Here is a 138,914-nt window from a genome sequence, read left to right as displayed (position 1 = left end):
TATACTTATTTTGGCTAATGATTTCAAAGTCTGAGGATTTTTGAAATGTTTGAATATGTGATGCACATGACTTTGGACATGTTTTTGTTTTGGCTCGTCTCGTTTGTCATCTTGGCAAAAAGCAGTGTAGCGGACTTGCATGGACACAAAAGTTTGTTGGCGGGAAACCTAGAACAGATTGTAGTTGATAGAACATTGCAGATTCAACAAAAAAAAAGCATACGGGAAAAGAGGCCAAGTGCAAACGCAATACAAAAACAATGTGTGCCCACGACAGTTATGATTTTTGCCAAAGAGTCACATCAGCTGCTTTTTTGTCCTTCTTCCATTTGACATGCAAAAATTTGTTACGCGGGGGGTGTTCACATTTATGCACTGAGACATTATTGATGTCTTCTTCTTTTTAAATGTATGCCCGGAGAAATAAGATGCCTGCTGCGTACATGAAGCACTGAACATGAAAGAGCGGCGGAGAAGCGTCAGGAAATGCACATGCAAAAAAAGCTCTTCTGAGGCTTCGTCGTCAGACCTCCCGGACGCCGAGGATTTATTGATGTTTTTTTATTTTGGGGTGTTGTTTCTTTCTTTCCTGATATCTTGCCATCTTGTTCCATTGCGTTACGTGGAAGCAGAGCTGTGCAGCACGCTTCTGTCCAAGAAAGCATTTTTTATAAAAGACCTCGGAAAGTGTCCAAAAGGTTGTTGTCTCAACTGTATTAATGTGAAGAGGAAAAAAAAAAGACACGCGGATTGTGTTTGTGCTTATCGTCTTCATTTTGTCATTACGGCTTACCTAAGGAAAAAAAACAAAACATTAAAGCAATACAAGTCTGTTACATTCAAGTGTATGTCTGCGTATGCACGTGTCGGATTATTTGTTTTTGTCTCCAAATGGCCACCGGAGTCTGGTGGGTGGCGGGTGTGCAGCATCGGCCCTTTAGCTGACGCAAACTAATTACAATAATCGGTATGTGCCAAACTCAGCTTTAAACTGACAGTCTAAAAAAAACAGTCAGTCAAAATAGCCAAAATACAATGGCGCCTTCAGATTCCAGTTCAATTTGTTCCATGATCACGCTCATAAGAGAGCAGTTGGATCTCAAGTTCATCGTATTGAAATGAATGGAAATGCTATTAATCAATTCCAGCTTCCCCCCAAAAAATTACTATTCCATATGTTATAAAAACGTAAATTAAATAATTTTTTTTAAAAAAGTGCTGCGCCTTCTTGTATGGCCACCTGGGGGCAGTACAAGACAGTTGTGAAGCCCACTGGAGTTCTCGGCAGGACACGCCCAGCTGCAAGATGATGAGCTGATGGCTGCTGCGTAATCATTTGCAGCTGGGCGCGTCCTGCCGAGAACTCAACTGTGATTCAGAACACGCCTCTCAGGTCACCAATATGACCTTAAAACACAAAGATAAAGGATATATGAATGTGAGTACTGCTATATTGTCAATGTTCGTAGCGTTGCTTTATCGGGCGCGTTCGAAAACGTACGTTTGTTGAGAAGTGCATGAATTTCTGAACCCACCGGTGTTGTGTTTGCAAAACGAATAATAATTTGTCAAAGTCATAATCAACTCGCTAGCCCACACAGCGAGCTAACGCCAGCCTCACAACTTCCACCCTAAGAAACAAAGCCCCGCACCTCGCGGCACTAAACGGCAAACGGATGCTAAATGACATTTTTATCCCCCGTCAGGCCACAACCCTCGCGTCTTGCTAGTTCCATCTCCTTCTGCCTGACGTTCTGGCGCACTGTCCCCAATCGGAGTGCCGAGTGTGCGTAGCGGTGTCCTGACAAACCCGTCCAAGTAGCATACCTCGCACTTCTGTGCATGCGCTGTAGGAAACGGGTCATGCGCAGTAAAAACAGGTTGGGTGTTTGGTTGAATTTAGCGTGAGGCAACAATTAGTTTAGGGTATGCTGATCTGACAGAACGCCGGCACTCCATCTTCGGTGCACTCTGAATTTCCGAACGGCAAATTCGAGCGCTAGAAGCATATTTCCGAACGCACCCTTCCTTGTTTTCAATCTGTTGCTTAAAGGGTTAAAAGCTCATGACATAGATGCTAGTAGTAAACAGTAGCTCTAAGCTAGCTGACTGAAAGGCTGAATTGTAATTGTTTTAAATATACGGCAAACTTTAAGTGAGAGCGGCGTTGAAGAGTTTGATATCTTTTTCTTTTCTTTTACGAATTGTTCATATTTGCTGCTGAATGTAAGGTGTGTTGACTTTTGAGAGAGGACGCGCCGCTGACCCGCCACCTGGAGGGTGTTGCGCAACTTGTGGTTAAGGCTCGAAACACCCAGTGAAGGTCAGGGAGCACTTCGCGATCTCTCTCGTTAGGCTTCATCAATTAGACATTGTTTGATTCACTGTGAAATTCACGTACGAGTCGCCGGACTCTTCCATTAATCGTCAATAACTGCCGATGATGATGATGGCCACATTTCGCTGAGTGCTTGCACATATTCGGCAAATGCTTTCTGATGCCAAGAGTAAGCGTGGATCGGTTAAAAAGATTTATTTACAAATACACCGTTGACTCTAAACACTGGATAATTCATCTATTTTAGCAGCTATACTTTTTCAAGGTAGAGTTATAGCTTGATACAAAAATAGAAATATATGAAATTCCTGTACAAGACGAAATGAACACGAGAATTGACAAAGATTTAAAAAAATAAAAAATTAAATATTGACAATGAAAAGCATGAACCTCAATCTAAGCACCGACACTCGCACATCACAGGATTTGATTGAAAAGACTTGAAAAAGACAACCCGAATGAGGACAAGAGTTAGAAAAAAAATGAATGGTCGGGGAAGCGTTATAAATACATCTTAAATATGATAGTGGTGGATAAACCTTACAACAAACAACAAACTAAATTCAATAGCACGATATAAAAAAAAACAACTACAATTCACAAGTCTTCCCTTCGGGTTCTTTTGCACCGTGCGCCTGTGTCGCTGCCTTGTTCTTCGTCCACTGGATGGTGGCGTCACCACATTCCAAATGGAGGAGTCCTGAGTAAGACAGAATGTTTGTTATCCGATGACTTTCCCGAACGTCCTCCTAACGGCAGGCGTACGTTTGTGTGCCTGGCGTGTCGGTCCACCGCCGCCCTTCCTGGAGCTGTCGATTGAGGACACGTCGATGACTTCTGCATCGCGGCTGCTTCTCTTACTTGCGGAAGCACTGTCAAGACCCAAATCGAGTCTTAGGTACGAAGGACGAGGCTTTTTGCCAACATGTGACCACCTACCAGCCGCCGACGTCGTCATCGTCTCGTTTCCTTTTCCTGACACCGTTGTTGCTTTTAGGCAAGGACTTGATGTTGCGGATCGTGATGACCGACTGGTCCGACATCGCGGGTTCAGTCGCGTGATCCCCCCGTGTGAAGCTTGAAGTGCTCCAAATGGGCCTTGCCGAGGTTTCCTTGTTCTGACAGTTGCGACCCACCTCCATGCAGTCGTGCCAGAGTTTGACGCTGGAAGAGAAGACACCAGGGAGTCGGACGATGTCATCCTTCGACCCCATTGGGGGGAACGAGCGGACACATGGATACACTTACTAAGCACTGTTTGGGAATTTGCCGTCAAAGTGGCTCATGGAAACAAACGGGTGCTCCTGAATTTGGCACGGCCCGGACCTTTTGCTCGGATCCATCTGGAGCATTGTAGCAACTAAGTTCACAAAGCTCTCCAGGTCACACTGCATAGCGCACCAGTCCTCATCGCTACAACTGATCGGTCTCACAAAATGAACCTGGGTCACGGCATAAGGACGCATGTTACGCTAACACTGCGGCAATAAATACACAAGTCGGGCGAACGGACCTCCAGCAGATCCGACAGCTTGTTTAAAGGTTGAGTCCCGTCGTAAGTTGTGACCATTTCGGCTCGGTTCTGGAGAGAGGAAAGACAAAATATCAAAAGGCAAGCTTCTAATGCAGCAAAGGCGAGCGCAAGAACGACGTACGGGTACCTTCAACCTCCATTTCTTGGCTTTCTTGCGGAAGAAGCATGAAGTGAATATGCCGGCGTCGAGGAGGCTGGCCGGCAGCTTCCCGAGCGTGGTGCTGATCTGCGACAACTGCGGACGTGGCAAATCCAAGTTGGAATCGGTGATGCGCAGCTCTCTATGGCGGCACGTCGCGCTTACCATGCTGTACTCGTCGGAACCATCAAAAAGAGCTCGGCCAAGAAGAAGCTCCACGGCGACGCAGCCCAGAGACCACACGTCGATGGCCTCCGTGCACTCGTGGCCTAACAGCACCTCGGGACATCTTGGGGGAGAGACATCACATTTGAGACCAGGTGTGTCCACAATTTTTTATCCAAAGGCCACAGACAGAAAAATGGAAGGATGCTGACCACTTTGACATTCGTTTATATGGAAACGCAGAAGAAGACATTCTATTCTGAAGACCAAGCAGACAGTTTTCCTCCTCTCTGATGTAAACACCGGAATAGATATTTTGATGATGGATCCGAGTAGACTCACCGGTACCACATGCTCTGAACGGTCATTCCCCGTGACAGCTCTGAGGCATGTAGAGCCAAGCCGAAGTCGATCACCTTCACCTTCAGCGGCAATTGCAAGTGGTCCACCACCATGATGTTGTCGGGCTTCAGATCGCAGTGGACGATCCCAACACTCTTCAGGAACTGCAGGGCAGTCGTCAGCTAAAATGACACGTGAGATGTTAGGTTCCATACGTGATTCTATATGAGATCGGTCAGTGTAGGTCATGATGGGTGAAACATCATGAAACGGATCACCAGTCGATGGCACAACGGACACAAAGACAACCATTCACACTCGTAGTCACACGTACGGGCAATATAGTCTTCAGTGAAGCTAACATTGACTGTGGGAGGAAGCCAGAGTACTGAACCTGGAGAGAATACACACGAGCACAAGGAAATCATACAGTAAGATTCAAGTCCTAAGGAAGAAGCTATCAAATGTGATGCGGATCCGAATGAAACAAATCTGTGAAAGTGGCCAAGGTTTGTGTTCGACTGAAGGGGTCTAACTAAGGTGGTCTCGTTTTGCTCAGCCGGGGGAACTGGCTCATGTTTGTCGCTGGTTGCTAAGCGACCGGACAGGAAGTAGCCTGGTGTCTTAGCTAGCTCAGCAATATGTAGTCGCTCTGGCTTTACTTTTACCGACGAGGAGGGGAAGACGACGAAAAAGGAAACGCGTTCATCCGATTTAAGGGCGCATGGCAGGATCTCGGGGAGTTCGCCTCCTTTAAGGATCACCTCAAATTTCTCAGTCCTTTTTTCACTGTAGCCTACAATACCACCAAATGTCGAGCCCTTTTCACTTTGAAATCACTGTCAGCGTCTCTCCTACTGGATACTCCATCTGACGGACCGTGTGTCATTTGGGCGACAAGACCAACGCAAAACCTTCCCCCCTGTGCCGCCATGGCATTCTGCCGGGGGGACGGGGTATCGCGCACACAATGTCACATGTCACATGTCAGATTCTGTATCACAACAGTTCCAACATGGATATGAATGAGTAGTTATTTGAATATATATTTGAATAATGATATGTTTGCTGTAAGCGTCCAACCTGCTGCAGGACAGGCCGGATCTCCATCAGCGACAGAGGGAGGCGCCACTCGAGCAGCTGATGGAGGCTCATGTCGAGCTTCTCAAACTCCAGGCAAAACTGCCCCTGGAAGGTGAAGGAATCATTCCAGCAGACAATATTGAAGCGGTCCGAGCCGCGTTCTTTCAGCTCGATCAGAACGCGCTCCTGTAACGCACAGCACGAAAGTCACGCGCGGCGTGTCTTTGTCGAGCGCAGCTAACCTTGTGACGTATGCACCTCGTCCTTGGCGTCCTCCATCTTGCTGCTGTCCTTGATCACCTTCAAAGCCACGGTCTCGCCCGATGACATCTTCCTACACTGGACCACTTCGCCGAATGAGCCGGCCCCTAAAAGCTCCTCCATCAAGTAGCTGCAGGTGGGAGAGGAGATCTGGCACTCCACAGTCTCTGGCAAGATGGAGCGCTCCATCCTCTGGTTCCTCACACTGACAGGAGGTCACAACGCGCCCAATCCATGTCTTTGCAGGTTTGCGATCGCTGCGGCTTCATCTGTCGGAGCGCGGCGCACGCCGGTGACTGAAGAACCAAACGAAAGGAGGCATCTTTGCAGACTTGAAGGTCTAGGAAGGTTCAAATGACAACAACGGCCATTATTTGCAAGCACTTACCTGTAAGTCACTTGGACATTTGACAGAGTCAGATGCCTGAGAAGTAAAATACACATATATTAAAGAAATATAATGATACAAAACGGAAAATAAACAAGAAAGCACGAAACGATACAACAAATGGTCATCTAAGGCAAAAACCAGCAGTAAAGAACTATCTATGTGACATCATAGTTATGTGACCTGCGCCTTTGCGACAACCACAAAGAATAAAGACGTGTCAATTAGCGAGCTAACGGTTGTATCCATGGTGACCGAATCCCAAACAGTCTCAATAATCGGACAAATCTACGTATGTTCGGGCTTGCTTTTGGACTCTTCCCCACCGAGCTTTGTAGGACTTTCGTCATCGATATCGCATGTAATCCGAATTTGGCCTTTATGTGTTTTTCAACTGACTAAAGTCCTCTGGCTTGAAACTGACCCTCGGGGGAAACGTCCCTTATAACTAGTCGTAGTCCATGCTTTTAGTATTATTGAACCACCGTCAGTGGTTACTCAAACATGTCGTCACAGGTTTTCTCTTTGTTGAGTTGTTTTGAGTGAAACATTCGCAGCAGCCGCTTTGTCGGAATGGCAGCGCCATCTGCTGGGACGCTCAGCCTGCTCCAGTTGCACCTTGCATGAGAGGCGGACACATGAGCAGCAGACGGACGGGGTACGACCGCGCCAAAATGAGCCACGCTGGGCTTTCTTCCACTTTTAATCACAGTCACTCTTTGAACCAGAGCTGCGGACGCAGCACCGCTTCCTTCTCACTTCGTAACAAAACCATGCCATCGAAAAACTGAAATGAGATCTTGAAAAAGCAGTTTTGCCCTCAAAGTCCTTTTTTTTTTAATGTTCTTGTAAAAACAAAACAAATAAGAAACGGCGACACGGCATGCACAACATGGAAACATGTGACCTTCCCGCATGTTGGAAAAAGCTGACCTGCACATTTGAAGACTGTAAATACTCAAACAAAGGGAAAATTCCCGTTCTGCTCTTATCGCATGGAAAAATCAACACGTTTGTTTTGGTTTGCGCGCAACCTTCCCCTCGCCTGCAGGTGCATCAAAGTGAGGCAAAAACACTTCCGGACGTCGACATCGTCATGTTGATGCTGTCAAATTGCTGACGGCAAAGATGCAAAGTGGGAACATTGATTTGACAGGATTTTTCCATGTGCTGGAAAAACTCCTTATCTGCCATTTGAGCTCCTGAGGCTTTCCTTGTGAAAGCAGTTGGAGCTAATTAGGAGGTGGAAACGCTACACTTAAGCTTTTCTTCACATCTGCATGTTGGCCAGGAAGAAGCCGACATCCGCAAGCCTGTTAAGCGCTCCAGCTGTTCTCCCACCAAAAGCAGGCCAACTTTTAGCCTCCTCCCAGTTTCACGCCCGCGTCAACTCGATATCGATATCGTTCACATCCGCGGGGAAGACGTGCCACTTGCATAATTAGCAGTAGTAGGAATGGAAAAAGCTAAATCTTTTTTCTTTCAAAAAATACTTTTTGGAATCTAGATATATTTTGATACGGTACACGGCGCGCTCTGCCTCCCATTTTTTCACGCAAAGAGTTCCTCAAATTCAACGCAAGCTCATTGGTCTGGTGTAAAGCAGTCACATGTTCATGACCATCCCAGACATGATGTCAACAACAAAATGTGCGCATGCGACATGAATCAAGCATCGTCAAGAGTTCATATGGAGACGTATGAAGACGTTCGAGTCATACAAGCACAGACGTGGTCTTAGCCTGCGGCAAAAATGCAAAAGTCTGTGAAACTTGAGTCATGGCTGGGGTGGAAGTGTTGACGCTTTATGATACGGCTCGAGAACAGATGAGCGGGATCTGCCGAGTCCGCCTTGCACGACGTCATGTTGCAGATGCTTTCGTATCATCGACTTTGGGGCCATTTTTTCATGCGTTGTCACAACTCACAACATACAGAATGGTGCAGCGCATGAGAATTCACATCGCGACACGTAGCAGCTGATCAATTGCATTCGTCCTAATAAAATCAACTTGTTAACGTCTTGAATGTCTCTTTAGCAGAATTTTCTCAAACGAATGGGGGCAACCTCAACAAGGGTTTAGCCGTATGACGTGCTCTTGAGTTTTTGGTGTTTTGTTTCAACAGGCCTGTTTATGTAACTCCGCAAGAGCTCATTAAGGTGACAGACAGTATTTACGTTTATTGTACAAATGTATTGAAAAAAAAAAAAAACTTTTTTTTTTTAATTCATCGCAGTTGGGCGTGGAACATATCACCCGCCAAAAGTGAGTGAACACTGTATATGTAAGCGCCAATTGAATGGGTTCTTCCTAAACTGATGTAACCCAAACAATAATTGACTCGAGAACAAAAGAAAACCATAAACCTGAAAGACAAAAAAAGACTACTCGTCTGAATCCATAACTAATTCAGGGAAGCAAGCCCATCCAATCACTTTCTTGTGAATCTGTTGGTTAGCAAGAGTTTGGAGATTTCTGCGGGAGTCACAAATTCACTCAGCCCATAAAACTGGCTGTGGGCGAGCATACAGCTTAAGTGCGCCGCTGGGTATCGGCCTCACACTTCTTCACAGGCAACATCATTCGGTCCAAACAATGCGGCCTGGCCCACATCCATCATCATCATCATCATCATCACCATCATCATCACCATCATCATCATCATCATCATCATCATCATCATCATCATCATCGTCATCATCATCATCATCATCGTCATCACCATCATCATCACCATCATCATCACCATCGTCATCATCATCATCATCATCATCGTCATCACCATCGTCATCATCATCATCATCATCACCATCATCATCACCATCGTCATCATCACCATCATCATCATCATCATCATCATCATCATCATCACCATCGTCATCACCATCATCGTCATCATCGTCATCACCATCATCATCATCATCATCATCACCATCGTCATCATCATCGTCATCATCACCATCATCATCATCATCATCATCATCATCATCATCATCGTCATCATCATCATCACCATCATCACCATCATCATCATCATCATCATCACCATCATCATCATCATCACCATCATCATCATCATCATCATCATCATCATCATCATCATCATCATCATCATCATCATCATCACCGTCATCATCGTCATTTCAGGTAGCCTCAAAACCCGGATGCTGATCCCTCAGTGGGCCCTCGGGTGCGCCGCGCTGCCATTTGACAGTTTGACACGGAAGCTCCTCCTCCAACTCAACCTGCCATCTTAACTGCGCCGATATGCGGAGTCATGTGCACGCGTCGGAGGAGCTCGCAGTCTCCCGCGCAACCATCTGATGTGCATGTTGGATTGGATCACATTGCAAGTTAAGTTTTAGGTTGCGAGCTTGTACTTATGCTAATGCGATCAAATAATTCCGTTTTTTGTGCAGGAAGTGAATATGAGGTGAGGAAAAGGATTGTGAAGCATGCAAGAAATCATCTTGTCGGCATTTCGTCTGATCCTAATGTTTTATGTTCTTCTCCAAATATCAGGATGGAGCCTGATGACCAACATGTGGACATGCTGACAAAAATATGTTTTCAGTTACAGCGTTGTCCTATAAGGAAAGGAGGGGGGGGGGCTTCCTTCTCCTCGGTGGGTTGGATGGCGTCGGCCAGTCAACACCATCAACTGGCTCGCTGAAAGTTGTGCGCAAATTGTGTCACCTGAGGTTGATTTGGGTTCCTATTTCATTTCCAACTTCCACTATTTTCACTTTTCAATCCATTTCATATTTACTTTGTGTTTTATTTTTTGATTTAAGGTCCACTTTAGAATAGAATTTTGTTCTCGTCAATTTCCTTTCAGAAAACGGACCACTGCTTCATAAATGTGCCAACCAGCGACCACAATCTGTCTATAGGGAAATTTAAGAGAGCTTATGTAATCGTATTATTTTTTTGGGGTGGGGTTTAACTGAGTGATGTTCGAATTCAGCTTGTGTACATCATGAATTCCACGTTGATCCAAATATAACAAGAAAGTCATCTTTTGCAGGGCAATTGCAAACATGGTGGCAAGGTTGGGGGGGTTGTGGACCCAAAACGTAGGGAAGCAACGCAAGGCAGGGATGAAGTCCAAAAAAAGGGATTTCATTCAAGCAAGGGCAAAACGTTGGTGTCGAGAAACAAATTCAAAAATGTCCAAAAACAAAGGTCGATGCGACAACTATATCAGGAAAACGACGAGACAACTAACAATAGGATGTGGCGGGCGTGAAAACAACAACAATGCGCCCGCACTGACCAAACAAAAATGGCAGACTAAGGCCCGGTCCAGACGGAAGCAAAGTCTGCCTCGTTCCTCAAACAAATCTCGTCCACTCAGAAGCATTTCAAAACTTGCGTGCGTCCAAAAAGAAGACGCTGAGAACGTTTCACGGCTGTAATGTATATGCCAAGTCTGGAGGGGCGCTGTTGCGCAGCCACAGGGAGTTAACGGAAAGCGTAGAAGAAGAATCACTTTCTTTTCTTTTCTAATTGTATTGCAATCTACAGAACAAACATGGCTTTGCATGTATGGAGACAACATGAAAAAGACGAACACGGGAGACGTGACAATGGCGGGTGATTCACGTACAACATCGCTTGTCGAACGTGGGAATAAAGAAGCGAAATATTTTGCGCTAAACGACACGACACGGCTATCCGCCATAATTGTTGTCACCGTCGTCACGGAGACGCGGCTGTTACGTCATCGCTGGAGGAGTCGCCTGCATGTGGCGTCCGGACGGACGCGTTCTGAAATCTGTCCACTCTGGAGGCCGCTTTCAAAAGGCATCGCTTTCAAAAGTCATCGCTTTGAAGCTCCGAAAACGCGCCGTCGTGTTGACCGACGGCCCGAACGCTAAGAAACGTGTGAGGATACATTGAAACGGGCTTTCGTGTGGGCGGGGCCTCAATACACTCCCACTGATTGACACAACAAGACACACCTGGGAGAGACACACGTGGCACTGATAGGTACACACACACACACACACACACACACACACACACACAGGTGGACGTGGTTGCACATGACGAGACACGGCGGGAGACAAGGAACGCGTAAAACGCTGATCACAGACAAAAGACAAGAACTCCAAAAAAAAAAAAATAACTCGACAGAACCGAATCATGACACTTCACACTTTTCACTTTTTCACCTCCTATCAAGCAGAAGGTACGCTTGAGTAGGTTTTTCAGATATGAGCACAACTTTTAGCTTTTCACTCCATTAATTGAAAACGTGTGTACTTTCTGCTCTTTGTCAAAACAAGTTTGTTATCATATTTGCAACATGAAAAAAAAAAAGACAAAAGTTGAGAGAGGTCAAGTCAACCACGTTTGAGATTTTGATTGATTGAGATCTTGGGAACATGACACGGAGTATTTAAAAAAAATAAAAATAAATTAATGATGCATTCGATTTTGTCAAATATAACGTATCCATTCCGTGGCCTCAGTTAATTTTGCTGACTTGTTTTTGTTAATCTATCAGTTTAAAGCATGACCAGAGAAAATGAACACTTGTTTTGCTGTGTCGTTAGTCGTGCTGTCAAAGTCAAACTAAAAAAATGTTTTTAGTCGACAGCAAGTGGCAAAATGGCCGCCACCTGAGATGGATCAAAAAAATATTATTGGCAAGAAATGATGTTGAAGGTTGACTTCCTCTTTAACTGTGAGCGAGTCCGGCCAGCCTTCAAGTCAAGACTGTCGCTTTGTGTTAAGACGTTTCCGTCACAACCCAAACAAAACTTTTATTTGGCCGTGTTTATCTTTTTGGGGTGCGCAAGATGAAGGAAGGGGACGCACAGGAGGAGAATGCGCCATTTGCAAAAAAAACGTTGCGCTCTTGTTGGGGAGATTTCTCGAGGGACTTGCCGCTCCGGGCGGCAGAAGCTTCAAGTCCGCTTGCAACCCGAATCCTGCCGCGTTGCGCCTTTTCGCGCCTTGTCGAGCGCCATCCGTGCCCTTTTTCTCGTCTTGCTGTGATTGTCTGGAGCGGCCTGCGACTCGCCGCCGCCTCGCGACGTGCTCTCGTTTCAATGTATCGTGTGTCTCGGCAAGACGCGTCATTCTGGCAGCGGTTTCCCAGAGAACAAAGTATGGGAACCGGTGGTTCCGTCCAGCTGACTTGAATCTGAAATGTGACAAATTGAGGGGGGGGGGGGGGGGAACTGGTGGCTCGGTGCCCAGAAAGAAAAAGCAAGCCCGGTTCATCGCGCGTATTATGAAAACGGTCATGCGTGTGAGATCTCGGCATGGCCGCCTCCAAGAATCTGGAATGGACCGGCTCAGCACATCTGATAAGGATCTGCAGCGCTCATGGAAAAAAAATCCCGCTCAACCGACTCATGGGCCCAAGTCGGCTTCTTCGGCCGCTTGTTTTGTGTTGACGCGCAAAAGTCCCAAGGACGCGGAGGACAGAAAACGCTGCGGGACACTCAGGCGATCCAACTGAAACCTGACCATCTTGTTGGGATGGGAAACCGCCGTCCATCAGTATTTGGACACTGCTACGCACACACGGCAATCACGAATTTCATGTGTTGTCATTCGGGGTGTCAGGAAATTAAAATATGTCACCGTAATGAATCGCATGACTTTTGAAATTGAATATTCTACGTTCAGTAGCTTTAACAGTAGAAAAATGGCTTTTAGTCATTGATACAGTAACTTCATCATAATTCATAAAATGGAGTTTAAATTAAAAAGATGTCACGTAAAATGCTACGTTCAGACCGAGCCCAAAATAACGCGACGCTACGTGTGTTTGTTTCGAGGTCTTCATATTGGAGAAAGAAAGAAAGAGGAAGGATTTCCGCTTTGGTGGGTGGCGCTAACTTTAGTGTAGCATTGCTAGCTTGCGTCACACGTTGACAATTAAAGAAAGAAACTCGCCAAATAAGCCGACCTCGACGCTCCTTCCTCCAAGCAATCTCCTTTTTGACTACACGTTCTGCAACCGCTTCCAGTGTTGTTATCTGTGACGTATTTTGGTGACGTGGACGTGACGGCGTCAAAAGTTGAATTCAACCAACAGCGGGCAAAGTAGCGAAATGATCGGCGTTAAAAAAGTGCGTCTCTCCATTTCGGGAACGTTTTCTCCTGCTGAGCGTTGTGGCGTCCGAAACGGGTGCCAAGAGATCGAATGAGCGCTTGCGCTTTTACGAGCGTCGCACTCGACACATTTACGACATGATTGGAGGTTGCAGCGGTTCAATGTGCCAACATTCCTTCGTCAGCAAATTGAGCAAAGCATTCTGGTGCGACTTGAGCGGAGGCTCATTATGAGTCGAGGAAGCGGAAGAGCTCGCAGGTGGATTGCGAATGCGGGAACGCGCGCTCGTCACTCGGCGCATTTTGCTAGCAAGCAACTGTTGAGCGTCGCAGCAGAAAGTTGGAACGGCTCGTCTCGGACGGACGTCGGCCGAACGTTATCCCGTCCGTAATTTGGAGCAGTGGATTTGGAGAATGCATTTTATGAGGGATGGCGAGCAAATAAGAATCTTTGCTAAAAATAAAAAATAAAAAAAATAAGAAGAAGAAAAAAAAGAAAGAAGAAAAAAAAAAGAGAAAAAAAAGAAAAGAAAAGAAAGAAAAAAAAGAGAAAAAAAGGAAAAAAGAAAAAAAAAGAAAAAGAAAAGAAAAGAGAAAAAAAAGAGAAAAAGAAAAGAGAAGAAAAAAAAGAAGAAAAAGAGAAGAAAAAAAAGAAAAAAAGAGAAAAAAAGAAGAAAAAGAGAAAAAAAAGAAAAGAAAAGAAAAAGAAAGAAAAAGAAATAAAAAGAAATAAAAAAAAAAAAATTAATCTTTGCTAAAGTTGCACCAGGACCCTAAAGGACTCACGATCTGTGATAAAACTGGACATCATGTTACATATTTGTGCGGTGGTTGCCGTTCCGCTTTTTTTCATAAACCAGACTTCCTCAAATAAGCTGCAAAATTGCAACAGTGGTTTTATGATGTCACTTTGTCTCAAAGAGCAAAATCTATGGGGGGGAGATTTGTTTAAAATCTCACGTTTGTTTTTTAGAGAGGAAAGTAAAATCGTGTTGAAATTGAAGTCAAAAATGGTGATTATGTTGATTCATTCATATCAGCATCTTTCAAACACAAAAAAGAAACACGTCATTTTTGGGCTTCGAGGTCCAGAATTGCTCGGAAACCATTCAAATAGGTTTGGCGCTCGAAACGTGGCGAGTGTAATTAAGGATGCGAGCAAAAAAAAGTACTGAGAGAAAAAAATGCTTTTTAACGGCGGTTTGACGTCCACGACATTGGATGGTAATAACACACTATTTTCTTTTTACAAAAGTCATTTTAAGAAAGTGTTGGATGGATTTTGGACGTTTTCGTGTGAGCTATTTATTCTTTTCCCTCTTCATCAACTGTCTTGCGACGTTTCCAGTTTCCAGATCACCCAAACACTCGTTTTCTGTCAACCTCTATGATGTCACATTGCAGACGTAGAAAAGTTCGCTTGATCTGTTTGCGTCGTATTCCTTTGTCGCATGTTTTCTCTGTGACTCCAATCGGATTCCTCCTCAAATCCGATTTGTCGGGCTGACAAATCCGATCTGGCCCCGTTCAGACTGAGTTACATTCTCGACCCATCTGACAGGTTGCTGTAACAACGACGTCGAACGGAGGCGGCGAACGGAGGCGGCGAGCGGAGGCGGCGAGCGGAGGCGGCGAGCGGAGGCGGCGAATGGAGGCGGCGAACGGCGGCGAACGGCGGCGAACGGAGGCGGCGAACGGAGGCGGCGAGCGGAGGCGGCGAACGGAGGCGGCGAACGGCGGCGAACGGCGGCGAACGGAGGTGGCGAGCGGAGGCGGCGAGCGGAGGCGGCGAGCGGAGGCGGCGAACGGAGGCGGCGAACGGAGGCGGCGAACGGCGGCGAACGGCGGCGAACGGCGGCGAACGGCGGCGAACGGAACGGCGGCGAACGGAACGGCGGCGAACGGCGGCGAACAGAACGGCGGCGAACAGAGGCGGCGAACGGCGGCGAATGGCGGCGAACGGCGGCGAACGGCGGCGAACGGAGGCGGCGAGCGGAACGGCGGCGAACGGAGGCGGCGAGCGGAGGCGGCGAACGGAGGCGGCGCCCAGCGCGTCTGGTGTTTGACGTCATGTGACGCCGTTTACCGCTCTGTACTGTCCGTTCCATTAAAGCATCTTTTTTCTTTTTCTTTTTTAAACGACCACATGTCGGCTATTTGACTACGGCAATTTGCTATTTCCGGTTGCGCATGTGAAGCGCCGACGCGGTAGCGAGACCGGCACGTAACGAAAACTGTCACTGTATTTCCGGTTGAACATGAGCGGAACCGACAACGTTTGACTGCCGGCCTGCGATCCGATTGGATCTTGACGGCGCGGGTGCATTTGGTTTTTGGCCATTTGGACAGTCAACTCCGTTGTGAGCGTTTGGAGCTGATCAGCCTGAGACGCATCCTGTCCAAATGGGATATGAAACTACCTGCCGCACGTGAAATCGGATTTCATGCGCTCCAAAAGAACCTTCCACTCTCAATCCCAAAATGAGATTTGGGCTGTCGGAACGCAGCCTTCGCTTTTGTTCTGTTCAAATTCCATTCCAAGTCACTTTTACAGCACGACGCTGTCATTTTTGTGCTACGCTGACATTCACGACATGATGTCTGCTGGCCAGAGATTGAGCTGCACTGTATTTGTTTACAGAGTAGCAAGTGTGGCTCAATAGTGAAGCGCTTACTTTTTTTTAATATGACAATCTGTCCTGTAGGAAATGTTCTGTCCCCAAAAATGAATCCAACGCCTCACTCGTGTCTCCCCTTGTTTGCTCTTCTGAACAAGATTGTCTTCAAACAATGTTTTGCAAACCGATTCCTCAAAGTCATTTGGAAAATTTCTTTGGCTTCCTAGAATAGCAGTGAACTGAATTCAGCTCAGCGGCCTCGTGGTCGAGTGTCTGCCCTGAGACTGGGAGGTTGCGGGTTCAATTCCCGGCTGGAATTGGGGGGGTTAGATCGCCAAATGATTCCTGAGCGTGGTTCCTGCTGCTGCTCACCACTCCCTCGGGGGATGGCTCAAAATGTGGAGAAAGAATTTCAGCCCCAGTTAAGTGGGCGTGACAATCACTGATACTTTAATTCAACTTATAACGCAGCGTCTGCTGTCCGGTTGTGGGGAAAAGTCCGATCCCGCTGCCGGAGGAACGTCTTCCCAATCCCGAGCGTCGGTTCGTTGCTTTGTCGCTGTTGTCGCCAGATCGTTCGTATCTTTCCATCAGCGAACCCCCCCTTTTTGCAAACACATGCAGCAACTGCTGTTGCTGGTAACATGAAGCGCGTCCCCTCCGAGAATGTCGTTTTCTTAGCGAGCGTTGTCGGCGCAAAAATGTCTGCTTAACCGCCATTCGTCATGCTCAGCAGGTGCTGCGCTCGTTCGTTCCCTTCGCCAATGTCACGCTGGCGAGCGCGCTCGGTGGGAAGCAAACGCGCCAGCGCCATCTGCACGTCACACTCAACTCGGATTTCACATTGATTGGGCGCTCATTAAGGATGCGTGCCGGCACGCCTGCCGCGTCCTTCATCGGCGGGAAGCTGGGCCGGGCATGTGGCGTGCGTGCTGATGCTTGTGCCACCCATTTTTTGGGGGGGGGGGGGCGCTGATGGATGCGGAAGGACACGCGGGGGCGATCGATCGTAAAGGTTAACATTAACATTGAGCGACCGTGTCGATCTCTTTAAAAGAAATCGAAGGTTCGAGATCGGACGCCAGATCGCACCCGTACCTCAAAGCGCACGCGGCATCCAGATTTGGTCTTTTTCAGGCTGACTCTCGGAGCTCCGCACGCGCGACAGCTGCAGCGTCCGTCGGCGCTCGGCAAAGTAGGTCACGGCGTGAAAGCCGAGCCTCGGATCGACGGCGCCAAACAATAGGAGAGAAACCGTCATGAGAGCGCAATCGGCAAATTGCTTCCGACTTTCATTACAAACAAGAATTTTCCCGACTGCGCTCGACTGCAAAGACAGAAATAAAAGGCCGGTGTGACGGATGACTCAAAATGAGGGAAATGTTTGGCACGGAGGGAAAATTGAACAAAACTGTTTGGTATTTTGAAGATTTTGTCTTCAGCGCTCGATTCTGTTGACCTTCGCCAATGTCGGCTCACTTCAGACTTTCGGACTTTCGAGTTCGACTCATCAAAGCTTTGTGGATTTCGCTTTGCGAGTTTGCGCATCTTCAAATCGGTCCATAAAAATTGGAAGCCGAAAATGGACCAAGATATTTCGATGAAGCCATCCATCTTGCGCAAGCGGCTCGGTTTGCTGGCGTCGGCGCTTTTCTCCGCGCTTTTCTCCGTATTGTGCGGATTCGGAAAGCCGGCAAACCTGCAGGCCGGCGAGCGCCGGGTGCGAGTGAGCGGCTTGGCACAACTGCGGGGGAAAAAAAAAAAGTCTTTGATACTTCCCTTCCTCCGTCAGAGAGGTCCATCTGCTTTTGCTCAGGCAGATTATTGGATGCCAAAGGGGGGGGGGGAGCGGGGGGGTCATTTAGTTCAGCTCCGTGCAAAGTCATTTCCACTTCCAATGTCAGACATGAAAGGACCTTTTTTGATGTGTTTGCTGTCGCTATCACATGAACTGCATTGGTTGGAAAACAGCCAAGCACGCTCGCTCGTGCCAGCTGGAATCTTCCAAGACCGAAAACAATGTTTTTCGTCTCCTTTGCTCCAGCAGGAGTGGCATGGCTCAGGTGGTAGAGTCTCCCAAGCTAATGGGTGTGAGTTTGTTCCTCAACCCTTGTTAACTTTTTTTATTTTCCAAATGAGTGAAATTGAGTCAAAATCACTCCTTGAAAATTGTACTTCGAATTTCAGGGTGAAAGATCTTGAATAGGTTTTGTTACGATTTGTGTATCATGCTCGGGTTTGTTGTTTTGGCTTTGGGTCCCGTCTTGCGCGTTAGGTTCTGTGCTCGTCCCCGTTCCCGTGTGTCATGCAATCGTCTCCCCCAGCCAAGTGTGTCCTGTCCAGGTGTCTCTCGTTGTCTTGTCCGTTGGCTCGTATTCAGTTTCCTGGTTTGGTTCAGTCTTTATTGGATCTTTGTTGCTGTCTCCACTCTTGTGTTTTGTTGTTTTTTGGTCTTTTCAGAACTTTGTTGGTTTTGTTTATTTAGAGTTTTACCCCTGTCAGTGTTTTTCGTTAAATAATTTGTGTTCAATATCAAGATGGTGGTTGCGTTTGGGTCCTTCCCCGCCAGCTCACTGTGAGGTTTTTGTTTTGTTTTTTTTTGTTTATGGGATAGGCAAATTCTCTCCGACACACTAAAACACTTTGAGTAAAATGTACTCTGAATATTTTGTCCTCTTCCGTGTGTAAACTTGACTCTGTTTCGAGCGGGACCAAATGTTTAGAGTAAGTTGAATCTACAGAATTTATGATCTTTGTCATAATACTCATATAGGCTACCAAGCCACTAGTTATAAATCCAAAAACAGCATCCACGGGGGGGGGGGGGGTTTGGGGGGGGGGGGGATTCATCATTATTCAAGTCCTTGCGTGTTAAAAATGAACTTCTTTTGACACGTGTAGGCTCCGCCTCTTAATGCCAAAAAGAAGAAGAGAGACTGCTGCAGTGAAAGTTGACCTACGCTGAGGAATTAAAGCTTTTAAAGGTCAGTTTCTGTTCCGGGGCCGAATGATGAGCAAGAACACAGAGATGATGCTCATTGGTCGTAAGTGAGCCTGCAAACTGGATCTGGAGATTTGTGAGCGCAAGAAACACCGAGAGAGGCAAATTCGTGTTCGAGTGGAAATAGCGGGCCCCGAAATATGAATATCGAAAAGACTGCTTTTCTTTATATTCTTGTTCGCATGCTTGCTCTTCCCTGTAAAACTTGAGTGAAATTGGTGGGGGGGGGGGGGGTCGTGGTCCTCCTGAGTAGGCTTGAGTCCCATCCCCGTCTCCCACGTGAAGGCCTGCCAGAACCCGCCCTGCAGAATCAGCATCACAGCGCGCGCGCCTGACAAGCGCGCCTCCCCCTCCGCGCAGCCTCCTTTGACATCCCCGTCGCTCCTTTGGCCTTTTTTTCTTTTTTCTTTTTTTTTAAGGCCAGCTCAACGTCAGCCACAGATTACACATTCCGCTCGCACGAAGGCAGAAAGGAGCGACAGACGCGCTCTTTCTCGCGCGCGGAGACGACGACAGCTTTTGGCGCGCGATCGCAAGAGGAGGAGAGAGAGAGAGAGAGAGAGAGAGAGAGAGAGAGAGAGAGCAACGCTGCGGTTGGACCTCTCCTTGCACGTGAAGCCCTTTTTTTTTTTCGCAGCCGCAAAAGTTGGAGGCGAGCAAGTCGACTGGTTCGTCTGCGGCGACAGCAATCGGCGCACCCGCGGACGCCGCCTTCGCCACGCATCGGGGGTTCGGACCGACCGTCATCCCTCGTACCATGCTCCTGAGCGCGCCCCTCCTGGTGCTGCCCTTGCTGTGCGTCGCGAGCTGCGCGGCCTCGTACGTGCCGTGCGAGCCGTGCGACCACAAGGCCCGCTCCGCGTGCCCGCCGGTACCGGCGAGCTGCCAGCCGGTGAAGGAGCCCGGCTGCGGCTGCTGCCTGACGTGCGCGCTGGAGGACGGCCGCTCGTGCGGCGTGTACACCGGGCCGTGCACGCGCGGCCTGCGCTGCCTCCCCAAAAACGGCGAGGAGAAGCCCCTGCACGCGCTCCTGCACGGCCGCGGGGTGTGCAGGAACGAGAAGTCCTACAAGCTGATGCATCCTTCCAAAGGTAGGCCCGGCCTGCGTGCGTGCCTGCGTGCGTGCGTGCGTGCGTGCGTGCGTGCCCGTCCGTCATCTCGGTTGCGTGCTTTTTAAAGCTCCCACTGCAGCAATAGTTCTAATGATCATCTCACCCACCAACAGACCAATTAGGGCACAAAAAAAAAGCAAAATAGTTACAATGCGATGCCACACAAACAAACAAAAAGTAGATGTAATAATAATAATGATAATAATAATGACCGCTTCTCAATGTAAAATGTAAAAATGTCAGTGGCAGGAAGCTATATGATTGACAGGCTTATATCTTCAGCAGTTTGGTTAAATAACCCAATTTGGGTCAATGGTTCATGTGACCCAACTTTCTGGGTTCTTTTTGTACAAAACAACCCAACAACGCAAATTTGGACAACCCATAAAATTGGGTTAACAATCCAATTTTGGCTTGGCTTGTACAAAATGACCCCGTTTTTTTTGTTTAGCGTGTCAGATTGTTTTTGTACAAAATGAACCAATTCTTTGCAGTAGTGGATTGGTCCATTTTTTTACCCCAAATTGTTTTTGTTTTTAGAGTGTGCCATATAATAGGAAAGCTCTGAATTGTCCTGGCACAGATGATCAAAGACGTGTTTGTTACGAATAAATAATCATTTTCCAGGCACCCATGATGGCCTCTAGTTTAAATTGGCTCATGTGAACTTCCTCCCGCAGTCCGTTTTGAAATATATGCTTCGGATATGATGGAGGGTCACATCCCAATACTCCTCCTTTATTCAGCGGAAGATAATGACTCCAGGTGTTGACCTTTTAAAGATATTACGTATTACTTTCTATTTCTCACGTTTCTCCGTTCTCTCCTATGTTCTTGTCTCTTTTGCATTTTTTTTTTCCTGACGGGCGTAAACGAGCTTGCGCGGATGCGCTTATGGATGACGTCACGTTGGCCGGAGGCCCAGAAATATGAGCAAAGATTTTATTCAACAAGATTGAATTGCAGGTGTTGTTTAATGCAACATGGATGACATTGAATCCAAGCTCCAAGCGGAACGGGTTCACGCCACCTTTTGTTCTTTTGTTGGTGCTCTGGCTGAAAGGGGCTGCTTGACACTTGATCGTTCAATGGCCTGTCAAATGTGCACTTTGATTTCTTGTTCAAACGGGATGATGTCATATTTTAGATCCGGGATCAGGACCACCATTTTTTCATCAGTCCTCTTTGTGAGCCGCATCGCACCACACACTTCCGAACCGGATGTAGGACAAAAATGGCATTATTGATATGGACATAACGTGCGCTCCGAATATATTTCAATTTTCATAATACATTTCTCAATGCATATACCGTATAACAAATCCACTATCCTAACCCAACATCAAAGGGTTTGAAGCATACGACAAATACAGTGTATTTTTTTCCCCTCGTGCAAAGGCCTCTTTTGCATAAAAACAATTCAAGGATGGCTCAAAACTGTTGAACAGCAAAACCAACATGAAATGCAAGAACTCATTTTGTGCAGTTTCCTCATAGAAATCAACTCGCCCAAAATTATAATAATAGTGAGGTGCTATGTTTGTCCTGCATATCAATCCAAATTCAGGAAAAAATGACTTGACCTACTCACATTGTGTTATAGGGCAGTAAAAAACCCTGTGCAAGTGCAACTAAGCTATCGAGTTGTGAATGTTGATATTACAACTAAAAATTACAGTTGATGCATATTCGCCGTTTGATACTCTGAAATCTGCCTATTATTCACAGATTATTTGTTTTAATTTTGAAAAAAATACACATTTGTATTTGTCTTTTTTGCTGGAAATTTTTTTCCCGTTTTAATTTTTTGCTGGAAAACATAGATTTGATGTGTTTTTGGGGGATTGTAAAGTATTTTTAGTTTTTCAATAATAATAATAATCAAGGGGCCACTCAGAGTGTGGTCATGGGCCGCATGCAGTTGCCCATCCTTGTTGTGGATTGTACGTCAGTCCATCGATGGATCGGCACTTCATGCCCTGCCAGCATGCAGTCTTTCTATCTTTCCTCTTTCAACTGTGGATCCAGTTGAGATGTTAAAATCGGTAGCAACCAACTCATACAAATCGGCGACATCATGAAAAATATGAAATGGCCACAGCGAATTTGATGGCCGCCATGCCGCAAAAAGATGTTTCTCTGTCGCATGCACGCATTGAACACATTCCACACAAATGTTTGCGACCAACCGTGACAATTGAAACAAGAACGATTTAAAAGCAACGTGATGCGTCAGCAGTGGTTGGATGAGGATTAGCAAACAAAGACTTAATGGACATAAAAAAAAAAATTCCTGAGCGACCGAGATAATAACCGTGACAGCACGAACCCGTTTCCGAGAAGTCATTATGTGGACGGCTGACGTCACTGGGATGTACAGCAGAAGCTTTGGCGGGGAAGGGGGCGGGGCGGCGAATGACGGTGACCTTGTTTCACCACCCCGTTAGCTTAGTAGCTTAGCGAGCAGCCACATAAGGCCACGTGGCCTACCAACGAGATGCTGGAAATGCGTGACACAGACGTGGAAATGGGCCAGCAGTGGCTTAATGGGACAAGACATGTTGAGGTCGTCGATAGGCTCGTAGCCACTCGCGTGCTACGCAGCATCAGGAACCGTGGGTGGCACAAGCTAATAGGGCAGAGAGGTCTGTGCTACTCTCACATTTGATAACCGTAGTGGTGTTTGGTTTGCTCTTTAAAGCAGAAGTCAACCCCTCAAGAATTCTTGCCAATAATAGCCCCACTTGTCTAATTCCGGTTAATATTACATGAGTGGAATATGAGTTAAGCAGCAAAATCCAGCAGTTTGGATCTATATCAGGAGGCGGCCATTTTGCCACTTGCGGTTGAGTGAAAATGCCATCACAGTTGCTCGGGAAACAACCAATCACAGCGCAGCTTCGGAAAACAAGGTGAGCTGTGATTGGTCATGAGCAACAAGCAAGCAAGTGGCAAAATGGCCGCCGCGAGATGGATTTGGCTGCATAACTCCTATTGCGCAAATGTAATATTCATCCGAATGTCACGTTTAGACTCGTCACATCTAACATATTATTGTCAAGAAATGTTTACGGTTGACTTCCACTTTAAGACGAGCATTTTAGCAGGTTTTCCCAAAATACGTATTTCTTTACGGTTTGCGGCCTCTGGACGGGCTGCTGGTTCGCGCAATCAGAATCTGATGATGTCTTTCTCATGTCCCAGAGTCCGTGCTGCCCCAAAGCAAGGTGCCCATTTACGGACGGGACCACATTAGCAGTCGGAAGGCGCAGGCGATGAAGCAGGCGAAGGAGCGCAAAAAGCAGCTGGCCAGGGTTGGACCCAACAGCAACTTGAACTTCGCCCTGCACGGCCTGGAGAACTTGGAACCCGAGTCTGTACGTGATCGCTCGCCGTTGTGCTCCTGGCTTTTGTTTTTGTCACCCTCCCGCAATGAGGTGGTCCCCCCCGTCTTATGCGCAGGGGCCCTGCAGGAGACGTCTGGATCAGCTCATTCAAAGCATGAAGGACACGTCGCGGGTCTTGGCTCTGTCTTTGTACATCCCCAACTGTGACAAAAAAGGTTTCTTCAAACGCAAACAGGTACGCCGGCGCCTTCCTCTTGCTCCTTTTTTGCGCGTTCCCTTCAAAACGAACCTTCGGCCGTCGCCTCCTCCACCCGCAGTGCAAGCCGTCCCGCGGGCGCAGGAGGGGGATCTGCTGGTGCGTGGATCGCTTCGGGGCCAAGATACCCGGCATCAACTACGCCGGAGGGGACTTGCAGTGCAAAGACTTGGACAGCAGCAGCAACAGGAACGAGTGAGCTTGCGTCGCGACGAGCGCCGACGAGCCGTCTCGTGATGCGTCGTGATGCGTCGTGACGGGCGAGTCGTAAGGAAAGCTGAAACGCTTGCTCGTGGGTTGTACAACTGGGGTTTCAAACGCGCGATAGAACTAAAAAAGTTTTCTTTCTGCTCAAACATATACTTAGAATTAGCCACATCAGAGCTACGGATCATTTTGCAGAAGTTTCTTGGTTTTTTTTTCAGAGCTGTGTAACGCAAGTGCATCTCAATAACTTTGAAAATGTGAGTGAGAAATTGCCTTTCCTAATTCCACGTTCAATTGAAAAGTGAAACTCATCTCTGCGTTTGATGCGCTCACATCTTTTAAATCACAACAGATTCTCATTCAAATCTGCGTAGATTTACTTCCATACACTATCATGAATTTTATTTATTTTATTAGTGGTTATAGCTAACAACTAACAAAAAAATTCATCATCTCCAAATGTTTGAATATTACATATTATAAATCAAAATGTGTTTGATCTCGAAATGACGCAACAGTCAAGTTGGCAGTCTTCTCCATGATGTGCTAAATCTGACTTTTTAAAGGCTTTAAAGGTCATTTCAAGGGACATTGCAGATCATGGACGCATGGATGTGCAATACGCCATCTAGTGGTCAGCGAGTAATTCATTCATTTAAAAAGCCCATTATTGATTTCTATAATATGCCAAAACGTTTCATTTTCGTGCATTTGTTTAATATAATCATTGGTCTAGTAATATCTAATTATATTGATGTTCGTGGCCGTTTTTTTTTGTGTGTGTGTGTGTGTTTTGGGTGTGGACGGTGTGAGCGCTCCTCCCTGATTGGTGGACCATTTCCATGACTCGGTTCACCAATCAGGGCAGGGGAGGAGCGCTGATTGCCTCATTGGGTTCAGGTGCGGGACCAGCTGTGGTCATTAGTGGCCGCAGCTTAGGCCCCGCCCAGAGGGAAGCAAAGGCGGCCTCGTTCCTCAAACAAATCTCGTCCACACAGAAGCATTTCAAGACTCGCGTGCGTCCAAAAGAAGACGCTGAGGACGTTTAACGGCTGCAATGTATATGCCAAGTCTGGAGGGGCGCTGTTGCGCAGCCACAGGGAGTTAACGGAAAGCGTAGAAGACACATTAGTGCTCGCAGACACTTTTTTTTCTAACTTTATTGCAATCTACAGAACAAACATGGCTTTGCATGTATGGAGACAAACTGAAAAAGACGAACACGGGAGAAGTGACAATGGCGGGTGATTCACGTACAACACCGCTTGTCGAACGTGGGAAGAAAGAAGCGAAATAGTTTGCGCAAAACGACTACAACACGGCTATCCGCCATTGTTGTTGACAGACTGACAGTCACGCGAGAATTGGCGCATACGTCATCAATGTGCGACAATGCGTCGTCACGGCGCTGCGACCGTTACGTCATCGCTGGAGGAGTCGCCTGCATGTGGCGTCCGGACGGACGCGTTTTGAAATCTGTCCACTCTGGAGCCCGCTTTCAAAAGTCATCGCTTTCAAAAGTCATCGCTTTCCAAAGTCATCGCTTTCAAAAGTCATCGCTTTCCAAAGTCATCGCTTTCAAAAGTCATCGCTTTCAAAAGTCATCGCTTTCAAAAGTCATCGCTTTCAAAAGTCATCGCTTTCCAAAGTCATCGCTTTCAAAAGTCATCGCTTTCAAAAGTCATCGCTTTCAAAAGTCATCGCTTTCAAAAGTCATCGCTTTCAAAAGTCATCGCTTTCCAAAGTCATCGCTTTCAAAAGTCATCGCTTTCAAAAGTCATCGCTTTCAAAAGTTATCGCTTTCAAAAGTCATCGCTTTCAAAAGTCATCGCTTTCAAAAGTCATCGCTTTTCAAAAGTCATCGCTTTCAAAAGTCATCGCTTTCAAAAGTCATCGCTTTCAAAAGTCATCGCTTTCAAAAGTCATCGCTTTCCAAAGTCATCGCTTTCAAAAGTCATCGCTTTCAAAAGTCATCGCTTTCCAAAGTCATCGCTTTCAAAAGTCATCGCTTTCCAAAGTCATCGCTTTCAAAAGTCATCGCTTTCAAAAGTCATCGCTTTCAAAAGTCATCGCTTTCAAAAGTCATCGCTTTCCAAAGTCATCGCTTTCAAAAGTCATCGCTTTCAAAAGTCATCGCTTTCCAAAGTCATCGCTTTCCAAAGTCATCGCTTTCAAAAGTCATCGCTTTCAAAAGTCATCGCTTTCAAAAGTCATCGCTTTGAAGCTCCGAAAACGCGCCGTCGTGTGGACCGACGGCCTAAACGCTAAGAAACTTGTGAGGATACGTTGAAACGGGCTTTCGTGTGGGCGGGGCCTTAAAAGGCTGGCGGTCAGGTCGGGAGCGGGTCTGGCTTTGGGTCTTTGTCTCCATTTCGTTTGTCCGTTAGTTTATTTGTTTAGTTTGCCGCCCTCGATACCTCTTTTGTGTGTTTTTTTGTTTCGTCCGACCGTCTTTCGTGAAGGGCACCGTTCGCCACAGTTGCTTTCCTGTTTGTTTCATTCTCCACGATTGGTTCGAGTGTTCGCCATAACAACTATGGGTTCAATTCCGCAGTCAGTATTTCCTTGGGTTGTTGGGACTTCGGGAGCATTGGCTCCATTTTGTTTAGTTTCTGTGTTTGGAGGGATAGTGTTCCGTCACGCGTTGTCCTATTGGTGTGTCGTGCGCTACCCGCTACCCGCAAAATACAAAATACAAAATAAAAATTGCTGATAGGCTTGCGAAGTTTGGTGTCTCCGAGTCAACGTAATGTGCTTCAGACGCGTTCTTTGATACGGCAACATCGAGTGGTCAACTTTCACGCACTGTCCCTTTGAAGTGAGCGGTCGCGAAGACCGGTCCTCGAGAGCCGCTGCGCTGCTTGTTTTCCATGTCTCCCTCCACCAACACACCTTATTCGTGAACAAAGATCGTTATCAGGCTTCTGGAGGGCTTGCTGATGAGCTGATCATTTGAGTCAGCTGTGCCGGAGGAGGGAGACACGGAACAGTGGTTTCCCTTTTCCTGCTTTAAGTACTCAACTGACAAGAGTTTTTGCTCAATATATATATAAATATATATTCTTTTTTCTTCTTTTTTTTACAGTTTTCTAATTTCATGGACAACAATACTCAAGTTAATGTTTTTATTAGCTGTAAGCAATTAAAAGTTGCCCTTGTTTAATGAATGTAAAGAATGAGTTTCACTTTCTGCATTGAACACCTGAAATGAAACACACCATGAATTATTCAAATTGATCGAGATGCACAGAAATGAATCGATAGATGTGCCAGTTTATTTGACTTCTTATAATGTGATTTGGAGCAGCCATGAAAATGTGTGGCATATTTTTAGTGACTCAGGTGGAGCGGTGGGCAACGTCTCCTCGATGTGCTCGCCATGAGCAAAAGTAAGACGGACGAATTAATTCCATGACGTCTTTATGTTGGGCATTAAATGTTTTTTTTCTTTTCTGGGGTTGTTGTCGCTCCGACAGCCGCAGGAGGAAAGCTGACTGTCCACCTTATGATACATACATGCAGAGAGATGTTATTGCCAAGTAGCAATGCCAAATAAATACCAAAAAAAATGAAAGAGTAAAATGCTGATTAATACATCGTGGTGTGTCAGAGAAATCTTTCGACGCCGTGCGGAAATCCGATTGGATGCTTCGTACAAGTTATTTTCTGTTAATGGTCGCTGTTGTGATGGAGCACGTCATGTGACCACTTGCACAAGCTGACGAGATCCGGTACGACGGTTGCATGAGAAGCTCTGCAAGCAACGAGCACAATAAGAAGCGCATTGCTCAATAAATGAATACCTCTCTTGACTATCCATCGGAAATGGGCAATATCGTTACAAAGGTGCCGTTTTTCATCCAGCTCTTGTGCCTGATGTCATTAGAGTTTTTACTGATATTGTTGTAATTGAGAATTCTTATTTTTGAGCTGGGAAAATGATCCCCCATCTTAAATGAGTGAACTGCAGTTGAGCAATTGCTTGACTATCGTTGACGTTGGGCTGCTTGATTACGAAGAAATGATTCATCACGATTCATTTGGTAAGAATTGAAATCACGATTCGGACGACCGTTTGTTTTTTGGCACAAAACAAGAAAATGTTTAAAAAAATATGAATACAAATACATTTCTTTGAAACACTATAATTATGGAAGTTCCATGTAGACAAAATAAGATTTATCAAATTAATTATTTGAAAATTAAAAAAAGGTACAAATATAAAAAATTTCAACAACTCAAAATTTGTATTAATAATTAGTATTCCATTTTGGAACTGTGGATTGTAATCATTGAAATTGTAATTGAACTTTGATGAATTGCCTTACAGTGATAAAACAAAACAAAACATGAGAGCGCACGTGTCCGACGCAAGACCGCCATTTTATATGACAATTATACATTGAATTGATCTCAAAGTCGTTAGCGTCTGCTTGAGGGAAACCGTAGCTCAAATGTGCGCCCGTGACGAAAATCAGTTTCAGTCTCCTGCATATGTTTCGTCGTTAAATAAAAGTGAAGTCTTTTTTTTTTTTTTACTTCTCAGTGAATGTGTGTCCAGTATGTTTTTATGTTCCTGTTAGTGTGCGTGTGCGTGTGCGTGTGCGTGTGTACGTGCCCTTCCAGAAAAGCTCACTGAAATCTTTTGCACGCAAATGATATGTAAAGGCCGTGTGGTCTGTGTTGGTTCAAATCCAGCTGGGTGGTCGCAAATTGGCTTGCGCGTGTCCGGTCGCCGACTTGCTATGGAAAAAGTGCCTTTGGACCCGTGCCATTTTCAATGGCAATTTGCATCTGCGGCTGCTCGATGAGTCCAACGCGGATGTTGACGCCAACTCGGGTTTTTTTCCGCCACCATCCCCTTCCTCTTGTTTATTTTATGATGAGTGGCATGTGTCCTGCCTTGCTAAAGTCAAATGATGTGGCAAATCGAAGAAAAAAGGGGGGGGGGGGGAAGCGACTACGATGTGAACACTTGTCAAATATTTATCACGTGTGTTGTTGATGTACTCAGGTTTTGTAAAACAAATCACTCTTTAAATAAAGATCCTGTACTCTGGAAAAGCATTTTTTTTTAGGTGGCTTTTGAACTTTTGATTGTAAAATCAGAAAGTTATTTTTGATGCTTTTCAAGATGTCGTACCCTCACCAATATTTGTCAAGCTCGACATTAGACAAGAATAACATGACATGTATTTAAAAGAAGCACGCTGTAGCTTTTCTTGGCCTGTCGCTTGATGCTAACAAACGACGCCAAATGCCGTAGACAGGCAAACCAATAGGCGAGCATTGGTGTGTCACCGTTTAAGCAATCCGTATTTGATCATAAATGCTAAAGCAGCTCATCGAGACACAATAAAATAGTCACAATCATGTCGAGCTAATAATACTGCAGCTTGTTTAGGAGTTTTAATGTGTCTGTAGTATACTGCCGCCAAGTGGCCAAGGTGCGCATACCATCCTTTACCTTCTATTTAATCACGTCATTGCTGTATGTTTTCAATAAAGCACAATTTTATATTTTCATTTTACTGGGGCAAGAGGATGATACGCGTGCTTTGAGATACAAGCACGGTCACACTCGTATCTCAATGCGCCATTGGATGGCTGACAGAAAATAAAAAGCAAAGAAGCTCCTTGAATCTACAAATCTTTTTTTATTATATGTTAAGTTTGACAATGTGCTCTCTGAGGCTTGCAAGTTGGCCTCACTTCCTCATTTGTGTTGTTGCTCGACAGTTCCTTTTTTTTTTGTGTGTTATTAGCATTATATCTGCTCCATGTTGGCCATGTCCAGCTCCAGCTCCAGCTCGGGAAGGTAGTGGCTGCAGTTGGGGTTGCCCCGCACAGTGGGGGCCGCCGGGATGGGTCGGCCGGTGTGGGGGCTAACGCACCAGCACTCGCCCCTCTGACCATAGAGAGACATCTTGCACTGGAATCATACAAGCAATTGTCTTACAATAGAAGACATACATGACAAGTTCAACTGGATAGAAAAGGAAAAGGGGAAAAAAAAAGAGCCTCTGAGGATCTATAGACAATTTCGCTGTGATGTCAAAAGGTCGGAAGACTTCCATTTCAACAGAAAATGTGTTTGTTTTTTTAAATAGATGTGATTGAAGATTTCTGTTGTGCTGATTAATGGCACAGATATTCTCTTTTGATGCTGAAATGAAGAGCATGCAATAGAGCTCACGTTAGCGAGCAGGCAATTATGTTTTTCGAACGCAAGTAAAAAACAATATTTTATTTATTTATTATTATTATTATCATTATTATCATTTTATTTATTTTCACACTATTTAATAATATTTTTTGATGATGTATTTTATCATTTCTTTTATTTTTATTTATTTGTACAACTATGAATGACATCCAGTTTTGTTCTCTCCACCCCAAATTCTGCTGGATTAATTGAAATATATTCTATTTTATGTTTGAAGTTAGTGCAGCCAATCACGTTTCTGTTACCCGGAAGTAGCATGACATCCAAACGCTACGAAACGGTTTATTCTTCACCTGTTTGAGGTTATACTGCCCTCTCCTGTCACAGTTTGGGATGTGCAGCGCGTAAAGGTCCTCCAGGGGTCCTCGATTATCTCTGAAAGGCATCTTGGAGATCCTCTCCAGAACCTGGTCCAGCTCCTGCTGACACGGAGTCTTCGACCCAAAACAAAGCACATCCGGGTCATCCGGGGTGGGAAAGAAGGGTTGAGTGCAAGGCTATGCAAGACATCGCCACAACATCTAACATTTGGCACTTAAAGTAGTACAGCCAAGAGTAATACTACAAAATAAAAGGGAATACACGGTTTGGAATTAATTCATAGAACTTTATGAAACACGTATTGCACTTTTTTTTTAATTGTGTTTTACTGCAGCAATCATGTTTCTAATATTAATATGGCAAAAAACTGTCGCACACATTTTTTTTAAACTAAACTAATTAATTGTGGTCATACGCACTAAATGTTCGGATGTGGTGTAAAATTTGAATTCAAAGTTGTAATTGCCACAATTCCTGCAGAAAGAGAAGAGCAAGAAAAAAAAGACAATTTGTTGTACTTACGTTACAATCCCATCTGAACATGTTTTACTTTTAATTATTTGTTGTACATCAAAGATGGTCTAAATATGATCTATTTTGTGTGCATAAATAATGAAATAAGAGGGTGAAAATAACCGCCGACAACACCAAGCTGCATTTCTAATTGTCGTCACTGCCCAATGTTGACAATTACTGTATGCATAACTTAACTAGTTAACTTTTATGACCGTTCAGATGTTACTTCAAAATGTCAACCATTGAACTTATGTGGAAATGTTGTTTTGAAATATGGATGAATCCAGCTCCTTGGATTAGGTTTGACCTTCGACGTCCACGGATGAATATGCATAAGTACAAATGTGGACCGCGTTGCCGGCGTTACAGTCCGACATGCGTGGCGTCGTCCTCACCTGTCTGGGTCGCGTCGATTTCATCTCTTCCACCTTGTTGCTCTTCATCTTCGTCATCATCTCTTGACGATGTTGTCGCACGGCGCTCTCCTTGGGTCCCATCCAGGTGCTCTCCTTACTGGGTAAGCGGACGTCGCTCAGGCCCGACTCGGACAGCAGTTCTATGGCCTCGCCTGAAGGAGGACGGGAGATGACCTTTGTGTTCAATTCGGGCCTGGAAAGTCCGAATTGGGCAGCTTGGCTGGCGTCTTTGCCTCTTATTTATTTATTTATTTATTGACTTTTCTCCAACCACCCCAACTTCAGTGAAAATGGCTGCCAGTCCATGAGTTAATCCATATAGAATTATAATTATTATCAGCAAAAGGCAAACCCCTCTGTTTGTAAAACATCGCCATTAAGACACCGACTTCGCTCGCGGCTCTGCTTTTTCTCTGTATTTTCTTACAAATTGCTTCCCTTCTAATTCAAAGCCCAAACTGACAAACCTTAGAAAAGTGTCTGACAACATTTTGTTGAGGTCTAAAGTCTGGGCAGCCCCACACATGAGCGCACCATTTTTTAGAGGGCAAAGGTCACAATCTCTTTCACTGTATGTGCACAGAGGAGCGCACCACTCGACCCCCTCCTTCCCTTTATGGGGAGTTTTTAGAACTCGGTGGGCTCGGATCAGCACTAAAAACAGAGGAGCGGGCCAACTGTCCAGTCTACTGCTCTCATTCATCCCGGGACAATGAGTTCCTTTCCAAAACCGATCCATGACACATTCCCAGAATGCACAAAGGCCAGAGGTGCCGCGTCAAGATTCGGATCAGCAGAGCGAATACTGCCTCATTCAAGGTTCGGGTTAGGGTCTGTCCACAAATACAATCAAAGACTTCAGGCACTCTCGGATGGCTGATCTTTGGATCTTAAGTAGCCCGCGGATCATTTTTAAAAAGGGTAGAGATTTATTAACTCATTTGCTCCCCAAAACGGATACAAATGACATATTTTAAATGTTGTCATGGCCTCAAAAAGGTATTTAGGACGCAGCCTCTGACCTGAAGAGGTTGCTTAAGGCAATGGTAGTTTTTACAAAAAACGGCCAGCGGGTGGCAGCAGAGTAGAAGACATCAACCAGCCTATGTTGCAACAAGCTCTTTTCACACTGTTTTCAACAAATTTGTGAATAAGGAGGAAACTTAGCTGTATTCTAATGCTAATTGCTGTAAAACGGAAACAGATACAAACTTCTTCTGTTTTTTATCCTGATGAAAGAAGAGACTATTTTCTTTATCTTTAATCTTTATTTTGGTAGATTCCATGTTTTTATAGCAATAGAACACAATATTTTGTGGGCCTTGCAAAATAAGTCAAAATCCAGTAAACCAGCTGGGAGCGAAGGGGGTTGCTTCAGTCAAAATGGCTGGGAGTCAATGAGTTAAAAAAAAATCCTCATAAAGATCATTATTTAGTAATAATATTAATAACACGCAATCATAACATTGTTTAAAGTCATTGAAACACATTTGCTTTAATCAGTAGTCAAGAAATAGCTCTCAAATTCAAAAAGGTTGATGAACCCTGTTCTACAAAATGCAGAAGGCACACGTGTTTGCCGTTCATCTCAAAGCACCGTTTGGACACGTTCTGGCATGCTAGCACTGACACACACACACACACACACAGACAGTTGGATTTACATGTCTAGTGGGGACATGTGATTGACATAATGCATTTCCTAGCCCCTCCCCCTAACGTTAACCATGAAAAATGATGCTTGAAATGTCAGCTTCGCAACAGTAAATATTCTCCAATTTCTGGAATCCTTTGTGAAAGCAGCCTGATTTTATTTGTGTTGAAGCAAAATGAAACATTTACTCTTACTTTGAAAATCAATGTCCACATTTTGTTGATAATTATGGACCAGAAACGGAATCATAATTTATGTTTGCACATTTTCTGGACTGACAAATTAAAATAATGTCTTGTTTTTGAATAAAGGGACGGAAATTAAATCGTGTTTTTCTTTTTTTAATCAGATGAATTGATGAATTCCAACCTTATTTTAAAACCCTTTTTAAAATCCCTCAATGTGGCCTCATTACAACATCAACACAATTGTAAAAGATGAAATCATTTCAGAAAGGTTAAATGCTCGTTCACAGACTTGTTAAGAGAACCCATGAACGAAGTGTATCAAGAATGCTTGGATGGGTCCGCTTTGGGCACAGGTGAGCAATCCGGGTCCCGGAGGGCCGGAGTCCTGCAGGTTCGGGAGGTTTCCCTCTTCCAACACAAGCTGATTCCAATCAGCAGGATCGTTATCAGGCTTACGCTGATGAGTTGATCACAGATCAGCTGTGTTGGAAAAGGGAAACATGCCAAACCTGCAGGACTCCGGCCCTCGATGCCCACCTCCGGCTTAGGGCAACTGGGCAAGCCTTCTTCGTCTTTAAGGTTGAGACGACAACTTTAGCGCCGCGCAGAAGAAGAAGAAGCCTTCAAATGATGAGCACAGAATTGTGCAGCGTCCTCCCACATTCCGACATCATGCTGGTTTATTGACTGGCTGGCGACTGGCACGAGGTGGACCCAACCTCTCGCTCAAAGTCATCCGGGAAAGGCCGCAGCTCACCTGTGACCCGAACGGCGACAAGCGCTGGAGAAAATAGATCAAAAGATTGCGACGGGGACGGACGGGCGGGTGAAGAGTTTTTCCGGTTCTGAGCACAAGCACAAGAAGATCGGGGATCGGAGGCCGACCTACTCTATGTGTGATTGTCATCTTGATTTGTGTGGCACTGTTTTGAAAATGTCCGCGTTGTGTGGATGATTTTTTTGGGGGAGGATTATCTCTGGCCTATTTCAGTCGGTCAGGCTTCAACTGGACAGGAATGTCTCTTGTTAGCGTAGCATGTTATTTCAGATGGCACTGCTGTTTCTTTCCACTCTGGCTCTCGTGTACTTGACATCGTTACCTCCTCCATATGGACAACTGTGGCCGCCATACAGATGTTACATTGGGTCCGACTCATGCTATGCTATATAGATACAAATTTGTGTCTGCTCCAACCCGGATACGAACCCTGGTTCCCCTCACACCAGTCTTTTGCTTTAACCACTGGACTACTGTTGACATGCTTGCAACAATTATTATTATTATTATACAAGGGTCTTGGGCATGCTGGAACCTATCCCAGCTGTTGTTGTTGTTATTATTATTATTATTATTATTATTATTATTATTATTATTATTATTATTATTATTATTATTATTATACAAGGGTCGTGGGCATGCTAGAGCCCAACCCAGCTGTTATTATTATTATTATTATTTGATTATTGTTGTTATTATTATTATATTATGATTATTACTATTATGAATATTATTATTATTAATATGATTATTATGATTATGATTATGATTATTATTATTTGATTATTATTATTATTATTATTATTATTATTATTATTATTATTATTATTATTATTATTATTATTATTATTATACAAGGGTCGTGGGCATGCTGGAGCCTATCCCAGCTGTTATTAATATTATTATTATTATTTGCATGACAAACTATTATAATCCTTCAGCAGCTGTCATTCGTTCGCCAAGGGAGAAGATGCCGCGTACAACAAGCAAAAAGTGATGTGAGGCCTTTGGAAGCCCGATTCATGACCTTTGACCCAGCTATACTTGAGCCGGTTTGTGAAGGGTCGCTCCAAGGAGTAACTTAATCATGACTGCTGCTTATCATAGAAGAAACGAATGTCTATAGCACCCCAGCACCAAAATCAACCTGTCATTCAGGCAACACATTCAAAGTCTGAGGGCCTGAGAATGATCCAAATCATGAGGCTGTTTACTTTCCCTCTTCACAGTGACCCGTCCTTGTACAAACACAAAGCACATGAGGCTCACTGGAGTCCTCCTGCACACACAGCCGGCCCATTTTCTAGGTAGAGCGCAGTGTATGCTTACTGCAGGTCAAAGCCTAAAGTCCAGCTTTTCCAAACAATGCAACATTCCTCCCGCTGTCTCCCGGCTCTCTCCACTCCCTCAGAGAATCATCAACATCAACATTGGGATTTTTTTTTTTTTTTCAAGCACCATCCAAAGGAGTGCAGCTCGTGAGAATTCTGGCCACTACCTTGGCTGGATGGGTTCAAGTGGCGGAAGAGCGGAGGGCCTGCATGGGCGGGGTTTGCTTTCTTCACACGTGACCAGCGTGACATTAATATAATGAATGTTGTCAATTAACAACAACAAGTGCCTTGTCCTTTTTAAATGCAAGCAGGACCACCTATTTGAATTAAAAGCATAAGTATCTCGTATCGTTTCGACTTCCAATAGCACGTTCGTGTTGATCACAAATTGTGTCTTAACAACTTAGCCGAGTCGATGGCGAGAGGACCGGCAAAGGCAAAGGCGGGACTGACCGCTGGTCTGCTCCCGGTGCTCCTGGCTCGTGACGTCGGCGTCGACCGTGTGCCGGCACAGGCCCTGGCCCTGCACCAGTTGCTCCAGCGGAAGCTCCGAGTCGGGCGTCGGGTAGCACCGCAAGCCGGCGCCGCACCTGGAGGTGTACACGCCGCACGTCTCGCCCTCCTGCCGGGCGCACAGCGGGCAGCAGCCGCAGCCCGGCTCGCGCACGATCTCCGCGCAAGGCACGCCGAGCGGCGGGCAGAGAGCCTGGCGCTCGGCGGTGCACGCCGGGCAGCGGAACACCATCTCGGCCAGCGAGGCGCCGGCGAGGGACGCGGCGAGGACCAGCAGGCTGGGGAGCTTCAGCATCGTTATTTGCCTCTGCTTTTGTGGCATCGTCGCGGGCTGCCGCTGGAAGGAATAAGCAAGTTTAGACGGGGAGGGAGGGGGGGAAGGGGGGGGGGGGCAAGAGGGAGGGGATGGGGGCCGCTCGCGCGTAAGCGAACAGGTGAACCGTCTGCTGGGTCCTACAATTCTCCAAGGAGCCCTTTGGATCATGTCAACTTTGACGACTGGCTCTCAAACGATTTGCAAGGGAGATCTTTTTTGACAGCCACGCCCTCACAACCCCAAGGCGAATTCAACGAACAATGCCATAAGAATTCAAACCTTCAGTACAGTATAGGCTATTTACTGAAAGAAAGAGAAAAGGTAATAAAGTCGGGGTTGGGGTTCTGGATAAAGTCAACAGTAAATGAGGCAAGAAAGTCATGTGGATTGTTTAAAGGGATATGTTCATTCGTTTTAAAAAGACAAGATTCATTTCAATAATATGTACAAAAATATGTTCTATCAACATACATTAAAAATATATATACAGGCCTATATATAAAATCATAAGTATAGTCATCGCTAATTACATTACATACAGGAGGCTGACATGTTTCGCTGTCATCTCATTAGTTCACCACTAGATGGCAGACATTTCTACACACCGTCTCTTTAAATAAAATTGTCATGTCTTAGATAATGATTCAATTAAAATGTACTACACAAAAGTTAAACAAAAATTCTAGCCTACTTCATGTTGAAAATCAAACAGTTGATCATGCAAATGCACTGTAATTAAAACAAATGCAATTCTTGACAATTTAAAAATATACTATGCATGAAAAGTTGTAACAGGATGCATGTGTAGCTTCATTCTTGTATACTTGATTGTAATTCATATTTTAAATGTTGTAAATTGTATTTGTATTTGTTGCAGTGATACTTTTGTGTACCACTAGACAAGAGACTGCGTACTACACTTCGCTGCTCTAAAAAGTAGGGCAGTAGGCCTATTCTTGAAAAAATATAGCTGGGGGGGGGGGTCGTAACAAATGTGTTTTGGTGTATATATCAATATGAAGGGGACAGATTGTCTCACAAAATATAGTTCTTCTACATAGAATAGAACTGAAGAGGGCAGAGATAGCGGACGGAGGCGGCATTAGCATACGTTGGCCTACTTTTGCCTCTTTTGTTTCATTGAGCACAAGTTAATGTATCCCATTTCTGAGAATGCATTAACAATCACAGTATGTGGAAAATGGAATCCATGGAAACAAGGAGGCGGAGCAAATCCTCACAAAAATAGCCACTATGGGCTTCCAAGTCACAAGGGACTTATATCAGGTCCTGATATAATAATAAAGACCATCTAATATTTTGAACATAGAAATGGTCAGCGGGTACCGTTGGTTCTCTCACATCACAGGAATACCACAACCCAACCCCCCACACATCTCAACTGTGTATGTCAACTGGTCTAATTGTAACTGCAATTCAATTTCCTCCAAGAGTGTTGAAATACATGGCCTGAGGTGGGCTGTGACCCCCTGACCCAAGTCCAAAGGTCTCTGACACTTTTTTGCTTCTTAATCTATTTGACCTTGCATGTGATCACTTCTTTCGATATATGACAGGGTAGAAAGACATAAAAGTGCAGGACAAATCATTTTGTGTGGTTATGCTGCACTCACGTCGTGTCATAAGTGCAGCCGCATACTATCAAATGACATCCAATACAAAAGCTTTATAAAGACAATACTTTGCTCAGTACTTTAGAAGTTTGTAGTGTAGAATTTAAGGTTTTAAGGAGTTTTGAGGTGTTACCAATATTTATGCTACCCTCAATGGAAGGTAAGTGTATGCTGTGCACTCCAACTGGAAACTGCAAACACAATCAAATATAATCAAATTAAAAATAATAATAATAATTCATACATTAACGCCACAGTATCAATAAAGACTGTGACGTACAAAGAACGTGTCATTTCAAACCCACCTCAAGTGCGCCACGCAGTGCTCAGAGAGTGTACTGAAAAAGTCATCATATGACTGTAAGTGTTTGACAATATCTGTTTTGTCTCTTGTACAATTCTGTATCTTAAATACATTGTTTTCAATAATATTACTAGCACTATACAGAGAATGGAATCATGGATGTTACTTCTTTGTAGAATATATATGGTTTCCTTGGTTTAAGGTTCTCGCTATGGAAAATATATTTGTTTGCTTTTTTAATTCAAATACAATAGAAAAAAGCAAAATCATTGGGTGTTTAATTGTGGATGCCTTTCATGTCATTCAAGTTCACTTTATAATAATTAAAACGATTTTCCCCACCAAAAGGGAGGAATAAAACACAGCTTAAATTTGAGTGCGTCACGGCCACCGTAGGCGCTTCCTCGTCACGTGACACAAATGTTGTCAATAACACTGAAAAACATTACAGTACTGTACTAAAAATTACTGTCTTACGAAAATATTTGTGACAATGCATTAATGTTGCTCGTGTACTGGTCAAGCTGCAATTACTCGTGTATGTCATGTCACCATGTCACGTCTTAGCTTGTGACCAGGAAGTGTTTTAGCTAGCTTTAGCTAGCTGGCTAACAGCAGCGGAGTTCGGAATGTCAGCTGTTTTTCTGACACTGGTGCATGTTGACATGGCTGTTTGTTTTTCAAGATTGTAATGTTAGCGTATCTAAAAGCAGGAGCTTGTCATTTTCGACAGCAGCTCATCAAGGATGCCTCGTACTTGTGGTGGTCAGTCCTCGCTTGTCACTAGCCTGGCAACACTCCTCCGAAATAATGGTAAGTCTTGATCCCAAATTACACGTTACATTTTTGTTTCCTCGCAGTCTAAATATATTGATACACAGGTACATCAGAATGAATCAGAACAATTGTTTTTGTTGTTCAATTAAAAACTCTACAGGTTTAGTAAATATACGACAAATACATCTGATTTTCTCAAAATTTTGAAGAGCGATTTTAAGCTCCAATCATCTATCTATCTATCTATCTATCTATCTATCTATCTATCTATCTCTATATATATATATAGAGAGAGAGAGAGATACACACACACACACAAACTAAGAAAATAGAGCGTAGTAGTAAAAATAAATCAAGAACCAAAATAATGACAATCAACGTTAAATAAAGTCATTATGATCAAAACAAATGTAATGAACAAGAGTCATGTTTTAAATAATGATTTTTAAGTGAACTGCTGAAACAAAAACATTTCCCCACGATATTCTGATTGATTAAGATGTGCGTATTGTCAGCTCAGTTGTCCCCCCGCCTCCATCTGCAGGCGAGTTAGTGCTTGGAGGTAGCAGCACGCTGACCCTGCCGGCGACGAGCTTGCAGCAGCTCAACCGACTGTTTGAGCAATACTTGCAGTCCAGGAATCAGCAGCACGGCTTCCTGGCCCTGCCGTCCCATCCAGCTGACACCGCATCCTTGCTGCAGCTGCAGTTCCTCTTTGACGTCCTGCAGAAAACAATCTCCCTTAAGGTGATTTGGAAGTGACAACAAATGAATACCTTCATGGAATGTTTATTATTTGAAAACTCTGTGTGTGCTTTATGCAGCTCATCAACCCATCAAGCACAAAATTCCAGTCCGGTGTGAAGATTTTCCCTTTCAAGTCTTTAAAGTGTTTGGAGGTACTTCGCAGTTTGGTATCATCACATTATCTGTGTTCATTGTTTTGATTTTCATTTATTTACCACCACTGATTGCTCATGCGAAGCGCTATGCTGAATACAGCTGATCTGTGTTGCCCCTATAGGACAATTCATTTATTTTTTAAGCTGAATAAAAACATCTGTCTGTCTTTTGTATTTCTCTTGGCAGCTGAAGAATATCCCGCCGCACTGTCTGGAGGGTCTCCGAGGAGTTTATTCCCAGTTGGAGGTCTTCATCTGCTCAAAGAGCCTCAGCTCCTCGGAGGTGCTCTCAACATGGCCGCCACTGCATCCGACAGTTCGAGACCCGTGTGACAGAAAGTGTCCAACTTGTCCCTGTAGGAGCTGCTCTCCCTGTGCGGCGGTGACCTCAGCTCTGCGCTGCCATGGCTGGAGCTGCACACCCTCAACTTCAGCTACAACTTCCTTGTCTGCCTTGACCAGTCTTTAGTGAGACAAATGACTCCATGACATTTTTTAACCATGACTTTAACCTTTCTGTCCACTGACACAAGCTCGCGCTACTTCTTCCGTCTTAGAGTCTCCTGAATGTCCTGAAGTCTTTGGATTTGAGTCACAACAAGATTCAGGAGTGTGCAGAATTTCTAAAGGTCAGACAGTTTGCCTCCATATTTTCAACTGCTGCCGTTATGCTTCTTTTCAATGTCTCCTCCTTCCTTCCTCCCTCTCAGCCTTTGAGTGAACTGGAACATTTGAATCTCGGCTACAACTGCCTTCAGAGGGCGCCAACACTTAGCATAAGCGCCAGGGTCAAACTGCTCACGCTCATCCTCAGGAACAATGAACTGGAGAGCATAAATGGTACACAATGATTTGCAGATGCACTTTCTATGTTTGGGCTTATCGCATTTGTGCATTAACAGGCGTGGAGCAGTTGGCATCGCTCCAGCACTTGGACCTGGCCTATAATCTTCTGCTGGAGCATTCGCAACTGGCTCCTCTCTCCTTGCTTCACTGCCTTAACACAGTGAGGACGCGCGCATGCATCTGTCCATACATGCCATGCTGCAGATGATTTATTTCAACATGCTAATAATGTCTTATCACAAAGTTGAACCTGGAGGGCAACCCGATGTACTTCCAGAAGACTCATCGCACGTGTACTGTTCGACATCTCTCGCCAAAGGCTGCCGGGCTCAGAGTGGGTAAAAAATAAATAAATAAATAGCTGACATGAATGAGAGCATTTAAATGCCACTCACAGGTACTGGTTTCTCGCAGGTTAAACTCGATGGTGTCCCTCTCTCCCCTTCCGAGTTAACTGTAAGTTTCCCTCGCCCTCAGTGTCGACATGTTTGTGAAGATCTACAGCAGGAACGTCTGAAAACAAGAGCCGCCTCTTTTCTCCAGGTTCTGCCAAAAGCTGGACAGCTGATTGTCCAGGTCCAGTCGTCTCCTCCGGCAGAGTTGGAGCAAAGTCTTGCAGCGGATGTGTCAAGTGGAGCTGGGGAGCTCAGCGATAGTCTCTCAGTGGGCGAGGTGCGAGTGTCACGCACTCGCAGGAAGAAGTCGCGGGTACGACGCTGGTCCAGTGCGATAAGAGTTGGCAGCTGTGATCTATTGTGTGAATTGATTTGAAATCATTCTGTGTTGCGCACCAAGGTTAAAGTGCGGCGAGCGAGTATCTCCGAGCCCAGTGACACGGACTACCAGGCAGCGTCCGCCGCACAGGGTGGGTTATTTCTACCTGTATGACAGGTACTTTGTGCTTCTTTTAATATCACTTACCTCCAAGGAGGATATGTTTCATTCATGTTTGTGCAATAGCTAGTTACTGAGCAGGATTTAGCACAAAAAAAAAAAAAAGCAACACCATTTCCACAAGACTTTTGGGAGCTCTGTGCCGTGGACCAAATGGAGAGGGGGGAAAAAAACATGTTTGTATAAATACAGATAAAGTAAACAATGTATTACAGTCTTGGGCAGGGGAAGCAAAAGCACATCTTAAAAATGGAAACAATGCAAATTGTAATAATGAAGCATAAGTCAAGCATCATTTACAACTATTGTGATTTTACATGACTCAGACTTGTTTTGCTGCAACCAATCAAGAGTCAGATCAGTGACATGCATTGAGGTTCATAACTGCAGTCGGAGAAAAAAAATATGAACACAAAATAGAAGAATAGCCTATATTAAAATTTTGACCTTATTTGAAATATATATTTCAATTATGATCAAAATAGAATTAGTTCTGCCAATGGAGCTTAGGACTGCCCCCTGCTGGCAGCGGCATGTTACTTTCTGAGCTCAACTGTGCACTTTTGCTCACTCTGGATGATCAGAATGATTGAACAGATTGTTGAACTGCAGCATGTGCAATATGTGCGATAAAAAAAAATACATACGGTATATTGGTGACTCAAAGAGCAACGGCAATGTCTCACTTAAGGCATGACGAGCAATGACTCTTCCCTTCTCGAACAGGAAATATACAAACTCAGCTATTTAAAAAAAAAAAAAACATCAGCCTTGGAGCACTAAAAATGGAAAATATTTAGTTTAATGTCAACTTCTTTTTTTCCCAACTTTTCACATGCAAGGGAAGAGACGGGGAGGCTCTGCTTGCCCGTAACCGCGAATCCCTGAGTCAGATGTATATTTTTAGACTTGTGGCGCCGGTCTGCACTGTAATGAGTGCCAGTGTGCTTCCTCTCTAGATATGGTTCTTCCACACCAAGAGGAGATTGAGCGCATGTCCAGTTTCAGAGAGCAGCTGGGCGAGGACTGGCTGCGGTACCAGCACCACCTCGACGTAGATGCAGCGCCTCCCGCCAGAACTCTTAATGGCTCGGAAACCCTCTCCAATGGCCTTCTCACCCCCATCCGTCTCTCCCCGGCGGTTCTTCCTCCGCCGCTCATCTCATCCGAGCCAAGGGTGCCAGAGGTGGAGGCAGAGCTCGAGACAGAGTCCACATTGCAGTGGCCCAGTCAGAGCCCTCAGCACACTGAGTCCACTTTGGAAGACACGCCGGTGGATGGGCCGGTGGCAGACCAGTTCCGTTCACCCGGACCCGCTTTGGACTCACGCAAGTCAGCGAGGGAGGAGAGTGGCAATTCCAAGCAGGGAGAACACGAGGAAGACCTGGGAGGTAATTATAACAACAACAAAAACACACAAAACATGTTTTGCATATGTTATCAAGCATCGTTTGATGGAGTGTTTTTGAGTGCAGTGGACCAGGTTCTGCCGCTTCTGGTGGGTGTCGTACCGGACAACGGAGAGGAAGATGAAAGGAGTCAAGGTGAGGGGAGAAAGGAGGTGTTTCTGCGTGTCAAACAGAGCCATTTGCTTGAGGTAGACGTGCAGTCTGGCCAGGAGAGATGTCGCCTGGAGCTGGACTGCCTGGCCAGGGTGGAAGCCACACAAGCGGCATGGACCCACGGGGTGAAGTCACTTTTGTTGCACTTGGTGGGCTGCTCTTTTTGCATAAATGAACTGAAAAATGAACATTTCTTTTCAGGAGACGAGAGCAACGTTTCCAGCTGTGGAGATCCAGTTTGACTACATCGTGAAGGAAAAGAGGCGGCGATGTTACGTCCTTCTGGATGATGACCCGCAGCAGGCCCTTAAGGTTGTTCACCTTTGTTGTATTGCAAACAAAGAACAAAATTCCGGCTCAGACGGATGACATGAACAGAAGCGTGTTTGATTTGTGTTATCGTAACCAAGGTTATTTTGGTTAACGAAAACTAATGAAAAAAACTCGAACGAAAATTCAAAAAACAATTCCGTTAACGGAAAAAAAAAACCTTTTTAAAAGAAATGAAAACTAGCTGAAACTACATTTTATGTTTACAAAACTAAGTAAAACAAATGTCCTTTGTTTTAGTCTTTGGTAATTAATTGAATACATCCACCTTTGGGGATGATTTTAAATGTGATTTTAAGTATATTTTTTTCGATATTAACCGGAATAAGGACGTTTGAAAGTGTCACACAGAAATGATGTCATCTCGCTGCAGCCAATAGAAAAGCACCTTCGAATGACGTCGCTCCTCGGCGACAATTCGTGCTTGACTTTTGGCTCCAATGGCTCGGCTCGGCTCTCCTGCTTTTTCATTTAACTCAGCCGAAATGCAACACTTTTTTTTTCCTTTTTTTTCATGGTGTTTATTAAATATTGCGCATAAGTAATACACTTTTTTTTTTTTAAGCGAAAACCAATACTGAAACTAACTAAAATGTAACAAAAATTAAGCATTTTTTTAATAACTAAAAATAAAAACTAACAGAACCACCTTGAAAGCTAATTAAAACTAACGAAAAAAAAAAAAAACGGACTCCAAACAAAATAAAAAATAACTATAATGAAAATTCCAAAACAATAATAACCCTGATGGTAACCTTCTTGACCAGGATCTGGTTGACGTGCTGTCACCTGCGGCAGAGGCCAACCGCCGTCGTGAAGCAGGGCTCCTTCCAGGCTGTGTTCATATGCAGTGCCTCCGTTGCGGGTCAGAGTTCATGGAGGCCGCAGGTCGAGCCAGGAGCGCAAGACCTATGATGTTGCCAGAGGGCGTCGACGAGCAGGACGGCAGGGAGTTGATGGAATGTGATGAGGGTAACAAAGGTGAGCAAAATGAAGGCGCAAGCTCAATCATGCACGGGCAAATTATTTTCCCTTCAATCTTCTTTTGTTATTATCTTTCTTCTTTTATAAATAGCTGACTTAATTTTCTGCAGGAAGCCACCTACGTGTGATTTTTACCACAATTGACGTAAAAGACCTGCCCTGGCACGCACGCTCCACTTTGTTGTTAAGATGTTTTGAAGATTGCGCAGCACCAGCTGGGACTCGTTTGCTTGAAAATTCCCTACCGTGCCTGAAATCAATTGAATGGTTGTTTGCCTTCACGTGCCACGCGACTGGCTGACGACCAGTCTAGGGTGTAACCTGCCACACACACACACAAAGCCATTTGTGATAGGCGTAAATTCACCTGTGAACGAATGATTCTGCTTTTTTAAACATGTCCAAACTGCACATAGAACAGCGGGTCCGTGGTTATTAGTGTTGCTAACAACAGCAAAAAACAATCCTGAGGCCTTTGTATGTGGGTTCTCGCTCCCTCCCGCAGTCAACATCGTGTATTAATTGGAGACTTAATTTGTCCAAAATTGTGAATATCTATGTGTGAAAAGTCCCCCGTCTCTGCGTCAGTCTGTCAAGGAAGGGCGCATCCCGACTCTCAATCTGAGACAGGTGGGCGATAGGTTGGAAGTTGTGGCGCACTTGCGACCTTGTACCCTATACAGGATAAGCAGCAGATGATGGTTTGTTTTTGTTTTGTTTTTTCCAGGAAACTGTGAAAACTGTCCAGAATGCGGAAGTGACCACTTGATCCAGCTCGTTGGCCAGTCATTCCCTTACAGCAGTACGCCGATCCAAAGTCCATCAACGGCAGGCAATGAAGACACGAAGGTGTCGTTCATCAGCGGAAGATTTTTTTTTCCCCCTCCGATATACTTTCAAAAGTAGTCAACTGCAATGTCGCACTCTCTCACAGGCGAACACGAGCATTAGCAGTAATCCGGAGGAAACGGCCTCTGCCGGCATCGCGGAGGAGCCCACTTTTTTCACCGCGCAGGGCAGCTCATTCTATATCGGGGAGAGCGGGGCCGACTCTTTCTCCCTGTCCTACAATGCCGACTGCCAAAGCAAGGATGATCTGGCCGGCAGCTACAGCTACACCGCCATCTGCGCCACGCCGCCTGCAAGTCAGCATTCAGGAATAGTCAACTCCAGCGGTTTGTGCTCGCTTGATTGAACAATGCAATCAATTTCCGAATTTGCTGCACTCCACCATTCAAATTCACGTGTTAGTACAGTGGTTCTTAACCTTGTTGGAGGTACCGAACCCCACCGGTTGCTTACACGCACACACCGAACCCTTTACTGAAAAATAAAATACTGGTGAACAAGATGAACGAGGAAAGTAGACTTTTCATCGAATCTTTCTTCATCGTGAATTCAAGCGTTGTCGTCTTGTATTCTGCATCTTTATGCAGCTTTAGGAAGTCTTCCTTGAGTTGTGCTGAATAATTGCAAAAACTTGGTATTGCAAATCATCCGTTCGGACGCTGACTCCCATCAGTCAACTCAACTCTATATTTATACAGTAGTCTAAAACAACCATCTTGTTTTCTTAAAGTGGAAGTCAACCTGAAACATTTCTTGACAATAATATGTCATATGTGACCTCACTCGTCTAAACATGACATTCTAATTAATCTTACATTTTTGGAATATGAGTTGTGAAGCAAAATTCAGCCATTTCTCAGGGAGCGGCCATTTTGCCACTTGCTGTCGACTGAAGATGACATCAATGTGACTCATGACCAATCAGAGGGCACCTGTTTCTAAAACTGTGCTGTGATTGGTTGTTATGTGAGACCTGAGCAACATTGATGTCATCTTTGACTCAATGGACAGCAAGTGGCAAAATGGCCGCCCCCTGAGATGGATAAAAATGGCTGTATTTTGCTGCTTAACTTATATTCCGCTAATGAAATATTTACCAGAATACCATATTTAGAGGTGGGGCTGCATAGAACATATTATTGTCAAAAATGTTGGGGGGTTGACTTCCCCTTTTAGATGCAATTCAGGGGCAGCAGATAAAATGAAAAGAGCAGAGGCCCCAGAATTGAACCCGGTGGAACACCATACGTTCCGTTATACTTGCGAATTCATATGGCACATACTCGTCCGAACACTTTCTTTTCTTTAGCTTGACATAGTTTGTATAAAGCGATGACAGTAATGCAGAAATCACGACGTACCATCACAACAGTCACAAGTCGACTATTGAGCACACCAAATTTCCTGCAGCACAGATAGGCCAAGCAATGTCACGTGATGCCCAAGTGAAGCATATCATCACAAAACATTTGAGCCAAGTCTATGTCTTGACCTCTGCTCAACCCCCGAGACTGACTTCATCGAACCCCTGGGGTTCGAGTGAACCCAGGTGAAGGACCACTGATCTTCCTCACCAAAATGCAATGGGATATTTCTTGATCCGTGCAACTCCATTTCAAAATAACATGGAAGTTGGTTTGAAAAAAAAAAAAAATAGAAAGTGGTGTTTTTTTTACCTGGTGAAATGTTCGCTTCAACAAACAAATGTTGTCTTTAACTTAAGCGTCTTTCTCCAGGTGACTTTGACGTGCTGAGCGAGGCCTTTGAGGCCGTCGACCATCGGCTGAAACTTTTCTTGGACGTGGATGTCTTCGAAGAGGAAGAGGAGCTCAATTGTTTCCTAAAGGTGAGTACAACTGTTGCGCTCACACGTATGCTACATTTCGACGGGCTGAATTTCCATTTTGCCGTCAGACATCACTTGTGAGATTTGGGGAGCCGGAAGAGTTTGCATCTCTGGTGGTGGTGTCGGACAAAAGAATCTACGTCCTTGAAGTGACATTGGGAGCCAGGTGAGTGGCTGAGCGACAGCGATGTGCTCTTGAAACCTTGTGTTCAAAAGTGTTTGATTTCTTCCATTCTAAGTTGTTGAACCAAAATTGTTGTTTAGCCCCCTTGTGTATTTTTGGAGTTACTGCCACTGCTGAGTCTCACCTTGGTGTACGTCCCCTCCCAGTCAGGGGCAGCTGTCCGATTGGCTCCAGAAGCGTGACTGCCACCCAATCTTAGAGCTCAGCTACCTGGAGGTGGGGCTTGGCTCTCAGAGCGTCCACATGGCATTTGAAGATGGGGAAGAAAGGGGCGTGGCCTACACCCTCCTGGTGCGGGACAGTGTACGCTGCAAAGGCTTCTTTGGCCTGTTGACAGGTAAGAAGGAGTTCCGGCCAAACACTTCCTGTTTAAACATGTGGAAAACACATAAAAGGATAACTGGGATTGTGTGGGAAAGAAACTCACTGACCTTTTCCTCCTCCACTTGCTGCTTGTTCTGCTTTCAACTCAACAAAATGTCAACATTGCCACACAAACACGAGGCCATATGTGATCGCGGGCGAAAATCGGTCCCAGCCCAACTCGTGTGCTTGTGAGACCAGCAGCCGGAAGGAAAGGCCTTGATTATGCCCCCCCCCCCCCTCCCCGGTGGGCTCAGGAATGTCTGAGATGTGATACAACTCGATGATTTACAGCTGATAGAAAGCAACTCGTTTTGATGGGCACGCAAAAACAGAAAGTCTGCACAGGGTCGTTTTGCAGTACAGGGACCGAAATGATTTGTCATGCTCTTTTCCTCCTCCTCCAGCATCACCTCCCTAAGTCCCTCTGTGAAGTGCGTCCGTTCAAAGTTGGCTGTGAAGCCGTGCTGTTGAAATCCAGCGCTGCCCCTTTTCAGCCGTCAAATTGCACGAACGCTTTGCTGCTGTTCTCGGCCGCCGCGTGACAGCTGCGTTGCGCTGCTGACACGTTCTCAAAAATGGTCTTTATGCTGCTGCAATAGTTCACCACAAAGCAGACACGCACTGTTGCAACGATAGTCTCCGATTGACTTCTGACCTCTTTCCCACTAAGGCTCGGGTGTGACTTAGTCAGGAAGTCCTTTGCTTTAGTTTTGTGGGACCAGCAACGATTTATTGTGTGGGGAAGGAATAATGGGTCGGATCCAGTGAATTTCTTCAGGCGGCCTTCACTTTTATTCCAGCCGCTATTTTCGTTGCTCCAAATGTGTTTTTTTGGTGTCGTCCCTCTGCAGGAATTGTGCGTGAGATGGCGCACCGGTCCGACAGCAAGCTGAGGTCAATCTCAACCACCAGACTCGACCCTCAGCACCATCTCTGGTACCTCAACACATGCCGCGAGACCAGAGTCGCGTATCCGGACGCACCTTTTCCTCTCCATTGCAATCAGATTATTATTATTATTATTATTTTTAGACTTCATCTTGTTGCACAGCTCTGTTAAATTAGCTGCTAAAGCACACTTTAATTGGGACCATGTGTTCGGCAGTGAGACTTGGCTGTGCTGTTGTGCAGGTTGTTGTTATCCACCTTTTATTTGTATGTTTTCCTCCACTCGTTAGCAGAATTTCCCCAAATTATAGAGAACAGTAAGTTTGATGTGCTTCGGTGAGCTCCAGGAAGTATCGTAGTAAAAAAGGTTTGATTTGATGTTGTATTTTTATTATTACTATTAATCTGTGAATTGGATTTAAAAAAAAAAAAACTTTTTTCAATTTGCACCCCTTTGTTCAAAATCAAGACATTATTCCGAACTGAAATGCACAAACGGTTATGATTCTGTAGCATGTTAGAAAATGGGCAAAAAAGCGGCAAGATCTGCTAAATGACATTCGACTTGTCGAGACATTCTTATACTCAAGAAGGAGGCAATACTGTGTGTTCTTTTGTGTTTTGTTCATGTTGTGTTCTTTTCCCGTGCCAGGCCTCTTGTGTGTGAAGACATCCAAACAGATGTGGAGGATGGCCAGCTGCAGTTTTGCTACATTCTGGCCTTTTTGCTGCAAGGTTAGCCACCTGTATCCGCCATTACCGCGGCATTATATGATGTCACTCCATGACGATTGGACGTCTCTGCTGGTTGGCTTTGCGAAGGCAATATGAAGCCACAAGTGAAGGAAGGGAATTGATTTGTGGCTGAAATCTTCCTCAGGCAATTTTCTGATTGCGCGAACAGCTGCATGTATCGGTGGAATTTGTTGCTCTGCCATTTGAACGTGTCCCGATTTGCCTTGCTAGGTTGTTGCTAAACTTTGCATTCACTCAATGCCAAAATGCGTCTTTGCTCGCCACAGAGCTGTAGACATGATATGGAGAAGGAAAAATTAAATGGTGACCACAATATCGCTAGAACTTTTGCACGAAATACTAATTTCATTGCCACAAAGTAGGTGTGGCTTGCTACAGAACAGTTTGGTAAGCTAATCCAGAGCGCCTTCTCAAGAAACAATAAATAAAGTCAATGCTCGGGCTAAGCTAACGGACGGGGATTGTATGATAGAATTTAGTTTTAGACTGGGGGATGAGCTACAGAGGCAATCTGAAAATCCTGGCATTGCAGGCTAGCTATTGATGTTAACAGAATAAAAAAAAAATGCTGAAATCATGTAATAATAATAACGCATGGGATTTATATAGCGCTTTTCTAGACACTGGTGACGGTCAGCTACTTGAGTAGCCACAGCCGCCTTGGGGCAGGCTGACGGAAGGAAGCGTGGCTGCCAGTGTACGCCTACGGCCCCTCCCACCATTCGCACCTTCCATACACCAGTGTGAGTAGCAACACATCGGTGTGTCAAGTGCCTTGCCCAAGGACACATGACTCGGGGAGAGCGGGCATCGAACAGCCGACCTTCTGGTTGCTGAACGACCGTTTCTACAGACTGAGCCACGCCCCCGCAACATCACGTAGTGCAGTTTTTTAGCAAAGGGTGCACTCCATTTGCAAATTCTTAAAAACCTCAACTGACCATTTTGTGTGAATGTTCTATCTCAAATGTGGCCACAATTAAAAGCATTGGTGGGCTTTTTGACCTTTCACCTTCTGTGCGACCAATGAATTAAACGACGAAATACTACAATGTCATATGAAATCAAATGTTGTGTCTTGTCGGTGTCATTCCAGAAAACACGTGGGCGCCAATGACCGTGCTGGCGACCCGAGAGACTCTGTACCTGTTGAGCGAGGATCACCAGTGGGGGAAGAGCACAAAGCAGCCGACGACGGTCAACGGCACCCCGGAGCCGAGCAGCGGGAGCTTCTCTGTTGTGGAGACGCTGCCCATCAGCTGTGTGAGCTCGGTCCACCTGTGGCCCAATGGGCAGCGCCAGATGGATGTCAAGCTCTACGACGAGGTGAGCCACACTCCAAATTCGGACTTTGCCGGCCGAAATCTCCAAATTCTGACTTTGTCGGCCGAAATCTCCAAATTCTGACTTTGTCGGCCGAAATCTCCAAATTCTGACTTTTTCGGCCGAAATCTCCAAATTCTGACTTTGTCGGCCGAAATCTCCAAATTCTGACTTTGTCGGCCGAAATCTCCAAATTCTGACTTTGTCGGCCGAAATCTCCAAATTCTGACTTTGTCGGCCGAAATCTCCAAATTCTGATTTTGTCGGCCGAAATCTCCAAATTCTGACTTTGTCGGCCGAAATCTCCAAATTCTGACTTTGCCGGTCGAAATCTCCAAATTCGGACTTTGTCGGCCGAAATCTCCAAATTCGGACTTTGTCGGACGAAATCTCCAAATTTGGACTTTGTCGGACGAAATCTCCAAATTCTGACTTTGTCGGACCAAATCTCCAAATTCGGACTTTGCCGGCCGAAATCTCCAAATTCGGACTTTGCCGGCCGAAATCTCCAAATTCGGACTTTGCCGGCCGAAATCTCCAAATTCGGACTTTGTCGGCCGAAATCTCCAAATTCGGACTTTGCCAAACGAAATCTCCAAATTCTGACTTTGCCGGACGAAATCTCCAAATTCGGACTTTGCCGGCCGAAATCTCCAAATTCTGACTTTGTCGGCTGAAATTCTCTTGCTTGACTTCTCTTCATTTCCCCTTCAAGACTCAGAAAGAGGAGAAGACCTGGCACGTGCGCTCGGAGAGTTCCGAGCTCCTACAGGCTCTGCTGGCGTGGATCCGAACGCAGTGGGAGGCCATGTTTGGCGTTAGGCTGCACACAACTGTGCACGGCAAAGAAATATAACAAATAATGGTCAATGTCTTTTTTTTGTTTTCTCTGTACATGCACCTTCAATGTGGCAGATAAGCCAAAGTCCATTTTCCAAGTCATGGTTGTGTTGCTGGTTCGAAGAAGCAGCTCTATCCTGAAAGGGGATTTCTCTTTTTTTTCCCTTCTTTTTGTTATGTCAAGAATTTCTGAGCAGTTGCATGATCTCAAGCACATGTGAAGCCGTCATCGCGCATATTTAGGAATCCTCGCACTCGCGAGTCTCAACATCCTGCAGCTGTCAGCGTTCATGTCATCATTTATATCTTTACTACTGACTTTTATTTTTTCTATGAGAGCAACAATTGTGTGTATAAATGAGTTCAACCAAATGCGCTTCATTGCTTTTATTCATGACGACAATAAACCCCTGCTTTTGGCGGGAGACGGGAACCACGCTGTGGGGAAAATGCCCGTACTTGACGCCCTCAAAAAATTGCTCATAATTGCCTATATTAGTAGTTCAAACCTCCGGACGGCTCCTTGGTGAGGATGTTCTGAGCATGTCCCAACGGGAGGAGGCCACGGATAGGACCCAGGACACGCTGGACCGACGACATCTCTCGGCTGGCCAGGGAAAACCTCGGGATCCCCTAAGAAGAGCTGCCGGGTAATGGCAAGTCTGGCCTTGGACCCGGGATAAGCGGAAGAAGAGGGCCGGATGGATGCCAGCAGCTCTTTTGTGTCTCGCTGGAATTGATCTGACCAACTGCAGAATCTCAACATTCACAATGAAAATGAACAATCGGTACCAAGATGGCGTCTTTCGGAAGGATGTGTGATTGGTGGAAAGCAAGGAAGTGAGACGTGAGCACAAATGTCTTCTTTTTTTTTGGAGCCCTCAACCCGTCATCCCTCCCCCAATGCCTTGCTCATCCTCATCCAAGTCGCAATCATTTGTCCCCAGAAGATCGTGATTTTCCAAATCATTCCACAAATGGAAGTTGTGGTGAGGAAACCATTTTGTGACAGAAGAAGCTGTGGCGTCTCTGAAGAAGTTTTTGGCTGAGAATATTTGTGTCCCTTTTGAGCATTTGAAGCTGCAGGGCTTTAAATTCAGTGTTTAGAAAATTGACTTTGAAAGATCTTTTTATTTTCATGCACCATGACTTTGTTCATTTCAAACTAAAAAGTTGTGATTTCTCATATTCATCTTAACATTAATACTTACAAATACATTCCAATAAAAAAAAATAGCACGTATAGGCCTGTAACCATGTTTTTTTGTTTTGCTCCAATATCATTCATCCCGAAGGGCCACGTGGGCAACTATGTGGGACACTTGCACAACAACATCATCATTTTAAAAAACAACTTTTGTGTTGAGGCAAAAAAAAAAAAAGAAAAGAAAAAAAAGTCGTCAGGACTGTTCTCGGGTTTCAAGCGGGGGGGCGGGTGCTTATTGCTGGGGCCACTTACGCGGCACCAAGAGGTGGAGGAGGAAGAGTCGGGAGCCCACAGAAGCCCGCACTTCTTTTTGTTTTGAGGACCCCGGCGCGCGGGGGACACGGTGGGCCGAATGGACTCGGACTGACGGCAGCCACGCACGCTAATTAGGAAAACCCGGTGGCGCAATTAAGCGCTTGGAGCGCACAAGGTGGGTTCGACGCCTTTTTGGGAACTTTGTTGGGGGCGCTCGCGTGCTTTCCTTCCAGCGGGGACAACTGGAGCTTGTGTTCGCCATGCAGAAAGTTACGTTTTGAAAGTGCGCTTGTCTGTCGAGTGGAATCCGGCGGAGTCGGTAAGTCTGGCGATGAGGTTCCCTTGGACAATTAGTTAACCGCCAAGACCCGGTAGAGCGCTCAGAACCAAAGTCTTGCTTCGGCGTGCTTCTCCGCATCACTGCTCACGTTCGACTTCTTTTTTTTTTTTTTTAAATGTGTATCTCGTCGGTTGCTTGAATGTGGCCTTGTTTGACCGCAGCTTGGCCGAGTCGTGCGGCGCCAGGTGCGCGTGCGTGTGCGGCCTCCGTGGCGACTCCTTGAACCCTAAAATCCAGCTTTCTGTTTTGGGTTAGCCAGGAATGTTCAAACGCCTCCGCTTTGTCCGGATCCTTTGCACACACTTTCCAGACCAGACAACCCCCTCCCACCCCCTCCCACCCCCCAATTTCGGCCCCGCGTGCGACAAACGGTGGATGTGAAAATGTGCTTTTTCTTTGGTCAGCTGGCGCGACGAGTTTGCGCGTCCAGTATTTGACTTTGACGAACACATGAAGACGGAGGCCCTATTTGGCCTTTTGTGTGCTGTCTAATTAACAGCAGCTATTTATTTAAGTGTGTTAACTAGAATTGAAGCAAATCTCCACTTGCCAGAAACCAACTTGGACCTTTTGTCAAGTCAAGATGCACTTCATTTTCATTATTGAAGTAGTCACGACTCCTCAGTGATATTTCTCTGTGACGCTTCAGATAATGATATTGCAAGCCAGCCTTAAACACGGAGAGAGAGAGAGAAATCCCACACGCTCAAAAAGCATATGACGTCATGACTGACGCAGCCAACTGTCATTGAATTCTCTTTTCACTGCCACGTCTCAAGACGATTCGTGTCATTTGTTTTCAGTTGTTACAATGTCGAGAAGTTTGATGTGAAATAAAAAGTTGTGTGTTTTTTTTTTTTTTTAGCATTAGCGGTCAAACCGAGGCTGGATTTCGCAGCCTTTAATTGGCCTGCGTTTCTGCCACGGCTGCAAATCCCATCCCAATCGCGGAGTGACTTTTAAAGGGACAGTCGCCTTTTGTGTACGTCTGCTTGGCGCACACGATCGTCTCCTCACAACACTGCAGCTGTAAAACCGCTGCTTCAGCTTGTCTTTATCTCCTGCTCTGATTTTAAAGATGGTGTTTTGTAATTGTAGGGTGAAAACAGATGTCACCCCGCAGCCGCGGTGTTCTTCTTCTTCTTCTTCTTGTCACATCCTGATCTTTCTTTTTGAAGAAGCGCACCACTACAGTTTTACAACTTCCACATACTCATTGAAACTTTGTAAAACACACTTTTTCCTCAGCTCTTGTTCTCTCTGTCATAGAACATCAAAAACTCTCACAGTTGTCCAAAATAAGAGGCGCAGCGTGCTTGCTTCAGCCGTTTTGTCACTCCTGGTTCAAGTTGACTTTAAAACTGACTGACGTACGAAACAAGAGAATCCGATATTGTATATTTAAAACAAGCCCGATCATTTCACATCACAAAAGTTCCTAAGCTTTAATGCTTAGCTATATATGATGTGAAAGGCCAGACTGTAAAAAAACATATCAACCACGGCTTGAACATTTTCCCCGTCGTGGTTTTATCATACTGCAATCTTTAGTCTTAAACTTGTCCCATTGCAAGTGGTACGTGAAAAAAAACAAATGAATTATATATTTGCTAAACAATAAAGAAAGTGAAAAGCTATGTGCACACGCGGTGTACATTATGAGTAAGCGCACATTGTGGTTATTGAGAGAGAGAGAAAAAATCCCAAGGCTGGTCTACCCGAGGACGAATGGAATTTCTCTGACAAAGACGATGAATGTCAGATCCTAAATTTTGCCTGCAAAACAACAACTTTATGTTCAGTTTTTATTGACACCATAAGAGTTGGTTTCTGTTTTGTGTTCACTGGTCACATGTTGACTTCATTTCAACTATGGACAAAAAATAGTTTCGGAAAATAATGACACTAATGGCATTTTCACGTAGGGGTGCACTCACTTTTGTTGCCAGGGGTTTAGCTATTAATGGCTTTGTGTTTTGTGTCATTTTAAAGGGAATAGCACTTTTACACTTTTGTACACTGACTGCGTTCCATTGTGTCAAAGTGTCATTTCTTCAGTGTGGTCCCATGGAAAGAGAAATCAATATCTGCAGAAATGTCAGGGGTGCGCTCACCATTGTGAGACATTTTCAATAAAAGAAGAGTCGATTTAAAGGAAGTCAATATCACACAAAAGACAAGTCTGTGAAAATAAGTCAAAAATGCCCAAATGTGCGATTTTCCTTTTTCTATTCCCGTGGCTCCCAAAAGCCTGTTTAGCTCCTCGGTCACCTCGGCACCATGAGTTGGAGTTTCCTGACGCGTCTGCTGGACGAGATTTCGAACCACTCCACCTTCGTGGGGAAGATCTGGCTGACGGTGCTCATCATCTTCCGTATCGTCCTGACGGCGGTCGGCGGCGAGACCATCTACTACGACGAGCAGAGCAAGTTTGTCTGCAACACGCAGCAGCCGGGTTGCGAGAACGTGTGCTACGACGCCTTCGCGCCGCTCTCGCACGTCCGCTTCTGGATCTTCCAGGTGACTTTTTTTGCACGGCGTGTAGCGAGCGTCAAGCGCGCGACTAAAAGTTGAGGCCGTGTTCTGCCGCAGGTCATTATGATCACCACTCCCACCATCATGTACTTGGGATTCGCCATGCACAAGATCGCCCGCATGGACGACTCGGACTACCGGCCGCGACGCAAGAAGAGGATGCCCATCGTCAGCCGAGGTGCCGTTCGGGACTACGAGGAGGCGGAGGACAATGGAGAGGAAGACCCCATGGTCGCTGAGGAGATCGAACCCGAGAAGCCGGACAAGGGGGAAAAAGGTAAGTTGACATTGTCGGTCGCTTTGAAGGGACTTCAACGCGCGCTTCTGTACGTCAAGACGCAGAGGAAGCAAATTGCGGATCCTTCAAACCAATCAAGTCAAATCATGCACATTTAAAGGCCAACCTCAAGAGCTGCTTGGAATTCTTAAATACTTGGATTTCATTGTTTGCTTTTCAAGGTTTGAAAAAACATTCCTGAGCTCTCGATAAAGTGCCGCGTGGGCAGCAAAATATACACGCACTTGACTTAAGCTGGCAGTCGATAGTCGTGTCAAAGTCGTAAGAAATGAGTTGCTTGATGCCAAAGTTAGAACGGACTCAGAAATGTACTTTTGAACTAAAGTAAGAAAAAAAAAAAGGAAAAAAGTTGACCTGCTGTCATGTTCTGGAGTCCGCATTTGGATAACAGCGAAGATTTTAATTTTGAATTTTTTTGAAAGCCAAGATGTGGGCTCAGGCTTTTGCTCTGTCAAAGCGACACCTTCCCATAACGTTGCTAATATAAACACAATTTTAAATTAGCTCATGCTAGCAACTCATCGAACCCTTTGTTTTCCCGTCATGTCGTCATCCGTTTGAGATTGAGACAAATAAGACTATTTGGACAAAGGACTAGAAAGTGCAGAAATCTGTTTGAATGGAAAATTAGGTCATCAAACTGACAAGTACCAGAAAAATATTTTTTAGTTTGAGTTATGACGTCTTCTGCCCCACAATCTGCAAGGACTGAGCACAAAACAAAAAGATGCTCTCAAAAGCTGCGATGGATCAAAGTTGATCTTCAACGTGTTTAAATTTGATCTTATCGTCGTTTGCGTTGATCCCATCAGATGGTCTGATTTACAAAACAAAAAAAAAAAGAGTAAGAAAATAGCAAAGCTCACTCGCTGTCAGCCGTCTTTGCCTGTTATTGGTATCAGATGTGAAAGTGAACGTTTGAAGTGATGGAATTGGAAGCACGAGTGGAAGAGTCTGACATGCGTACATGGAACCCGCTGAGTTACAGAAAATAAATCGATAAGTGTTGGGAAAGCCAGCAAGCCCGAAGTGCTCCGGAACTGGGCAGAATATCTGGTCAACGCTGAATTTAAAAGTCGTCACAGCGCGGGTGAAAAATGTCTCGAGGGGAGGACGGGGACATGCTGAAATGACAGACGAAGATTTTTGTCATGGGTGATCCATCATGACGCCTTCTTGTGACTGGCTTCAAGTGTATGTTGAAATAAATGTTTCTTCATTTCAGATCACCCTTTTTTGTCGGCCTCAACAGTTTGCAACTGCGTTTCAGATGCCGTATTTCAGGAAGGCAAAATCAGCCATTGCAATTCCTCTAACATTCGATTTTTCTTACTGCCCAAATGTAAAAAAAATGTGCCAAATGAGCCGTGCGGCAATTTTGCCTGTTTGGCAAACGCCAACGTCTCGATTCGTTTCCACATGCGCCCGCTTAAGCAATCCAGCCCCGTCGAGCCAACGTTTGGTAAATGGTTGCTTTGTGAAGTCTAACAAAGATTTGTGTCTTTTCAAGGCTCGCAGGAGAAGAAGCACGACGGCCGGCGGCGGATCCTGCGCGACGGCCTGATGAAGCTCTACATATGCCAGCTGCTGTGGCGCTCGGCCTTCGAAGTGGCCTTCCTGTGCGGCCAGTTCATCCTGTACGGCTTTGAGGTCATCCCCTTTTACACGTGCACGCGCTCGCCCTGCCCGCACACGGTGGACTGCTTCGTGTCCCGGCCCACCGAGAAGACCATCTTCCTGCTCATCATGTACGTGGTGTCCTTCCTCTGCCTGATCCTCACCATCTTCGAAATCTTGCACTTGGGCGTCGGCGGCATCCGGGACACCTGCCGCAGGCGGGCCGCCCTCAGGTCGCGCGCGCCCTCTTCCTTGCACGCCATCTCCACGGCGCCGCCGGGGTATCACGCCGCTATGAAAAAAGGGGTCAAGGGGGAGCCGAGGATCTCGCCAACCGGCGACTCCGGCTTGGACACTTTTGCCGACGACGGCAACTCGGCCCGCGAGGTGGAGCGCTTGCGCAGGCACCTGAAGCTGGCCCAGCAGCACTTGGACCTGGCCTACCACACGGAGGAGGGAATCCACTCGCGCAGCAGCAGCAGCCCGGAGGTCCACACGGTGGCGCAAACGCCGGCCGAGCAGAACCGCCTCAATTTTGCTCAAGAGAAGCAGGCAGATGTCAACCAAAAAGGTACTTGGGAAACCGCAACACTTTACCGTCATTGCATTCGTCGACGATGTTGTCTCAATCCACATTGATTTCATATTTATTTATTCCAAAATCTGTCAAATGTACGACGGTGTATTAAGGCTTGTGTGTGTGTGTGTGTGTGTGTGTGTATATATATATATGTGTGTATATATATATATGTGTGTGTGTATATATATATGTGTGTGTGTATATATATATATGTGTGTGTGTATATATATATATATGTGTGTGTGTATATATATATATTTATTTATATATATTTATTTATATATATATTTATTTATATATATATTTATTTATATATATATATTTATTTATATATATATATATTTATTTATATATATATATTTATTTATATATATATATATTTATTTATATATATATATTTATTTATATATATATATTTATTTATATATATATATATTTATATATATATTTATATATATATATATTTATTTATATATATATATTTATTTATATATATATATATATATTTATTTATATATATATATTTATTTATATATATATATATATATTTATATATATATATATATTTATATATATATATATATATATTTATATATATATATATATTTATATATATATATATATATTTATATATATATATATATATTTATATATATATATATATATTTATATATATATATATATATTTATATATATATATTTATATATATATATTTATATATATATATATATATATATATTTGCGAAGAGAAATCCTCGTAAATTTACGATAAATAATCTAACAGATTTGCGACAAAAACCCCTCAGAAACCTGCAAGAAATTTGCGTAGCGTAGCGTAGCTCTAGTCTGGACGAGGTGCTGGCTTTTGTCCACCAGGAGCTAACGTAAGGATTCGCTGGTGGTTAATGGAACACTCTATAAAATGAAATTGCAGGATGGAGACAGATTTCATTCTTAATTTAAACTTTACTCGTCATACTGACTTTGGGCGACCGGTGAGGTACAACCTACAGGACGACGGGGCACATTCTGTGTCGACAAGCATTCAAACTCGCATTTGGTCTTCAATAAACCCAACCCGGACGAGCGTGGGAGCAAGCTGGCGTGAAAAGCCACTTCTCGCACAGCCAGCTCCCATTTGAAGCCCCAACTTCAGAACTGTGAGCCAGATGTTCAAACCACTCATGCAGTCACAGCTGTTTATTGCGTTGAGCAACAAACCATATCGAGTTTTATGAGCATTAAAAACACACATGGTGTGAATTGTGACAATTTAAGGCCCTGTAAAGTGAATTCAGAGATTTGTTTCTAAATACTGTACACAATTTGTGTGTTTGAATATGTTAATGAAAAAATATAAAGACTTCATTTGCATTAGTGGTTAGCCGGCGCAATTGTGAGTTACTTGGGCCAATCTCTGCTACGACGTTGTGTAGCTACGAGCTAGCCAGCGAGCATTTCCTGGATGGCAGAATTTACAGAACGGCTCGGCGGTGTTATTTAAATGACCAAGTGAGGCGACGATGCTGCGGACGAGCCCGCGGGGGCCGACAACTTGTTAAATCGTGAACTCGCTGCTTGCTAGCGTTGTTTGCGGCGATGCGGAAAGCCCAGCGATGACTTTGTGGGATACATTTCTTCATGATAATATGTTCTATGTGACCTCACAAGTCTAAACATGACGTTGGGATTCATTTTCCATTTGTGGAATAGAAGTTACGCAGCCAAATCCAGCCGTTTGGGTTTTATCTCAGGAGGCGGCCATTTTGCCACGTGCTGTCAACTGAAGATGACATCACAGTTGCCAATCGCAACTCGCCTGTTTTGTGAAGCTGAGCTGTGATTGGTTGTTCACTGAGACCTTAGCAACTGTATGTCATTTTCACTTGAGGTGGCAAAATGGCCGCCTTCTGTTATTAATAAAAAATAAATATTTTTTATTTTTTTAAGTGCTGGACTTTGCAGCTTTTTCCCAAAATACCGTAATTATTTCATTATTTCCTTTTAGTCATTTGAATTCATTTGGTTTAACGTCAATTAACAAGAAGTATGTATTTGGACTTTTTTCAAGTCATTTGAAATGATGCCTTAAGCACAGATTGTTGTTTTGAGCCTTTTCTAGAATATGATGTGAATCATTGAAAATGGAAAATGCAGAATGTTTTTAATTCTTTTTTGTCTCCCTTTTCAGGAGTACGTGCCTGAACCTGCTTTGTGGCTCTCTTGTCTGTCTTGTCATTCCTGTCAGCCTCATCACATCTGGGAAAGCAGTTGGATCACTGAGAGATGGATTGTGTACGTTTGTTTGTGTGAGAGAGAAAAAAGGAAAAGAGAATGCTCCTTTCAGTATTACATGTCTGTTGAGAGAGGGAAAATTCACCTTTAATGGCTGTTACATGGTGGGTTCATTTGGAAGCAAATGCCTAAGGCAGCCAGCCCCCCCCCCAACCCCCCCCCCCCCCTCGCTAGCGCTCTTATTTGGCCCTGAAATCCTCTCTATCCATTTCTGCCACCTCGGCTGGCCCACTTCTTTTTCTCCTTCTCACAAAAGAAGTATAGTGCTTTTTTTGTCATATTTGTTGAGGCTAACTTGGATAGAAGCTTCTGGACTTCTGCTCAGTGCTGTTGTTTTGTTAAAGCTTATAGATTTCCTTCACTGGGCCAAAAATGTTAAACTGGGAAATGCTTGAATTCTTTGTACCCTTAAATACATTCCTAAAGATTTCCAAGAACAGATCAATAAATTTCATTCACATTTTTCACTTCATAAAAAAGTACTTTTTTTTTTTTTTTTTTTTTTTTGCAGCTTACGTTAATGTTTCTTCTCTGAATGATATAAATAATTCACCTTCGTCACTGCGGAAGGTTTAGAAAACAAGTAGTCTTTTTTTTTGTGCTCATTGGCTAAACCTCATTGGGCTTTGTGGTGATTAGCGGCGCCAACGCCATCCTGTCGAAATACATTCCTCTTGGGTGAGACATCATTTTCCATCCCTGACACGCGTGGCCCGTGTTCATGCTCCAACACGGATGCTTGCCCTCCCAAACACGCGCTGGAGTCAGCAGCTGACGCCCACTTTGATTTGGAGTCCTTTGCAGGTTTACATGTTCTTACAGCTTCTCCATGACTTTTTTTTTTTTTTGGTTAGTTTTTTTTGTCTGGCTTGAAAAGATGCAGCCTACAAAATGTTGCATTGTTTCTCATTCCAAATGTTTGACGGTACATTCCACATAATACAGTTGCAAACAATGTTTTGTTAGTTTTCTAGTTGTAGATATTTTTTTTCTTGAGAGTAAATATATTTGAACAGAATGTTGTACTGTTTTTATTGAGGGTTTACAAAAACGGGGGGGGGGGGGGGCATCTAATATTGATAACTGGAACTGAACATATATATATGATATAAAACAACTGAATATGTTCGCATGGTATCGTAATGGTTGACACCGCCTGAAATGTGTTCGTTCGTGCTGCACTACGTCAACGCGTCCGCCATGTTTGATGTGGCAGATCCGCGCATAGTCGTTGGCTACTGTATTTCACAAAGTAAAAAAGTTCATGCCTGTCTTTCACCCATTCACATACTTTCATTAAATTATTTGGGGAAACTATCACCAACACAACGTGGTAATTTCATGTTAAAATCCGATCATTTCGTTGACTCACATATACAGTATATTTCAATATTTGTCACGGTAACAGTGCTCCACTGTACATTGGTAATTGTAAACACTCGTACAAACGTGTATTTTTCCAACAAATGCAATTACAATATTTATTTCAAACGAAGTGTTTTTTATAGGTGTAAATGTGAAATTTGTGTCATGATTGAAAAAAACATGACTCCAATATATGTTGTGAACTTGTGACTAAGCAAGATTGGTGACAAGTGAGGCTTAATCCAAGCAATAGCTTGACTTGACTTGCCTGAAATTGGGAACTCGTCTTTCTTGATCTTTGCCACAGTAACTTGGGACTTGTTTCAAACTGGAAGACTTGGGAATTGCTCATATGTCTTACTACCACCGCTGCAAATCAGTCACGTTGTATCCTAATGTGCATATAAAACAAACAAACATGCATAACATATGTTAGATTTTTCATCTAATTTTACATTTATTTAATTAAATTCTAAAATATTTCAAATTTGGTGACGTGTCTTATAAATTCAAGATAATGTTAAAAACAATGATTTTGTGAGGGTAAATGTAAATTGCTGATGGAGGTGCCAACATGTACAGCAATTACAATGTATAAAAGAGAAAACCACAACGGTATGAAAATAAATGTATTAAACGGATATGTGTACAACATATTTGTTACATTTTCTAAACTAATTTAACAAATTACAGTGTAGACTTACTGCGCACTTTGTGGTAAATTGACAGTTTAAAAAAGGCATGGCTGTAAATTGCCGGTTGTCATCTGTTGTCTAGTGTTTCTCAAAAGGTGGTTCAGGTATCTCAAAGTGAGCTATGTAATAAATCACTTTATTAAATATAAATTCTAATAAAGCACATTTAAAACGTGAAATCTAATCAAACACATTACAATGACTGAAAATGTCAACTGGAAAATGGACTTAAAAATTAAGTCGGCTACAGTTAGGTCGTGTTAATAAATTAGCATTTGATCTTAAATAATTGTTTGCTTTTTAACAGGTAGGCTATTTTTAGGGACCATTCTCATTTAACTTATGTGCAAGTACATTTTTTTTCATTTCTTATAAAGCGCAATGTTAATGTTCCTTCTCGTTTGGTATTTTCTAATTTTAGACTTTTGGTGGATTCTTCTCTGCGTGTCTGTATTCATTGGCAACTGGCACATCCGGTGATATTAAATGGCCCTGTCATCTTCTTAAATAGTAGTACAGTATATGACAGTACATTATGGTTAAACTGATTTTTTTGAATGCCTTTGTTGGTCAAATGTCAAGCTTTTTTTGTTTAACCCCATTATCTAAGTTACATTTGTGACCAGCTCAAACGTTTGCAATCATAAAACCTTATTTGGGCAGACATACTTTGAGACAACTGACACGAAGGAGCAATACTGCCATCTAGCGGCGTGTTATATTTTTGTGCCAACATCGATTGAATCAAAAGCCAGTTGAATAGATCATTTACCTGACTGTGTGGTATTATTATTATTATTACTTATTTATTTATTCAACCTGGTTGGTTCTTTTAATCAAAAAGTAAAAAAAAAAACATAGTCAATACTCTTCCTTCAATCGCCACATGATGCCTAACATAAATCTGCACTGTGAGGCGGCTTTGTTCATCACTCATTCAATATGTTGCTGTTTATAAAAACAAAAACCTATTTTTTGTGTTTGTCATCGGGCGTTGGTCTATACCAAGGGTGGGCACACTCGGTCCTCAAGGGCCGGGGTCCTGCTGGTTTTGGATGTTTCCCTTCTCCAACACAGCTGATATATGATCAGCTCATCAGCAAGCTCTGCATAACGATCCTGTTGATTGGAATCAGCTGCGTTGGAGCAGGAAAACATCCAAAACCTGCAGGACTCCAGCCCTTGAGGTCTATGCCAATAGTAAAATATAGTCGTCCACGCTTCTCGTGTGTCATTATCCAATCCATTCCACCGAATTACTAAAAGTCCAGTCCATGTTTTGACTGCGTCGCCGACTGCGACCACGCTTGCCGTTGAACGTGCTTCTGTCAGCCAAGTGTTCCGAACGTGACAACTACAAGCAACACTGAGGAAAATGACGGGAAAGGGAGTCATGGTGGATACAAGGAAGGACGTTTCTGAAGAAGAAAGTAAGTCTTCATCACTGTCTGCTGGTAGTAACAATTAGTTCGCTGTGGCCGCGGACGAGCTAACAGCTGAAAATCTCCTCCTATCTTGTTGAATGCAGTGCATGTGAAGTTGCTGGCTGGAATTCAGATGAAGCAGGGTTTTTTTATTTACATTTTTTTTAGGGGGAACTTCATGCTTGAATTCACACTAAAGTCAGAAGATCATTCACTTATGGTTGTCGTCAGTGGATGACGATAATATAATTGGCAATACTAGTCCTCCACCCGTGTTGAATTGTAGGAAACTGCAAGCTGAGTAAGAGCAAATGTGGAGCGATACATACTGGAGACGTGAAAAATCATATCAAACTCCATGTGGATTTAATATTATGAATATGAAACATATCAGTCAAGGTGCATCATTTTAATAAGAAGAAAAACAATCATTTAATTCATTTAATTGAACTTGAGAGTAACGAACAGAAAGTAGAGATATTTAAAACAAATTTAAGGCAGGCGGCTATTGACCATTTGCACCGACGTCACGTGATCACGTGACTGCCCTATGACGGACGGCGGAAGCAAATGGTTGTTGAATGGAAGCCGACGTGACCCGAAGTGACTTAGCGACCGTTATTTTACAAATGAAAAGTTATTATTACTTCAACCGAAGTTCGGCCGTCAGTCGAAGTTGCACATTTCGTCGGACTCATCGAGCGCGATATTTACTTTAGTTGGAGATCGCTAGTTTGAAAACAGCCCTTTACCTTCTGTTGCCCGCCGTTTTGACCAAGTTAATCAAATCGCCGAAATTCGCAGCGGGACTGAAAGAAGCTTCTCGCTTTTTTTGTAGACTCAACAGTGCGTTGTTGTTCCCATCGCTTTTCTCCATCGCTGGCATGACAAGGAACATCTGTGCGCGCGGGCCATGTAACAAAGTTCATTTTCTGCAAAAAGACAACACCACACTCATCTGTTGCACAATCTATTTATTATAGTTCTACATCTAGTTTCTTGTCGGTGAACGCACAGCTGCGATTGGTCGCTGCTCCACTCTGCCTTCCTAAATGGACTATCAAAGAAAAACGGCAAATTAGAGACACCATCAAGCACGCGCGAGAACGTGAATGGATCAATCCACTTACTTTTGGACCACAAACGTAATCCACACTGAGATACTTTGGAAGTGCATCGCATGCCACTGGTTTTCCCAGAACGGCGCCGCTTGCTGTCAGGTTGCATGATGTGGTCGGAAGCCCATCGCTGTAACACCTGTTAAGATATTTAAATGAGTTATTGATATTGTTTAATATCACAAACGGTGTCAAATGTTGCTGATTCGGCATCCATTGCAGCCTGCTCATCCTGGAAGTGACATGACCACATTTGCGCTCCCTTCTTAAGGTTTCTTTTTTTTTTCTAATGTTTTGTTTTGGGGGGGCCCCCTTGTGGTTCAATCAGGGGATGTCGTTAATATTGATCAACTGTGGTCACGTGAAAGACACTTTGAGACACTTTTGTGACTTAAGGGCTATATAAATAAACATAGAAGAATCGCAAATATTTGACGGCATTTGTATTGGATGGCGCTTACCGATCCTTAATTTTCTTCATAGCTGCGGGACTGTCGCAGAACGTCATTATTGAGGGCGTTGCCGTGCAGATATTCTCATCGTAACGGCCGTACTTGGCTTTCAGGATGGTCAGTTGTCCATTCTCTGAGGTTGACACGAAACCCTCAAGCAGTCAAATATTTGCCGTGAAAGTGGAGAAAAAGGATGCTCGCTCACCGCATGTGATCGTCTCGGATTCTCCTTCGCACAAGATCTTTGTCTTCATGCCTTCATGGAAGCATTTGCAAGTTTCAATGACACTTAAAAAAACGAGGCGTGTCCAGACTTTGACTTCGAAAGGCCGCATGAACAAAAATTGAAGGATGTAATGTAACTCAAGTCGAGTCAAGCATAATAATAATAATAATAATAATAATAATAGGTCATGGATGGATCTTCATACAGGAATTACATACTGTCGTGAAACTTCTGTGTTTACATTACAATGAAAACGTTTCGATTCCCTCTCATTTGAATCGACAATCAGATCTGTTGTAACACGAGAGCGACGTAAGTTGTCGCGTCCCGCGTGTCGAGGCGACGAGGTACGTCATTCGCTGTCGCGTGTCACCTCCCGCGCGTCGAGCCCATAAGACGTGTACCTTCAGGTTCTTGTTCGCAAGTGTAGGAGATTTGGATGAAGTTGTCAGGAGACCAGTTTTGTACGAACTGTCTATGGTCAGGCTTTGGCAGGCGGCATCGCTGTTCTTTATCGCAGCTGTAGGATTAGCAGCGGTTATTAGCAGAACTGCTTTGTTTGCGCCCATGAACATACCAAAATGACTTACATCGATTTCACCCAAAAGAAGAAGAATGGATGAAAGCCCGTCTCTGTTGAGACTTTTGCAGCCTGCTGGCGTGTCGCGCAGTCGGCGTCCTTCTCCAAGCCGTAGTCTACAGCATGGACCATGATTCTGGACCCGTCACCTAAAAGCCACAACGCATCATAACGCGCAAACGCCGGAACAGTCAGCGGGACCACAGCGCGAGCGTCGGGTCGACGTACGGCACTCTAGCTCCGGGTTGACTCCTGGGCACGCCACGTCATAGGAATGCTCTCCTAAATGGACACTTCAGTTAAAGGATGGATGTTCATATCATCCTTGAGGTTCCCGTCCAAAGCGTTACCTGCATGCGACGTCCAACTCCACGCTGCAACCAATACTGCAGGATAGAGGAAATATTTGAAGCACCTTCAATACGCCTTGCCCGCTCTTGCTTACCGGTTCTTACCAGAAACGACGAGCAACTTTGTGAAGAACATCTTGCCGGTTGAACTGAGGGATGGTCAGACTGCGGCTTCTTTATTTCTTATATCCTATTGATCATATGCATGCATGTTCAAAGTAGCAGACATAAAAAGGTTGCAAGCAAATAAAAACTTGAGAGGCAAATATTAAGCAAATATTTAAATAACATGCAAAAAGGTGTCTGGTGCTGGTTTAGGAAAATACACTTTTTAGCTTTGTGCAAACACATTAATCTCGCCATTGGGTCCATTTGGGCTTTTTTTCTTTGGCATATTGTTGGAACCTCCTTGAGCTTTGTGGTGATCCGCATGCCTCCTCTTGGGCGAAAAAATAAAAATCCATCCCTGACGTGTGCGGCCCCTTGTTCACGCTCCAACACTTGCTTTCTTGCTTCCACTTCCCCTCCAACCTCACTGAAGTCAGCAGCTGACGCCAACTCCGATTTGGAGTCAGGTCAGTGGGGTGGCGGGTGGGGGTCAGTACTGAGTCATCCGCAGTCCACTCCTCAAATCGAAAAACCCACCACAAGCTCAGGGTACAGGATCTGACAACAGACAGCTAACTCCTTGTGTGTGTCCTTGAGCCAGTTGATCAGACAAACATTGTTTACATTGTCTGAGTGTAAGGCTGCCGTCTTCTTTTGTATGAAAATAGATTTCAATGATAAGTCTGGCTGGAGCTGCGTCAACGATACGAAAAATCTTCATTCGTCCAGCTCCCCTCGAGAGGATTGGTACCGGAACCCAAGCTTTGTGCGGAGGTGAGTCCAAATATATCTAGTCGGAACTTTGCACACCAGCTTGGGCTCCCGTCCCTGCCAGAAAGGTGACATTCCATGTCCCCAGAGCGAGCTTCAGTCGCTGGGGTTGGACCGACAGAAGAAACGGGACTGGTCGCGGTCTTGGTCTGGACCTCAATAACCAGCTCCTTTGTTTCGGTCCCTGACCAGTTTCCAATACTCCTCCTCTCTGTCATCCGAATGCGCCCGACGATGGCTGTCGTCGGGCGCACTTCTGGATGTGACACAGCTCCGAGTTGTAGCAGAAGTCCGAGGTGCGCGGGGTGAAGAGAACGGGGGCCGGCACTGTGCCCTGGGGGGCTCCTGTGCTGCTGACCATTGTGTCAGACGCAATGTCCTTCAACCCGACGTACTGTGGTCTGCCTGGTGACGTAATCCAAGATCCAGTCCACCAGGTGGGGGTCCCCTCCCGTCCTGCCCAGTTTGTCCCGAAGCAGAGGGGGCTGGAAGGTATTAAAGGCACTGGAGAAGTCCGAAAAGAGAATCCTCACTGGCCGCTATCCCTTGTCCAGATGAGAGTGGGCTCGATGGCGCGGGTAGAAGATGGCGTCCTCCACGGCAACACCTGGCTGGTACGCAAACTGCACGCGATCCAGGGCGTGCTGCACCTGAGGTCTGAGGAGGCTAAGGAAGAGGCTAAGGAAGAGGCTAAGGAAGAGGCTAAGGAAGAGCCGCTCCAACGTCTTCATCAGATATGAAGTCACTGCCACTGGTCGGAAGTCATTCAGCTCGCTGGGCCCGTTCTTCTGACGAGTGTGTGTGTGTGTGTGTGGGGGGGGGGTGTCCAAACGTTTGGCCTGTACTGCATATGACATGTTAACTTGATGAGGTTGCCGTATGTGTCGTGCGAGTGGAGGGTATTGAACATTCCGTTCCGTTCCGTCTTCAATTCCGCTTATCCGGGGTCGGGTCGCGGGGGCAGCAGCTTTAGCAGGGAAGCCCAGACTTCCCTCTCCCCAGCCACTTCAGCCAGCTCCTCCGACGGGATCCCAAGGCGTTCCCAGGCCAGCCGTGAGACGTTTGTCTCTCCAGCGTGTCCTGGGTCGTCCCCGGGGCCTCCTGCCGGTAGGACATGCCCGGAACACCTCCCCAGGAGGCATCCGAACCAGATGCCCCAGCCACCTCAACTGGTTCCTCTCAACGTGGAGGAGTAGCGGCTCGACGCTGAGTCCCTCCCGAATGACCGAGCTTTTCACCCTATCTCGAAGGGAGAGAACTTATTGAACATGCATGACAATTTTTGTGTAACATTTTAACTAGAGGCAAATAGATGTCTAATGTACCGGCTCGGTGGATTACATTGACTTCAAGTCATCCTACTGCATAGCGTGTCAATAATGTCTTTTTGGAGGTGCCCAACAGACACACGCCGAGACACACACACAAGATAACAACAATTAATATAGGACCATACATGGCATCAAAGTAAAAGCGACATTGAGTGCAAAAAACACACACAAAAGAAAATAGTGACGTCAAAGTGTGAAATATACACATCAGCTCCATAAAGTTCAACTTTTGTCTCGTAAGAATATTCTCCTAATTAGTCTTGGCAATCATTCACTTCAGATGTGTGGGTTATTTTTTTTTTTTTACATTATTATTTTATTTCTGCAAAACTAAGTTGAGACTTTATGTTCTTTTTTGGACATTAATGGAACTCAGCCACGAATGTCATTTTCTCTCAGGATAGGATTGGTCCCAAATCCATCATCTCATCTGACCCCACCTGAATAAATTTAATCACCATTTAAAAACTGTTTGTACTATCTTTGCCTGCAATTTACATTTGTTTGATGATCTTAAATATTAAAGTGGGAAAACTATGCTTAAATATGCGCAAATATGTTTTAACGGCATATTTGAACATGTTAAATAGCACTTTTTTTCTCTTCTTTATTGCAATGAGGTACCAGACAGATCCGCCGATGCCGGCCGTTCGGGCAGTGACTGAAAGAACACGTTTAGGGATCAAAGTGGACAAAATGTGCTTTCGATGAAGTTGGAATGTTGTGTAAAACATAAATAAAAACGTAATACAATGACTTACAAATCCTCTTCAAACTATAATCAATCGAAAACATTCCAAAGACGAGATATTTGATGCTGAAATTGGTCAACTTTATAGCTTTGTTTTTTTAATTTTGCAAAATTACTCATTTTCAATCTGATGCCTGCAACATGTTCCAAAACGCTGGCACAGTGTTGCACGTGTTGCATCACCTTTCCATTTAGCAACACTCCATAAGCGTTTGCAAACTGACGATATTAACTTTTGTAGCTAGAATTCTTTCCCATTCTTTGGGGACTGTCACTCTTTTTGTTGTTGTTGTTGTAAATTCACAGCGTGTGCACTGTTTGTTTGTGGAGTGCACGTTTACATGTGTTGGTGCTGCTCCTGCCATCAATGAAAATGTGCCTATTGTGAGATCAATGAAATCATATCTTATCCAATCTGTAGTCATCTTTGATCTTTTAGTGCCTGAATCGTAACTTTACTATCATCTCTTCTGCATGTGTGTATAAATTCAGTTTGACGATATTCAAGTGTAGATTTTGAAAATACTAATATACTAATATATATATATATATATATGCAGCGGGTTTTGTTTTGGATTCCAGGTGCTTGTCCAAAAATTAGAATATCCTCAAAATGTCGAATAATTTCTGTAACTCCATTCAAAAGAGTCAAACTTTCATAGGTTATAGATTCAGGGCACACAACTTGAGTGATTTCAAGTATTTATTTGTTTATTTTTTATATTATTGAGAGTTGTAGCTCATAAAACCCACAAAAATAGGAACATTTGAAGAATGTGAAGAAATCACCATGCATCCCGTTTTAGTGGGTTTTATGAGCTGAAAGCCCAAATAATGTACAAATAAACAAATAACTACTTGAAATGACTTCAATTGTGGGCCCTGAATCTATACTCCTATGAAAGTTAGAATTTTTGAATGGAATTACAGAAATGATTCAACTTTTGGAGGACTTTCCCATTTTTGGACGAGCACCTGTAGACAATTTTGCTGTGTAGCAGCTGATCAAGTGTGTGTGGTCGATTTGACCACAAGAGGCCACTGAAACCAATAAGTATGCGTCTCATAAATGTTTAAGGCTGCATGAATCCTTATTTGTCCACTTTCCATACAAATATCTGAGATTTCTTGCCACCTGTTGTTGTTGTTGTTTTATCCCTGTACCCTGAAATCAAGCAACGACTGAATGACATCACCAGCTTACACTGCGCTGTATGCAAACGTTCCCACTGTAAATACTGTAGTTCCTTTTATTCTGGCTCAACCGCACTATAAGTTGCTCCACAAACTGCCATCTGTATTTTTGAACTGTCTATTTATAGCAATTGATGCACACGTTGAACTTTGATAACATTATCTAAAGTGCCGTGTGCGTGTTTGTGCAGGTCAAAAGTGGCGGGCTGAGAAATGTGACCTATCACGGGCCGCGCAGCTGCCGCGCTCGAGCGCAGACATTTAGACGGTGCGACCAGAGGAGGGGGACGGCACAAATGCTCAAAAAGTTGTGAAGAGTTTTCATATCGCCGAAAGGCCAAGAGCTTGCGGCGCTTGAGCCTTCCGTGTCCCTTGGTTTTCGCTCCCTCTCTGTCAGCGGACAGAGGGGGGAGTCAAAAGTCCTGAAAAGGGCCCACGGGGACCGCTGCTAATGCTTCATGATCCGGGGTGGACTTACACCTGCAGAAGGACATGCAGAGATGCACTATTTCCCTCCATGGATCTTGTGACTTGAACCCAGGATTTGCGGGGATGTCCAAAAGAATTTGCTGTTGGCTTTCAAGGCGAGGTCAGGTGTGTACATTTGTGGCTATTTTAGACACAAGAGTTCCATTGTGAGCCATTTCATCAAACTAGTCTCCAGATGCAAAATGGGTCACTCGCCGCTTCTTGGGGGCGACCAACTCACGAGCGCAAAGGAATTCTGTTTTCAAGGGCAGGTGGAAAATGCTGCTGACGGATTAGTTTGCTCGTTGGGTGAAGAAGTAAAACAATAGAATCCTTGCATCAATTCAGGACAGGACAGGACGAACACAGACACACGCTCCACCTTGTTTAAATGTGCAGTTTACTTCTGCTGTAAGTTTGAAAATGAATTTGAAAAGTGCTTGCACTTGACCTTGAAAATTCTAAATGCTGCTCATGTCAACGTGAGGCTGACGACAATATAGCGGCCATGTAGCTCACTTATTTATATAAGAGAACCTTCCAGTGAGGTCAAACTGTCCCGTATATGTTTCAGTCTCCTGCCGCGTCATCATCGGCGTGCCACGCTTGTCCAAAGGTGCGAGATATCTGAAAGAATATTTGGCATGAGGCCTGCGACAAGCGCCATCCGCATATAAACAGAGTTTATATGCAATCCAAGATGGCGGAGGTTGCCGCATCCAGTACCAGTCTAACCGACCCAAACACCACCAAAGCCATCGGAGACCGGGTTGTCGCCACTCCCAGCCCGGAACCCGCGCCACCAGTTTTCCTCCGTAAACTCCGAAAGGCTGCGGTGGGAACGGGCTGCGATATCCGTCTGAGGGTTTCAGTGGCGGCTTTTCCGAGGCCGTCGCTCACCTGGTACCACGACGGCACACCTCTGCCTTCCACGGAAGTCCAGGACTCAGGAGGGTTGTGGATACGAGACTGCCGTACGCAGGATGCGGGCTTGTACACTTGCGTGGCTGCCAATGAGCTGGGGGAAGCCAGATGCAGCGCCGTTCTCGCCATTATGGATCTTGGAGAAGGTAAACGGCTTCTTTTTCATGCTTGGTTGTTTGTCAATGATTATCAGCGACCTTATTTCAGACCTTCAGTCCATATTTGAATTATGACTCTTATTTCTATCTATCTATCTCCAATAAATGTCATCGCTAGTCAATCTTCGTCAACGGGAAACAGGGCTAATGCTAAATGCTATTTTGGTTAAATGTTCTCCAGCGCTAAACGGGTCCCTGCGCTCACTATTACCCAACCTCTTTTGCTCAGTCCCGACAGCTATTGCAAGATGGCCGTGCCGTTTACCTTGTGCCGGCCACGCATTGTCACAATGAAAAGATATCGCTCAAAAGCTCAGCTTGCATCGTCTGACCAATGAATGGTGACCGCAGTGGATAGTAGGACGACATTTGCCATGATTTTTAGATGTGAAAGCAGGAAGTAGTTCTAGTTCCGGTCACCACCTGCTCCATACTGAAAGTCTGTCCTGACACCAATTTGATGCAGATACGAATGAGAACGCAAACGTGAATTTGGAAGAAAACAGGAAGGAATTTAGCAGTTAAATTCCCTTAAATGTGTTTATCGTATGAATCGCTACGACAACTGTGGGATTGGCATACATATGGCAACAAAAAAAAAAGGGACGCCGGGACGGGACCTGCGTAAAAAATGATGATGCGGGACCCAACGCTAAAAAGTAGGACTGTCCCCGTCAGAACGAGACGTCTGGTCACCTTACCTTTATGTCACACGGAAAATGAAAATCATCAAAAGATTGAGCCTGTTGTTTTGTTTTTCGTGCTTGTCCGAGTGCCGCCGATGGCCAGTTGCATCACCCAAATTAGACGGTGAGAATTCCCAAGCATGTGCGAGAGAAATGATCCTGTGCGTGTGCACCCGTCTTAGTCTGTTCCTGGTGAGCTTAAAAGCCCCCCCACGTTGATGATCTTTAATGATGGCATTCAAATGCGACATTCACTTTAAAAAAAGCCATTCAGTAAAAACGCAATGTTTCATTCAGGTCCACCGTTTTGGATCCCTCCGTATCTGTAACACTTGTCTAGCGCCCCTCCGCTCCGCATAGCTATTTCCGGCACGGTATGTGCCTCGCTGACTTGGGGGGGGGCTCAGAGCTCCGATGTGTGCGTGTGTCTCCGATTGCACCAGCAGACATCATAGATAATTATAGCACCGCCGCGGTCAAGGAGTGATGCTGTCACACTCAATCACTTTCAAGCAAGGGCTTCTAAATGTGTATTCGTGTGTGAGGCTGCTGTGTGTGTGTGTGTGTGTCGGGGGGGGGGGGGCACATCGTAATGGCTGCTTTCGGAGCCAGGCCTTTGAATATTAAACAGTGGTGAGAAGAAACTAAGTACAAATCTCTGACTCTAGTTTTACTCCCTACATTGGAATACTTTATTTATTTATTTTTGTTCATTCTGCTCTTTGTCCCAAATAGTCTTGGGTACTTTTTCTTTGTTTGTTTTCCCCCCCAAAGAAATTCCAACTTGATGTAAAAAAAAAAGAAAAAAAGAGAGCGCAAGAGACATACATAGACAACTTATTAACTGGAATGTGAACCAGAGAGCATGAACCACAGTGACGCAACAGATGTGGAGAAGCAAGATATTCCTTATATTTGGCCTTGATTAAGATAAAAGTTTGATGTTTTCAAATCCACCTACATTCTGCGGTAAATACATCGTTGTTTTTTGCAACATCCTAAAACTGCATGCTTCGGCAATTCAAAACTGGTCTAATCTCAAAAAACACATACAGGTGAAGTTTATTTCCCCCCCCCCCAGTTGTTACCTCTAGCGAATTTAGCGCAAGCAAAGTTATTGGCGCACATTTTTTGGGATCACACAAGCCTGAGCCAATGCTCACTAGCTTATGGTTAAAAAAAGAAGTTCAAAACAGGTAGTGAATATAGACAGAAGATAAAGAGGGTTTTTATCAGAATATCTGTGCCTCTATTTAGAAGTAGAGGGTGTGAGAACTTTTGCCACCTCTGACTTGTTGACAAGAGCGGGACGTGGTTGGGGTTTATCTGAACATTCTGACGTCACGTTTGGTGTCATATGCAGCCGGGCTGTCTGAAGTAGCTCCACCTTCTTGGCCCTCGTGTGTGTTCGCCACAGATGGGTAGTAATGAGTTACATTTACTCCGTTACATTTACTTGAGTAACTTTTGGGGGGAAATCCTAAGAGTAGTTTTACCACACAATACTTTTTACTTTCACTTGAGTAGATGTGTGACAAAGTAACGCTACTCGTACTCATTAAGAGTCTTACTATTATTGAGGGAGCGTCATTTTCGCATATTAGCGTTAATCAGACAATTCACTTGTAAATGGCTCGTTAAGATCTGTAACAAGCAAAAAAGACAAAAAAAGAGGACACTGCTCATTGAGCATGCCTGCTTTAGCACCGTAGCAGAAGTTAGAACACAACAAGCTCAAAAAGTTAACATGTTCAAGCAGTTACTCACGACTTGAGTATTCTTTTCAGCGAATACTTTTTTACTTGAGTGTTTTTTTTTTAATGACTACTTTTTACTTTTATTTGAGTCACATTATTTTGAAGTAACGCTACTCTTACTTCAGTACAATTTTTGGCTTCTCGACCCACCTCTGGTGTTCTCATATATGGTGTCCTGTATTTGTAATTCAGGTTCGATTACAAAGTGTCAAAGCACAACAAGAGTTGTCTTACGAGTCCAATACATTTTCTAAAATAGCTCATTGCCAAAGGAAATGAATTTGTGACTCAAAAGGTGTAGGAAGACTGTGTTGTGTTGTACTTTTGTGTCGCGCAAGGGTGCCATTAGTGCTGCAGTACTGAACAATGACAATTGTGCGGAGTCATCAAGAAAAATTGAGTGGTGCAGTAATTATGATAAAATGATTAAAGATTAGAAAAGTCTCCAGTGGTGTGGAATAGTGATCAAGCTACAATAATCAATACGGTAGGGATTATACAGTAGTACGAGAGAGTGCATCACTGAGGTGAGCAGCGGCCCTGGCGCCATCTTGGTATCGTTAGGTATAGTTTCAGACTAGTAAGTGTAGGCAGGGTGAGTTTTGTGTACATCGTGCTTTTCCTAGCCAGAGTTAGCTAAGCAGAGTTGGCTAGGGAGTGTTGTTTCATGCAATCCCATGCCCCCGCCCCTGCCCCCACCCCAATAATTGGTGTTATGTTGGTCCCAGGACTTCATCCTTTTCGATGTGCAATGACGGTACTAGTATGAGTAGGCAGGGCGAGTTTGATGTACATCGTGCTTTCCTAGCCAGAGTTAGCTAAGCAGAGTTGGCTCGGGAGTGTTGTTTCATGCAATCCCATGCCCCCGCCCCCACCCCAATAATTGGTGTTATGTTGGTCCCAGGACTTCATCCTTTTCGATGTGCAATGACGGTACTAGTATGAGTAGGCAGGGCGAGTTTGATGTACGTGGTGCCTTTCTAGCCAGAGTTAGCTATCGGTAATCAATATATTTAACCTACTATGTTGTATGGGGGATTTTTTAATGCCAATATTTCACTCTGTCACTTTTGGCACTTCTACCAACCGGGAGTTTTCCACTCCAATCTAGAGAAACCATTCCTGTAAAAATGCCTTTAGATGCGTAACGTTATCCTTGTCACCAACCTTGGACTTCACCATTGTAGTCGAAGATGTGTGAGCAGATGCTCGAGTTTCAGAAGCCTCACCGCCCCGGCTCACACAGAGCGAGCCATCGGAGGACGGCAGAGGACTGGATCAGTGTGTCTGAACTCTTGCTGGAGTAGGAGGGGGGGGGGGGGGTCGCTTCTGTGCTATTGGAGGCGCGGAGGGAAAGTCCAGTGCAACGAATCAAAGTTTGGCTGGACAAGGAGAGTACAGGAGGAGAAAAGGCCATGGGCTGAAGAGCGTGTAGGGAGCGTTGTGGACTCACGGAGTTGAAGTTGTAGTGGGCTTCACTGCGTGCATGTCGGTGGGGGGGGGGGGGGAAATGCTGAAAAGGGAACTGCTAGACGCTCGCAAGGCCTTGAGGAGCGCGAGGGACGGCAACAGTGGACCAAGGAGCAAGACGCACCAAGGTAAGTTATTGTTTGGTCCTGTTGTCTTTTTGGCCAAAGTTCTATTGACAAAGATTCAGTGGAACTCCTCGTTTATGTTTAAGAATGAGCAACGTGTATAAATTATATTGCAACGGTGTCAAGGCAGGACATGTTGTTGCGTATACTCGCTTGGGGTTTTGCATGGTTTGTTATGTACCTTGGATGTGTTTTTTCTTTCTTATTTTTTTAATGACATGTGGCCAGCTATAACATCAGTTTGCAAGAGGCTAAGATGCTCCGTTACAGGCTAAGCTTGTGAGGCCTTCTTCTTGTTCCTTGTTTTGTGAGAACCCGTACAATCGATACAAAATTGACATTGCATTTGGTCTATTATGATTTCTCTGAGGAAAATGTGTGGCGAACTTGGAATGCCAGATCGTCTGATACCGTATTTGTTTTTTTCCCCTCCATCATCGTATATTTTCTGACCACCTTTGCGGTTCTCTTGTGCTTCACGGCCTGCTTGTCGCTTCACATTCTCTAAATGTTACATTCAAGTGGATTACTGCGCCATTAATTAGACGGCCCTCTTGTGACGAGGCAGCTGAGGCAATATCTGCGGGCGACGTTCCCTACGGCATGTCCCTGGCTTTGTGTCCTGTCCCCGGCGGTTCACGGGGACCCGCTGGGATTTCGTCCGGATTAGATGGTAGGATCGGGTGGCTCGCCACGTGACACAAATTGGCATGCCTGCCACTTCTGAAATGAGTCTCCTCAGAGTCTGCGTTGTGTGAGCAACGCAATCACGTGACACAAGAATGATGTCTTGTACAAGGTCAACACTTTTCACGTTTCTTATCGCTTCGTTCAGTTTTCTTTTTACTCTGACAAATTTCTTTAGGATTTGTGGAATTATCATTAGCATCACTGCAATTTAGGAATACTGTTTGTTCTGGGTTGCTCGTTGTCCTTCGATATGCAAATTTCCTGTACTTTTTTTTTCTGTCTGGCATCAGCAATGATGAATTCTGAGTGACCAAAAGATGCTGACCGCAAAGGTCAGATCAATAAATAACACATCCTTCATAGGTGCTCAGCTGGATCATGATATCGCAATTGGAGGTCAACAGCCCGCCACACTTTGAGCAACTCTCGATGACCGACTGAATGTGTGAGGTCACGCAACGCGTTTTCAGACGTCTGCGACTACAGTTTCTTCAAGTATAAACTTATGCTCACTTTCAAGCATCAACAAAGCTATCGAGAACGACTGTAAATGAGGCAGACATGTTTGAGGACATACGTGACGGTGCCTCTAAAACTTGTCTCTTAATAAGAATCGCAGGGTTGACAGTCTTCGGTTGTGTGAGAGTCAGATGCCGACTGCGATTGGCTCGCCATTGTCCAGTTGACTTTTGTTTGGTGTGGCTTAGCGCGGCGTGCTGGAGCTGCTCCTGTGATTGTCACAGAAGCAGAATTTGATTTGGATTTGCTGCTGCTGATGAAGCAGAGTGCCTGCACGCTGTCTGTCAGTGAAAACGCCATCTGTCACATCATTGATTGGCCTTCTGTCAAGTCTTGTTGTTTTAAGCTAATCCAACAGCAAATGTTGCCTGCAGTCAATGTTTCTGTCTGTAACTCCAAGTCGCAGGAGAGCTGTGGCCTTATTAGGAGAAATAATATCCAAAATGGGACGGTAGCAAGCCTCCCATTGGATGGCAGCCCATCGAGCTGGCGCGATGATGGATGTATTGATTGGGGAGCATTTGAGCTGTTTCTTGGGGGTGTGTCCTACATCACGCACAAAACACTCGCATCGATTGCTGCACTCTCCACCACCTCCCAGCGCTGATGGATCGAGGAGGAAATCGAGGGGAGGAAAGGGTGGAGAAGTTGACGTACCGATACAATCCAAGGCCATTCTCATGCTCATACAATTCATAGAAAAAAATGTCACTTTTTCGGAGACGACATCATATTCTGGGGGTCACGATAAGCTAAGAAAAAAACCCCGACCGCATCAGTTGAGTGACTCCGGATTCACAAAGAGAATAAATCTCCATCTCATGCATTGATTGTGTTTGAATATGGGTGTCAACGGGGACATACCTCAATTGAAAGTGCTGGAAAGCCCACTGCCCTGCAATAGAGGAGCCGCCGTGCTTACCGATTATTTTTAGACTCATTTGATGAAGGCAGAGGAAGTGTAGAAAGCACAGATGTGTCTGTGAGGACAATTAAGTCTGCATGTGCAAATGTATGGGGGAGGTGGGAGGTAAGGGGAGTGAGAAAGGCGTAGTAAAGGTGGAAAGAAGAGTGAAAAAGTGTTGCTGTAAGAGGGGACGATGGACAAGAAGTCCTTATGAAGGGAAAATAAAAATGCCTTTTAAATTTGACACACACACCAGAAAAGAGTGTTGTTAGTAGCCACATTTGAAATATAAAAAAAAAAAACGCTACATATATGAAATAAGGCTTGAAAATTGTGAACCAAGCTGTTGTCTTCGCTCTGGAACGCTGTAGACGTGTCAGCTGAATGAGCTGAAATCACACTTGCTGTCAATCAAGACATGCCTATATAGCATCTTTCTGCCTACACACGTTTAAACTGAGAAAATGGGCTTAAAGTCTTGACCTTCAGGGAAAGTCGACTGTCATTCTGCCTTTGGCGCGCGCCGCGTGAGAGACATTCGAGCAGATATGTCCCTCGAGCTATGTACCCACAATGCTTTGCGTTCCAAACGATCACATTTGCCTGAAGACGACAAAACACTTGCGGAATTTGAATTGCAACTCCGAGGTGTTCTGTAAATTGTGATCTTCCGGCGTAGATGCAAGTTGAGAAGGCAAGCCCAGTTAGCTCGAAATGGGCCAAGTAATTATAAATAAGTCACAGTAGCCACTGATGCGAACAAAGACGCTCATGTTCTTACAGAGTGGCGTGAGGGCGACTCGTGAGTCACGCCGTAGTCCAAAGTGCGTCAGTGGAGCCGCACACTCAGAATGAGGAAAACTGAAACGGTGACAAGCTTCCCATTTGAGGACGGCGTCCTTCTCAGTCTTTATTTTCACACGTTTTCAGCAATCATCTTCAAACGAGCAATGCATTTAAATACAAGTCTCTGAATTCACTTTACAGAGTCTCTAAGTGAAGATAACAGGGTACGAGAAAGCTAAAGTGAAAAATGGAGGAAGACAGCAGTGGGAATGATGATAAAGAGATTGAGGGATTTTGTTCATCTTGGAATATTCCCGTTTTTGGCTGTTCTTTTTTTTTTAAGCTATTTGATGTCGGTTGAGACATGAAATGCAGCTAACACACAGGAAAATATCCAATGACAGCCGGCAAATAAAACAAAGGCAGAGTTAAATGACAGCCCTGACGTTTCCATTTGTAACTCTCTCGTGTTTTGGTCTTTCCATCCTGACACGCCGCGATCGCCCTCAATTTCATTTGCTGCCCCCTTTCCTGTTTGGCTCCCCTTTTGTTTTGTCTGCCCGCTCTGAAGCCAGCGGTGTTGCTTCCCATCATCTTCCCTCCTCCGACGTGCCCCATCTGCTTGCACTCCTCCTCCTCTTGCGTTTCTGCACTCGCTGACAACGCGCGGAGGTGGGGAGGGTGCGGATTCCCAGCGAGCGGGTTGCTGCTCATCGGCGCTCGCATACGCTCAAACACAAAGACGCCTCCGTCTTGGTTCTATACTTCGCCCTCCTCCTCCCCCCCTTCCGGCTCCCTCCTCACCATTCCATCGACGCCACACGGAAGCCTAAACACATCTGAATTCCATTTTGTGTTTTTCACGTTCCACGCCACACCCTCGGTGCTCGGGCTTCGTGCAGTCGTTCGGATGCTACAGGTCATTTTGTCCGCCAGACAGGAAACGGGATGAAGAAAATCTGGTCAAAGAAGAGGTTTCAGGTAAGTCCAAATTAACCGAATGTTGCACTTGTTGCACTGATGTTGCTGAGATTTTGTATTTTTCCCTTTGGGATGTCTTGCCACGCCCCTCACCTATTAATGGGACACAAATGAGTTTATTATTAGCATACCTTGTGGGTGAATTTCCGAAAACTAGTACACGAACGTGTTTGTTTTTGTATTGCCTCCTTTTAACAATTAGTTTGTCACTGAGCAAGTCATTGCAATGGAAATAAGTAATAAGGCAAGAATGAATGTAGCCTGAGCCAGCATATCACAAATGTTGTTATGGCAGTTGTGATATGCTAAATAGTGAGGCATTGCCATAAAAGTGTGTCAGTAGGCTACGGTCAATGGGGCCATAAAGCCTGAACGCTGTCTTGATTTCAAGACTCTTTGTCCATTCTTCGGTACAGATGCATCCGTTTCCTGCCGATCCGGCGGTCACGACAAGCAGCCAGGCAACAGTTGCCTCATGCAAAGAAAATACTCAGCCATTGGCTAAGGAAATGGGGAGAGGGAATTGGTCTTATTCTGGGAGGGGGTGGGTGCTGCTTTTGTTGCTTTCCATCCATTCCTGCGCGTCACGGTGGGTTCGCTCTCCATGGTTCTGATTGACAGATTGCGGCCTGCTCACGCACACGCTAAAAATGAAAACTTTCATAACATTGGCCTTTGCTTCGTGGTAGAACTGCACTGTATCTCACCGAGAGCTTGACTTGGCGAAGTGTACCTCCGCACGACCCGCAGTCTACAGCAACAGTAAACGTATTGTTGAAGTCGTAGTGTCAATCAATAATGAGATTGCGATCCATGGAAATTCAGACTTCTGGCACAGCCCTTGAATTGGTGGCTTTGATTGCCAAGGCGTTCCATATAGCATTTGTGGAGTCGCTTGTAACTATGCTTATAGGACATTTCACCAAGATTTTACATGTTCATCCAAGCGGCGAAAGCCTTCGTGATCTTGGATGCCACTACGAGTAAAGGAAGCCTGCTTTCATTTGACCAAGGCGGAGCGATTGAGAAAACAGGGTCATTCGTCAGACTGTCAAATTTAGCCTTCTTCTGGGTCATGTCACATTGTTTAGAAGGGAGACATTTCAATGGATTCAGATGTAGTTAATGCATTCACAGTTCTAATGAAGAAAATTGCCCATTTTTTTCCATTGGAAAAAAGGCAGGCTAGCCTTTATGTTTTGCTAAATTTCTCAAAGACAACTCAAGCAAAATGGCTTCCACAAACCTGATGGTCGTGAACAGTTTCCCTTCAAACATGGCAACTAAGCTTTTAGGCAGTCTTATGATCTTCTCTGTTCAGCTATTTATGACATCCTCCTCACCTAACAGGTTTCCGCTAGAATAATGTCATAAAAAACAAAAAAAAAAACTTGTTCTTGTCATTGTTTTTAGTTCAGGTAGTAGTCACTTTCTTTTCCGCCTCCTTATTATTTCCATGAAAACATTATGAAATGGTCCACACCAATCAAGATCATATTTGTCACTTCTGAATAACACTTGTTCTGTGTCTTGTTGCAGAGAAGCGGCCATTCCACACGGACATTTGGCAGATTCACGCATGGTGTGTTGTCATTTTGAGCTTTTCTCTCGTTCTCTGTTCTTTAGCCATTTTGAGATTTTGGAATCGTCCCAGTAATGACTTTTTGCTGCTGGATTATGTCTGCGTCTGCTTTGAAGTGGCCGTCGACAAGAGCGGCTCGTACGAGTGCACGTCCGCCCTCACCGTGCAATAACCTTGCAATTCAGCTTCTGCATAAAACCCTCGCGTGAACAGTTTTGTTTAGCTTCTCTTGCTTTTCTCCAAATCACGAAGATTTCACCGTCACATCGATTCTGTGGTTGTGACTTCCATGAAAGGGATTTAAGCTCTTAAAGCTAATTTGATGCAGTCGAGCGGCTCGACATTTTGCTCCAAGTAGAAAAACACTGATGTAGTGATTACTTGAATGCAGATTGTTGATCTTGCCACGGCTTTCCTACCATTAGGCCGACCTGCTGGAATGATCTAATCAGGATCTGGCTTGATGGTGCGCAACGCCAATGAGGCGTGTCCGAGCGCTGTGACCACTAAACATATGTGTGGGGCCAAGCGCTGATTTTAAACCTCGAATGGGTACGAAGAGGATCGGTCGTGTGGGTGAGAGGGATGCTGGTTTCCATAGTAACGGTGCTCTCCCGTCTGCCCTCTCTTGCTGCCACTACGGAAGCGAAGTTTTCCGCTCCTGCCGAAAGCAAAGCTACGGTAAACCTGCCTCTTTTGGTTCTTCACCTCTTCCTTCCTTTGTGGTTTAATCTCATTGCCGTGGAGAAGTGATTTCATCCCACATATGTGGTTTCAGGTAGCCGTCATCTTTTGATGTTCTCTTGCATTTCATTTGGTTGTGGTCAGGGCTGGACTGGCCATCTGGCATTCAGGGCAGAAGCCCGGTGGGCCGGCATCTTTTAGGGCCAATACGGTGCTATTTAGTAGTTTACCCTAATAGAGGGATAAGACCAAGTCAAAATGCCAGGGCCCATTTTTTTTGTTTTGTTTTTTGGTGCCAGTCCAGCCCTGGTTGTGGTTTAACTCACATGTCAATGTTTTGGCTTTCCACACCCTCCACATGATGTACTACTCAGAAGATGTTTTTTGTTTTGTTTACATGGTAGTCTAAAGTGATCATTTTTGTTTTTGTTTAAAAAGACGAATGCATGGATCCATATGTTCTCTTTTTTTCCCCCCCATGTACACCCTGGTTTTAACCCATTAAAAAACTCCCTGGGGGAGTTTTCCTCTTCCACCTCCCCTTCTTGGCTCAGCCGTCATTTATTTATTTTCCCAATTTTCATTCCAGACTCTGAGACCACAGAGGATGAGACCACGGAGCCCCAGATGGAAGCCAAAGGAGGGCTGGGGAGACACCAAGACAAGACCACCCGGGGAGGACATTTAGGTATTAATGCTGACATTTAAACATGGCTTGTTGTATTAAACACTGACACACAAAAGGCATTTTGAGAATAAAATAAATAATAAATCAATGAAAAAAGTGGAATCATAGTTGATGAAAGTTACTGTACCTTGGAATCAAGCTGCGCTGCTAAAACGGGACCATATTAACAATCTTTCGATCTATATCTGTTAAATGACGGCAGATCTCCCAACATGTGTTTTTATCAAACTTTCATAGCATGCAGCAAAGAAATGTGTTCTTTGAGCAGACGTAACTCGCTCAGGGCTCTCATATTGAACACGAATCGATCATTGTAAACTTCAATTGAAGCTGCCTGCTCTCGCATTCCTCCAAACCCAGCAACAGCATGTCTGAATTTAGATCCCAAATATTGACGCCCTTCTCCTCCTCCACCACAAGGACACTTCCCTCACTCGTACTCTTTGTCGGCGCTTTTGGCGCTCCTGCGTTGGCGGACCTCCACCCCACACATCCCCAAGAGAAACCAAAATGGAAGAATAGAAAGAGAAATATGCAATGAAGGTGGGAGGAGGTGATCCATCATTTGTTCTCTTTAAGGAGAAGCTTGCGGGCGCCTCCACAGCACACAATATGAACGCAAGAAGTGCTTGTTTAAAATTAAAAAAAAATTAAAAAATGGTTTGCAACTCAGAGAGACCGTGAAGTGGAATGATATTCAAATTCCGTTACAGTAGCAGCAAATGATGCTTGAAGAATCCCATTGAGGCCCATTTGTGTGTTTGTGAAAATGATCAAACCGACATTGATACGATAACCAACCACATCCCGTTTGGTCCGTCTAGGTGAGGGGGATCGGATGATGGACTATAACCCCGATGCTTCTGATCGCCGAGCGACCCTTCCGGGCTCCTATGACCCCGTCGTGGAACGAGAGCTCCGGACTCTGGGCTCCCGTCCTCCAGGGCCCAACGTGGACCCCGCAAACCCATCCAGGCAAGCTCTGGGCAGCGGTCCTGCGGAGGGTCCCCTGCCTGTCCGTCACCTGGGTGTCGAGCCGCTGATCCGGGCGTCTCACGCTAACCTGGCACGGCCCGTTCAGGGCTCAGAGGAAAGTGTTTCTGTCGGCAGCGACTACTACGGCAGCATGTTCAGCCTCTACCGCGGGAGAACATTCTCCATGCCGTTATAGAAGAGTCTGCAAGCCCAAATTTATAAAGACGCTCAAGCCAAGACGTCATAAATTGATCTCCACGTTAGCATTTACTGTGGATTCCTTTTTTTTTTTATCGACTCTTTGTTTTGGTGCCACACTTTCCTTTGACTTGACGTTGCTGTGGGAGCATCTTAACTCTTTCACTGACATTTTATCGCACTGTGAGTGTACCTGCTGCACGTTTTCTGGAGTCTCACCTTTGGATGAACACATTTTACGCTTGCAGTGGCATGCGTCGAATACTGGCTTTGGTCAAATGTATTATTAGCATGAACACAAACTTCTAATGATGAGACAAAGGAGTCTTCCTTCTTGGCATGATTTTTTCCCCCCCCTTCACTTCACTACATTTAGATGACATTTCTGACAAGTTAATATGAAGTCCTTCTAATGTTATTATTCAGCCTTCTGCACTTATGAAGCAGAACAACTGCATATTAAGACAAAATGTCACGGACAGACATCCGTTCCTTCCAAAGCTTCTGGCAAATCTACAGGAGCTTTAACTTCACACCTTATTTCCCTTCAACCCTCATCCCTCCAGGATTCAGAGTGATGAAGAATCACAAGGCGGTCTCCCCTCAAGCTCTCCTCAGCCACCCCTCGTCCCATACGCAAACCGGCCTGAAGCACTAAATCAAGACCAAGATAAACACAGACCTCCAGATCACATTTCTCAGCCTGCGACGGAGCAAGCATGCGGTGTTAAGAACAAGGTGGCGACCAAACTGGCTCACGCTGGGCCCAAGTACTCGGACAAGGTCGCAGCTTTTGAGCATCGGAGGGTGAGTGCGGATCAACCGGCAGTTGGGTCCATTTCGGACTTGAATGAGTGCGGAAAGAGCAACGACATCGCACGGAAGCGAGCGGCCTTCAAGCAACGAGCCTCCTCTTTGGAGGAGGAGATGAGCTACTCACAGAGGGTTCAGGGCTACCAAAATAAGTTCAGTGAAGAACTGGAAAGGATCAAAAAGCTTGTGGGGAGTGCAAGAATCCGAACGGCGCATTCGACTGAACAGCTGGTGGCAGGCAAGCTGGAGCCCAATTCCCTGCAAGTGACTGAAGCGCGGGAGGCAAGGGAGCGAGTAATGAAGGGAGCTCAGGCATGGGAGACTGATAGATCACAAACCTTATCTAAAGTCCCCCAAAAGGCTAAGGCGAGCCCAAAGACAAACCCAGAGCATTGCTCATCACGAGGAAGAATGGGGAATGTTAGCGTTACCATGGAGACAGCACTAGTTCAGCAGTTGCCAAGGCAACCATTGCCAACAGCCACAAAGACCACACTCGCCAGGTTTGAAGGGAATCATCTCTACTGATGATTGCATTCAAGGGGAGGCTTAAACTGTCAAATGACTCCATCCTTTGTGTGTTCAAATGCAGGAAAAGCGCACCGAAATCTCCAAACGTTCTGGTTATCACTTCGGCAGAACGCCAATCTCCTTCAAGCAAGGAAAAGGACAGACCGCGCAGTCCAATGGCCAGAAGCGCGTCGCCGGTCACAGCCAGGCGAACGGAGTCGCAGTATCCAAGCAAGCCTCCTCGGCTCACCCCATCGCCAACACCTTCCGTCAGCCCGCTCGTAAAGAGGAGGAAGGCGGAGAATGTGGCCCCTCCCACCATCCTGCTGGAAGATGAAACCATCAAGACCGAATGGCATGCAGGTCAAATGAGGAGCAATCAAGGGAAAAGTGCACCTGCACAAGGTAAACGTCTACTTTGTGACCATTGGTGTGACTTAAGATTGTTTTGTAGACTTCAGAATGGAAATGCATCAGAGCGTCCTGCTACTCTTCATATCCGAATCAAATGAAATGAGGAGATTGAGGCGCATACTCAAGAACAGCGGACGTCTATTGTCTGACTTGAGTGAGAGGGCTGCTCGAGCCCAGCCACTCCCCAAAGCGGTGGCGGTTACCATGGCAGCCCATTCATAGTTAAAAAAAAATGGAGTCGAGCCAGATTGAACTTTCAATGGAGAGAAAACAGTGTTTCTATGGTGCATCCTCTCTGCTCATGCATGATGCAGTCTTGCCTGCAAATGCAAACGGTGTCGCCAGCAGCGCCTGCGTTGCCATATTAGGCCAGCGAGTCCACCTTGCTGGAGTATTTTTAGCCACCCTCGTCTCCTTCAGGGCAAATGCACTCGGCCTTGTGTCCCCGTTTGAGCGTTTTATCTTGCTTGATGTTTTGCAGGCAGCGTGAGCTCAAATGATTTGCAGGAAGCGACACAGCTCAGCAGCTTCTTCTTTTTTTCTCCCTCAGTTCCCGCACGCATCACATGGACGTAGAATTGAGGCGTCTCTCGCGCGCTCCGAAATCGATATAATTTGTACGAATGTCAGCGGCAGTGGGGGCGTCAGGATGCCAGGAACGTCAGATGTTTTATTTACGGGAAGCAGGATCAGAAGCCGCTTTGTAAGTTGGCGGGTTTACGCAAACGCCCCCGGGAGTGTTTATCCCCTACAAATGTGACTCGGAGAGTTGACGCTTGGTACGTTTTTGCTTTTTGACTGGATTTGTTTTGGATTCCACTACAATACACAGTGGCCTACTTTATGGTTAAGCTTTTCCTGCGGTTGGCAGTTTGAATCTGGGCCCTGGACTTCCTTTGTGCTCTTTGCATGTGCTTTTGTGGGCTTTGCCCGGCTACTCTGATTTTTTTCTTACATTCCAAATGTCTATTCTCTCATTTTGCCCACTTACTTTGACGCTTATGACAGTATAAGCAAATATGTATGCATAGAATGAGATATTTTCATTTTGCCAATACGAGCGCAGATAAGCTGACAGATCGGATATAAACATGATATATACGAACGGACTAACTGTGCGACATGTACCTAAACAATGTGCCTGCAGTATATCAACAAAAGCTGGTAGGGGCCATCAAACCATCCATCCATTTTCGACACCATTTATCCTGTTCAAGTTCACGAGGAAGCATGGAGTCTATCCCGGCTGACCTCAAGTGAATGAAGGACACCATGCTGTGTAGCCAAACAATAATTCACAGTTGCTTAGTGGAACCGAACCCACGTCAGTCAAAATAAATGCCTTGTAATGTTTAGCATAACTTGACATGTTCCAACTTGGGTTTTTTGTACAAATATGTAGTCTATAGCCGTTTACCCAGGATTTAGCATGTGAGTCATTTCTCATGTTAAGCACCAGGATCTGATCAGGGTAACTCCAAAGTGGCCGGGAATACATGGTCAGGACCCCCACCCCCCCTGTTTTAGCCCAGATGAGCTTCAACGGTGCAGTGAAATTTAGTGAGAGGTTCAGTGTTGTTCCATCTAATTCTGACGCAAAGGTCCAGACAGAGCGTCTGCTCTGGAGCGCTGGGAATGAACGAGTTAACGAGTCAGACATGAAGGGATTCATTCATTAACTGCTGCGCACATCACTTTGCTGGCTCCGCCAATTGTTACAAGTGCTCACTTTGGGCAAAGAAAAGTTTACCGGGCCCTGCTTTACGATACTGAATAGCACATAATTGATCAAATTGAACAAACGCGGCTGAAAAGAGTGAAGTGCTTGAAATTGGATTGAAACTAGGCATCCCCTATTCTTCCAGAGCAAAGCGGAAGACTAGTCCGAGCTCTGGAAAACAGGAGCCCCGCCCACAACTCAGATGAGGAGTACCCGAGTCCACGGGCGGGTGCGACGGAACTCCATGAACGTGCTTCTGCTCCAACTAAAAGTGTCCATTTGAAGAAAGCTCCCTCTTTCCAGGTAGGCGCCTCCCACAGCAGCAATAATCAGCCAGCAAATGTGTAAAGCACTCAATGATATGTTTTAAAAAGGTGGGGCCATGTGACCAAGCAGTGATGGAGGGCCAAGATGTTGTCATCTCAGTAAAAGTCACAGGGCGGCCCAAACCCATAGTTTACTGGTGATATATTTTACAAACGCAGTGGCCAGACATGACCTCACACGCCGTTTAATTACCTGCTACAGACCATTACAACATGCTTTTCTGACCCAGGCTGAAGGACAAGGTCCCAGTGAAGTCAGCAGGACGCTTCTCCTTGAAGGAGACGGAGGGCGGGGCCAATGAGATCAGGATCATCTCAGCACAGAGGTCGGATGCAGGTCTCTATGCCTGCAAACTTGTCAATGAGAGCGGAACAAAGCAGGAGGAGTGCAGAGTTGAGGTCAAAGGTCAGCCATCCAAAATCTGTTTTAATGGCTTTTGGTGGATGAATGGATAGATAGATAGATAATACTAATAATATGCACTTGATCGATCATCAGCTGCAGCACAGACGCACCTGGAAATTATCCGAGAGGCCAAAGATCTGATGGTGGAGGCCGGTGAGTCGGCCATGTTTGAATGTCAGGTCACAGGACCTCCTGACGTGGATGTGGATTGGCTGTGCAATGGGAAGCTGATCCAGCCGGCGCTGCTCAACTGCAAGATGCAGTTTGATGGCCGAAGGTCAGTTCATTCTTGTTTGTGTTTTCTCCGGTCGTGTATGAAGTACTTTTTGCACTAGTTTTGTTTGTATTACTTGTATAAAAGTCGAAAGTATCTGCCATTGATTAATGGAGCAAAAGTAATATTCTGATTTTGAATGTGGAAGTCTAAATCAAAGTAGAATATTTTTTTTAAAAGTAAGCATCTTTATTAAGTTTGTTTGAGTGTGAGACGAAGGTTAAAGATCTGGTCTGTTGGCTAGAGTTAGCTAGCACACGTTAGCATGGTCATCACGTTTGCCATATGCCTAAACAAACCTTTGATAATTAAAATAACAATGACATTTGGACTTTACTCGATGAATATCAATTAATTAAACCTACCTCAATGTGCTTTAAGTTGAACAGGGAGTTTTTAATTGCCAATATGTCTGTCACTGGGTAGGCATAAGAGCCACATGTTATGTATGAAAAACATACCTGGAACTATATGTAACATCGAAGATGCAGGAAAAGTTACATTTGCTAGAACGGAAGTAGGCTACATATATGTGAACAATTTTCGGTCACGGTTTAAAGTGGATGTGGACCGAAGTGCAGAGGTGCTCAAAGAAGAAGTGTTCCGTTCCGTTCCGTCTTCAATTCCGTTTATCCGGGGTCGGGTCGCAGGGGCAGCAGCTTTAGCAGGGAAGCCCAGACTTCCCTCTCCCCAGCCACTTCAGCCAGCTCCTCCGACGGGATCCCAAGGCGTTCCCAAGCCAGCCGTGAGACGTAGTCTCTCCAGCGTGTCCTGGGTCGTCCCCGGGGCCTCCCGCCGGTAGGACATGCCCGGAACACCTCCCCAGGGAGGCGACCAGGAGGCATCCGAACCAGATGCCCCAGCCACCTCAACTGGTTCCTCTCAACGTGGAGGAGTAGTGGCTCGACGCTGAGTCCCTCCCGAATGACCGAGCTTCTCACCCTATCTCTAAGGGAGAGTCCGGCTACCCTGCGGAGGAATTTCATTTCGGCCGCTTGTATCCGGGATACAAGCGGCCGAAGAAGAAGTGTCATTTCATCAACTAAAACAAAAGGGGCAAACAAGGTACTTGGCAACTTCACAAAAACAACAAAGTCCAGAAACAAACAATAAACCTAACAACTAACAAAAAACCTGACGAGACGTGAACAACTGCAGGATGTGGGGAAACAACAGGACAAAAAAACGGCAGCATGAAATGACGATGGTTCGACACAAACAAAGGGGAGACAAGTGACTGAGGCCCCGTCCACACGAAAGCCCGTTTCAATGTATCATCACATGTTTCTTAGCGTTCGGGCCGTTTGTCCACACGACGGCGCGTTTGTGGAGCTTCAAAGCGATGACTTTTGAAAGCGATGACTTTTGAAAGCGATGACTTTTGAAAGCGATGACTTTTGAAAGCGATGACTTTTGAAAGCGATGACTTTTGAAAGCGATGACTTTTGAAAGCGATGACTTTTGAAAGCGGGCTCCAGAGTGGACAGATTTCAAAACGCGTCCGTCTGGACGCCACATGCAGGCGACTCCTCCAGCGATGACGTAACGGCCGCAGCTCCGTGACGACGCATTGTCGCACATTGATAACGTATGCGCCAATTCTCGCAAGACTGCGCGCGAACCGTCAGTCTGTCAACAACAATGGCGGATAGCCGTGTCGTGTCGTTTTGCGCAAAATATTTAGCTTCTTTCTTCCCACGTTCGACAAGCGGTGTTGTACGTGAATCACCCGCCATTGTCACTTCTCCTGTGTTCGTCTTTTTCATGTTGTCTCCATGCATGCAAAGTCATGTTTGTTCTGTAGATTGCAATAACATTAGAAAATAAAAGAAAGTGATTCTTCTTCTACGCTTTCCGTTAACTCCCTGTGGCTGCGCAACAGCGCCCCTCCAGACTTGGCATATACATTGCAGCCGTGAAACGTCCTCAGCGTCTTCTTTTGGACGCACGCAAGTCTTGAAATGCTTGAGATTTGTTTGAAGAACTTTGCTTCCGTCTGGACGCCGCCTAAATACACACACACTAATTGACACGCCTCGGCAGGACACAAGTGGCAGAGGGTGCTGATTGGCTGACACATGAGGAAACAGGCAAACACAGGTGGACATGACTTGGCGAGACTCGGGAAACACACAAGAACATTATGACAAAAACACAGTTAATGAACGAAACGAAACAAAAAAAAAAACATGACGGAAGGAAATGAAACTAAACAAAACCCAACCAAAACCATGACAAAGTATTTGTACTCCATGACTTTACAAGACCGCTTTGTTTTGTTTTTTACTTGCCGCCATGTTTGATTTCAGATGCCGCCTGCTGCTGAATTCAGTGCACGAGGACGACAGTGGGACCTACACTTGCAAATTGAGCACGGCCAAAGGTGAGCAACAGGCCCAATTCAGAACCGATTCATGACGACCGTGATGAGAAAATAAAAGCAGTTGATTTCCTATTTAGATGAGTTGACCTCCAGTGCAAACCTGACGGTGACTCCCTCCAAGGAGCCGTTGTTCACCCGCAAGCTGGACGTCCTGGAGGTCATCGCAGGTCGCACGGCCCGCTTGGACTGCAAGGTGAGCGGGTCACCGGCGCCACAAGTCACCTGGATGCACTTTGGTAGGGAAGCTCAACTGACTTGCTGCGCTTTTTTGACAAAACCTTCCCGCGTGCTCTTCAAAGCAATGTGGTGTTTCTTTTCTCTGTCTGTGCCTTCAGAGTCCCGAGTGGAGGAGAGCGACAACGTGTGCATTCTCAACGAGGGCGGACGCCACTGGCTTGTCATAGCCAACGTCAGCGGCGACACGGAGGGCTTCTACACGGCCGTGGCTCGCAACATTCATGGGAAGTCCGAATGCACGGCTGAGCTTTACATACAAGAGCACAGGGCCGCCGTTTCCTCTCACATGTAAGATGTCAGGATCAAGTCCTTTGTCACATACGTGTCGTTAGGGCGGCTCGATCACGAGGAAAATATTCATCACATATCATTATTTTGGTCATTATGGAAATCACGATTAGGACGATCATATTTATTTTTGGGGTACAAAACAAGAACATGTTAAAATGTAAACGATATTAAGACTATAATTATAATTAAGTTATTTTGGGATGAAACTAAATTTATTAAATTAGTTATTAAAAAATACCTTCTTTTTTTTAGCAAATGTATACATTTAAACAACTCAAAATAAGTGTAATCATTGAAATTGTAATTTGATTAATTGCACAGCCCTACATATAATATAAATCTTCAAATTTGCACTGCTCTGTATTTTGCATTTAGCAAAATCTCACACCACCAAACCGAAATGTCCACCACATTTATTTACTCCGTGTGAAATCTGGGCCTGTTAAGTTGTAATTGTGTCGAATAAATGACATTTGGTGGCTACACAAGTTAATTGTACCTTCTGCCCTCTAGTGGAAAACATTTCATTGTTCTTCCTATCGCAATACATCACTGGCATACAGTCGATAGAAGAACCATTTTCAGACCAATTAAGCGGAATTGGACCCGTGGTACAACCGATGAGACGCACATTAGTATCCTATAACTATCCTATACCATCAATATACTGTATGAGTATAAAGTAAAGCGGTAAGCGCTATATATATATATATATATATATATATATATATATATATATATATATATATATATATATATATATATATATATATATATATATATATATATATATATATATATACACTGTACATACCTTGTTTATACCACTAGCTCTCAATAGGGTCAGTAGTAAGGTGAGCTGGGTCCTATTCCAGCTGACTTTAGGCAATTTTGCTATTCAAATTCAAGCATTACGAATTGAGTATAGTAGTATCAATGTATAAACAGAAATTCAAAATAATCCATCTCTTTTATTTGACACAACAACAAAACACACGGAAAAAAACACGCAACAAAATGACACCCACCTCCAATAGTAAGCAATGTTGGGTAATCATACTGAAAAAAATAACTAGAATAAGACTCAACAGGATGCAAGCGTCCACAAACAAATGAAATTGTGGAAGGAATTTTTGTTTGTTTGTTTGAGTCTGAGTCAAGAAACGATTTCATTGAATTCTACCAAACGCAACCAATTCTTGCCAAGAGAACTGTTCAAATCTTCAGTCAAGTTATTTGACTATTATTGATCGCTACAAAAATATTTTGGTTCATCTGGAACTTTTTACGGGACATTTAACATACAGTATATAATTAGCTCGCCGTATGTATATTATTTGAGCCTTTATGTATAATTTTGACCCAGTGAAGATGAAACAAAATCCGAAACGAAATCAACCTTGTACAACCAATTCCTATTTAAATATTGTCGACCATGTATGTTATGTAATCATGCCAGCCTTAGAAAAAAAATAAGCAAAAATCATTCTCAAGACCGTCGAGTTGTGTATAGGTTCTAAATTCCTAAATGCGATGCGATGCTATCCAGTCAACCTCCAGGGGACTTGCTAGTTTTAGTTTGTGGATTGCTGGTAGCTTTGTTAGGTCGACGTTCCCATTTTATAGAAAATAAAGCACAAAGAAAGAAACAGCATCATTTCTATGGCAGCGGTAAGAAAAAGGAAAACAGCAGTGAAACTTTTGCGCTGTCCGACGTATAACCCTGCAGGTCCAAACTTGAGAAGATGCCTTCCATCCCAGAGGAGCCCGAGCAGCTGGAGAGGGACGCGGTGAAGAGAACCATGCCAGATTTTATCAAACCTCTGTCTGACCTGGAAGTGATCGAAGGCAAAGAGGCGGTGCTGAACTGCAAGGTGATGGGCCTGCCTTACCCGGGAATCGCCTGGTACCACAACGGGAAGCGCATCGAGAGCAGCGAGGAGCGCAAAATGACACAGAGTAAGCAACCGGCAAACGCGTGGCCTTTGAGTGGCAAATGAGAAGTGCGTGTGTCTCCCCTTCAGACAGGGACGTCCACAGTCTGCTCATTCAGACTGCTGGTCATGCTGACGGTGGCGTCTACAAGGCTGTGATTGCTAACAAAGTGGGCAAAGCAGCCTGCTACGCACATTTATACGTGTCAGGTAGCCCCGCCCGGCTCCCGTCGAGTTGATGGACTTTGTATTCCTTTTACAAAATGTTGTTTTTGTGCTCTCTGAACAGATATTGTTCCAGATCCACCTGATGGCCCCCCGGCCATCGAGGCCATCACAGGAAAAACGATAAGCCTCAGCTGGAACAGATCAAAGAGATTAAATCCAATTTATGGTAGAACATTTTTCTCTCAGTCTCTGTAAAAGTCTGCGAAAGGCTGTTTGTTAGTTAAAGCCATTTGCTGTGCTTCTGTCAGATCCCGTTCCGGTTGTTAAATCCAGCTAAGATCATACATAGATTGTAGCCATCCACTCATTAAATGTCTTTTTACGAGTGGCCGCTCTGTGGCTTGACACTTTTCCTGCTCGATTGCAGATTGTGGCTCCTTGACGTATGTGCTCCAGCAGCAGCCTCTGGGCTCCATCCAGTGGTCCACTGTGGCATCCAACTTGAGGGAAACCAGCTACACCATGAGCGGCCTTTCCAAGGGGGTCCGCTACGCTTTCAGGATCCTGACGTCCACCGGCAAGACACTTAGCAAGCCTTCGCCTTCCACAGATCTGGTCCAGCTCCAGGACAGAGGTAGCAAGGGTCACAACGTTTCTGCTGGTTCAAAAGCCCCTTTGAGTTGCAACTGTGTATGAATTAGGGGTGTCAAAATAGGTGTGTTAATTGAAAGTTCCTATAACGCTACTTTTTCTTTTTTTTTACGCCCGATTAATGACCACCCCCTCCTTACTTGGAAAGCCTGTACTGGGGGGATTCCATATCCAGTTCAAAATGTTGCATTCAGAAATGTAACAATAATGCATATATTTGTGGAGACTGGGGTCAAGTTGTATTTTACAATGTTAAAAATGTGCAGAATTTCACAAGCTACTCCATGTTAAAGATTTGATATGAAAACAAAAATGTCACCAACGTCTTACAAATACAATGATGCCCTCTAGTGGCAGAAAAATGACCTCAACACAAATCTAAATCGCACTCATACAGAAAAAGTTACATATTTTTAATTTGATTATTTATTGTGAAATTATCGTATCAATGAAAACTAAAAGTTGCAGCCATATTTCTATTAGTTTTCCCATTTTTATGTTAACAAGAGCATGAAAACTATTGTACATTTTATTGTACTGATTTGCGATGAGGCGTGAGTGAACTATTGAAGTCGTGCGAATAATCACGATGAAAAGTTTTAATGGCCTGACACCCCTACGATGAATGCACATCTTTGTACAGGACCTTATTTGAGGAAGGCTCCAGTCATCGCAGACAAACCTGACATCGTGTACGTGGTTGAGAATCAACCCGTAAGCATCACCATCACGCTGAACCATGTGCACGCCACAATCACTTGGAAAAGGTCAGTGTTTATTTTCATCTCCACAGTCGGTGAAGTGAACGTGCTGCAAGATGTGGCTTCTGTGTTGACCAGGAGGGGCGTGGCCTTGGTCGACAAAGCGGGGGTGTGCGAGACGAGCATGCCAGATGACGACCAATACTCGCTGAAGCTTCAGCGTGTCCGAGCGTTGGACCTTGGCCAGCTGGTGGTGATGGCCAGCAACCAGTTTGGCAGCGACCTGTGCACGCTGCGGCTGGTCATGGCAGGTGGGATCGCGGCAGGTTCGGCCTTCCTCGGGCCAACGGAGCAAGAATTATTTTCTTACCTGTTCCCGCCACAGTGCCACCGAAGTTTGAAAGCATCATGGAGGATGTGGACGTGCGTGCAGGAGAGACAACTAGTCTGGCTGTTGTGGTGGATGGGAAACCAGACCCAGACATTCTGTGGTACAAGGTCGTTATTGCAACAGTTGAAGCCCTCAAAGTCAACTCTGAATATTTGATGAGGCGTTTTGTTGAAATCTTTCACAGGATGATCTGCTCCTCTCAGAAAGCAGCTACTTCACCTTTGTGTACGATGACCCCGAGTATTCTCTTGTGATCCTCAACGCTCGCACCGAGCACTCTGGTGTGTACACGTGCACAGCAAAGAACCTGGCCGGGTCCAACTCCTGCAAGGCTGAATTGACCGTTCACACAGGTTCGTACTTTGCACGGAACTCGAAACAGGTGTACGTTTCTTTTTTTTGTTCTTCTTCTATTTTTGGACATTACATGCAAGTAGTAAAAAAAACATACATATGTAAAAGTATGCATGTTCTCCACAGAGCAAAAAGAGGCCATCGAACCAATGGAAGATGAGGGAAGCATTCTCAGGACGATGCGACGCTTAACAGACTACTATGACCTCCACAAGGAGATCGGCAGGTATGTGTCTGTCCTTCCTTGCGAGGGATAAGACCAAGCATGCCACAGGAATGACTAAACCATTGACTGAAGAATGAAATCAAGTAACGGTACATGGACTTTAACGACACCACATGGTGCCCCAAGCGCTTCACAAGGCCTCACCTTCACCCGTTCACACACCAGTGATCAGCTGCTGCCGCGCAGGGTGCGGCCTGGTCCACTGGGAGCAAATCGGGGTTCGGTGTCTTGCTCAAGGACACTTGGACACGGTCACCAGGGATGAGGATCGAACCCTCAACCTGACGGATGGAGATGACCACTCTACCACTGAGTCAAGCCGCCCTAAGTAATATCAATGAGCATAGACTGTTAACTGAAGTGGGTGGCAGCTCTTGTTTTGTACATAATGTAAAAAGCAAAACATTGAGCTCTGTCAAAAACGAGGCCGTAGGCCTGAAGAGTCATGTTGGAAACAACGCAGCGCTTGAAAGTAACATGGAATGCATCCAAATGTTGTCTGTCACAGGGGGACCTTTTCCTACGTGAAACGAGTGACTGAGAAGAACGGAAAGAAGGATTTTGCCGCCAAGTTCGCATCTGCACGAGGGAAGCGGAAAACGTTGGTACTCCGAGAGATGCAACTGCTGTCCGAGCTGGACCACGAGCGGATCATCTTCTTCCATGACGCCTTTGAGAAAAAGAATTTGGTGGTGCTGATAACCGAGTTGTATCCTTTTTATATGCAGCTTCATTTAAAAGCAAACACGTACTGTCAATTGACGGGGTACCGAAATGCATCTCATAGCCACATAAGATCCAATACATTCATTCTAATGTTGTCATCTGGAGTCCCACGTATTCCCGGACTCATTCTTGAGTGAAATTAACAAAACCCCAAAAAGAAAAGCGTGTGTTGAGGGGTGTTGGATCGTGCCGTCTGTTTTCCTCAGCCGTGGCTTTGAAGGTGTCACGAGGAGATGTTAGAACGAATGTCCAGAAGAACGACAGTCACGGAGCTGGAAGTGGGTTCCGCTTTCCCCAATGAACTCCCGTCACATGACCTAGGAATCGTCTCCTCATCATTTGTGCATCTCCACAGATTCGTCAAAGCGTTCAGCAGGTGCTGGAAGGCCTTCGCTACCTTCATGAAAAAGACGTCGCCCACCTTGATATGAAGGTAGCTGCTAGTCTTCACAGAATCCTTCACATTAGTTTCCAATGACAAGAATTGATTGCTCTTGCGTTCGTCGGCTTTTAGCCAGAAAACATTTTGATGGCAGTTGCCGGCAGTGACCAGATCCGCATTTGCGACTTTGGGAACGCCGCCAAACTGGACTCGTCGGAGGAGCACTACTGCAAATACGGCACACCTGAATATGTGGCGCCAGAGATTGTGAACCAAAGCCCTGTCTCCACGGCAACCGACATTTGGTGAGCCAACCGCCTGTGCGCTCACTTGCATCTCATCACCGACGGTACGTTTCACGTGTCTGTGCTGCTTCCTACAGGCCAGTCGCGGTCATTGCATATCTCTGGTAGGTCACACCCCAAGTGCACATATTGAACGTGCAGTGGCTCATGTCATGTATAAATGCCCTTTCCCAGTCTGACAGGAGTGTCACCATTCAGCGGCGAAAACGACAGAGCCACAGTGTTAAACATTCGCAACTACAACGTGGCTTTCGACGAGACCATGTTTTCGGGTTTCTGCAAAGAGGCAAAGGGCTTTGTCGTCAAGCTGTTGATGGTGGACCGACTGTAAGTGCTCTTACATGTGTGCGCACATGTATTACTGTGTATGTCATTCAACTGGCATCTTTATGTTTGTTGTCACAGGAGGCCGAGTGCCACTGAGTGTCTTCGTCATCCTTGGTTCAAGGTAGCTGTCAGACTTTCAGTCTTTCATTACGGTTCTTCAAAAACATTGATGACATTTTATCTCGCAGTCAGAAAGTAACAAGAGCATCTGCACAGCAAGGCTAAAGCAGGTTTTGTCTCGAAGGCGATGGCAGGTACAACGCAAATGTTCAATATTCATTGGCTGGCCTCAACCTTAGGTACACTTACACAATCTAATGCGATTCAACCAAATATTTGCCTCTGCCAGTACATGGACAATAATCATGAGTTTGCCCCTTTCGTGGAGTTCATATTCAAACGATACTGTCATTAGTCATACTTTGTTTCATGAACTTAATTCAACTTATCGTGAACGTAGTTTTATTGCTATGTGGTTAGAAAAATTCTCCCTTCTTTTTTTCTGTTGCACCAGCAGAATCACATGAGCGCACTTCAATGCAGCCTCAGCAGTGGGCAAACCCCGGTCATCACGTTGGTTCCAAACACATTTTTGTTTTCCGCCCTCATCCTCAGAGCTTTCCAGTTGATTTCCTCACTCGTGCTATTAGCAGCAAGCACTTTTTGAGGTGTTTGAGGTGCCTTGTTAAAACAGTGGTCCCTCTAGCCAAAATGGCTGCCTTCCAATGAAGCCTCCTGATAACAGTATCACAAGCAGTGTGAAAAAAACACACAACTGAGCCGTCCGCGCGTCTTTCGATAGGAAATAAAGATTTTTATCGTCCTTATCATCTCATTAGATTGTGGAGGTATGCCAACTGAAGCGTCAGATTGTTTAATTATTAAATGCACTCAAAAAGCAATTCTCCGTCACTTCTATCCTAATGTTTGCCCCTCAGCGCTCCCTAATTGGTTACAAATCAAAGATGGTGATGCGAACGATCCCAGAGCTACTTAATGACGCATCTAGCCACGTGTCCATTGCCGTGGCTCGCCATTTAAAAGAAGGCTCCCCGCCACCGTCATCGTCCTCCGACTCAGAAGCAGACGTGGATGAGCTTCCCTTCATTCCTATGCCGCTATCGATGTTCTTCTCCGGTTCCAGAGTCTCCCTGAATGAGATGCCCGGTGATGAACATGTCACAGAGGGGCCCAAAGATATTGTCGATAGAAGTAAGAACAACTTGGACACTGCTGGCGTCAAAAGAGAAGCTGGTGAACATGTGACGCGTAAAGACAAAAGCACAAATGAGGAGATAATTCAACAGACAAAAAGAGCTCCACTTCAAAAAGGATCGAGTACAGAGACGGATGAGTCTCAGACAAAAGCAAGAAGATCTATCATGAGGAGAGGCAGTTCTGCGGACTCTGCGTTGCTTCTTCACGTGGACCCCCAACAGGGTGATATCAATGAGGCGACAGAAACGAGCAGCAATAGCCTGAAAAAGACCGTTTCTCTTGAACTGCCCAACCGTAGTCCAAGCCCTGGAATGACAAAGATAAGCCAGGAGGATTACGCCTTGAAACTGGAGCTCATGAGACAACGGCTGCTAAGGGGAGGAAGCATGGACAAAAAGATGAGCGGCCTGCGAGGACCCTTATTTGAAACTCTTGGCATGGATGATGAGAGACAGACCGGTTCTCTGGATCGCAATCTGAGGAGATCCAGAGCGGGGCCCTCCACACTCGTGCGAGCGGCATCCTCTGAGAGTGCTGGACAGGATACACCAAAGACCAAAGTTTTTCAGAAAAGCACTTCCTTCACTCAAGAAGATTCGGAACCCATGCCGCTTCATCGCCGGTATGGAGCTCCCTTAGAAATCCCGACAATAAGCACTGGAAGCACTGAGGGGAAAAGGCTTCAGGAAGCGACATCCATGTCCGTCCTCACAGAACAAACGATGCAGGAGTCACCCACACAGCGAAACGTATTTATATACCCAACAGCATTGGAAGTGGACCAACATCATCAAGAGAAAAGGACCAATAAAGAAAAGGTAAACAAAGCAGAACATGAGCCGAGATCTTCCTCACTTGTTACTCCCTTAATTGTGATAGAAGAGGATGTTGAAGCAGAGGACAAAAGGAAAGAACATTTGGAAAGAGGGAGTGAATTTAAAGAAACATCACAAATGACAAAAGCATCATCTGCATATGAAAGCAAGTCGGGAGCTGTTGGCAGGTCATCGCAAACATCTGACCAAGCGTCTGGCAAGTTGAAAGGACATGAACCCAAAAAGACGACTCCTTCACCTCAACACTCGGCTGTGTTTGCCAAAGTGGCAACTGCCGATCGATCCTCAGCTTCCACTTCCGCGTCTCCAAACCCAGAAATTCCTGGCATGCCGCGCCAAGCGCTACTTCGAACAGATATCAAAGACATTGACTCGGAAGAGGTCTTTGAAGCCAGATTCAAGAAGCGCGAGTCATCTTTGACTCGCAGTCTCAGAAAGCTAACCAGAAACAAATCCGAGGAAAAATCGCCGACACTGAGTGGTAAGATTGGCGGAGGAGAAGATGAGGTTTACAGGCCGGGGCAGAGGGGAGCCCCCCTTGAAATGGTCTCCAGAGGGCTACAAGAGAAGTCCAAATCAGTCCACGATCTGCGGGAAGATAAGGAAAAAGAACCAGGCCTAAGCCTTATTGGCAGGTGGTCGATGCGAGGAAAGAGATCAACATCAGTTGATAAAAAAGTGGAGAAATCAAAGGAAAGCGCAGCCCCTAAGAGGGTTACATGGGCAGTTGGTCGCAGTAAATCTTTGGACACAAATGAGCAGCAAGAAAGAGAACGGACAAAAGCTGACGAGTCTGCGGTTTCCGCTATGAGGCGCATGTTTGAGTCCAAAGTGGCTGGAATCTCGGCCAAGATCAGGAGCCAGTCCGAGGACAGGAAGGATAAAACTGCAGAGGGAAGTCAGAAAGAGCAGCAACTGACGAGGCTCACAGATTCTCCGAGCCTCACAATGCGACACAAGTTTGAGCGTAAAGTTGCAGAAACCCCCACAAAAGTCCGCAGTCTGTCAGACCAAAGACACGAGAACACGGAGGAAAAGAAGACGCCCCTGTTCTCTCGCCATCGCCATTCACAGTCGGAAGGGCGAGGACTGAAAGGAATGGGCGTGCCGGAGAATCAGCTGGCAAAACAGGCTGGCGTGGGAGCATCAAAGGAGTCCATCGAATCCACTTCCAGTGTTCATTCTGAGAAAGAGAACGACCGGTGGTCTCGATGGGACAGGTGGGGTCTGACCAAGAGCAAAAAAGACAAAACACCTTCTCAGACTGACCTCATTTCACACACCCCAAAAGAAGAAGAGACTTCCCGCACTCAGAAGTTTTTGCGTTCTTCTTCGGATTTCCCACCTGTGTTCCACATCAAACTCAAAGACCAAATCCTGCTCGAGGGCGAGCAGGTCACCCTCAGTTGTCTCCCCGCCGGCAGTCCACATCCTGACATCGCATGGATGAAAGGTCTCCTGCTTCCATCCTAGCGCTGATAACATTTAAAATGATGTGCCAAACCTCCAGCATTCCCCAAATGTTTTTATTTTATTATCTTACAGATCGTAAAGCTGTGGATGCGGATGAGCGAATCAGTCTGATCTCCCATCCGGACGGCAGGCAGCTCCTTACCATCCTGAAGTGCAGCCAAAAAGATGCTGGGGTGTACGGCTGTGTTGCTACCAACCCCCTCGCTGCTATCACCACTTCTTGTACACTCACCATTGCTTGTAAGTGTCACCCGAAAAACCAACCTTCAAGTCGCTGCTCGTCATCTTCCATGTGATGCGAGTGAACATTGGAATATTTAAGTTTGAATGGAATGAATACAGTAGTAATGAGCTTTTATGTGAAACGATTAACCACATAATGGTTTGGGGGTACATTTTTGGGTCGTGTCGGGAAGGACATCTGCTGTAAAAGCTGTGCCAAACAAAAAGAAATCCTGACAAGCTGAAATCCGCATCACAAGATCCAATGCTCGCACTCTGCTGCAGCCATCATGTGTGTCTCAGATGTTGAGACGTGTCTGTTTCAATTCCTTCTTTTTGAGGACTTTGTTTTTATGTGAATCACTCAAATAGTTTGTCTTTTCGTGGACGGCTAGACCAGGGGTCTTCCAACTCGGTCCTGGAGGGCCGGAGTCCTGCAGGTTTTGGAGGTTTCTCTCTTCCAACACAAGCAGATTCCAATCAACAGGATCGTTATCAAGCTTATGCAGAGCTTGCTGATGAGCTGATAATATATCAGCTGTGTTGAAAAAGGGAAACATCTCAAACCTGCAGGACTCCGGCCCTCGAGGACCGAGTGTGCCCACCCCTGATCTATAAGCAAGAGTTCATTCTCATTCTTAATTAGTCACTTTATGGAAAACTCACGAAAACAAACACCTTGAATCATAATTAGATAAATATTCTGTTAGCAAATAGTGACCATCGCCTCATTTGGTTCTCTTTCCCCTTTTGCACCACGATTCAAGATGTTCCCAAGCGACCCGGAACCCCTGAAGTCCCTCAGACGTACAACAACACTGCCCTGGTGCTGTGGAAGCCATCCGACACCAAGCCTCCATGCAGCTACACATTGGAAAGAAAGACGGAAGGTGACAAATTCAACTCTTCAATTTCAAACTGCACCAATAGTCGATTTGTCTATGGAGATGTCAGTTTGTCACAAAAGGAGGTCTTGTACTACATAATGTATTTCTGCTGAACCTTTTATGTTGTAGCATTTTTCAGAAAAGATGCGTATTATTCCATCTTGTTCCTTCAGGAGATTCAATGTGGCAAACTGTTGCCACCGGAGTGGTTGACTGCTACTACAATGTGACCGACTTACCACCAGGTGACGCGTTCCGGTTTCGCGTGTCCTGTGTGAACAAGGCAGGACAGGGTCCACATAGCAACTGTTCAGCTCCAGTCAATTTGGATTCGGCAGGTATGACTGGAATGTCAGGCTGAAGATGCGCAAGTTGTCAACTATTTGTGTGTTTGTTGTGTTTTGTGGTGGTCAGCTGAAGAGGCTTCACCTGTGGTGGCTGTTGTCAAGACCGCTCCGATACCTGGACCTTTGGCGTCCCCCTCAAGTTTCCTCCCATCCACATCCACGATGACGACTGCAACGTCCACTTTGACAGGTCCTGAAAATGCAACTTCGCCGATGACGCCCCTCCCTCCTGCAGCACAGCCATCATCAAATGGGGCTTCGACATCCATAGAAACCTTCTCATCTCCATCTGCAATCACAAATACGCAGGATGCACCAAAAATAAGCTCTAAACTTGCATCTGCACCATTTGTAGCGGCCAAGCTCCAGAGTCCAGTGAACATTGTGTCTCCGATGACACAGACCCCAACCACTCTTGTAACTCCTCCTTCAAGTCCCACCAAACCGGCCAATTACATCCCCAACACCACCGCGGCTTCTATGGCCACATCTCCGATGTCCTTCTCCCCTAAAGTGCTCCAAACATCCAGCCTGAGCCCATTTGGTGAAGGGGCCGGTACGCCCACCAGAAGCACACCAGCCGGCCGCACGACGCCCTCCACAGCTCTGCGCCAAGGCATTCCACAGAAACCTTACACCTTCCTGGAGGAGAAATCCAGGTAAGGAAAAATACTTGAATGGACAGATTTGAACATTAAAGCCCGTATGCGACTGAGGGATGAACATCTGCGACGCTAGCGAATGCTGATTTCACGTCAGGGTTTGTTCAAGTTTGCAGTTTCCTAAGCATTCTTAAACAGTCTTAATGGTTCTCTAAGCAATCTTAATGTTTTTTCTTTTTGCAAGGACATTTTGAACATGTTTAAAATGAATAACCACGAAGAATGTTTGGAGAACCATTAAAACTGTTTTGAGAACATTTAGGAACTTTCAGGACATGTTACGACCTTGACAGTGTAACAGTGTACACAGATTTCTAAGCATTCTTAAACTGTCTTAATGGTTCTCTAAGCAATCTTAATGTTTTTTTTCTTTTTGCAAGGACATTTTGAACATGTTTAAAATGAATAACCACGAAGAATGTTTGGAGAACCATTAAAACTGTTTTGAGAACATTTAGGAACTTTCAGGACATGTTACGACCTTGACAGTGTAACAGTGTACACAGATTTCTAAGCATTCTTAAACTGTCTTAATGGTTCTCTAAGCAATCTTAATGTTTTTTCTTTTTGCAAGGACATTTTGAACATGTTTAAAATGAATAACCACGAAGAATGTTTAGAGAACCATTAAGACCGTTTTGAGAACATTTAGGAAATGTTACGACCTTGACCCTGATGTGAAATCAACATTCGCTAGCATCGCAAACGTTCATCCCTCAGTGGGATACCGGCTTAACCTTCGCACCCTACATACACTATATAATCCAACTATTCTTGGCCAGAGGTCGTTTTGGAGTCATCCGCGAGTGCCGCGAGAACGCCACAGGCAAAATGTACATGGCCAAAATCATTCCCTATAGCCAAGAGAACAAAAAGGAAGTGCTGAAGGAATACGAGATCCTGAAATCTCTGCACAGTGAAAAAATCATGGCTTTGCACGAAGCCTATGTGACGCCACGATATGTTGTGCTGGTGGCGGAGTACTGCACCGGAAAAGAGCTGCTGCACAGCCTCGTCGACAGGTCAGCAGTCAGCAAATGAGGCGTCCGCATGAGTGCGCCGTCATTCAAATTCATTTCTTCCCAACTAGATTCCGCTACTCTGAGGATGACGTGGTTGATTACTTGGTCCAGATCCTCCAGGGAGTCGAGCACCTGCACAGCCGGCGGGTCCTCCACTTGGACCTGAAGCCAGACAACATCATGGTGACAAACCTCAACGCCATCAAGATTGTGGACTTTGGAAGCGCTCAAAGCTTCAATCCGCTTAGTCTCAAGCCGCAGGACTTGAGTGCTGGAACGCTGGAATACACGGGTGAGGACAATCGTTGGCATGAATATCCATTCTTGGATCATGAGCTTCAACGCTTCTGACAAAATGTGCTTGAAGCTCCTGAGATTGTGAAAGGCGAAGTCGTGGGTCCTCCCGCAGATGTTTGGGCTGTTGGCGTTGTGACTTACATCATGTGAGTCCAACATCTGAATGCAACAATTCACTTTCATCCATTTTCAGCACATGAACAATCAACACCATTTTTGTTGTCGTGGTTTTTGTTTTCATGCACGGGAAGGCTCAGCGGCCATCTGCCCTTTGAAGACAAAGATCCTCAGCGTGCGAGAGCCAAGATCCTGATGGCCAAGTTTGACCCAACGAGACTTTACCCCAACGTCTCCCAAAGTGCCTCAGCCTTTGTCAGGAAGATGCTGAGCAGTTACGCTTGGTGAGAAATCCGCTTTCTCGTTTGAAAGGAAGGACGAGTCAAAACTAAATGTGGAACAAGCATAATTGCTTTCTTACAATTCACGTATTGACCATTTGCCTTTGATTGGCCACTGTTGAAAACGTTAAAACGTTATGAATTTGATAACTACATTATATTTTTTGGTATGCAATTAGAAAGAAACACCGCCCCCTGTTGGTTAAAAGAAGAAGTAAAAAAAAAAACGTATTGAGTCCTACCCCCTTACAAAACACGGCGCGCGTGTGTGTGTGCGTGTGTGTGCGCGTTTTCAGGGCCCGCCCGACCACACGCGACTGCTTCAAACAAGCCTGGCTTCAGGACTCGTACATGATGAAGCTGAGGAGGCAGACTCTCACCTTCAACACGGGCAGACTCAAAGAGTTGTTGGTGGCACAGCAGTGCCATCGTGCGGAGAGCACAACCAAGCACAAGGTGCTGTTGCGCAACTACCAGAGCGCAGCCAAGTCCCCGTCGTCATCCGGGCCTGGGGCGCACGTTCCCCACTCCGACTGAAGGGATTCTTGTCGGCGGCATTTGGAAATGTCCCATCATGCATCACTCACTTCTGTGTTCGATCTTCAGTGCGAAGACTCCAAACTCTCCACATGCGATTTGGTTGACCGCACATTTCCATTTTCAGTCAATTGTGGAACGACTCATTCAGCACAAAACATCACCAACCTTGTTTTACCAAACGCGCCAACCTTTCGAATGTATGCCATTCTTTGAGCTGCTAACTTATGTTTGCATATACTTCTACGTTTAGATCGCAACACCAAATAACTTTTACTTAAAACTGTTTACTTTTTTCATGTTAATTTATTTGCATGCGTGTGTGAGTGTAAGCATCTCTGAATCACTTTTCAACTCTCTAAGACAAAAAAAAAAAGTGTGTCTTTGTGGTCGCTGTATAAGGATTAGGAACAGCAAAAAAAAAATCGGGTGCAAGTGATGCATCTGTTTCTGAACATGTATCGCAGGTAGGACGCACACTAATGACTTGTTGTGGTACACTTAGCTTGGTAAAATCATGTTTGCCCAGTCAGTGCCTAGATTGGAGTCAAATCCAAAATGTATTTCTTTTCATGTGTCTGCTGGTTCTAATTCCCACGTGATGAGTTAGTTGGACAAAAACGTTTAGCACCGCCGTTGCAATTTTACAAGTCAGACTGACGGAAACGATAGCATTTAATAGTTGTGTGTGTTCCTCTCACAGCACTACTTTTTCTATCCATTTGGATGCGTGAAGAGTTGTAAATGTGCCAACTTGCTGTGTTTATATGTGGGACATGTTGTTTTTCAGACACACTCTGTAATAAAGTACAATTTGCCTATTTTTGTGAGCGCCCCACACATTTGAATAGTCCCATTTTTCTATTTACATTTAGGTTTTATATCAGAGTGGGGATTGGACCTTTACCAAGTATCATATATTTTACAATATACACTACTCACAAAAAAGGTAGGGATATTTGGCTCTCAGGTGAAATGTCAGGATGAGCCTAAAATGCATTCAAACCTTTACAGGTGAACTTAAAGAGTGGGGATGCCGTGCCGTCGTCGTCAAGCTGTAATTGATGCTCAAGGGCACGCGACTTATTGAGACGTTACATTTGTTTTTATTGTGGTGTACCCGCCATTGTTAACTTTTATTTCAATTAATTGCTTGAGATGAGAAAATAACCAGAGCACCCTTCTACTTAAATGTCCTACTTTCATGGTGTGTCACTGCCGTGTGAACTTTTGACATTTTCCATTCATTTCACCTGAAATGTTTGTATTTTACAAAGAAAAATATACTTCAGCAGAAACGGAGGCATATATTTATACTAAATGATCTCTATGTTGTAAAGATAGCAAGTAGGCAATATCCATTCATTTTTGCACTGCTTGCCCTCAGAGCCATGAGAAAGCAGGAGCCTATTCCAGCTATTTGGGTCAGAGGCAGCGTACACCATGGACTGGCCACCAATCGCAGGGTACATAAACCTGTCAATTCCTTTCAATATATATATATATATTTTTTTTTTTCTTAACCTTTTATATATATAATTATATATATATTTTTTTTTAACCTTTTTTATATATATATATATATATATATATATATATATATATATATATGATAGTTAAAAAATATATATATATATATATATATATATGATAGTTAAAAATATATAATTAATATTTTAAGACAACAGCTGGTATAAAAAAAAAACTTAGAATAGACCTATAGCAGAAAGTTTGGACATCTTGGGTTTAGTTCCCACTTAAAGCAACAGTTGAATGTTCATATTCTTCATATGTCTTAAATTCTGTTATTTACTTCAGACGAGCAGAATAGGAATCTCAACCACATTTTACAGACAAGAATAAAGTTGTTGTCGATTCAACTTTTTAAACCCGAGCCGCCGAACCCAGAGCGAGAACTTTTTTGACGCTCCCTTGACTGAACCTAGGCAGTTTCAAGGGCACCCGAACTGGGGCGTTTCTGAAAGGCAACTCCCACGAAAAGACGCCAGTGTCTGTCGGTCTGTCTGCCTGACTGTCTGTCGGTCTGACTGTTTTTCTTTCTGCATCCTTCAGCCACCGCCGACTTTATCACCGGGAATCCGCTCCATGAACACAAACCACGGCTGAGATTCTTCCACGTTGACGTCGAAGACTTTGAAATAACTTCTCTTTGAACGGCGAACCTACTTAAGTCAACGTTTGCTTCGTTGTGTGTCTTTTTTAATGTATTAATTTTTGTGCCTAAGTATGTTCTCTGAGAATGACGTCAAGTTCCGCATCGGAATGCTTAACATGAACCGAAATGGAATGAAAAAAGTTTGGAGTAAGTTTGCTCCGAGCTACTTTTAAGGGATCGTCGACAAAGTTGTGCAAGGCAGCAGAGGCCGCGGCTCGTTCCGACATTCCCTTGCTTTTACCGCGCCGCTTTAAGTGGAACGGGACGCCTTGAAACCACCGTGTTTGGATCTTGAAACTGCGAGGGGCGCCCGAGCACCATATTGAATCAAAGTTGGCAACTTGGTGTCAAATGCGCCGCGAGTTGGGGCTTTTCCGAGCAGCGACACCAGCGGCCGGCCTGTAAGCGCCGAATGGACGATTTGTAGGCGGCGAGTGGCGAACCTCCGCTCGGCTCGGCCGCCCGTGAATGCGGCGCGCACATCCTCAAGTTTGACGCGTGAGCACAGTCGGGCGTTATGGACAACGCGTCGTCGGTCATCACGCAGGTCAGCCGGGAAGAAGAGGGAAATAAAGGCGCGGACAGAGGAGACGCGGGTGAGTGCTTGCTTGCTTGCTTGCTTTTATTTCTTCCTCAAACATTGCTTTCGGAAAGCTTGCAATCCTTCGCAACACGTCGCGAATGAGCAAATGTTATTGTGCGTGATCGTCATGACGGCGTTTGAGCACCGCAGAGGAGCGTAAACAAGTTGCAAAAGGTGAAAGTGTCACTTCGACGCAACTTTCTGCCCATTGCTGCAAGGGAGGCCTTGAGTTTGTGGAGCGGAAGTGACGACGCAGCCGCCGCGTTACGAGTCTCACAAGTTCGGAGTAAACAAAACAAAAAGCGGAGCAAAGACACCATCGAGATTCTTTGCGTCTCCATACAGTCTTGTCGAAAATAATCTAAAAGCCCAAACCACGTGCTTTTAGTTGGACTTATTTATACTCATTACTTGTGACTTGTGATACGAGGCAGTTACGCATATTATGCAGGGTTCTAAGGAGACAGCAAAGAAAGTGCAAACAGTGCCGTTCCTCTTCAGCTGGGCGGGGGGTGCCTTGCTCAAGGACACCAGACGAGAATTTGTCCCACAGCGAGTTGCCATTTTTTTTTCAGTAAGACTTGAACCATCATCCTGCGACTGGAAAGCTGAGCCGCCACTCACTTCAATGTTTCGCTGACTAAAACCATAAGAAATGTTCATTTTCAAATGCATCTGTCATCTGATGGCGTGTTCGTTGGGGTTTCCACAAGGCCTTAACATCCCATTGGACGTCACAGAGTCGTAGAATTCCATTTCCAAATCACAAAAGCTGCAATTTGGGGGGGAAAAACAACAAACAAAGAACTGCTCTTGTTCTGGTCGGCCTTTGTATATTTCATTTGTTTGTTTATATCGTGTCTCGATACGTTCAGTTATTAGCGCAGTCGACACGTTTGCATGTTAAAACATGAAAAATGTCGTGATAAAGCCACGGAGTTGTTTATATTATTGTTATAATCTGATCTATGATTGAGTGAATTCTGTTTACGCTTGTTTGGTCGAATTTTGTGAAGTTATACTGAATGCTTAAAATACTGCAAATTGTTTTAAAAGATAACAACTCTAGTTAAAGTAGATCAAGTGTATTTCATATGAATTCATTGTTTCAAGTGGACCTTGAAAAATTTAAAATTGTTAAATTGCCATAGCAATATTGTGAGGGTGGGAAAAAGTCAACATCATTCAGACCTCGTTTCCTCGGCACGAGTTATGATGTTTTTCTGGAAATCCTAACGATTGCGCCATCATGATTAAATAACCCTAATGATTGAATAACTCATTTAATTTGATAGCAAAAAAAAAGTCTACGCAAAAGTTGTGCTTTGAAGCGTTGCCGTTGTCGTGATCATTTTCCCACTCAAGTTTCTGCAAAATACAAAAGTAGAAAAAAAGCGATGAGGCGATAGCGAGCTCGGATCAAAAGAGTGTAGAAAAAATGGCGACTCGCGCTTTCGCCCTTTGCGTGATTATACATACGTTGTGGTACGTACGTCGCGGCTTGAGGCAGCTGAAAACGAGTTTCACTCTTTCTGTAAGCCAAAATGTGTGTTTACTTCTGAAGTGAACAATTGTTGACTGTACACGGCAGGAGATTGCCGAGTGTCGATGCAGGTTGCTGAGTAATCAGTTGTCGTCGTTATCGAGCGAATCACGCTGCTTGCTTGCGTACGAGCGTGTTTATGATCTGACTCGTGGTTTTCTTCTTGTTGTTTGTCATCCAACGCCGACGATGGCAGATGACGTCACACGGGAAAGATGAAATATAGGTTTCACTGAAACGATCATTTTATGTGATGAGTTGCGTTAATCTTGTCATTGTCCAGATAAAAAAAAAAAAAAAAGAGGTCACGCCAGAACAATTTTCATCACAAAATGTCAAAACTCCTCCAGCGATGACGTAACGGTCGCAGCTCCGTGACGACGCATTGATGACGTATGCGCCAATTCTCGCGTGACTGTCAGTCTGTCAACAACAATGGCGGATAGCCGTGTTGTCGTCGTTTTTTGCACAAAATATTTTGCTTCTTCATTCTCACGTTTAAGAAGCGACGTTGTACGTGAATCGCCCGCCATTGTCACCTGCGTTCGTCTTTTTCATGTTGTTTCGCCAAAGCCATGTTTGTTCTGTAGATTGCAATAAAGTTAGAAAAGAAAGTGATTCTTCTTCTACGCTTTCCGTTAACTCCCTGTGGCTGCGCGACAGCGCCACCCCAGACTTGGCATATACATTGCAGCCGTTAAACGTCCTCTGCGTCTTTTTTTGTACACACGCAAGTCTTGAAATGCTTCTGTGAGGACGAGACTTGCTTGTTTGTGTGCTTGCGTCTGGACGGGGCCTGAGCCATGATTGGTCGTTATCTACTTCCTCACCACAGGTGATGTCATCTTCAGTCAACAGCAAGTAGAAAAAAATATTTTTTTGAAGGTATTAATTCGACATGAAAAATAAAAATTCCTTCTGGACAAAATATGAACTTTTGACTGCTGAAAATGTCTCAATAGCCGTTTTTACATGGAGACATTTGAATCGTTCCGAATGAAGATCTCTGGTCACCTGTTTACATGTGACGTGATCCATTCCCATCTGCTGTTTATATGCGCCCCCGTTTACTGAGATCAGCCCTGCGGCAGCCGCGGGACGCACGGGCATCGACCGCGTGATTTATCAACATGGAGTTTGTTCGTCATTTAGCACCCGTAGTTGTGATAGTGTCAACACTTTTATTGATTTAAAAAACAAGTTTCAAGTACTTAAAAACAAGTTCTCCCCTCGCAAACAAGCGCTGAGAGACGCCGCCATTGTCGTGGGTGGAAACGATGACGTCACGGCGCATTTACGTCACGACGGACGAAGCCTCGCCATTCCGAACGAAGCGTACGCATGACGCTCGTTGGGATTGAGCAAAGGAATGTTCCGCCACTCCCGTGATTCCGAATGAAATTCCATTCGAACTCAGCCTTTTCATTCCCATTGAGGTGTTTATACGGAGCATTTTCGTTCCGTTTGGCCGCTGGGATTCATTCTCATCGGAATACACGGCGCCATGTAAAGCAGGCTATTGAGTCAAGTAAGGCTTTAAAAGCATCCGCATGCAAAGAAAGTAACGGCCCGGACACGACAAGGTCCGCGAGAAGGCGCCGCTTCCTGCGTCAATACCCGCCTGCTTCCTCTTCCTGTTTTGTGCGGCGCTGCGGAGGCCAGCAGAGGGTCAGATGGCGTTTGAATGCACAAGCGGAGGCGGAGGGAACCAAAGAAAGAGTTTGCTTTGTTGGTAACACGCTCACGTCCGGCTCGCCACAGAGCGGCCATGTTTGGGGTCACAATAAGCGATCGAGTAAGTTCGCACTTGACATTCCCGAGCGGTTTTCTCGGTCTTTTGGTTCCTCTCTTGGTCGTCGGGCCGAGCAACTCACCTTCCTTCACGTGCAGGTTCCACGCCCTCGCTGTCCAGCAAGAAGCCCCGAAGCGGTGGCTTGTTTTCCATCTTTTCCTGCTGCCTGTGCCGAGACCAGCCGGAGCCGCCGCCGGTCAACAACAACGCCCCCCTGCTCGTTGAGGAGAACGGCGGCGTCTCCAAGGTGAGTCCAAGCTCCTCCTCCTCCTCCGTTTGGCGTCCCACGTGTCTCACGCTGAGGCCCTTTCAGATCCAGGTGAAACCGCTGCTGCCAGCCGCCAGGTCCAAAGACGGCGGGAAAGTCTGCGTGGTTATCGACTTGGACGAGACACTCGTCCACAGCTCTTTTAAGGTACAAAATGGACACCGCAAGTGCTGCTGCTTCTTCTGCAAATGTAATCCGCATACTTATGTTAGCACGTTAGGGTTGCAAGATTCGGTGAATTTTCAAATGTTAGAAACTTTCCAGGGAAATTTATGGGAATAAACGTGAATAAAGGAGCAAAGTAATTGGGGGAAATCAGATCAGTGTAATTGAGAATTTATTTATTTTCTCTTTTTTTTTTTTTTTTTTTACTCGGGCTGCTTGATTATTACGAGTATTATTTTGGTAATAATTGAAATTCCAATTAGGACAATAATTATTATTTTTTGGTCCAAAACAAGAACATTTTTAAAGGTAGAAATTATTAAGGCAAATAAAATTCTTTGAAACTCTATAATTATGGAAGATCTTTTTGGATGAAACAAAATGTATTAAAAATTAAAAAAAATTATACATTTTAACAACTCAAAATGAGTATTAATCATCTTTTTTTTGGACAATGATGCTAAGTTTGTAAATGTGGAATGTAATCATTGAAATTAATTGCACAATCCTATTTTAAACTTGTTTTTTTTTAAACTTTATGCTGCTAGCAACAATGGAGGAAAACTGCTACAATAAATTGAACTTTTTTGTTGTTGTTTTTTGCAGTTAAGAATCATTCTTTCGGCTCCATATAATTTGCATGGAGAACTTCCGATTTGCAATATATATAATAGTTAGCCCAGATTTTACAGTACGTAAATTGACACGCATTATTTCAGTATGTAAAGAATACATTTTGTGACATTTGTCTTTGGCAGACCTTGTAGCTTGAGATTGTTCCAATATAAAAATGTGATTTGGCTCAATAAAGTTTGGGTGAACACTGGACGAACCTAAACGACCTTGAAATGACACTCAAGTGGTCTCCTGCCGACGCCGTGGTCTTCTAACGCTCTTCACTTTCTTCATCCAGCCTGTGAACAATGCCGACTTCATCATTCCTGTGGAAATCGATGGAACTGTGCACCAGGTAGCGCCGCTGTTATTATTATTATTTCAATTGTTGAGTTGCACAATGTTCCGCCGGCCGGGAGACGTCTGGAGACGGACGCTCGAGGACAGAAGACGCGCCAGCGGCCCGGGCCCGATTCAAGTAATCCAGGATAGGTTTATTCCGACAAACGCAGCCTATTCCGGATGACTTGGTTCGGGAACGTCGCCGTCAGCCGCCAACGTCGCACAGAGGGAGGAAGGGGAAAAAAACACGGAGGAACGAGTCCCAGTTTTTGCACGTGTCTGTGAATGACACGTTTATTTTGAGCTTCTTGTGCACGTCCAGCTCGCCAGAATGACGATTGTGCACGTCGGGGGTGTCCAAACTTTTCCTTCCAAGGGCTGCAATACAGAAAATAGAAGGAGGCAACGGCTTTACATTCGTGCTGTCGAAGTCAAAGCGTTTACTAATGAATTAATCGCAACAAAATGATCGCAATCATAATTTATGAACGCCGATTGAATTTATTCATTTCGAACGCAGATGATCTTTTAGCCGACAGCGGCTGGTTATGTTAAAGGTAGCGCAGGTTGTTTGAGCAATAAACATAACTACATGCATGAAATACATGTTTACGCATGACACGAAGAATATTTGTTCATGTCAAAAATATTGGGGTCATTTTTTTTTCATTTTAAATGATGCAAGTAATGAAGTGATTAGAAAAAGAGGATGATGAGCGTGTGCTCAGAAAATGTTGAAGACGTCCTCATAATATGAAATGTCAAAAAAAAACTACATGTAACAGGCGCTCTTTAAATTTGTCGAGCAAAATTTTGTGATAAAAAGCCTTTTTAATTAAGTGATTAATCAAAATTCCAAGATGTGATTAATCTGATTAAAAAAAAAAAATGGAATGGTTTGAAAGCTCTACTTTATATAAACCATCTTGCCCAAAGCGCTTTACCAAACCTCATATTCACTTTATTGAAAATATACGAAAGAAAAAATAAAATAAAAAATAAAAAAATATACGAAAGTGTACCAAGACTGTAACTCAGCCGTGTCAACGTATGGAAAAGTTGAACTTTTTAGTTTGAAGCTGGAATATGGATTCCCCCCCCCCCCCCCCCCCCCCACAAATATCTTTAAACTAGCCTTTTTATAGCATTTATGACAGATGAACACCTTAGCTGTTCACAACGGGCACTCCCGCAAGCATCTGGCCAATAGTTTTCAGACTGGATTCGGGTTCGAATTGTTGTGTATGTGCAGTTACATTTTTTGTCAGCAGGTGGCAGTAGCGATTCAAAATGGAATGTTCCACGTTCAGTAAGCTTTAAAATAACTTACTTGAACCTCCAGGATCCCTCGCTGCACCCTGGCCAACAGCGGTACCCGAGTGTTTTTTTTTGTGCTTTTGGTCAAGTTTGATGAAATCTATCACTCTTCTGTCTTACCAACTAGCTAGCGCTAAGCTAACCTAGGAGGGTTCATCTCTCCGGTCCAGCTTGAAAGTTTGCAAACTCCCTTCGTCAGAGGCCAACAGCAAAATAGCAACAAAGTTTGAAGTTTTTGTCTAATTGGTAGAAAAGAAGGACATGAGGGGTGAGAATGGCAAACTTCTGGAGCGTAAGTTCAGTCGTGTAATGCAGACCATTTTTTATTCTATTACTACAACATGGATATGGCGGATGCCGCTGGTGAACATGATTTTAGATGCCGAAAAGGTTCTCGTTGCAAGAAGATAGTTTTGTAAAAGTCGTCCCGGTTTAACCGTGGCCTTCTTTTCCAGGTGTATGTCCTAAAGCGGCCTCATGTGGATGAGTTCCTGAAAAGGATGGGAGAAATGTTCGAGTGTGTCCTGTTCACGGCCAGTTTAGCCAAGGTGAGGTTTCCGTTTGTTGCGCTTCAGCGTTCATGCGTAGCCACGTCCCGCCACGTACCGCTTGCCGTGCCGCTTCATGTCATTCGTCCGTCCCGTCCATATTCGAGCCACCGCTTTACAACATTATATTCATGTACTTTTATTTTCTGCATTTGTGGTGTTTTTTTTTTCTCTCTCTCTCTCGATTCTTTTTTTCTCTGTCGGTCCCGCTCAAATCTTGTTCAAAACCGTATTCCAGTCTAAAAAAAAACGGATCCACTTGCTGCATAAACAAGCAGCTGAACAGCACAGGAAAATAAATGAACAAATAATTGAGCATTGATGGTATGCGTCAACTGTGTGACCGCCCTAGTATGCCGACCCGGTCTCTGACCTCCTGGACAAGTGGGGCGCCTTCCGCTGCCGTCTCTTTCGGGAGTCGTGCGTCTTCCACAGAGGAAATTACGTCAAGGATCTCAGCCGCCTTGGCCGGGACCTCAACAAGGTCATCATCGTGGACAACTCTCCCGCCTCGTACATCTTCCATCCCGACAACGCAGTGAGTCATTCGAAAAAATCGATATTTATTTACTTAAAAAAAAAAAACTTGACTGGAAAATGGTCGTCATACAGATCCGTATGAGACAAACGCGTTTATGGTAACAAATTGAAAATCTGGAGTTGTGAACGTTTTGTAATCGTGTTTGCGAGGCATCAGCTGTGGATAAATAGCATGAATGGAGAAGCCGTTATATATTCAACAAAAATAAGAACACTGTTGTTTTTGCTCCCATTTTTTTATGAAATGAACTCAAAGATGTAAAACTTCTTCCACATACACAATATCAGCGTTACTCTCAAATATTTTGAGCACTTCTTCTTTGCCGATATAATCCACTGACGGTCAGTAAAATGTAACAAAACTGCACCTGAGAGTGTAGGCAGTCTAAGGCACACCTGTGCACTCGTCATGGCGTCTAATCAGCATCTTGATACGGCACACCTGCGAGGTGGGACGGATTATCTCGGCAAAGGAGAAGTGCTCACTGTCATAGATTTAAACTGATTTGTGAACAATATTTGAGAGAAATTTTTCGTTTTACATCTTTGAGTTCACATCATGAAAAATGGGAGCAAAAACAAAAAGTCTTGCGTTTCTATTTGCATTGAGACGGAATAGAGCCGAGTGTGAATGTTTGTTAAACAAAATGACATTGTTGGTGTTGCGTCATACATTTACCGTTTGTTTGCCGTCCGGCAGGTTCCGGTGGCGTCCTGGTTCGACGACATGTCCGACACCGAGCTGCTGGACCTCATTCCCTTCTTCGAGAGGCTCAGCAAAGTGGAGAACGTCTACGCTGTCCTGAAGCACCAAGGGGGGGCCGCAAGCTAACAGAATTGGAAGAGAACGGAATGCAAATCTGCTGTGCCTGCGCTCAAACACGCACGCACGCGCACACGCACACGCACGCACACAAAGCAGCGAGACCCCAGCTTGCACCGCCCACCCAAACGCAAGACTCTTCCCAGCCTCCGCCGAGTGAGGGAGTCTGCGTTAGTGTTGATGCTGCCATCATGTGGTCATCCAGAAAACTGCTCGACGTGAACGTTCCCTTTCGTCACCTCAGGAAGTAAGTGGCGGCGGCCGCATGTCGACGCACGAGCAAATGGACGCCATCGAGCTCCCTCGATTCACTTTTCACTGAACGTTAGCTGGCATCCCCCAACGTGCCTTTTTAAACCTTGTATTATTTTAGCCCTGCCACAAAGACAACAAAACTGCCACGGCCCTCAAAAACATCCGCTTTGCGGGTCGCCGAGGTCACGTTTGCTGTATATTGATTTCTGTTCGACAGGCTCGCTTCCACCTTTCAAAAGTGAAACTTAAAACTCTTCAGTGCAGAATTGGAAGAGCAGAATGTGCCCGCTTGCCTTCTTTCATTTTGTCTTAAGGACATCGTCTTTCTTCTTCTTCTTCTTTGTCTTCCCAAACGGTACACATAGGCTGGAAACAATCTCATGCGGGGGTCAAAAGTGCGTTCGCGTTGTCTACATTTAAAGCTGACGTCAACCTTCAACATTTCTTCACAATATGACCTGGCGAGTCGAAACATGACATTGTGATGAATATTATTATTTGCGGAATGTGAAGCAAAATGCCGCCCTTTGTATCCATCGACCGAAGATGACATCACAGTCGCTCGAGTCTCAGGCAACCAATCACAGCTCGCCTGTTAAATGGCGCTGAGCTCTGATTGGTTGTTACCTGAGCAACTGTGATGTCATCTTCGGTCGATGGATACAAAGGGCAGCATTTTGCTTCAGAACTCCTATTCCACTAACGCAATCTTAACCAGAATCCCCCCCGAAACATTTCCTGGTCAATGTTGTCATGTCGGATTGTTTTGCGATCTGTTAGCGTAGCCACAATGCTATCTGTTGTCTCATTTTGTGCATTTTTGTTCAGGGTGGTTTTGCGAGACACCAAGCAGGTGTCACTTGAGACGTCAGGTGAGTTTAAAGGATGCGCGCGGCGGCCAACGAAGCCTCTTGGCCTGTTTTTAAGCCGTCTTGTATGCAAATGAGAAAACCACACAGAATCAGATGAATGCCAGCGCGGCTTGTGCTTTTTTGCAGCGCAGCTCCACAGAGAAAGAAAGCCGGGTTGACAAACGTATCGCGTTCATATTTCTTTGCAGTATTTTTGTATGCTTTTGAAAATCCTGTCAATCAAACCACATATTCGTTTAGAAAGAAAAGAAGATCCTGTTGTTTCTGGCCCATGAGGAGCCCTCTGATGCCTTTTAGTAATCCCATTTATGGCTATTGGACTTCTTCGGTGATGTTAAAGATGGAGCCAAACTTGGCTAAGAAACACCAGCAAGTTACTAAAATGGATCGTACTGTTCTCGGCACATAACCGCGACGTGTTTGGTCACCAGGTGGCTTTTTTATTTATAGGGCTTTGCCATTACAACTAAAGTGTCACTACAGAGCCGCGACTGGACCTCGCACGTTCAGTCGATTTGTTTTGCACAGCAAGGAAGCAAACAATTGTCATTAATATATGAAACATCCGCGTTACTGTACTCATGATTTCATCGATGTAATCTAATTTTTGACCAGTTTTATCCTGCCATGTTATACATGAACCGTATGTAACAATGCATTTACCCCCATAAACGCTAAATCAACGTTGTTTGTCATCTTAAGTTTTGTTTATGCGTTGAGGGGAGGAGGAGGGCCGACGTGTTGGCGAGAGCGGGTGAGTAAGTCGTGGCAATTTTGACGTCAAGTGTCTTTTACGCAAGGTTTAGATGACACGAATGCCTCCAACTAAAATGTGTTCGTATAGTTCAGGATGTTGTCACTTTGGATCTTCAATAAACTGGTCGAGAACGACGGTGAGGTTGTGCCATTAGTCAGAATTGAGTGGGGTATCATTTTAATCTCACTAACAATAATATATAAAAGGAAGTCAAATTCAATACAAAACTTTGATCTGCAAGTTTCAGAGGTTTTCTCTTTTCCTGTTCAGCTCTTTTTCTCTTCTCTTTTTCTTTGTGCGCCTTCTCCAACGCCATCTTCTCAGGTGTGTCAGTCACAATTCTTTTTTGAAAAATCACTTGTGAAGACGCGTAACCCAAGTGAGCAGAACAAGCACATTTGTCACTTGGTGAGTGCTCGGGAGGATACGCCTTATGCTATTATTTTTTCTCATTCCTAAAATATTCTTACGGCCATCCTGCAGATTTTTCACTCCTTTCCAACCGGACGTATGTTTTCCCCTCTTTCCAACTCCTCGGGAGTTGACATGGTGACATGATGCATTTGGGTTCAAAATTAAGACTGGCAAATACTTTTAGTCATCAAATGTAAGAATACAGTTTACAACAACAATAAAATACAATAAAGTAATACAGAGTAAATAATCATAATTTAGGGGCCTTTGGCACAACTAACATGTTTTTTGAACGTATATGTGCTTACCTCTCAAGCCATGTGTCTCCATTTATTATTATTAATTTTTTTTTTTATTTACCGGATGAGCGAAATGGACGTCTCTTGAAAAAGATGCGGTCACTTGACCAACTTCTTCTATAGGTTTCTAAATAACAAATAACGGGGGTGGAACTACTTGCCCCCCCACGGCACAAATGAGCCCACGAGCCACGCCTGAAGGATCAAAAGAAAGAAATACACAATAACAGGTAAGCGACGTGCACTTGGTGTTTAGCTCCCGGATAACTGGCCAAACAATAACTTCTTGTTAGGTGTGACTTGACTTGATAACTTGATAAGACAAAGTAATACTGTAGAAAACAGCGGCTGAATTGGCATTGTCGATGTGTTATTGTTGTAGCTAGCTGAGTGCAAAGTGGCTAATGTGTGAATACGTGTACCTCCAGAACAAGATTGTATGACGAGCTTGACCAACTTGATTTTTACCACCTCAGTAACTTGAAGGTTAAGACTTGAACCTTATTTATGAATTGCACCTACTTCCTTCCACCTCTGTTTAATAGTGTCAACTAGAAATCTCGAGCAATATAAAAGCAAATTAAGGCCGACTTGCGCTTTCAGATCACTTGCATTCTCTCACAGTGAGATTTGCGCCGCTCTTGGCTTTACCGACATTGAACCTGACCACGCCGCTCATGTCCACGCTGGTGTGCTTCAGTGTCAGTTTGTGCAGAGCGCCGTGGTTCTCCAGGCGGACAGAGGGGCCGGGCTGAATGTTTTCGCCGTTCAGCGTCCAAACTGGGGGTCTGCTGAGAGCCACAGAGACCTTGCACTGGAAAACCGCTGGTTCGTTCTCTGTTACGTCCACGTCCTCTAACTCTTGCACCATCATAAGCTCCTGGGCTGCGCGGTAAGAATATATTGTTGTTTATTACGAACCCAAAATGTGTCGACTAAATGTGAGGTCAGATGAATGGAATTAACCTGTTAGCTGTTCTTACCTTCCACCATGAGTTTGGCTTGGGAGACATGCTCCCCGACCTCCATACTGTATGTGCCCTCGTCCTCAACTTCCACCTCCCGGATCACGAGTTTATGGCAGCAGCCATCAACCAGCAGATCCAGTCGATCAGATGGGACGAGCCTTTCCTCGCCCCGGTACCAAGTAGCACGACAGCGAGCGGAGGACACGGTGCACTCCAGGATGACGCGATGTTTCTCCAATGCTGTCCTGTCCCGCAATGGTTTGACAATGGACGCTGGGAGTTCTGAAGTGAGATGAAACGTATACATAAAATGACCTCCGAAATCACAGAGGACTACCCAGGAGTTGTACCTTCTACTTCGAGGTAAGCCGTCGATTCGACGTCTCTGCTCACAAATCGTATTTCTCCAGCGTCTTCAGCTTTGACATTGCACATCAGCAGGAAGTGTTTGGTCCCTGAAAGACAAGAATGTAAAATGGCATTGCCTTCCGCCAATTGCTATTATAGTGGTTGATATATCAGACAATTGCTTGGGACGGATTCCCACGCAATGCACCAGTCACAATTTCTCAAAGTCGCATAACAACGGTAAATCACAGAACGATTGTGACTTGTTGAGCAATTGTGATCGGGACCTTCATCAGTCACAGTCTGTAAGTCAATTAAAGCCGGAACAAGCAACCCTGAACGGCGCATTTTATTCCCGTCCTGTTGTAGCTTAGCGATCAGTCACCTGCGCTATAGATTGAACTGCATGGAAGAAAGAATCCTAATCATTTTCATAGATCACAAGATGTGTTGCAAAACAACCTTCCGTGCGAATCTTGATGGTGCTGTTCGGACGGATCTTGTGGCCATCCTTATGCCACTCTCCGTTCACATCGTCGAGGGACACCTCGCACATGAAGACTGCGTTCTGATCTTCCTGGATGAAAAGGTCCTCCAGACCTTGCAGAATTGTCAGCTCGTGCTCTATGAGTTCAGCAAACAGGATGGATTAGAGAAAACGGCCCATTAAATGCATGCGATTTCTGCTTTCAAGCTCTCACCATAAACCTCCAAAGAACAGGACGTGCTGATTTCCCCAACATCGCAGGTGTAGATGCCAGAGTCCGCCAGAGAGCACCGCATGATCTGACAGAACTTCTTTCGCCCCATGGAATATATGCGACAGTTCTTGCCTGGCTTCAGCTCAGTCCCACTCTGATTTGTTGTTGAAGATTAACAAAGGTGTTTGTTATGTTTTGTCCATTTTAAGATTCATTCTGTATTCAGGATGCCAATGATTTCACCTTGAACCATTTGACTTCAATGTTTTGTCGAGAGAATTCACACTCCAGAGTGGCAGGGAATTCTTCTTCCACACGGACATCATCCAGAGCTTTTAGGGTGGTGACCGGAGTCTCTGTTAATGTTGTAATGGGTTGGAATCAGTTGTACTGGAAACATTAGGGGGAACATTTCTCGTTACCTTTGACTGTGAGCCTGGCAGTTGTGCGCACCCCTTCGGCCGAGAAGGCAATGGTGCCCGTGTCCTCCAGAGTGAGATTGGAAAGGGTGAGGCCATGGACTCGCCCATTGGTGCTCACCCGAAACTGGTTGTTTGGCTTCAGCCGAATACCATCCTTCTGCCAGTTGCCGTCCACGTCAGTGTGGGACAACTGCACTTCAAATGACGCCGTCTCACGTTCCAAGATTTCCTGGTCAGTCAGGCCTTTACGAATGGAGATTTTGCGTGCTACATTGGAAGGGAGGGTAGAATTAGAAGAACAAATTCAAAGAAAGTCTTGAAATGCTCTTGGACCCCGGCAGGATACCGCTTGACCACTTACGCTCAACATTTAGCTTGACTTGTGTCCTGTCGTGCAGAGTCTCACAACGGTAGGTTCCGCGGTCCGACAGATTTAGATTGTGGATGGTCAGACTGCGTTTACATCCGTTGTGGTCGAGTGAATATCGAGACCCTGCCTGGATGACCACCCCCTGTCGCATCCACTGCACCTCGCCCGTCTCAAGGCTGATCTCCGTCTCCAGGGTGGCATCACCAAACTCTTCTGCCATGACAGCCTCCATTTTCTTTGTAAACATAACTTGAGATTCTGAACATGACGGCCACAGGGGGGACATCAAGGTCATGTAAGACAATTTTGATATTCTAGAAAAAAAAGTTGTTTACCCACTTATTGCTTGTCATGCTCATACCTTGAACTCTGAGGCTTGCTTTGCTTGTTGTACCTTCAGCTTCGGCTGTGATTTTGGAACAGTCCAACATCTGGCACTTCCTTATGACTAAGGTGTGGCAGAGACCATTCTGCGTGACCTGGACGCGGGCGCTGGAATTGATCACCTCGTTGTCCATGAACCAAACCAACTGCACATCCTCGGGTGAAACCACACACTTAAAGGTAGCATCCTCTCCTTCCAGCACAGTGATGTTCTGAAGTTCAGTGAGGAACTCAACCACCCGAGGCACTGGAGCGACAGAACGACCGATATGAATCACGTACTAAATGTGTACGATAGAAACATCTGGGGATACGTACTCTTTACTGTAAGTGTCGCCACTGTGCGGTCGTCTTTGGACTCGCAGGCGTACTCTCCGGCATCTTCTTTTGTCAAACGATGGATGGTCAAACATCGCTCGACACCATCTGCTCGAATGGAAAACCTCCTGTTGGGAACCACTTCCGCACCGTTCTTCAACCACTGCACATCTGCTTTGGGCTTGCATACTTCACAGCGGAGGGTCACCATTCCGTCGGCATGGGCCACAGTGTCTTGCATTGGCCTAACAAATTTTATTCTCATTCCTGCATTGATATAAATGTTTTTTTTTTTAATGATGGGATTCTACTTTTAGTATCAGTTGTCAAAACAAACATGTTTTATACCTTTTACCAGCAGGCTGAAGTGAATTTGGTCAGTATTGACATCACAGGTATACTCGCCAGCATCCGAGCGCCTTAAAGGTGCGATGGCGAGGGTACGCCTATGACCTTCCATGAGTGCCTGGAAGCGCTCACCTTCAATGGGTGTCCAGTCTTTGAGCCAGCGCACCAGAGCACTTTCCTTGGACACAAAGCTTGTCAAGGTCACACTTTCTGCCTCGTAACCAGTTACAACAATGTCATCTTCTTTATTCAGGAATGTCACCGGAGGCTCTTAATACCAGAATACCAGAAAAAAGGAAGTTGGTAAGTTAGTTTGCTCGAATGTACAGTATGTCCTGGATGGTCAAAGTACTTGCGGGGATGGCTGTACCTTGAATCCTAACCACACTGACCATCTTGTCATCTACTGCATCACAGATGTATTTTCCAGAATCCGAAGGTTGAACATTTGAAATGATGATTTTCCTGAGAGTGCCGCAGCATTCTATATGGGTTCGGGAGTCACTGTCGAGCAGCCTGTCATTGCAGTACCACTGGACAGGAGCATTTGCGCGGGACAGCTCACAAGCCAGGATTAGGTCGTCGCCTGCTGCCATCTCCTGGAAGTCGGCATCTTTAGAGTTGCCCACAATGGCCACTGGAGGCTCTGAGGCAGACAAGTTGCAAGTTTGTGTTTCCAAATGTAAGGAATTGATTTGCTCGAGTGCATTAAATGCTACCTTGCACTGTAACCTGGAAGCTGATGTTATCAGCTTCAGCATCCAGAAAGTATTCTCCAGAATCTCTAAGCTCAGCGTTGAGAATGACAAGTGAGCGAAACGCGCCTTCCTCCTCCTCACAGAATCTATCGTCACGCTCGATACGGCAGCCATCTTTGTACCATTTGGTTTTGGCGTTGCCTCGGGAGAGTTCACATTCAAGCACAATGTCATCGGAGCATAGTACCTTGAGGTTTGCGTCAATTTCAGACTTCCTTAAGATATTCACTGGGGGCTCTGAAGTTGCAGAATTACACATAAAACAATAAATAAATTACATCATTTTTAAAAAAAAACACAGAAGTTATGCATAGCTGGCCAGCTTTTACCTAAAATGTTAACCTGGAAGTCAAGTTTGTCATCTACAGCGTCACAGCTATATGTGCCAGAATCCGCTGGAGAAGGAGAGTGGATTTCAAGACGACGGAGTAATCCATTCTCTGTGACGGTCATAAAATGGCTCCTCTCTATTTCTTGGCCATTCAGTAACCACCTCACTTGCGCATTGAGGCGAGATGCCTTGACCTCCAGTATGACTGACTTTCCTGCAAAACTCTCCAGCTCTCTCGGTGTGTTTTCAGGACAGGAAAGCCCCACCGGTGGCTCTAAATCAATGAAAATGCTTCAATACTTAAAATCTTACATGACTATCTTCATGTTAAACATCTACCTTAATTCTTACCTGTAATAGTCACCATAAAAGCAACAGAGTCATGTTGAGTGTCACATACAAACTCTCCTGCATCCTTCACGGAGGCCACAGGGATGACCAGCCCACGTTTTGCCCCATCCGCTTCCAGTATGAGATTTGGACCTTCTTCTACCTCCAGGCTGTCTTTGTACCACGTGACATGAGCGTCACAATGTGAGATCTCACAGCTGAGCTGTAGCTTGGTGGAAGCCAAGTGGGTGAGTTTCAGCTCAGACCCAGTGGGGGAAATAATTCGTACGGGAGGCTCTGGTGTACAAAGAAAATATGACTAAATAATATGAAACGTGCAGAATGTGTGCGTATTGTTAAGTCAAATTCCAGTTTTACCTGTGACATTCAGTTGAAAGAATACAGAGTCCCCATTTGTCTCGCAGATGTACTCCCCCCCATCCTCCACCGTGCTGTGGAGAATGGTCAAGCGTCTGTAGGGACCCTCTTTTGTCATCTGAATATTGCCACCCTCTTCCACTTCTTCACCATTCTTGAACCATTGTACCGTCCCGGCTGAGCGAGACAACTCGCACTGCATGTGAATGTCCTCCGAAATGTAACTTTCCATCATGACATCATCTTTGGGGTCCACAATCATCACCGGGGGTTCTGCGGAGGAATTACGGGAGTTGCTTTGCTGCTGTTTGAAAAAATCACTCTTTCTTTCGCTGTCGCCGTACTTGACTTCCTGCGACACACCTCTAATATTAACGGTGAAGTCCATCCTGTTGTTATCCGCTTGGCAAGTATAGCTGCCCGCATCAGAGATTTCAGCAGAGCGGATAATCAGCCTCCTCAGGGTTCCCTCTGCCTGCAGAGTGATGTTGTCATTGGGTTCAATTTCACAGCCGTCTTTATACCTGACCACCATCACAGACATGAATAAAATCAGAAACAACCAGCTTGATTTCGCAGCAAAAGTGACAACGTAGCATAATACTCAAGGGATTCGTACCACACAACTTGAGAATCCTCTCTGGACACGTGGCAGAGCAGCACCACAGGGTCAAGCTCCATACTGCTCTTATGAAGATCTTCCTCGGGGACTGGAATGAACTCCACTGGAGCGCCTGGCGAGTGGCAGAGATGAGTTTGACTGATTCTCTGGCAACTCTATCTCCAAGGTTGTTATAGGGAATGGCAAGAGCTTAAGGTGTGTTCGATGTCGCATCGCACTGTTCATTCTTTCAGGAAAATACATTAGAACCGTTACAGATGAACTCAGTTGGACTTTTTCTGGTGTCTGTTTGCTGAAGGTTTGACTCGTTTTTGAACAAGGACCTGAACAGAAATTCGCAACAGCTATTGATCCGTGAATAGAGCAGAACATTTCAAAGGATGCCCACTTCTATTTCTTTCAGTCTTTCTGTATTCTGTGACACTCGAAGGAAGGAAGATCTGAAGCCTCGCAATGGCATCAAGCTGTCGGCTGTTGTCATGCGGACGGCGGGCAGAAGACTGTTTACATACCAATTTAAAAGTGAACAGGAACATGTATTGGTTTAGCTATGGATAAAATATCTGTTGTGAATTTCGCCATTCAGCTTGTTAGAGAACAGCAAGTTGTGCAAAAACATTGAAAAATTGAACGTTTACAAATTAAATTAAGAAATATAGAGAAGGCTGAAATAAGTTCAGCTGTAAAGATTGAAGCTCATTTGAGATGTTTGCCGAAAACACAAATGCCAAATGTAACTTTTTAAGAAAAGTGTATCTTATAGTGCCAGAGCATATTTTGTGTTTAACAGGAGAGAGTTGACGTTTGTAATGAGACTTTTGTCAAATTCCGCTGGACAATATTTACTTTAACAGGGGACAGAAACCGAGACCAAGAAAAAGCTCCTGCGAAAACAACAGCAGCAGGAATGGTGGCCATAAAAGTAAAGCATTTGTTCGGGCACTTTACCTGCAACTTCAACCATGAATGTGACGACATCCCCCGAAGTCTGACATGTATAAACTCCAGCGTGATGTTTCTCAGCTGATTGAATCACAATTCTCCTCATGTTGCCTTCCGATTGGATGTTCAGGGCATCGCTCACCTGCAGCTCTTCACCGTCTTTGAACCAACACACTTTAGCCGAAGGGTGGGATACTTCACAGTAGAGCACGATGACGTCGCCGGTCTCCATCTTCTTGGTACTGTCAGAATCCAGCAACGGGCTGAATTTGGTGACTGCGGCTGCAAAGACACAAGCAGGCTACGTACTCAACATTATGAACTCGTCTCGGCCTCAGTTTGACAACAACAACAAATCCAAGACTGCTTCACCTACGTTTAACCTTGAGAACGGCTGAGTTTCGCACCCCGTTGGCGAGAAACGTGATCTCTGCCATGTCCTCTTCAGGGAGACTTTCATGGATTTCCAACGTATGCTGTGTTTTGGATTGTTCTATTGAGTATCGTCCACCATCTCGCAGTTGAGCGCTGTTCAAGAACCAGGTACCAACGACTGGGGCCGACAACACGATGGAAAAGACAGCATCCTCTCCCTCTGTGACCTCCAGGTCCTGAAGGTGACTGCAAATCGTTGTTCCCGGAACTAAGTAAAGCAAGAAACCTCACTATTGGGATCTGGATTTCACATATCATATGATTTCGTCAGTGGTTGTATTCTTTTCCCCAAAGTGTACAATATAACATACCCATGTGGACAACTTTTGGAAACTCGACATGGCCGCTGCGGCCATACTTGTTGATGCAGCAGACTCGGAAGCGGTAGTCTCCCTCGTGCGGCACACTGTCGCTGCAGATCTCTGTTGAGGTGGCGTCCTCGGAGGTAAAACATTTCTGCCACTCTTGCGAACCCACTTCCTGTCTCTCCACCACAAAGATGGAGCGGGTAGTCTGGTTGTACGGCGCGGGAACCCAGGCGAGCAGGGCGCCATTTGGGCCATCCAGATCCATTTTGACTCCGAGCGGACAGATTGGTGGACAATGTCTTGCGGCTTCAAGAAAAACATTTGTGATTGTTGCAGAAAAGAAAAGAACAAACCATTTGTAACATTTTTGTCAAGCCCTACAACAAATATTAACAAAGCCTGAAAACATGTAATGAGAGCATACCTCTAACTTTAAGACGTGACGAGGTCTTAGATCTTCCTGTGACAAAAGTCACCACCCCCGAGTCTTGGTGGGCCACATTGACAAAGACCAGGACGTGTGTTTTCCCAAACGACTTGAGGATTGTCTGCTGTGTCTCATGCAGCTTGAGGCCATTTTTGAACCAATGGATCTCCATGTCTTCGTCCTCCACTTCCACACAGAGTGTAGCATTCTCACCCTCCAGCACTTCCACCTTGCGTGGAAGTTTACCTACGATTTTTCCTGAGAGAGTAGCAGTTCTTGTGAATATTTGTACAGATGCTCACCTTCATAACAATGCGGCTCACGAATATAAAAGAGGACCCGGGTGAGAATACCTTTGACCGACAGCTCGGCTATGCTCTTTGCCCCATCTGGCGTCTCGCAAAGATATACTCCATCGTCGTCCATTTCCACATCTTGGATGGTGAGTCTTCGCCTGGTGCCTTGCTGCTCAATCCCGTATTTGCTGTTGGCCATCAGCCTTTGGTCCTCACGGTACCATGCGGCCGGGAGTGACTCATCGGGAACATCGCATTCCAGGACGGCGACATTCCTCTCTCTTGCCTCCGCATCTTTCAACGGATGCTTAAATCGCACATGTGTTCCTCCAGAGCAAAGAGAGGGCCGTCATGTTTTTGTGGATAAAAATCACATTTGGCAAATACTGTAAAGGCAGCTATAAAATGTATTTATCTACTTTTTTTGGTCCTCAGTAAGCAGGCCAATGACTCTCTGTACCTTGGCTTAGATGACTTTAGGTGAGACGTGGGGCACACCGTGCACACGGTTGTCAGTCAATCACACTCACATTTATACCTTGTCGTCGAGTAACCCGAATAGGAATGTGAAGGAAGTCGGAGTATCTGGAGAAAACCCACGTACGCACAAGGAGATGCATGCAAACAGGACATCTGTATACTCGTATGTACGCTGCCTCCCCCACCAAAGAAAACTGGGATTTCACAAACTCACCCGTGACCCTAAATCTAATCATACAAATCTAAATCCAAGGTCAAATTAATAACATATAACCCCCCCCCCCCAAAAAAAGACTCATTTATGGGTTATTATTTTAATTTGACCCAACTCAATTCAACTAACCCAAAAAGTTGGATCAAATAAATAGCCCATAAAACAACTAAAATATGAAGTTGATTTGTTGGTTATTTTAATTTGACCCAACAATTAGGGTTAAATACCTCCAAAAGTTTGTTCGGTTCATTTTTGACCCAATTCAAAAAAGTTGGGTCTCAAATGAATAGCCCAACAAAAATGGGCTATTAATTTAATTTGACCCAACTTTTGGGGCTAAACATATGAGAAAGTTGGGTCAAATGAATAACTCACAAAATAACCCAGTTTTGGGATTGCTTTGTGCGTTTTTAATTTGACCCAACATTTTGGGTTAAAAATGTTGCGTCGGTCCATTCTTGACCCAATTTGGGTTATTTTTGACCCAACTGAAAGATGTGTGAAATTTTGCTCCAAGAATATTGTCCTTGCATTTCGATTGAAATCTCTGCTCATTGTGAACGTGTGAATGTTCTCCTCATGCATCCTGACATGAAATCTTGCTGGGCGCTTTCACTTCTTTTGTGCTTAGTTTTAAGACTTACAATCGACCATCGCTGCACCAAGCGTCTGCCACTTGTCACCCAATGCCAGCCTGGAAAGGCTGTAGTTTTCTTGTGACCCCGAAAAGGATAAGCGGTGTATATAAAAAAAAAAAAATGGCATGGCTAGAAAATCCCAAGACTTAAATAAAAGAAAAAAAGAAGCGGTGCAACGAAAGAAAGGTGTTCCTCAGTTGCATCTTACCTTTGACTGACAGATGAACTGCACTAAGAGTGTTTCCGAGAGCATTGGATGCTGCACACGCATACGGTCCCGTGTCCTGAACCTTACAGTACAGAACCTTCAGTGTGTAGTACCCTTCCCTGTCTTCGTATATGAGGTGGCGCCTCCCTGGCTGCAGGGGCACGCCGTCCTTCTTCCAGATGATGTCTGGCCTCGGCTTCCCGGTGACCAAGCAGCGGAACTTTGCGTGTTTCCCCTCCGCCACTGCATACTTCTTGACCTTGGAGGTACTGAGCGCTGGATCCTCCCTGAGCCTTGCCAAGCCGAGTTTCGCCCCGCTGTGTTTTGGAGACCACCGGCCGGACTTTCTGCCATCCTCTCGCTCTGGCACGGGTTCGACAAGAAGGACGGCGCCAGCCAGGGCCTCGCCATTGCGGCTCATGGCTTTGCAGGTGTAGACACCCTTGTCAGGCACGCGTGTTTTATAAATCTTCAGCTGGAACCATCCGCCGTCTTGAACGCTCGCGCAGAAGTGAGCGCTCTCAAAGACGTCATTGAGTTTCTTGCCGTCTTTTTCCCACACCACCTCCGGCAAAGGCTCACCCCAGACTTTGCATGAGAAGACGGCGCCCTCTCCTCGGCGCACTCGCAACGACAGGGGCTTGATAAGGAACCTGGGTTTGTCATCGGATGTGAAATCAAGCTCCTGGTCAAACTTGTCAGCTCCATTCTCGTCCCTTTGGTCCCCGTTCCGCAATGTGCCGCTTCCGTTGCGGTGCCCGTTTTCTGTCACCTGCTCCTCGACGCCGTTGACGTGCAGTCGCTGGTCGTTTGCCTCCACTTTGAGGGAGGCTGCAGCATACGTTTCCCCAACATCGTTCTTGGCTTTGCAGACGTATTGGCCGGCGTCCGTCTCGCTCACCCCACTGATGCTCAACAGGTAGAACTTTCCCTCCTCTGAGAGTTTGTACCGTCCTTCAGTGACAATCTGGAGGTTTTTGCGCTCCCAGATCACGTCAGGGCGAGGGTCTCCGCCGATTTGGCACTTGAGAGTGGCGTCGGCTCCGCACTGTACCACCACAGGTCGTGGGTAGCCCAGCACGCGAGGGGCACCCCCAAAAATGTCCATGATGTCGGTCTTTGTTGTTGAATGAGGAAAATGGATCTAAGAGGCAAATGAACACAACGTTTTTAGAAGTGTCCTTGTTTGTTTCTCCGTTTAAGAAGTCTTCCGGTTTGAGTTTGTGCTGCAACTCGGAAAAGTAGCATGTCTAAAAAAAGGCACTGGTGAGCAGAGCCTGTGTCAGGCAAAGTGTTTAGTGGCTAACAGAAATATTGTCCTTGTGAGCACATGCCAGGCAAATTGTGACAAGCGAGACTGACCTTTTTTGAGACGTTGGCGAAGGGAACCCCTTCTCACGCTGGGGACATTTGAACTCCTTATTGCTCTTCTTTTAATGACGAATTCCTTTGCGACGAGAGATTTTTTTTTTTCTTGTTGTTTTCCGCTCTTAATCAGGATAGTAAGTCAGTGGTCACTTGTCTTGTCCTTCTTGTGTCCCTGTGCTCCGTCAAGTCAAATGACGAGTGCAAGCGTCAGACGCCGACATTGTCCGCCATCCTGGGAAAGGGAGGTGCCTTTTGCAGGAAGGGCGCTGATGGTGTCAGGACTTGCGCAGCTGCTCCCATTGGCCTGCAACCCCCACTCCGAAAAGCACTAAAAATACCATCCGCTTCCATGACAGATCATGTTAGGCCTTCCGCAACCACTAAAGATAGCGAGGAGGCCCAGATAAAAACCTCGTACCTTCAACCTCACTGGAAGAGGAGGGACACCAGTATTGTTGCTGCATAAACAAAAGCTAATTAGACAAGACACTTCTTCAAGCTAGGGATGATATCCAAACATCACGATACGATAATTATCACGAGATTGTGGCGAGGTTGGCGATATACAAAAAGGCCACAATATTGTAAAAAAAAAAATAAATTGCTCATACTGGAAAAAAAAGCACAATAATTTGCTTTTGTACCTAACAATCTCTAATAAGATGTAATATTGAGGCACTTACTTGCACACATCGAGTTCCTCCACATATTGACGTATTACGATCTCCATTATCTGACCGTTTTAAACATAAAGGGCCAAAACATGCCTTGTGAAAATTCAACTGAAAGTAAAAAAGTAGCCACCAGAGGGTGCTACAACTGCACACATGGAAATCAACCTGACTTCTTCTATTAACAGATGCGCTGCTTTTAATATCGTGACATGACGACGCCGATATTGTGGCAGTTCTAATATCGCGATATCACGATATCGTGGTTAACGTTGCATCCCTACTTGATGGTGTAGGCAAACCTTCATGTGGCCATTGTTCCCATCCACGCATAATATCTCTGTATTTAGGAATGAAGGCAAGATTATGTTGAGGATTTCCAATGCCATTTTTTTCAAATCACCAATCCTAAACACTTTGACAAATGATGCCATGGTTTGAAGAGCTAACATCCGGGCTTGGCACCTTTTTAATTTCTCCGGGCACGAAGAGGCTGTCGGTAACACTGACGCTGAATTCTTTCCGATTGTTGCTTCTTAATCCTGCAGTACCAGCACGGCTGCGTGCCCAAACGCAAACCAAGTGCAAGGGTTTGCAAATGTCCTCGTCTGTTCTCATGTTCCCGGAGAAGGAATGGACGTAAAGCTTAGCGGGAATTGTGCTTGTCTTGTTTTGTTGTGTTTAGCCATTTAAATAATGACCGTTTTGTAATCACCGCTTTGTGGCCACTGCACGCACATAGCGGAGCGCAGCTGATTTGTTGAATGGACAGCAGTGTCTTATGAAGGTCACTGACGTCCTCCCGCATGCGCTCGTCCCAGCAGCTGTTGGCGCGACCGTCCGTACCAGGAATCAAAAGCTGCTTGAGCTTCCGCTTTCAATGTCACACAACAGACAATCCCACTTGACGCCAACGACCAAGTGTCGTTTATTTCTTACCGGTGACTCCACGTGGTAGCAATCCTTTTGCTCATGGCGGAGGAGGGAGGGGGGGCTTGTCAAAGGAGTCGGTATGTGTTTCACGGTCTGTCCACCAGATGGCGCCAGAGATCTATTTATTTGACCTCTGATGAATGAGCCTCAGCGTGTGTGCGTGGGTTGAGAAGCACGTGTAATGCAAAGGCAGATCAAACGCTTTTGTCAGATGACCTTTGGCCCCGTCCTGCCTCCATGGAACCTGCAAGCATGCTGGGAAAAAACAAGAGATATTGAGAAAGACGGGGGTGGTTTTCATGCTTTGAAAAATGGCAGCATGGTGGACCAGTGGTTAGGAATCTGGCCTCTGACCTGTGAGGCGGTGGGGTTTCTGCATCTATTCATTCTTCTTCCCACATTCGGAAAAGGATGCATGTTAGTTTAATTAAAGATTTAGATACCCCGCCTCGTACCCCAAATGTCTTGGAAATGCGACTTTCAACTACAAGGTTGACCGATTCTGTTCACAGTCCAAAGGGGGCGCCGTGGTTCAGCGGTTGAGTGGTCGTCTCCCATCCGTGAGGTTGTGGGTTTGATGTCCAATTGTCCTTGAGCAAGACATTTGCTCTCAATGGACCTGGCAGCGTCTTAATGGCAGCAGTCGACCACTGGTGCGTGTGCGTGTGGGGGGGGGGGGGGGGGGGGGGTGCGTGTGTGTGAACGCGTGAATGTGAGGCTTAATTGTAAAGCGCTTTGGGCACCACATGGTGTCGTTAAAGCGCAATATAAATGCAGTCCGTTTACCGTTGACCATTTATGGATAGAATTTCTGGGCGCGGCCAAAGCATCGAGTGGGTCTGGTCGTGAAGGATCTATGTTTACAACAAAGTTATTTTAGTTAACCAAAACTAGTGGAATAACTCAAACTAAAATTCAAAAAACGTTTCGTAAACAAAATTAATTACAATTTTTTTTATTTAAAACAACTAAAATGACATTTTAGATTTACAATATTAATTAAAAATAACTATAATTATAGTGAAAATGTCCTTCGTTTTCGTCTTTGGTAATTCATTTAATACATGAGCTGTTAGGGTTGATTTTAAATGTGATTTAAATATATTTATTTCGATATTAACCGAAAGAAAGACGTTTGAAAGTGTGTCGCACGGAAGTGACATCATCGAGCAGCAGCCAATAGAAAAGCACCTTCAGATGACGTCGCTCCGAGCTGACAATTTAGTTTTAGCTCATCTTGCCTGCTTTTTCATAATCCAGCCGAAATGGAAAATTTCATTTTACCAAGGCATTTATTCAATCTTGCACACAAGTAATACCATTTTTTTAAAAACGAAAACTAATGAACTACAATGCAATTTCCATAACGACGATAACTGGTTTCCACCCTTGCCAATGATCGTCAGCTGTGCGTCATGAGCCGAAGAAAACGATAACGCATGCAAGCAGCTCAACCAAATTAGTTTCCTCTGCAGGGTGTCCGGAAAAAGAGACTCGTTAAAATGTCTGGTTGCGGATGCCTCCCCGGTGACGGGTTCCAAGTGTGTCCCATCAGGAGGGAAGTCTCGAGGACAACCCAGGACATGCTGGAGACACTATTGTGTGGATGTGGAGAAGGAAGTCAGGGCATTTAACGCATTAAATATGTTCTATTTGAAATATTACCAAGTTCCCAAAGACTTATTTATACGTGTTTAAAAAAAAAAAAATATTTAAATGCTAGAGCCATCAGAAGGCTTTGATGCAGCCTCTGAACTGCAGAGAACACTCGAAGCAATGGTAGTTGTTACAAAAACGGCCAGCAGGTAGCAGCAAAGTAGAAGAAAACAACCAGGGCCATGTTGCAAAAAACTCTTTTCCAAACTCTTTTCAACAGGTTTGTGAATAATGATGAAACTTAGCTATAATCGAATGCTAATGCTAATGCTGGAAATATACTTCCTGATGAAAGAAGAGACTCTAATCTTTGTTTTGTTTTGATAGCAACAGAACACAATAGTCCGTGGGCCAGTCCAGTAAAACAGCTGGGAGCGAAGGGGGTTGCTTCAGTGAAAATGGCTGCCAGTCAATTGCCTCTGTGACCTAACTGTAAGTTAAAAAGTAGATGGATGTGTAGTTTGATATTTGAATAGAGTCTTCGTCAACGTGTATGAAGTTAGTTTTGTGGTTGCCAGGCAGGATCCATTGATGTTTTTGGCCGCATCTTCACGAGACGTCAGCTGACCTCCATGCGGCCAACTGAGCGTAACTTGGCGGTCTGACCTTTGCGCTCGTGTCGGTCACGTGATGCATGAACGGCTTTGGCAGCAGATGTGCATGTCCGTTCCTCACAAACGCACGTAGGGCAGATGTGGAGAGGGAAGTAGATGGCGTCAGACGGCCCGGTCGCCGCCGGCAACCATCTGCTCCCGACGCCGACCCTTGGGCGGATGTTTTGCTCCCGCCTCCTCCTCGGTGTCGTTGCCGCTCTGCGCCCGCAACTGTAGAGCTTGTTTCCATAGTGGACGAAATCCGGAGGGACGCGTGTTTACGTGTGCGTGCGTCGCCCCGGGAAAGCTCGTCCTGCACGTGACGATCGCTGGCCTGCAAGCGCTCGTTAACTCAGCTGCTCATTGTGAAGGCCCCGCTGTTAATTGGCCTCCAGGAACCGACGCCTCCAATTAGTGGCACGTTTTGTGTGTTCGCGGCTGAAGGTGCGTTGGACAGAAAGAGACGGACGGGGAATCGTGAATGCAAGCAAAGGTGTGGATGCTTGATGACCTCATTTCCACCACCACTAAAACTTGAGGCTGCTGTTACCACGGTAACCAATTTGCAGACTCTCAAAGGTGTCCTTCGCGTGAACCCTCGTGCAAGCTCGGGGAGCGACTCTTCGTTGACGTCCCGCTTTGCAACTTTTGTGCTTTGTGATGAGCAGAGTGATGTTGTGGAGCGCATTTTTTTCTCAATCTCAACTGAGCCAAGCCACACACACGCAAAAAAAAAGTCATCAAAAGTAAATACTCAACATTGCCATGTTCAAACTGCTAGCAAGATTTGAAAATGGTCGTGCCAAACATGAAATGTTACCGGTTTGTTGTCAACGAGAACGACACCCTATGTGGTGATTTACCAGGCAGCTATCCGCTTAGTAAATCACAATTACATCGCCTTTATTTGTCCTGAGTGCTGCACAATTGCTTGTTTTTAACTCTCGTTCATTAATTTGCCCAAGAAAACTATCAGCGTCAATCAGCTTGCGTGCTTAAAGTCACAACGGGCAAAAATGATTGACACATTATTCGGTCACGCCTTCTTTCTCTACGGTTTCTGGTTGGCCAGTTTTGTCGCGCCTTCATATGGGAAAGAAAAAAAGCCTTTTATCACAATATTGGACATTTTATATCACAATAATTAGGATTAAGAGGATTAGAGCGAGTGAAGACCGAAAAAAAAAAGTCTGGTAGGATTCTCACTTTATTTTCACAATTCTGACTTTCTTCGTGCTATTGTTGTTCTCACTTTAATACCATAACAATATACCGCAATGTAGATATTTTCAGATCGTTTATTGTATTAATGAACCAAAAACCACTTCATGGCGTGCCTGTGCTCACTATTTTGAAGTAACGATAAACAGAGCTATCGTCCTCACGATATAAATCATCGCATCGGCCAACTATCGGCACTGACGTCATGTCGATGAATCAACAAATAAACAATCATTGTCGCAAACTTTTGGGAACAGTTACGTGAATTTGTACAATTAGTTGGTGTTGGCCAAGCCAGCCGCACTTTGGTCAAGAAGCTGGTGAGTCACAAAAAAAACAAAAACAACTAAAACAACTAAAACCCGAGGTGATGTTGACCAATGATGAGGTTTTGTGTATTCTCGTCCATTTGAAAAATAATCATCATTTCATGAAAGAGAAGCGAAGATGTTTTGGTGCTCACTTTCACGTCGGGCTGATCCGATTACGGTCTGTGCACGTGCACGTGCGCGCGCTTCAAAGTGCTGATTGGTGGCGCGCGGCGCGTGCGCACACACATCTGAGTGGCGAAGAGTCAGAGGAGGGAATGATGGTCTTGCGTAATCCGGCGCCCACGTGGGCCCGATTGAGTAAAAGAGGCTGCGGTCAAATAAATCCCTTGTCCTGACATCATGACAACATTTTCGTATGCGCTTGCACTCGCGTGACTTTTGCATCTTCGTTCACAAGCTTGTCACGAAAAAAAGACAAAATGGCTTCTTCTTTTTCTTCATTCCGGCAACACTTTGACTGATCTTCACCATCTTTGAATTCTTCCATCTTCACAACATCTCATCTGCAAATCCCGCCACGGCCCGACTGTAATCCACCTCCGCGCTCATGAGATTAAAAGGAATGCATTTATTTATAGCAGAATATGACGATATCAACGTGAAGATGGCGCCGAGTCGACGCTCGCTTTGGATCATCTCGCCAACATACGAAGAATTCCATTGCGCGTGCTCAGACACAAACCTGATGAACTTGAGATCTGCCGCTTGGATTTTGCCGGCCGCCATCATTTCTCGACCCTGTGGACACTCGCACCTCTTTTACCATCCAGGGTGGAACTTGTTGCTAGGCAACACTGACCTATGTCAGAATGCTCACGAGTGTGTGTGTGTGTTTGTTTTTGCTGCATGGCCGGGCCCATATTCCGGGAGTTTACCGACTTGTGAGGCCCACTTGTCCTTGTGGGGCCATTTTGGAGAACCCCACAATTTGTCACCTCTTTTTGAGGGTCAAGACTTGATTTTAGAGAATTGGGTTGTGGCTGGGGTTTGGCTACGGGGCTAGCCAAATGCATGACGTCAATGGGATGAACCCACAACGATAGTACCACAAACGTGTTGTCACAGAAATCCAAAACCCAAATCATTCACGGTGGCGGTGGGAGGGGCCGTAGGCGCACACTGGCAGCCACGCTTTCTTCCGTTTTTGATTGTTTTTTTTATTGAAACTATGATAAGTAAGCTTTTAACGCTTCAGCTATTTGAAATATTGGAAACGTTTTTTTTTTTTACTGTAGAAAACAATAGGAAGCCATTTACGTAAGTTTTCATTTAACTTTTGAAGGCATGCTGCTGCCCCTGGAAGATTCCTGAACGTTTTAAAAACAATGATGTCTATTGACTAAGATGTATTTTTTTAAGCCCTAAAAGTTGCTCAATAAACATATGCTTAAAAATTCAAAACATTTTAGAGCTGGATTTTGTATTTTTTCAAATGTTGATACCAATATTTTCGCTTTTAAAGGAAAATGAATATCGGCTCCAAATATCGGTTATCGGCGTGCACGACTGGTAATAATTGGTATTGCAATGGACAAAACCATATCGGTCTACTCTATCGTCTTATTTTATTGTATTTTTCCAAGTTCATTTGTTTTTTCGTTTTATACACGTTTGAAGCGAATGTATTCATTCAATGATTCAATATTTATTTCGAGCATGAAGTCACCGTGATCAGGTCGTGGCGTTTACGTGCAAAAAGTGCGCTTTCAGTGGATGCAAGGCAATGTTTGACTTTTTCTTCAGCACATGTAAGCGAGCGAGGAGGCGCGGGAGGCGCGGGGGTTTCTCTGGGTTGAACGCGCACGCCTGGCAAGGGTCCCAATGTTAAAAGCGCACGCCTGGCAAGGGTCCCAATGTTAAAAGAGGCGGGGCCTTGCGAGCCGCCTGTCGCCGACGGCTGCTCGCTCTCGTCTGCGTGTCACCAGCAGCAGACGCTCAGGCAGCCTCCCTCCGTTCATTTTTTCTCTGCTTTCCCAAAATACACAATGCATAGTGTTTGTGTGTGCTGCACTTTGCGCGTGCGTACGCGTGCGTGCGTGCGTACGCGTGCGTGTGCTGGTAGTTTTCCATGAGGGAAACTTGTGAGGGCCCAGGGGGGGAAAGTCTCATGAGCAGGGGAGGAGCTGGCAAAGGAATTCTCAAAGTGTGTGTGCGCGTATGTGTGTGTGTGTGTGTGTGTGTGTGTGTGTGTGTGTGTGTGTGTGTGTGTGTGTGTGTGTGTGTGTGTGTGTGTGTGTGTGTGTGTCGTGCGCACATGGAAGTGTGTTACTATTAAAATAAAGTCAAAGCGAAAATATGGGAAGTGTGCTTAAGCAGCAGAGCGGAAAACTCCGAAGCATGAAAAGGACGTGTGTGGGGGTGTGTGGGTGGGTGTGTGTGTGTAGGTGTGTGTGTGTGTGTAGAGGAAATAAGATGGTATTTGTCAATAGTCACATGTTTCTTTTGCTGACATTGAGCAGCAATGGAAAAGTTGACGGAATCACTGACTGCAAACGGCCACGGCCGAGTACAAGTGAGCAGGATTCTTCCCGCTTATGTTAACGTTATTTTTAATGGCGCACATAAAGACTCCACACGACATGAACTCGGACCAAAATGAGATCAAGACGAAGGAAAGGGACGAAGACTCGGCACGCGGGACAAAGTGAGACGAGCACAAATC

At 45.1% G+C, this 138,914-nt stretch overlaps 10 protein-coding genes across 23 annotated transcripts in view; 6 read left to right on the top strand and 4 right to left on the bottom strand.

Annotated features, from left to right (window-relative positions):
* tns1a (tensin 1a) overlaps nt 1-836 on the top strand; it is a 62,572-nt gene extending 61,736 nt beyond the window's left edge. For all 7 annotated transcript variants that reach the window (XM_086067036.1, XM_086067032.1, XM_086067033.1 and 4 more), the window contains one exon: nt 1-836. This exon is cut by the window's left edge and continues 1,486 nt beyond it. The gene's annotated coding sequence lies outside the window, so the exon portion shown is untranslated.
* A 1,445-nt stretch (nt 837-2,281) lies between these two features.
* LOC147180114 (homeodomain-interacting protein kinase 2-like) lies at nt 2,282-6,431 on the bottom strand. Of its 3 annotated transcripts, XM_086069050.1 has the most exons (12): nt 6,251-6,431; nt 5,860-6,158; nt 5,602-5,787; nt 4,853-4,912; nt 4,519-4,700; nt 4,177-4,300; nt 4,000-4,107; nt 3,852-3,920; nt 3,587-3,780; nt 3,278-3,502; nt 3,104-3,210; nt 2,282-3,038 (listed from the first exon to the last, which is right to left on the bottom strand). In XM_086069050.1, exons 2-12 carry the CDS (start codon nt 6,049-6,051, stop codon nt 2,929-2,931), a joined length of 1,557 nt encoding a protein of 518 aa, XP_085925176.1. In that variant the 5' UTR covers nt 6,052-6,158; nt 6,251-6,431; the 3' UTR covers nt 2,282-2,928. The 3 variants fall into 3 exon arrangements, with proteins under 3 accessions (XP_085925176.1, XP_085925178.1, XP_085925177.1); XM_086069052.1 differs by lacking the exon at nt 6,251-6,431 and having other exon boundaries at nt 5,602-5,706; nt 5,844-5,946; XM_086069051.1 differs by lacking the exon at nt 4,853-4,912 and having other exon boundaries at nt 2,284-3,038.
* A 12,798-nt stretch (nt 6,432-19,229) lies between these two features.
* On the top strand, nt 19,230-29,503 carry LOC147180113 (insulin-like growth factor-binding protein 5). The gene is made up of 4 exons (XM_086067379.1): nt 19,230-20,036; nt 23,262-23,434; nt 23,520-23,639; nt 23,722-29,503. Exons 1-4 carry the CDS (start codon nt 19,703-19,705, stop codon nt 23,857-23,859), a joined length of 765 nt encoding a protein of 254 aa, XP_085923505.1. The 5' UTR covers nt 19,230-19,702; the 3' UTR covers nt 23,860-29,503.
* Nucleotide 29,504: 1 nt separating this feature from the next.
* Nucleotides 29,505-36,446, bottom strand: igfbp2a (insulin-like growth factor binding protein 2a). The gene is made up of 5 exons (XM_086067378.1): nt 36,409-36,446; nt 35,754-36,150; nt 31,326-31,498; nt 30,387-30,527; nt 29,505-29,799 (listed from the first exon to the last, which is right to left on the bottom strand). Exons 2-5 carry the CDS (start codon nt 36,133-36,135, stop codon nt 29,635-29,637), a joined length of 861 nt encoding a protein of 286 aa, XP_085923504.1. The 5' UTR covers nt 36,136-36,150; nt 36,409-36,446; the 3' UTR covers nt 29,505-29,634.
* A 2,026-nt stretch (nt 36,447-38,472) lies between these two features.
* stk11ip (serine/threonine kinase 11 interacting protein) lies at nt 38,473-51,786 on the top strand. Of its 3 annotated transcripts, none has more exons than XM_086069771.1 (25): nt 38,473-38,880; nt 39,389-39,591; nt 39,669-39,743; nt 39,934-40,029; nt 40,107-40,214; nt 40,304-40,375; nt 40,457-40,586; nt 40,649-40,752; nt 40,870-40,926; nt 41,007-41,048; nt 41,136-41,300; nt 41,388-41,457; nt 42,446-42,877; nt 42,947-43,173; nt 43,250-43,360; nt 44,146-44,359; nt 45,090-45,211; nt 45,297-45,537; nt 46,948-47,057; nt 47,126-47,223; nt 47,388-47,578; nt 48,459-48,543; nt 49,148-49,230; nt 50,348-50,577; nt 51,290-51,786. In XM_086069771.1, the coding sequence occupies exons 1-25, from the start codon at nt 38,814-38,816 to the stop codon at nt 51,428-51,430; spliced, it is 3,474 nt and encodes a 1,157-aa protein (XP_085925897.1). In that variant the 5' UTR covers nt 38,473-38,813; the 3' UTR covers nt 51,431-51,786. The 3 variants fall into 3 exon arrangements, with proteins under 3 accessions (XP_085925897.1, XP_085925896.1, XP_085925895.1); XM_086069770.1 differs by having other exon boundaries at nt 40,837-40,926; nt 42,962-43,173; XM_086069769.1 differs by having other exon boundaries at nt 40,837-40,926.
* A 1,095-nt stretch (nt 51,787-52,881) lies between these two features.
* Nucleotides 52,882-61,560, top strand: LOC147180110 (gap junction gamma-1 protein-like). The gene is made up of 5 exons (XM_086069151.1): nt 52,882-53,051; nt 55,467-55,736; nt 55,809-56,028; nt 57,560-58,237; nt 60,439-61,560. Exons 2-5 carry the CDS (start codon nt 55,497-55,499, stop codon nt 60,450-60,452), a joined length of 1,152 nt encoding a protein of 383 aa, XP_085925277.1. The 5' UTR covers nt 52,882-53,051; nt 55,467-55,496; the 3' UTR covers nt 60,453-61,560.
* A 3,423-nt stretch (nt 61,561-64,983) lies between these two features.
* LOC147180109 (L-rhamnose-binding lectin CSL3-like) lies at nt 64,984-73,546 on the bottom strand. 2 transcript variants are annotated; one of them, XM_086067672.1, is made up of 10 exons: nt 73,159-73,546; nt 66,858-66,942; nt 66,753-66,788; nt 66,631-66,684; nt 66,413-66,551; nt 66,227-66,342; nt 65,802-65,852; nt 65,606-65,729; nt 65,157-65,283; nt 64,984-65,083 (listed from the first exon to the last, which is right to left on the bottom strand). In XM_086067672.1, the coding sequence occupies exons 2-10, from the start codon at nt 66,886-66,888 to the stop codon at nt 65,075-65,077; spliced, it is 687 nt and encodes a 228-aa protein (XP_085923798.1). In that variant the 5' UTR covers nt 66,889-66,942; nt 73,159-73,546; the 3' UTR covers nt 64,984-65,074. The 2 variants fall into 2 exon arrangements, with proteins under 2 accessions (XP_085923798.1, XP_085923800.1); XM_086067674.1 differs by lacking the exon at nt 73,159-73,546 and having other exon boundaries at nt 66,858-67,752.
* On the top strand, nt 72,049-106,783 carry LOC147180108 (striated muscle preferentially expressed protein kinase-like). Its single transcript, XM_086067675.1, has 39 exons — nt 72,049-72,445; nt 83,234-83,332; nt 84,157-84,307; nt 85,072-85,821; nt 85,911-86,233; nt 88,108-88,265; nt 88,337-88,425; nt 88,519-88,694; nt 88,788-88,971; nt 91,278-91,351; nt 91,429-91,587; nt 91,687-91,876; nt 93,609-93,838; nt 93,904-94,023; nt 94,103-94,207; nt 94,409-94,615; nt 95,276-95,399; nt 95,472-95,644; nt 95,719-95,831; nt 95,909-96,077; nt 96,205-96,304; nt 96,813-97,013; nt 97,251-97,308; nt 97,386-97,463; nt 97,545-97,717; nt 97,795-97,821; nt 97,892-98,044; nt 98,123-98,165; nt 98,233-98,298; nt 98,983-101,551; nt 101,644-101,811; nt 102,561-102,683; nt 102,854-103,018; nt 103,095-103,686; nt 104,472-104,711; nt 104,780-105,003; nt 105,079-105,154; nt 105,260-105,409; nt 105,703-106,783. Exons 1-39 carry the CDS (start codon nt 72,064-72,066, stop codon nt 105,941-105,943), a joined length of 9,423 nt encoding a protein of 3,140 aa, XP_085923801.1. The 5' UTR covers nt 72,049-72,063; the 3' UTR covers nt 105,944-106,783.
* A 1,146-nt stretch (nt 106,784-107,929) lies between these two features.
* LOC147180107 (carboxy-terminal domain RNA polymerase II polypeptide A small phosphatase 1-like) lies at nt 107,930-118,466 on the top strand. The gene is made up of 7 exons (XM_086068178.1): nt 107,930-108,715; nt 112,136-112,284; nt 112,351-112,452; nt 113,384-113,440; nt 115,200-115,292; nt 115,645-115,830; nt 116,533-118,466. The coding sequence occupies exons 1-7, from the start codon at nt 108,637-108,639 to the stop codon at nt 116,662-116,664; spliced, it is 798 nt and encodes a 265-aa protein (XP_085924304.1). The 5' UTR covers nt 107,930-108,636; the 3' UTR covers nt 116,665-118,466.
* A 233-nt stretch (nt 118,467-118,699) lies between these two features.
* Nucleotides 118,700-131,663, bottom strand: obsl1a (obscurin like cytoskeletal adaptor 1a). 3 transcript variants are annotated; one of them, XM_086068177.1, is made up of 25 exons: nt 130,841-131,663; nt 129,479-130,622; nt 127,996-128,265; nt 127,640-127,900; nt 127,219-127,521; nt 126,849-127,115; nt 126,479-126,754; nt 125,528-125,642; nt 125,272-125,432; nt 124,909-125,181; nt 124,552-124,827; nt 124,199-124,474; nt 123,831-124,106; nt 123,482-123,757; nt 123,112-123,381; nt 122,764-123,030; nt 122,423-122,692; nt 122,053-122,319; nt 121,692-121,958; nt 121,513-121,625; nt 121,270-121,423; nt 121,031-121,192; nt 120,571-120,675; nt 120,236-120,502; nt 118,700-120,137 (listed from the first exon to the last, which is right to left on the bottom strand). In XM_086068177.1, exons 2-25 carry the CDS (start codon nt 130,584-130,586, stop codon nt 119,857-119,859), a joined length of 6,561 nt encoding a protein of 2,186 aa, XP_085924303.1. In that variant the 5' UTR covers nt 130,587-130,622; nt 130,841-131,663; the 3' UTR covers nt 118,700-119,856. The 3 variants fall into 3 exon arrangements, with proteins under 3 accessions (XP_085924303.1, XP_085924300.1, XP_085924302.1); XM_086068174.1 differs by having other exon boundaries at nt 124,909-125,432; XM_086068176.1 differs by having other exon boundaries at nt 124,909-125,432; nt 129,479-131,663.
* Between the last annotated feature and the right edge of the window lie 7,251 nt (nt 131,664-138,914).

Source organism: Leptonotus elevatus, chromosome 2 (genome assembly GCF_054856555.1).
Source record: "Leptonotus elevatus isolate MCC_2025b chromosome 2, RoL_Lele_1.0, whole genome shotgun sequence".
NCBI lineage: Eukaryota > Metazoa > Chordata > Actinopteri > Syngnathiformes > Syngnathidae > Leptonotus > Leptonotus elevatus.
Note: the sequence above shows the minus strand (reverse complement) of the source record. Positions and strands in the feature narration are given on the sequence as shown.

What these genes read in the sequence shown, in the direction of transcription:
- LOC147180114 (XM_086069050.1), bottom strand. Translation starts at nt 6,051, where the DNA reads ATGGAGCGCTCCATCTTGCCAGAGACTGTGGAGTGCCAGATCTCCTCT. An exon ending in AGCTGTCGGATCTGCTGGAG is followed by an intron (nt 3,781 to 3,851) that starts GTCCGTTCGCCC and finishes GCCGTGACCCAG; the next exon opens with GTTCATTTTGTGAGACCGAT. An exon ending in AAATTCCCAAACAGTGCTTA is followed by an intron (nt 3,503 to 3,586) that starts GTAAGTGTATCC and finishes CTTCTCTTCCAG; the next exon opens with CGTCAAACTCTGGCACGACT.
- LOC147180113 (XM_086067379.1), top strand. Translation starts at nt 19,703, where the DNA reads ATGCTCCTGAGCGCGCCCCTCCTGGTGCTGCCCTTGCTGTGCGTCGCG. An exon ending in GCTGATGCATCCTTCCAAAG is followed by an intron (nt 20,037 to 23,261) that starts GTAGGCCCGGCC and finishes CTCATGTCCCAG; the next exon opens with AGTCCGTGCTGCCCCAAAGC. An exon ending in GTTTCTTCAAACGCAAACAG is followed by an intron (nt 23,640 to 23,721) that starts GTACGCCGGCGC and finishes CTCCACCCGCAG; the next exon opens with TGCAAGCCGTCCCGCGGGCG.
- igfbp2a (XM_086067378.1), bottom strand. Translation starts at nt 36,135, where the DNA reads ATGCCACAAAAGCAGAGGCAAATAACGATGCTGAAGCTCCCCAGCCTG. An exon ending in GCACCGGGAGCAGACCAGCG is followed by an intron (nt 31,499 to 35,753) that starts GTCAGTCCCGCC and finishes GTCCTCCTTCAG; the next exon opens with GCGAGGCCATAGAACTGCTG. An exon ending in AATCGACGCGACCCAGACAG is followed by an intron (nt 30,528 to 31,325) that starts GTGAGGACGACG and finishes TTTGGGTCGAAG; the next exon opens with ACTCCGTGTCAGCAGGAGCT.
- stk11ip (XM_086069769.1), top strand. Translation starts at nt 38,814, where the DNA reads ATGCCTCGTACTTGTGGTGGTCAGTCCTCGCTTGTCACTAGCCTGGCA. An exon ending in AGTCTTTAAAGTGTTTGGAG is followed by an intron (nt 39,744 to 39,933) that starts GTACTTCGCAGT and finishes TTCTCTTGGCAG; the next exon opens with CTGAAGAATATCCCGCCGCA. An exon ending in AGTGTGCAGAATTTCTAAAG is followed by an intron (nt 40,376 to 40,456) that starts GTCAGACAGTTT and finishes CCTCCCTCTCAG; the next exon opens with CCTTTGAGTGAACTGGAACA.
- LOC147180110 (XM_086069151.1), top strand. Translation starts at nt 55,497, where the DNA reads ATGAGTTGGAGTTTCCTGACGCGTCTGCTGGACGAGATTTCGAACCAC. An exon ending in TCCGCTTCTGGATCTTCCAG is followed by an intron (nt 55,737 to 55,808) that starts GTGACTTTTTTT and finishes GTTCTGCCGCAG; the next exon opens with GTCATTATGATCACCACTCC. An exon ending in GCCGGACAAGGGGGAAAAAG is followed by an intron (nt 56,029 to 57,559) that starts GTAAGTTGACAT and finishes TGTCTTTTCAAG; the next exon opens with GCTCGCAGGAGAAGAAGCAC.
- LOC147180109 (XM_086067672.1), bottom strand. Translation starts at nt 66,888, where the DNA reads ATGTTCTTCACAAAGTTGCTCGTCGTTTCTG. An exon ending in GAGTTGGACGTCGCATGCAG is followed by an intron (nt 66,685 to 66,752) that starts GTAACGCTTTGG and finishes GTGTCCATTTAG; the next exon opens with GAGAGCATTCCTATGACGTG. An exon ending in TTCTTTTGGGTGAAATCGAT is followed by an intron (nt 66,343 to 66,412) that starts GTAAGTCATTTT and finishes CTAATCCTACAG; the next exon opens with CTGCGATAAAGAACAGCGAT.
- LOC147180108 (XM_086067675.1), top strand. Translation starts at nt 72,064, where the DNA reads ATGCAATCCAAGATGGCGGAGGTTGCCGCATCCAGTACCAGTCTAACC. An exon ending in GCCGCCGTTTCCTCTCACAT is followed by an intron (nt 91,877 to 93,608) that starts GTAAGATGTCAG and finishes ATAACCCTGCAG; the next exon opens with GTCCAAACTTGAGAAGATGC. An exon ending in ATTGGAAAGAAAGACGGAAG is followed by an intron (nt 102,684 to 102,853) that starts GTGACAAATTCA and finishes TTGTTCCTTCAG; the next exon opens with GAGATTCAATGTGGCAAACT.
- LOC147180107 (XM_086068178.1), top strand. Translation starts at nt 108,637, where the DNA reads ATGGACAACGCGTCGTCGGTCATCACGCAGGTCAGCCGGGAAGAAGAG. An exon ending in TCGATGGAACTGTGCACCAG is followed by an intron (nt 113,441 to 115,199) that starts GTAGCGCCGCTG and finishes CTTCTTTTCCAG; the next exon opens with GTGTATGTCCTAAAGCGGCC. An exon ending in TCTTCCATCCCGACAACGCA is followed by an intron (nt 115,831 to 116,532) that starts GTGAGTCATTCG and finishes GCCGTCCGGCAG; the next exon opens with GTTCCGGTGGCGTCCTGGTT.
- obsl1a (XM_086068176.1), bottom strand. Translation starts at nt 130,586, where the DNA reads ATGGACATTTTTGGGGGTGCCCCTCGCGTGCTGGGCTACCCACGACCT. An exon ending in AGCCGTTCTCAAGGTTAAAC is followed by an intron (nt 126,755 to 126,848) that starts GTAGGTGAAGCA and finishes GTGTCTTTGCAG; the next exon opens with CCGCAGTCACCAAATTCAGC. An exon ending in CTTTCAACTGAATGTCACAG is followed by an intron (nt 124,828 to 124,908) that starts GTAAAACTGGAA and finishes TTTGTACACCAG; the next exon opens with AGCCTCCCGTACGAATTATT.